General features: G+C 40.4%; 5 protein-coding genes across 7 annotated transcripts; 1 reads left to right on the forward strand and 4 right to left on the reverse strand.

Moving 5' to 3' along the window:
• Nucleotides 1–47,700: 47,700 nt before the first annotated feature.
• Nucleotides 47,701–52,038, reverse strand: bloc1s2 (biogenesis of lysosomal organelles complex-1, subunit 2). The gene is made up of 5 exons (XM_084722158.1): nucleotides 51,838–52,038; nucleotides 51,508–51,624; nucleotides 51,157–51,276; nucleotides 50,947–51,051; nucleotides 47,701–48,290 (listed from the first exon to the last, which is right to left on the reverse strand). The coding sequence occupies exons 1-5, from the start codon at nucleotides 52,001–52,003 to the stop codon at nucleotides 48,259–48,261; spliced, it is 540 nt and encodes a 179-aa protein (XP_084578284.1). The 5' UTR covers nucleotides 52,004–52,038; the 3' UTR covers nucleotides 47,701–48,258.
• Nucleotides 52,039–53,586: 1,548 nt separating this feature from the next.
• Nucleotides 53,587–93,766, forward strand: usp24 (ubiquitin specific peptidase 24). Of its 2 annotated transcripts, none has more exons than XM_084722711.1 (67): nucleotides 53,587–54,033; nucleotides 58,015–58,183; nucleotides 58,420–58,487; nucleotides 58,595–58,738; nucleotides 59,729–59,854; nucleotides 60,202–60,237; nucleotides 60,346–60,411; nucleotides 61,497–61,562; nucleotides 62,765–62,839; nucleotides 63,419–63,577; nucleotides 63,690–63,804; nucleotides 63,979–64,082; nucleotides 64,335–64,442; nucleotides 64,538–64,633; nucleotides 64,721–64,882; nucleotides 66,676–66,768; nucleotides 67,426–67,533; nucleotides 67,641–67,790; nucleotides 69,133–69,264; nucleotides 69,973–70,084; nucleotides 70,170–70,246; nucleotides 70,401–70,541; nucleotides 70,890–70,943; nucleotides 71,039–71,172; nucleotides 71,713–71,779; nucleotides 71,954–72,064; nucleotides 72,153–72,251; nucleotides 73,107–73,280; nucleotides 73,378–73,463; nucleotides 74,482–74,590; nucleotides 74,810–74,956; nucleotides 75,068–75,165; nucleotides 75,354–75,449; nucleotides 75,535–75,757; nucleotides 75,857–76,016; nucleotides 77,221–77,382; nucleotides 77,552–77,622; nucleotides 77,727–77,887; nucleotides 77,969–78,030; nucleotides 78,182–78,373; nucleotides 79,316–79,430; nucleotides 79,572–79,716; nucleotides 79,813–79,932; nucleotides 80,049–80,174; nucleotides 80,733–80,831; nucleotides 80,936–81,018; nucleotides 81,119–81,260; nucleotides 81,366–81,485; nucleotides 81,586–81,800; nucleotides 83,653–83,777; nucleotides 83,999–84,140; nucleotides 84,780–84,930; nucleotides 85,073–85,168; nucleotides 85,715–85,818; nucleotides 85,911–86,024; nucleotides 86,735–86,942; nucleotides 87,065–87,154; nucleotides 87,781–87,883; nucleotides 87,986–88,104; nucleotides 88,263–88,376; nucleotides 88,879–88,944; nucleotides 89,058–89,124; nucleotides 89,317–89,395; nucleotides 89,522–89,597; nucleotides 90,307–90,393; nucleotides 90,543–90,653; nucleotides 91,033–93,766. In XM_084722711.1, exons 1-67 carry the CDS (start codon nucleotides 53,755–53,757, stop codon nucleotides 91,093–91,095), a joined length of 7,872 nt encoding a protein of 2,623 aa, XP_084578837.1. In that variant the 5' UTR covers nucleotides 53,587–53,754; the 3' UTR covers nucleotides 91,096–93,766. The 2 variants fall into 2 exon arrangements, with proteins under 2 accessions (XP_084578837.1, XP_084578839.1); XM_084722713.1 differs by having other exon boundaries at nucleotides 71,039–71,154.
• Nucleotides 93,767–96,754: 2,988 nt separating this feature from the next.
• On the reverse strand, nucleotides 96,755–107,703 carry pcsk9 (proprotein convertase subtilisin/kexin type 9). The gene is made up of 12 exons (XM_084722159.1): nucleotides 107,482–107,703; nucleotides 105,538–105,729; nucleotides 103,021–103,153; nucleotides 102,810–102,943; nucleotides 102,541–102,682; nucleotides 101,374–101,570; nucleotides 101,097–101,280; nucleotides 100,763–100,933; nucleotides 100,519–100,667; nucleotides 100,266–100,431; nucleotides 97,792–97,958; nucleotides 96,755–97,708 (listed from the first exon to the last, which is right to left on the reverse strand). The coding sequence occupies exons 1-12, from the start codon at nucleotides 107,653–107,655 to the stop codon at nucleotides 97,511–97,513; spliced, it is 2,007 nt and encodes a 668-aa protein (XP_084578285.1). The 5' UTR covers nucleotides 107,656–107,703; the 3' UTR covers nucleotides 96,755–97,510.
• Nucleotides 107,704–111,123: 3,420 nt separating this feature from the next.
• On the reverse strand, nucleotides 111,124–113,919 carry bsnd (barttin CLCNK type accessory subunit beta). Its single transcript, XM_084722716.1, has 3 exons — nucleotides 113,019–113,919; nucleotides 112,851–112,927; nucleotides 111,124–111,459 (listed from the first exon to the last, which is right to left on the reverse strand). The coding sequence occupies exons 1-3, from the start codon at nucleotides 113,193–113,195 to the stop codon at nucleotides 111,348–111,350; spliced, it is 366 nt and encodes a 121-aa protein (XP_084578842.1). The 5' UTR covers nucleotides 113,196–113,919; the 3' UTR covers nucleotides 111,124–111,347.
• Nucleotides 113,920–114,395: 476 nt separating this feature from the next.
• On the reverse strand, nucleotides 114,396–120,224 carry LOC146323651 (uncharacterized). Of its 2 annotated transcripts, none has more exons than XM_084722715.1 (3): nucleotides 119,159–120,224; nucleotides 118,618–118,951; nucleotides 114,396–115,443 (listed from the first exon to the last, which is right to left on the reverse strand). In XM_084722715.1, the coding sequence occupies exons 2-3, from the start codon at nucleotides 118,881–118,883 to the stop codon at nucleotides 115,284–115,286; spliced, it is 426 nt and encodes a 141-aa protein (XP_084578841.1). In that variant the 5' UTR covers nucleotides 118,884–118,951; nucleotides 119,159–120,224; the 3' UTR covers nucleotides 114,396–115,283. The 2 variants fall into 2 exon arrangements, with proteins under 2 accessions (XP_084578841.1, XP_084578840.1); XM_084722714.1 differs by having other exon boundaries at nucleotides 118,618–118,997.
• Between the last annotated feature and the right edge of the window lie 1,672 nt (nucleotides 120,225–121,896).

Here is a 121,896-nt window from a genome sequence, read left to right on the forward strand (position 1 = left end):
AGTAAAAATTAAAAACTGTTTACTATTTACTGTTATAAACATGACAGGAAAGAGGAAACTCAATGAGATAATCAAAGAAGCTACGCTGCTGTCTCATTGTGCGTGACGGCACACACAGCGTCTCTCTCTTTCTGGAGAGACGCTTCAACCTCTTCTCCACCTGTGACCCATTCATCATCAGTCTGAATGTTCATTTTTATGACCTGGCCAGTGTGGATGAGCAGCGTTATAATAGGTACACTTTAAGAAGCAGGCTTATGTCACCACCAGAGCCAACATCTGGACAGCTACTGGATCAGCAGTTTACTGCAACAAGGCTGCCAACAGAATATGAAAGTTAAGTAAGTTAAGTAATATTATTACTTTTTAAATGATTAATCCTTCCTGAGTAACTTGCTCAACACTAGTTGCCACTAAATTCTACACACTGGTTGTTCAATTGCACATTTAAAGAAAATAAACTATTTTGTAAAATATCACTTTCTTGCCATGGTTTAGATGAGAAGGTTGACATGTCTTGCACGTCTGTAAGAGAAATATCAGCCTGCAGCCAGCATTTTTACACTTTGACTATATTTACAGTTTTTGTATGGATTAGACGAATAAGATATACTGTGTTAATTAGTTACCTTCTGTCTTTGGTCTTTGTTTTCAGGAGCAATTTTAATTGGACTTGCGCACTGAAGGAATTGAATTCACTTATCTAGCATTTCTACTTCTTCATTTCTGTTGATGCAAGTCACCTATTATCTGGCATTTTGAGATAATATATTTTAAATTCATTTTATCGTTATGTGTATTATATTATTATATTAAATATTGGCTTCAGCCAAGAAAAACCCATATCGGTCGACAACTAGACTCGAGTAATTCATGTGAAGTTTGCTGTCGTGCTGGAGAGTTTTACCTTACTGTGTTCCCACATCGTTTCTATGGAGTCACAACAACATGACCGCTGTGTGTAACTGTGTGATGTCACCTAAACACAGAGCTGGAACATCAATTTTGTGAGAGATGATGGGGAATATCAGGAAGCCTGCTGGGAGTCCTTACATGGGATGACATGTAAACTGGTCATCATCACGAGTTGACAGTGATTTACCCTGATTCACCCCCATGGACCTGGAACCATTAAGAGCATGGTTTTGCTACAGTGTGTGTATGTATGTGTGTGCTTGCGCTCATTTCACAGAAAAGGTCAAATTAGAGCCAGGTTGTTTTTTAAATTTTTTTTATTTTTAGTTCTTTCGACACAGTGATCCCAGTTTGACGCAGCGGGGTCTGATTACCCTCCTTTCTCAACCCGCCTGTCTACATCCAGAAGGGCATCACCACCCACCAGCCCGACTCACTGTGACAGCTCATGATATAATGGCACCATGTGCTCTTACAGTCTCTCGCTCAAGTCAGGCTTACGAAACACTCTCCGCAGCAATTCAGACAGTGAGGCGTTTTGGGAATTACACATGATTTGGTAACTTTGGCCCCTTTCACCTCCTTTCTCTCTGACCCCCAGGAGGCTCTGGCTAACCGTGTCATCCTGCCTCTTTCAATAAGACACGTTTTCATGCTGTTGTTAGCAGCTCTGCCTCTAAACGTCTTTTGGGACAAGTCAAGTAACAAGTTGTATAAGAAAATGGCAATACGAGATACAAGTTCTTTCACTTCTGTTAATGCTAAATAAACATTTCAAAGCTGTATTAATAATATTTTTAAAGGTGTACTCAAATAATTTAATGTTGCTCTTTCATGAAGTTTGGGGACTTGCAAGAAGATTTATGAAGAGGTATTTACTGTACTGTCTTACACCCTCTTGCATGGGTCAAGCTTGAAAACGATCCTACGCTTCTCATAGTGCAAACACTTAGCAGGTTTTTCTTAGTCACTCGTGGCCTGGTAAGTGTCTTTTCATGCCCACCACTCAGATGCACCTGAGAATTTCTGTTATGAATTTGTTGTCTACAAGCCCCCGTCCTGATAACCCTGATGACATGTGTAAATTCAGTGGAGTGCCCCTTTAAAATACCAGAGATGCATGTGAGATTCAAGCTGCGCAGGAAGGGCTGTCTACCCATAAGAATATAGATAGCTTTTACTAAAAGTTCTTATAAGTAATAGGACAGTCATGTATAATATGAAACCTATACAAGTTCGGGCATTAGTGAAACCCAAATCTTGTATTAATTGTATAAAAACCTGTCAAGACATGTATGCATGTATGTTATATAAATGAAACATACACATAAAGACAAAAAAGATAATGGGTTGCAGTATACGACCAAAAAGATTTCAGACAAATGTAAAAATGGTTGTATAGGTCATCAGTGCAAGCAGCTTCTTATGATCCATATTTATGTTTATTATTAGGCAATCTAGAGGTATAAGAGCGAGAAAGTGTGCATAAGGAGAAGGTGGAGTGGATGGATGGCTCAAACAAAGACAGGACTTCCACCCAGGAGATCAGGGTTTGTGTCTCACGTGAAAACACAAGTCAGCGTTAAGTTATTTAAAGTTTTGAAGTTACATAACGTTGCGTATGCGACTCACATCTAGTGACTTACAACTGCATAACATAATGTACTTATTTCAACCAAAAACGTGACCTTTTCCTATACCTACCCAAGTAGCTCTAATGCCTAACCCTAATCAAACTGTGACTGTTTCACAATGTTGACCACCTCTTTAACATGACATAGGTAACATACTTAATGGACTAGTGTGTAGGATTTACTGACATCTAGAGGTGAGCTTGCATATTGCATTTCCCTTTCCCTTCTTCAACCTATTGTGACAGCGAAAATCTTTTTTTTTTTTTCTTTTTTTTTTTAAAAAAAGGCAAAAGGCCGTATCTAGAACGAGCATTTGGTTTGTCCATTCTGGGATACTGTACAAAATGCAACATGGTGGCCTCCAGGTCCTGCACCCGCTGTGGATACAAAGAGCTCATTCTAAAATAACAAACACAACAATACTTATTTTCAGGTGATTATACACTTCTGAAAACATACTGATGATTGCTGTAAATCTTACACATTAGACCTTTAAGGTTCGGTACACCTGTCGCTGGTTCTCTCCACTGTCATATATGTTGTTGTGGGAGTCACTGGCATTCAATTGTTTCTGTCGTTTAAGAACGAGGACATGTTGTCACTGTTGATGTATGCTACTTCAATAAGAAGATGAATCTTTCATACTGATATGTCATATTTATGAACCCCACATAAAGTCAGTTTAAGTGTGAAGCTATTGATAACAAACTTTGCTGCATGTTGTTACACTGCTGCTAAGTGGTCTTGTGTGACGGCTGGCTCTGGGCTTTGGCTGCTCTGTGAGTGTGGCGCCCACAGGAAGTTCCCACTGCTCTGGCTATCAGGGCGGAAAATGAGTGTTTGTCACCCACTTTAGTCACAACTCTCTCTCTCTCTGTCTGTCTCTAACATATACACACACTCATAGACACACACACACACACGCACGCAGTTACACACAGACCATGGATCATTTCCTCACATCCCTTTTCCCACAGCAGCAGAAGCAGACTAACAGGGATCTAACGGTTTAATTGAGCCTGAGCTATTGGGTTATTCTGGTTGCAGTTTTAGGATGTCGGCTCAAACACCCAAATTATTTCATGAGAAAAGCTTGCTGTCAGTTTCACATCTGTCATCTGACTGAAGACTTAAATTCAAACTGACTCTAATGTCTCTTTGAATACATGGACCACAACATGTTTACAGTGTGCTAGAGATCGGTGATGGCTCTAAAATAATATCACAGTATTTCAAGGTATTTCTTTTAGCTTTATATTCTTGACAAAAATACTATAATATTTTATTCTTAATTTCAAGAACACATTTGGAACAAGATAGATGTTTTTTGCCATTTGTTGTTTGCCATTAGTGTGTGATTTATAAAAAACAAAGGGGAACATTTTTCTAAATACAATTTTAATTCTTATAATATACACATTTGTATGTTGTGTATTTTTCTGTGTATTGTTTGACATAGTTAAGTTTAGCTTTGTGTGAAACTCAAAGCTCAGTGAACTACATCTCTCGTCTCACACAATATACATCACCACCAACAACATTGCATCTCCTTGTAATGTCATCTTACCCTGATGTGTTTTATCAGCGACTCCTGGTACTTTTATCAGCTGGGAGGTGAAAGAGACCCGTTGCTTGTGTGAGTACATCCTCCAAAGAAAATACACAGGCATCATAGCTTCAGTGGATAACTTTAGCTTTAGGAGGGAGAACATGACATCACTTACGAAACTTCTGTAGTCTTTATAACAAAAGGTGACTGTCTTTACTTATTAAATTAACTTTTGAATTGACAAACATCATATATGTAATTCATATGGCAATTCAAAAGGATCAGTAAATTATTTGTTTCTCGCCATAAATTACTGTTTATATTTCTTCTGAAGTGCATGGTTCATGCTTGTTGTTCCTGTGCATAACAGTATGTATGTCATCAATCAAAATATTGCCATTATCACAATATATTTTTGTTTAATATTATAAATGATACTGTTACTATGGTATGGAAAATGTAATATGGTGCACCTCTAGTGTGTGGACTGGTTTCCACACATGTGTGTCCTTCTTGACTTATCATATGTTTTTTATGCATTTGTCTTGCTATACAGATGTGTATTCCTATTTTTAATTTAGAGACTGTATGGTAACAGTAATAATGAACACTTAAAATGAATACAAAAATGCCTGACTATGACCTTTTAGTAGCAATTATTCCTCTTTCACAGTGATGTCTCTTTTATAGGATGGTGTGGGTAGCAATTGTGTGTGTCATTAAGTGTGTACATGGCTCTGCAGTCTTGCATGCATGGGTGTTTGCATGGTTCCAGTGGGTGTGAGGAGCACTTACTCACTGTAAGTTCAGTAGGTTTACAAGCTTTGTTTTATTTGTGCGGTGGAGCTTTCTCTTTGTTGATCACATGAGTGAAGAGTGAAATGCAATAGAGAGAGCAGGAGAAGAAAAAATATAATAATAATAAAATATTAATGAGTTTTGAAAGGGTTATTGTGAGTGTCGTGTGAATCCAGAGTCAGTCAGACAAAGAGAAAATATACAGTAAATGTGTGTGATAAAAATCTGCTGTTTTTTGTAGCTTTCTTTTTGTAGGGGTGACTTAATTCCAGCTGAGAGTGAAAGAGGTGAAAGGTAGAAGTTGGCTCGAATCACAGAAAGTTTAGAAGAAAAATGGTTCTGCTTTGCCAAGAAGTTGAGCAACATGAGAGAGACAGAAGAGTGTTGTACCATCCAAGACAGCACAGATCTGCAGGAAGCCAAGTGGAGCTGATTAGAGCTGACAACATTTAAAGTACAGTAAGAGACACAGATCTGCTTCAGTTTACACAGAAATTAGCTTTGTCCCAGCGTGTGGGTGGTATTATTGCATTGCTTTTTCCCTCATGCTCACCCAGTTTTTCTCTGTGGAAACTCACTTCGATTGTTTGTGATCTGTTATAAATTTACAACATATACATTTTGTTTTCTCCCTAATTGTCTCTTTTCAATCCAAGTGTTCTTTATTGAAATTAGTCTACCATACCAATCTAAATACAAAGCTATACTCTTGCATGGTATTGCGAAAGAATGATAACACATGAAGCTACACAAAATTGTACATTTACTGCAATTACTAAGGTGCAAAAAGGTACTCCAATTACCCCAAGTAATTAGATTATAAAATGCCTTAGGTATCATCCTTTTTGCAAACTTTTTCATTGATTTTTCAAATATTTACACATGAGTGTGATTATTGTCTCCTGCAGTCTCATGTAATTCATGGGAGACTGAGAATGGGACGCCGTCCAGTGTGATCACAGTGGAGCAGGCTTTGATCAGAAAACAGTCATGCAGCCTGAAGCTACAGAGACTGCTGGCATGATGCAGCCACCAAAAGAAAAAAATATTAACCCCACACAACTACTAACAGAACAATGAAAAACAACACAGTAAGTACTGTAAATAAAAAAAAAGGTACATATTGAGTTCTTTAATGTTTTTGCAAACGTATAACTTTATTTGGTGACTATAATCTTTAGCTAAAATATCTGGAGTGTATGTTGGCCTACTTTTAAAGGGGAAATGTGTAAGATGTGGACAGATTTTTTGCTTGAAATGTTAAAATAAATATACTTAAATATACATAAGTATGTTCTGCCACTAGGGGTTTCTCTCACATTAAAACAATAACAAAAGATGTAGCTTGATGGCATCATGAAGTAGTACAGAATCATGGGAGATGATTTTTTTTTCTTCATTTGTTAACAACCACCAAAGATGATGAAAATCTGACATGACTCTGGCAGAAATCATATTAACGTTTTATTCACGCTACATTTGGTCACATTCACCAACTTCCTCTCTCACTCTCTGACGTATCCGGACATATCTTGGGTTTTCCTGGAAGTTATATCAGCCAGCGACTAGCTAGCAGGAAACTTTGAACAAGTTATTATCTGCACTTGAATATTGTTGGATACATTTGGGATAATACAAGTAAACAACTTCACAAAACATAAAATTTATCTGCCATGTTAATGCAGAAATATGACATTATAGCTTTAAAACATTATCAACAGAATGTAAAGAAATAACAGTTCTATGGTCTATGTATTGTGTTGCAGAGATATTTATTGAAGTTAGCATGCTAACCACCTAGCTTCAGTCCATCCTGTCTCATAATACCACTTTGTGCCTCAAGAGGCAATAGTCTGACAGTAAGTTTTGTATACAAGCGGTAAGTTTGCCATGTTTGACAAGCTTTCTTTTCTAGTCTAATAAAAAAAACTAAATAAATTCAGAAATTTCAAAGAAGGAAATATTCTTAAACCTATTTCCCTTGTTAAACAGAAAAACCACAACTTTCTGAATTCAAACTAAGACAAGCTTAATTGCCTTGTCAAAGGTTTACAAAATACTCTTAAGGAAACTTGACAGAAAATAAAACTCACCAAAAAAAACCCCATCTTGGTTTGTTTTTCTACTGATCAAAAATCATCTACTCTGGTTTGTAAATAGATGGGAAAATATTCTGGCTCCCCCACCGGCCAACTTCCCTCTCGCTCTGCTCCGCTTGATATGACGCCATGTCTTCATCATCTCTGGACTTGGAGTCCTGGTTGAAACTGTAAATCACCTCACCAGCTATGTGAGCAAATGCAGCTACTCTGGTGCTCTACTGCCCCCTATTTGTTTGGAGTGACTTTTGACAGACGGCCATTTCTTACACGTTGCTCCTTTAATCACGATTAACTTTATCACTCCTCAATCACGTCACTCCAGTCGTTTCTCATTCTTTTTCCACTTTGTCTTTCTAGACTTTCTTGTGCTTCCAGAGGGTTTGGTGTCCCACAGCTGCAGTGTTTCATTGCCTCACTACTTTACCTCTCAACAGAATTATTTTTCATCACTGGGTTACGACCGCTCTGAGCCTCTGGACTCTCAGCTCAGGTCTATTGTTTTCTCACTGAATCCACAGCAGATTTGAAACACAGCTTCATCTGATACCGACCTGTCCAAACATCACTGTTTAGAGGATTTTGGGGCAGAAAAAGTAAGAGGCAGTGAGCATTGATCTGATTTTAAGTGTTTATGAAAACTGGAGGAGACTTTTCAAGTTTCATCACTCTGTATCACCAAAAACAACTAATTCTGATGCAGTTTTCTGTTTTGAGGTGACACAGAGAACAGAAACAGTCCAAATGTAGCTTTTCCAGCATGAAACTAACACTATGGTTGCCCCCAGGAAAGCCCCTTCATCCAATCCCCAGCAAAGGCAGTAAATTTGATTTAACCCTGAACATTTACCAAACTGACAGATTAGGAGTTCATACACAATATGCTCAGGTTTCTCACTCAACCTCAAGGGCAAAACATGGTCCTTATTTTTTTTTATTCCCTGTGGATTTCATTTCCCTTGTTGACTTATTTTATTAGGTTTTTCTTTTTGGTCGGATTTTTTTTTCAGTCACATCACATTTATTTTTATTCACATATAAACTTTGCCCTGCACAACAACAAATAACTGTAACATTAATGGAGTGTTTTGGATAGATTGTTATTACTTTATTCCAGGAAAGCCATTTGATCTGAGGGAAATAGTGCAACAGCATTTTTCAAAATTTGATTTGGCCTCATTAACGGGTGTGTATAGCCCATATGACAATATCATGAATTCCTGAGCCTTTAAATAATCACTGTAATATATTTAGGTTTCAGTTTAGTATATGTTACCATGATTGACCACTGGCACCTGAACATACTTGCCCTGAAGCAATAAACCCCACCCACAGATTTATACAGGCTGAAGAAAAGGCCAAGAATGATTTGGGCAGTGTTTCTGGAAAGCAGCTTTAGCCAGGTTGGGAATGTGCAGCACTGTGCGCTAACACAGAGATCACAGCCAGCTCTCCTCAGTAATGGGGGAGGGGATGTGGGATGCGGGGTGGTGGTGAGTCTAACTTACATACGCGAATGCAAACAGTTAAGAAAGGACACTCTGGATCACAAATCACAAACAGCGGCCCCACAGAGAGGTGTGAGGCCTGTACGAGAGCTGGCAGGACTGTCAGGAACGTTCTGTCCTTTTACTGTTCAGCTCAACTTTCACCGTCCACACAGCTGAGACACAGACGAAAGGGGAAAAGTGATGCGCAGAGAACAAACAGGGAGTAAATGATCCATGCAAAGACACACTTAAGTAATATTTTATTTGAAGGAGTGTGCATAAGACTGTTATTACACTGTCATAACCATGTAAAGACACCTGTCATGAACTTTAAGAAGTCTTAATGAATGTTTACATGTTTATGTTTATGTAATTTTAAATCAGAATTTGACATTGTCTGATCTGACTTTGTTATGACAACTTGACATTATGAAACTTGTCATAATATGGTTGGATTTGACACTGGCTGTCATAAGACCTTAATAAGTGTGTTCTGAATGTTTTCCTTGACCTCAAGTAAAATGTCACGTTTTGGACTTGTCATAGAGATGTCATAAAGTTCATTTATTACACTGTCAAATGCTTTTGTAACAATGTCATGAATTATTTCTGGAACTTCAACTAAAGTGGTACCATTTGGACTTATCATAAAGATGTCATTAAATGTTATAAGGCCAGTTTAATGACAGATTACAGTACCAAGGTGATTTAGCTTACTGAGGCACCTGAGGGACAGATAGTGGCTAGCTAGTTTACATGTTGCTGAAGTAGGGTAACCACTGTCCAGCTGGCTAGTTAGCTCGGTTAGTTGCTGAGCTAGCCACCTAATTGGCTGCCTCAGCCCCAGGGTGCCAGGACCCAAACCTGGCAGTGGTATGATACTTTATTCACTCTGCAAAAAGTTTCCATCAAGCTTGCAATGAGCACACAAAGGCAAAATGAGACACATGCAATACACATGCCTGGAAAAAAAAACGCACCAATATACAAGCAAACAGGAGGACTAACAAGGCGTTATATAGTAAATATGAACAGTTTCAAGAAGCAGAGAATTTACATTGTAAATAAGACCAGTGGAATTAATTTAGCTTGGGTTTTACTGCTGCCTACATCGTGTGTGATCTCTGTGTAGAGGCCAGGCATGGAGCACTCGTTTTATAGGTGAACCACAAAGTGGCTTAATTGAGCACTCGTGCCTCAGCTAACACATAAACACATTAGCACTCAGGACAGAGACAAACACATACACGTAAATAGCTGAGCAGTCATATTACACTATATCAAATGAGGAAATGATTAACATACCGTTTAAATTAATTTAATTATGTCTGTTCAGAAATAGATGATGATGTTTCAGCTGTGCAATGAAAAAGGATAAAAAGTCATTTGGAGGAGCAGTCCCCAGTGTTTTATTGCGTCATTCTCAACATATATGTTAGAGAGAGTGCTCTGTATGTCTTACAGATGTTCTGTTTTATTCTACTGCACTTTGATATCTTGCTCAGAATTGTAATGAAAGCCACAGAATGGAAAACATTATTGGAAGATATTTGTCAGAGAAATGAGCTCCACATGGAATCTGGATCCAATCAGAATCAAACTCTTGTTTGTTTGTACACCAAGAGAGAGATTGAATCAAACCGCCATCTGATTGATTATTAATAGACTGAGTCATGTGTTCAAAGAAGGAATGTGTGTGACTGTGTGTGTGAACGCGTGTGTGTCTGTGTTAAAGTGCTGTCTTTGTTGGGACAAATTATTCAAGTTGGCTCTGCAAAGATTTGGAGATGTAGCCAACAATATAAACAAATACTGCGGGGGTTGATGGTGTATTTTTACCGTTAAATAATAAGTTCTCACGAAATATAGACCACCGCCATTACCAGAGGTGCACTCACCCCTCTTCCTCCCCCTTTTCTTCCCTCTCCAAACTCACTCACTCTCATTTGGAGTCTTGATTCAGTAATGAATGCTCACCTAATTCAACACAGATTGAGCAACATGACACACTTTTATTTTTTATTGTGTGTGTGTCTGTGTGTGAGAGAGAGAGAGAGAGAGAGAGAGAGAGAGAGAGAGAGAGAGAGAGAGAGACCCAGGGCCTGTTTGTCTGACTTCACTCTATCATGACCCAAAATGTAATTTAATTCAAAACATTCAAACAATCATTTCAGGACACAAGTATGGGTCCAATGAAACCTAATTCTCTAATCCCTAAGGTAATGGTACAGTTGAGCTGAACCTTCACTGTTCACACACACACACACACACACACACACACACACACACACACACACACACACACACACACACACACACACACACACACACACACACATATACATAAATATCTGTGTAGAAGATTACAGCGCAGACTTGCCAGAGCTCTTTCTGCTCAACATGTAACTGTCAAAAAGTATCAACACAACACAAACTTTGATGTCAAAACTCACTGTTGCGCAATTTTGGACCCCACTGGGGTTATGGGCTGAAGTGCTGTGACCGGCCTGCCAAGGCTGGTATCCTCGTTGTTGCAGTAGTGACTCCTGCTGGTGATTCGAGAGCCCCTACAGAATGAAATCGGGTGCCTACGAAGGGCATAGCGTGACCCTCCACAAGTATAATGGCCTCCAAGTGAAGCTCCTCTTTGGCAGGAGAAAAGAAGCAGCTTTGAGCAGCAGCTCTTTGTGTATTGTTGGAGACACATGGCCGTCTGCACCACAGAGGGAGTTAGGAGCGATGGTTTTTAATGAGGGTAGTGCCTTTAGGCTGCGGCGGTGGGCTCGCAGCTTATGCTGCAAAATAGCAATACCAAGAAGCTTCCTTTGGTTTGTGTCCATTTGATTGAGACAGAGAGAGGAAAGAGAGACAGAGCACAGCTGTGGTTATGCAAGGTAGAGACTGAATGAGGTAGAAAGAAAGTCAGTGGATCCGATAAATAAAACATGATTTCCTGATTGCTTCATGGTGTTTATGTTCTGAGCACAAATAAAGCCCCTCTACACCACGGCCAAAACCTGTGGTTAATGGTGCTGCACCAGAATCTGTCTGAATGTGGCCTGTGTCACATTATGGCTGTGTCACGTCCTCCAGATTTGATCGTGGCCTTTCTACACAATGATTGTGACTCCTCCAACAGCACAGCCAGTGTCCCAGAACCATCTCTTCACCCCACTTCAACTACATGCCGAGTTTATTTTTGATGGATGCTGTGTCAATCTGCACAGAGCAGATTGAGTGAGCAGGAAGTCAGAGAAGAAACGTCACATTTAAACGGTTTCGTTACGCACAGAAATCAATGACCAAATCAACAAAATATGAACAAGTAAACATAATCAGGTGGGCAAAACACTTTGTTTCTGAACCATTGCTGGTGGAACATGTAGTCATGTGGGGGATGGATCAAAAATGTGGTGCAGACAGGCCATGACCAGTGGAATAAACCGGTAAGAATTTTGGTAAATGATGAACTGGCCATTCCAGACAACTGTCATTTCCAATCAGTGGATTAGCTTGTAAACTTGGGGTGCGTTTCCCCTTGATTCAATTTCTTTTCACACACAATAAATTCGCACAGAAAAAAACAAACCACTCTAGAATTCATTTGTGGCTGGTATGCATCAAGTTGTATGACGATCCATTCGATTGTTGTTGAGACATTTCCTCAAAACCACAACCACTGACTGACCGACCAACTGGTGGACACATTGACATTGGCTATAACCTAAAAATGCAAAAACAAAACAGGAAGGGTGAAAACTTGGCGGATTTTGTGAGAATGCCACCCTGCCAGGGAAATGCCCCTGCACCGCCACAATGTCTGATATACGCCATTTCACAAAACTAATGGGCTCACCACAGAACCAAATTTCTTCACATTCCACATGTGACGTGCATGCATGCATGTCCACATGTGGGCTTGTGTTTTGATGTTTGTGCCTGTGTGTATGTAGGCTTGAAACAGGAAACTGAGGAGGGAAAAAAAAAAATCCCACTTTAGTAGATCCTGTGTGAGCAGGCCACTGACCACAGACAGACCACAGAGTGAGAGGAGCTGCACCACAGCCTGCTCAGTGAAACAGGAGAGGTTTGAGCTGACCAGGCACCCAGCAGTCACCAGCACTGTGGCAAAGGATACGTGGAACAAGATGTATAGGATGGCCGATATATACACACACATCCATGCATGTATGTGGGCAACAGTCCACTGTTCTCATCTGGCTGACATGTGCCTTTTCGCTGCAAGTTGCACACAATCAAACACAGCAGCTTGTGCACATACAAGCTATTCTATTTTAGTAAATGTGAAAAGATATGTAAACATAACACTTTTGTTTTTGCTCTCATTTTTCATGAGTTGAAATGGAGACTTCACCTATGCAGACAAAAGGTTTATTTCTCTCAAATTATGTTAACACATTTTTTCAAATGTGTCAGTTATAACTTCCCCTTTGCCGAGATAGTCCATCCACCTGACAAGTGATATAATATATGATATATTGCACAGGTGTGTTGGATCGTTCATAATAAAAGGCCACTGAAATATGCAGCTTAATTTTGAAAAAAGACATTTATCAGGAACTGAACTATGGCTATATAAAGGGTGTGTATGTAGTAGGTGGAGTCACTGCGGTCACTGTGAAAAAGACTGTGTTATCTTTCAGCTTGAATGCCACAAAACATTCAAAAATCACATCTAAAATGGGAAAGAGCCACGGCTAAAGAAAAGAGAAGCAACTGTTACTTATAATTAAATATTTAGCATCTTTAATACATATTTTGAGCCAGTTTCCTGCACAGGTCCAGTTTTGCATACCGCCCCTGCACCCACAAAGCAGAGGGCCAGAACTGACCTGTTATCCGCAATTACCTATAAGTCAAATCCATACCCTGAACCGTTAATATAAGCCCTGTGACCCGGCCCACGATTGAACATACAAAGAGTCACTCACTTGTTACTTGTCACTCTCTTGCAGCGACTGGGCTCCTGCAGCTATTGCTGTGTTTCCATGGTGATGATGAACATAGCTTCTGGCTATCAAAGGCTAATACTTTTAAAAACTTTTTACAAGCAGCAAAGCCACTGACAACATTATTCTCACAGTCTCTGAGTGCACCAAAATCCTCCCAACCATCTGACTTGGCCTTCAGTAATGTATTGTCCACAGGTATTTTGCACTGGCTGTTTTTGCCTTTATGTTATCCATTTTAGCCAGCAGCTAGCCTACATCACTGTCAAATCAAACAGTGAAGTGCACCGGTGCTTTTTATTCCCTGTAACTTTAGTTCCAGTGCAGATAAAACCAGGATTGATATACTATGGAGGCCAATAAGCACCTCTGCTCTCCCAGAGAGTGTACAATAGAGCAGTGGGGCCAATAATTTAGGGATTACCCAACTTTTTTTTCTGTTCTAATAATCTTAAACAATAAAACATGATGCACTCCTATGAGTCATTTATTACTTTATCAGCTTCAATCATCAGGGGCTTGTAGGGGGAGTAGGGGAGGGTGACAGAACAAAAAAAGAGAGAGCGATCATGAGGTGAGGGATAGCAGGATCCCCAGGAAATGAAGATACAGGCAGAAGTGGCCTATGGAGAGAGAAAGGGGGATGATGGAGAAAGGGGAGAATCTGAGGAGGAGGGAGGGCTAAAAATCAAAACCATATGCAGGCTGAATCTCCAGTATTGTTCCCAATTCAAACCAGCTGGCCGCTCTTGGCTTATCCATCAAAATAAACATTTTCTCGATGGCCACGAGCTACACTGGCCTGTTAGTCATTAAAAGAGCTTTGGTACACCCTGCAGCCTCGCACTCACTCCATCACAGCACTCACCAACACATTTAAAGGTGCGTAGATGCTAAAAATGAAACAAATGCACACGTGAATAAGTTGCATTAACATTATTTTTCAAATGCAACAGTACATTGTTGTGGGAATAATTTAGAACATATGTTTGTGGCACGCTTGTTTGTTTGTTCCAAAACGACCTTGCATCTTTTATAGCTGTTCAACCTGAGTTTACTGGCTCAAGGTCAAAGCATTCTGAAACAATTACTTCAGGGCCCTTGAAGATGAATCACACATTTGTTTTGCTCTTCGCTGGCTTCATTGCCACCATTAAAGTTTTCATCAATTTACAAACCGCAGCGAGCGCTTCAAAGGCTTCCTTCAGCTGAATATGTCTGTGTCGAGGAGGGTCTGTGTTCGGTCTGAATGCCAAGTAACCTGCTGCCAGTGAAGTCAGTGCTCCAAAGCCCAATCACTTAGCTCCGATCTGTCTATACGGCTTCTGATCTCTGTGGACAGATAAAGAAGAGGAAGTTAACTATGAATTATGGGAGCTACTTCCATGTCTTGTTGCATTTCTTTTAATCACTTCATTGTTTTATCAGCAAGCGCTTGTTAACACATATGCTGTTTGACAGAAGGTCGCAGCAGAAGCTAAATCTCACCAAAGTGGGCCTACATGTGTGTTCCCAATGGTTTGCTGAAAAAAGGAGAACATACACTGGATCCAAATTTCATTCACTTCCTGATGTTTAGTAAGGGAGTTAAAAGGATAGTTTGGATTATTTCAAGTGGGGTTGCATGAGGTACTTAGTCATAGTCAGTATATTACCTGTGGTAGATGCCGGTCAGCACGCCCCCAGTTTGGAGAAGCAAAGACAGGCACCAGCATGGAAACTAAGCAATAAATTGCTGTGGACAGGATTAGCAGCAGAAGGTATTTTAAGGCCCACCTAAAAAAATCATAAGAGTTTAAGTGTATGCTACATTTAAAATATTTTAACCACTGTGCCTTGCCATAAGACAGACTTTTCTAACAGGAAACGGCCGTTACATAGCAAAATATAACTCTCTTCAAAACAACTCCACAGGCAAAAACAGTAATTTTACTTTGCAGAACATGGGAGATGCTGGTCTACCACTGCCTCAATCTTTTAATTTGTTCATGTTATGACAACACAAACAAACTAACATATCAAGGTAAAATTATTGTTTTTGCCTATGGAGTTTGGTTGGTGTAGAGAGAGTGATATTTGGCTTATATAACAGTCTTTACTCTTCAGAAAAGGCTGTTTTACTGCAAAGTAAACTAGTGAAAATATTCTAAATATATAACACACTATTGAGAAGTCCCTCATACAACCCCATATCAAATAATCCATACAGTCCCTTTAATGTTGGTCTATTTTACAGCTGCTAGTGCTAGTTAGCTTGAAGCTGCATTGATAGAGTTTTCTGGCCACTTGGCAGCAGCTGAACAATCTTGAAACACATTACTGACATTATCACCTTAAAAGGTTTGCTTATTTACGCAATGGAGATAAATGCTAACATCAGGGTGCTAACATGGTTACAATGCCAAATGTTAACATTTGTTAATTAGCAAACACCTCGTCTCAAAGTCCCCTGTCAAACATGTAGGAGAACCTATGCTGTCCATGTAAAACGCAAAAATGGCCCAATCTAGAGTCTGTTTTTGGTTTATCTGTTCTGGTCGACATCACCACATGGCGGTGCAACATGGTGGCTCCGTGGAAGACAGCCTGCAGCCCAGAGGAATCATCACAGTCCGTCACATTCAACCTCTGGGGAATGACCATACAGAATTTTATGGTAATCCATTTGATAGTTTTTGAGATATTTTAGTCTACACCAACAGACTGACTAAATGGGCATCATCATCACCATCTATAGAGCCATGCTGCTACCATAGCTGAAAATAAACTGCAGTTTATATTTAAAGTATTAAGATAATAAATGACTAAACCATTGCTACTCACCACAACACTGTATACACTGTGATACCGATAAAAATATAAAGGGCTACAACAGTGAGGCTGAGCCTGAGACTAAAGATAGTCTGTTGTAGCAGTCTATAGCCTACATACCGCCTGCAATAGCACTTTATCTCACTGCACACACACACGCACACATGTATGCAGGCTTCATTCAGGCACCGACACAGTTAACCACAGTCAGCTGCAAACCTAAGAATATAACACATACATGGACACATATCTGACAGCACTAATAAGGGAAACATAATACACACACACTCTGTGGTTTGCAGATGCTCGGGGAAGAGAAGCTCTCCGACATCTGGCGTCCACAGATAAACTTAAACAACCTCAGTCATAAATACACAGCAGGCATGACAGATGACAGAGGTGCCATGAAAGAAGAGAAAGATAGGAGTAAGCAAAAGCAAAACATAAGACAGGTGAGTTCAGAGGTAAAACATGTTCAAAATGTTACACAGAAGACAGGATTAATGCAATAATAAAATAAAAAGCAAGATGAGACAAAGAATAGTGCATTACAATTTAGAGAATACTTATATGCAACAGAGAGGAAGGGGGAGTAAAGAGGAAATAGCGAGGAAGGGGCTGACTGTTTTCCTCATGCAGCAGAGGAGAGTTTTGTGTTTCTCTATGAGTCTTTTGCCACTGTCTATTGTCCTACTGTCCATATGTTTCCTACCATCAAGCAGTTATCTGTCAGACAGAGGTATACGAACGGGACTGGGATTAACCTCTGCCAACAGACGAGGGCAAACACACACACACACAGGCCGGACAGTGTGTGTGGCCTTGTGCAGTCACTGTGCAGTATCCTTCCTCTTCGTACTCAACCGCACATTAGCGCTGTGACCGACTCTGTTTGAGCGTTTTGGAGATGAAGATGGATTGGAAAGTGTCCTGTGTGTATTTCTGTATGTTCTGTACTGAGGGTAAGGCCAGCTCTGTTTGACCACTGAGCTGCTGCATATCCCCCAGCAGGCTTTGCTGTGCCCAGTGCCAAGAAAAACAACGCAGGCTTTAGACATGGAGAGACCATATCCTGCTGCTTCATAGGACTATACATGTATTTTCATGAGTGGTTGTGAGTTTGTGGGGTATGGATTAGCATTTAGATGCACATTTGGGGGGGTGTTTGTACATCTGTATGTGCTGTACATGTGTTTGTGAGGAGATAAAAGACTAAAAGAGTGTGAGTCTGCAGGCATGTGTGAACAATAGTGTCAGGGTGAAAACATTTGTGTGCACGTGTTGATGTGAGGCTGCTATTGCATGCGTGATTTGAGGAGTACAGTTTATCCCATGTTTTGGCCGGGTTTACTCTGTCCTTTAAAGGAGCAGTGTGCAGGATTTAGTGGCATCTAGCAGTGATATTACAGATTGTAACCAACTGAATTACACTTGTCTCACCCTCCCCTTCCAGGCTTGTAGGAGAACCTGCCATAGCCACAAAAAATGTGAAAGGCCCTATTTAGAGCCAGTGTTTGTTTTGTCCAATCTAGTCTACTATAGAACATTATCAATGTAATATCTGAAATGTTTTTGTTTTAGTTGATTGAATATCATAAGATTTTAGTCAACTAAATCTTGTTAAAAAAAAAAAAAAAAAGAAAAGAAAAAGAAAAAGGCTTTACTGGTTTCTGCACAAAAAAATTAATTAGGCAAGTTTATTTATATAGCACCATTCATACACAAGGCAATTTTAAGTGTGTAACAGGAGATAAAATGTTAAGAGAACAAAATGCCCACAAATCATTAAAACGTTACAAAAATTGCATTTAAAAGACATAAAAACAAAAGCAAAAGCAAACAAATACAAAGACAATAGCTACAGATGAAAGAAGTTATGTATCTACTTTACTGGTAGCTGCAGTAAACTAATGTTTTCAGCCCTGATTAATTAAATGAGTTGACAGTTTCAGCAGACTTCAGGTATTCGGGAGATTTGTTCCACAGGTGGGGAACAGAGAAACTAAAGACTGCTTCACTTTGCTTGGTTTTGATCCTGGGAACAAAGAGCAAACCTGTTCCAGATGATCTGAGGGATCTGGGTGCTTCGTACCATACAGGTAAGTCAGAGATGTATTTAGGCCCAGGACCATTTAGTGCTTTATGAACTAATAACCAAATTTACTGCCTTCCTTGCCTCTGACAAGGCAAGGAAGCCAGTGCTGTGATTTAAAGGCTGGTGTACTAAACCCCACTTTCTTGGTGTTAGTGAGGACTCTGTTAGAAACATCAGTCAATAGGGATAGTAACATTTTTGCATACTTTTAAATGTCTGCTTTAATTCTCTAGTAATGCAGTCATAGTATTTTAGTGACAGCTGTCAAATCTATCTATCACTGTACCCATTATCACTGACAGGATTTATGAATACTGAAAACCACCACAGGGCAGCAGCGATTACACTTTTACTGCCTCTGGTTTAGACAGTAGGATTTGGTAGAAGAAGAACACAGACTGTGCTGGATATGTTAAGCGATCTGTGCTGCAGTAGTTAATAAATAATTACATGATGAGCAGTTTAAATTATACTATGATGAAGCTTGCTCATATTGTCTGAACTCTCTTGTGCCACCTCAAGTTTGGATGACGTTAGATCATAGATCAGGGAATTGGCCACGTTTATCTGCTGTCGTCTGCAGTTGTGAAATTTAGCCATGTCTCTTCTATTTCTCCCAAACACTGACAATGCTGTACAATTCATGACACATGCAGTAAGTGAAAGCTAGTTGATTTCTCGAGTACACATACAACTGTGTGCATCTAACCTCCCTACCACACAAAGAGATTGGATCTCAACTCGTCCCTCCCTAACATTTTCATCTCATTTTTATTTGTTGACGAAAGTGTCACCAGATTTTGTCATAGTTTTTGTCATCATAAGTGACTTACTATATACTTATTGCCTCGTTTTTGTCAGTCAAAAAATGGTGACAAAAACTATGACAAAATTTACTAGCTAACAAAATTAGCACTGCGATAGAAACATGATGGTGCAACATGGTGGGCTGTGGAAGAGGACCTGCACCCTCTGTAGATAAAAAGGGCTTCTTCTGATGTAACTTATTCTCAGATGCTTATACACCGACTTATAAATATTTTTGTTTTCCATTCCTGCCAGACTCTGCGAAGAAATTCCTCCAGATCCTACACACTGGACCTTTAGCCCCCAAACAGTCCAGCGGTAATGACCTCATCACGCTGCTTTATGTCTGACAGGATGAACACTGCATCACATGACTAAAAAGTAGTCAACAGCTTCTAAGTGAATTGGATTTTCACACATAAATCTTGGCACAGTAGACACACACACGCACCATAAACATCCGGCGGTATGAATGTGCCTGGGTCTGAAAGTCAACCCTCGTGTAACCCCCATAAGGAATAACACAGCAGCTACTGTTTAGGCCGGCCTATAGAGTGAGCAGCTCATTATGTAACATCAACAGAGACAGGGTTGTGTATGAGAGGAAATACTGTATGTTCTAGTGGTATACAGCAATCAGTGCATCAATGAACTGTGTTTGATAGCAGTTTCAGGAATGCAGGATGTAATATCGTATCTACTGCTTGATCTCTGTTAGTTACAGCTATGGATTCTTTCATTGAAGTCTGCAATTGTGACAAATGATATAATGCTCACATGTTTATGAGACGAAATCCACAACACATTAATTTATCCTGCATAACAGATTCGTGTAGAGATGTTAAACCATTAAACCTCACATTTTTTATAGTACAAGTTTTTTTATAGCATCAGCGATGTCGCAGCAGAGGGGCTTGTGATTTCTCCCTTTGCAGATAAGCATTATTATATATATTATATATATATACATAATTTAAGCAGAGCTGCAATGATTAATCAATTATTAGTTGTCAAATTAAATCAATTAATTTTGATAATCTATTAATTGTTTTTTTTCAAGGAAAAAAATCTCTGATTTCAGCTTCTTAAATATGAATATTTTCTGGTTTCTTTATTCCTCTCTTTACTCCATATGTTTAGACTTGTTTTTCATCTGCCAAGATTCTGACAGGATTAATAAATCAATTAATATAGAAAATAATCAACAGACAATGAAAATAATGGTTAGTTGCAGCCCTATTCATGACTTGTTTCTATATAGCTGGAGGACAGTTTACTTACTCATAACTTGTAACAGAACATTGGATTTTTTTAGGTCTACAGCCAAGTCAGTTCATCAATTTGTGTTATTGTATGACTTTAAAAGAAGTGGTTTAAAAGCTCAGTTCAGATTTGACACAGTAGCAAACATACTAACTGATCAAGGCAGTGATAGATCAGCACCTCCCATGTACTGCGATGCAAAATTATTTGACATTATTATTTTTGGTTTTTTTTGGGCCTTTTCTTAAGTGGCTGATGCTGTTCACAGCAGTACATTGCTTAGCTTCCCATGCCTGGTGCTCCTCTCTGCTCCTCCAAACTGGGGCATGTAGACCATCATCTATTGTAGCTAATACACTGACTATCACCTCATTCAACCCCAGCTCAGATGCGCTGAACAATCCTTCTAAACATTTTCTAGCTTTGGAAGAACAGGAGTGAGTGTAGATGCAGCATATCCTCTGCCCTAAAGGGTATTAAGAGGGAAAGGAAAGGACAGAGACTCTCCATTGATACTGAACACAAACTGCTGACTGTTCTCTCTCTGTGGGACAAACTCTCTCCCACTCTCATGTTGCTTTCCTGTTGTTAAAATAAAAGACTTGACAGTTTTACTCAGGATGCAGAGTTCACCAGCAGGTCTCCTGTGTCGCCTCTTTTTCTCCAGTCATCCTTCCATTCCATCCCACTGCAAACCTCTCTAGAAAAGTGGGCTACCAGGTATCAGTTTTTCAAAATTAATCAAAGATCAATCAATGTTCTCAATAGCAGATACATTCCTTTATCGGTGGGAGTATTTGTCAGTGGTAAAATCATTACTGTAAGCGAACTCTGTGGTCTCTGGAACCCTGTGTTGTAAGTTTTTCTGCCAGCAGTGGGAATGTTTCCTGTAAGCTTCCTGCTGTACTTCAAAGGTAACTCTGTGGTTAAAGAAATATGTTAGGTAAAAGCTACAGCTGGAGAAGTCGACCTGTACTCTGTGCTCTCTCTGCCTCCCTCTGTGTGGCAGAGACCACTGCAACCTTTCATTCATCTTTATTTATCATCACTTCCCAAGCTGGAAGTTGCAGAACTAGCAAATACTGTTAAAGTCATTGGGTACACTGAGTTACAGTTACTGCTGTTGTAATAACTGCAACTTTGAAATACAGCGTTATTGACAAGCCAGCCGTGGGAGATGGCAAACAACAGTAAAAACAGACATGTTCTTATTTTACTCCCTTTTTACTTCTTGTTTTACACTTCAGTGCATGTTAAATGAATGAACCCATGCTTCAAAAAAAGAGAGAAGCAATACGAGCAACAGTAATGGACCAAGCTCAAAAATGGATCGATACTGGCTGTCCATAACCCGATTTCAAACTTGGAGGCTGAAAGTTTTGCCATGTTTTATGTTGTTTTAGTGTTTATTTTGGATCAGCATTAGCATGTTAAGCGGTTAATGAGGCTACTACCACAGGCTGGGATGATGTTGTAATACTGACGGACAAGAGAAAGTGTGTTAACATTAAACCCCATTTTAAGCCAACTAATCAATGAGTTCAGTAAGTCCGATGATGGTAACATTTGTTTCATGTTGTTTTTTCAGTTTATACTGCAATGTGAGCTGCATTAGCTTTATTGTTGTATTAAATACTGAAAACAAGGGAAAACAGCTAGTCTCTAACACTTAATTAACACGTTATACTTCACTTGTTTATTCTGTACAAAACCAAAAAGTGTAAAAGTGAAAAGTTGAGGTTTTACAGGAGGTTGTGTGCTCGACTATTTCATGGCTTAGTGGAGTGATTTCCTCCTCTTTGTGTGATTAAAAAAAGTATTTTGAAGTATACCGCTGCTGGAACATGTGTTGTTGAATGATTAAAACTACCATGATTTATTAGCTCATTATAATCAGGACTGATGTTGTTGTCTATGAGCTGCGAGCAGTTCAGTTAAAAATGGATTTTCCCTTCTCAGATTGTTCCATTTGAATAATTTAAGAGGCCTGAAGAAGTAAAAACATGCAGTATTTCACAGATTTGAGGAAAGTCCAAATACTCCTTACTCTCTCATCTCTCATAACCTTGAGGGTCCCAACCAAACCCCCCAGGCTGGAAACAACTGTCAAGCCTTCAAAATAACCAGTACAGTCGTTAAATAAACATGTGGAGGAAAGAGTACAATATTTTCCTCTGAAATGTAGTGGAGTGAGACTGCCCTCTCAACAAGAATGACATCAGATCAGCATCAGATGTTTCAGCAAGAGCCCCAAAACGACACACAGTATGTTAACATTCAAGTATCATTGTACAACATAGGGTTGTATAATGAAATCAGAGTTGTAGTTCCTCCATTATAAACACAAAATACAACAAAGACGATTAATTAAATTCACAATGGAATGAATGTAAGCGGCAGCAATAAGAGAGTGATAATAAAATGGTTGACATCTTCACATAAAAAGCTTGACATCTGGGAAACATTGTCCATCAACTGTGACTGCGTTTGAGCATGAAGCATCGTGATGTAAAAACACACAGTCTGCCTCCCCTCCTCCTGCTGGAGTCTTGTGTGTCGGGTCCTCCCAGCTGGAGTGTGATCCACTCCTCAGGTGCAACAGCCCCATACAGGATGCTATAGAACAGGTGTCTCTGTGTGGGCACAGCAGTCTCTCTGGTTTACTGTTGCTGGTCCAGCTTGGGTCCCATTTCATCTGTTTAATTTTCCTGGCTAGACATTAGCCAGGAGCAGCATTACGTCCCAGCTGTAGCACGGCTCATAATCACTCTCCTCTCCTCCTGGGTCAGTCAATCCAGTGCAGTAATTTTGATGGGAGCAAAAGAGGACGTCAGGTGATGATGTTGTAGATACAGTCAGTTTTCTGTTTTTTTTAAAGCTTGACCACAATATTCCCTAACCTTATCCTCGTGTTTGATACTGTAACCATGACGATAAAGGTCCCCTAACCTTAAAAGCTTGAATTTACTCCCAAACAGCCATGTACATGGACAGCTGTGAAACCCAAAGATGCATAGTCCTGTTTGTAGCACTTTTTGGAGTCCACTTGGAGGACAGCATGCACACCTGCACAGACAGTATTCAATAGCTTGTTTAGCATGTTTTGTTTGTTGCCCAGTTTTTAGCATCTTTCACAATGATGCAGTTGGTGGAGTTAGACTCAGACTTGAGGCTGCAGTTACACTTTAAGGAAAATGGGAAAAAGTAATGGAAAAGTAAGGCACAGTACTTAGTAAATACTTAACGGGCTGGGCTGCACTGTAATCATGAGGTCAGCATGTGTACAGAATGTAAGCATCATAACTATAATCAGATGCTGCTCTTTGAAAAACACAATGCCTTGTGGTGACAGACAGGCCCTTAATAAGCCAGCACCATCGTACCTGCACACCCACACACACAAATTAATCACATTCAGATGTGAGCACACGCTGTCTCGCACCTTATCTTCTACACCCACCACATACTGAGGCAGTTAAATCTAATGGCTCTATTCTTATGTCGCATTAATGAGGAAAGCAAACTGTTACCTTCCCTCCAGAGAGCTGGTGTGTAGTCGGCCTCAGGTTATGAGGGATAAAACACTTGTCAGCGAAGGAGTCGGGATGATCTCATATGTTGTTATATAGGATTTTCTCTTCTCTAGGTCAGCACACACACACACACACACACTCAGGGGCTTAGCAATTGTCTTCGATTGAGCAGCGAGGTCCCAGTGGAGGTGTCAGCCAGTCATGAGTTAGTGCTATGAGTGATGTGGAAGGATTTGTTGGTGATCCAGGTTGCCAAAGTGTGCTAATCGTGTAGAAACACTGCCTCGTAATGTAAACACACCTGTGTCCTGTAATAATGCCAGCACCACTCCTCCTCACCCTAAACACTCGACTCCCTCCTTGTCTGTTTCCCAACATCCCTTTTTTCCATTCCTAACATCCCTTCTCTCCTGTTCTCCTATATGATTTACACCAGTTTTGGTCTAATGAACTTCCCTGTGTCCTTAATCTTTCCTCTTCTGTTGCCCCTTGTCTCAGAAGTGCCACATACTTAGAAATACCATACACACACATTACACACACACACATTAACCTTTCCCTTATTGCTTTACATGAAGCGGCTATACTTACAATGTGTAATGTCTGAGGTGTCACGCACAGTGATGAACTTAACTGAATCAGCAGCTCCCCCCAGCTATAGAACCTCATAGTGAGCTTCACTTTCTTGATTTAGCAGACGCATTTATTTTGACTCTCATTGGGGGCTTTTACAGTAGGGACCAGGGCAATCCATGCACACTACCTGTCCTTTGGTCTTCAACAAGGGGTCCGTGACCCCTCGAGGGTCTTCAGAGTTATACATTTTTCCATTTCATAAATTCCTTCTTTCCCCCTTTTCTATGTGATTTACTCTGATTTTGGTCTAAAGAACTTCTCAGTTTTTTAAATCCTTCCTCTGTTCTCACCCATTCTCAAAAGTACCTTGTTCTGAGAAAAGTTACAAACACACAAACACGCACATACACACACACACATACACACACCTGTTTTATGAATAATAGATTTTTATGGAAGTTACCGATGTGAGAAGAAGGGAGGATGAACACTTTCAGAGACAGAGGTGAGAGTGTGAATCGTGAAAGATATATCTGTTGCAAGTAGGGTGTTTTGTACATGTGTGTGTGTGTGTGTGTGTGTGTGTGTGTGTGTGTGTGTGTGTGTGTGTGTGTGTGTGTGTGTGTGTGTGTGTGTATGGATAACCCCTGCTGTCATGCAAAGCTCACATCTGCTGTTCGTTTACTCTACACTCATCTCCCGTGTTCCATCCATCCGCTGGGCACACACATAAATACACAATGTTGTTCCTCCATAGTGGTCTCGGTAACATAATCCTGTCATGTAATAATGCCTGCAGGCGACTGATAAATGTGAAATGAACAGAACCTACAAACATGAGATAAGGCTCTCTACCACAGAGAGGCCTGAGGTCAGGATGACATCTGGATGGAAACCATAGGATGAGGTTGGGATGAGGTCAGGGTAATTTGGATCGGACACTGGATCCATCTGAAGGTCAAAGGTTACTGGGTCAGTGTGTCAGGATGATTGTGCGAATGTTCTTCTGAATTATTGCGTCTGTCACATTCAAACAATGTTGGGAAAGTTACTTGAAAATCAAACCTTTATTACATATTAGAAAATGAAAGATTATTACTAAACTGCAGAATAGTTATGGTATTTGTAACATTACATTCAAAGGTACTTATGGCCCATCACAGCATTTAGGTGGGGTAAGGAATCAAAGTACACAATTACTATATAAAAATGATGCCAACCATTTCAAGATCACAACAGCAGGTACAGTCAGTGCCACACGGAAGCAAAAACACTATTAAAAAATTGAGGCAACTCACCACTGAAGACTCATAGCAATTAATTGGTCGATATTATTCTGACATAAATCCTGTTATACTGGCAAAGGTCCAGTCAGTCAGTCCAATCCAGTTATATATTTGTATGCAGACAAGCAATATCTTGGTCTTAAGATGGCTGCTGTACTCTGGCCTTTTGATTGAGGGACTCTCTAAAAACATAAGTGAAGAAAGTTTGGTTAATCTGACATTGCTGCAATGCACAGTCATCTGACAAGTCTCTGTGGTGGCCAATCAAACAGCATATTTCTAAAGTTTACCTTGCAATCGTCACAACAAATAGTAAGTTTCTTATTGTTAAATATACTCAACAAAAATATAAATACAACACTTTTGGTTTTTCTCCCATTTTTCATCAGTTGAAGTAGAAAATCTAATACTTCTGTGCACACAAACGGTTTATTTGTCACAATTTTTGGGGACAAATTTGCTGAAATCCATGTTAGTGAGCACTTCTTCTTTGCTAATCATCCTTCCACAGATAATCCATCACACAATCCATGACAGCTGTGGTATATAGAGATGCTGGTCACAAAATCTGATTATTGCACAAGTGTGTCTGGGACTGGTCATAATAAAAGGCCCATCAAAAACACTCAGGTTGATCTTGAAAAAAACATTTACTGGGCACTGAACTATGACTCTTTTATATTGGGCCACAGGTACTAATTTTTTTTTTTCCCAGGAGGGCAAAGTCATGACTTGGGACTGGCTAGTACTTGTTGATTTTGTTTGTTGAGTTGATTAGGTTTAGGCATTTAGGAGAAGACTATCAGTGTAAGCCAATCGAGGCAGACTATAATGGGGCATGACTTTGCCCTCCTGGGAAAAAAAGTCCTGAGTTGTAAAATCATGTCTCCTATTATCTCAAACTGAAATATCTAGACTTCTGGTAAGCTTTTAGACTTATGAATCTATTTTCTCAACGCAGTCTTCCTTGATTGTATTTTACCAGAACCTGAAATATCATGTTCCCACCGACACAGCCCCAACTAACTCTTCTGGGTAATTCATAACTGCTGACACTGCATTTACATCTGTACAGACATTATAGAAACCTATTGCATATGTGACGTGATATAAATGTGGATACGCATGTAAGCGAATCCAGCCCTGTTTCTCTGTGTACAAGTCTGGAGGTAGTTTGGCCGCATCTGACTGCAACATTTAAAAAAAGGTCTGAGCCATGCATGTGTTGCCAAGTGTGTGTGGCCCCTTGTGATTCAATACAAACAGACTTATCATTAGCATAACAATATCATGAAAAATCTCCCGTCCTTAATGACAACCCTCTGAGTGTGCCAAGTCAGTGATGGAGTTCTTCAGTGCTGTCATTAGCTCTTACACAAGATTTGATGAATTGAAGAGACCCTGCAGAGTGGAGTTAAATTACCTTTGTAATAATACACAGACAAAAAAAAATCACACACGTGTGCACCCAGAGAGGGAGTAGGACTTAAAACAATAGTAGTTACATAACCTAATAAACACAGAAATGTGAAATGGTGCTTTTTTTATGAGGTCACACTGAGAATAGCTAATCCACTCAGCCTGATCTGCGTAACCTGAAACATCCCTCAGTAACTGGGAGTGGAAAAGGCCCAGTTAGACATTTCTAACAAAGACACAGAGCAGGCCACGGTCCTGCAGATACGTTTTAATCAATCCAGAAACCTTTTAACAAAGAAAACAAAACAAAACCAAGAGACACTGGGTGCCAGCTCTTTTTTGCCTTACCCACAGACATGATTAGTCTGTTATATTGGCAGATTGGGTAGATTAGGGACTGTTGCAACAAGGGATGGTTCCAAGTCTTATTCCTCCAATCAGAAACATGTTAGAGTGATGATACTCATACTGTACATGCTCCCTACCAGTAAGATAGAAGTCACATTCAACATTTGCTGCTGCATTTTTTGAAAAAACAAACAAACCACAACTTGTTTTGGAAGTATGAAAGTATTTTTATAATGAGTCATATTTTTGTCACACTGTCCTCATCTTTTGTATTACTTAATCAAAACTTTCTTCTTCTTTTCAACATACACGGGTCATTATGAGGTAAGTAAAGTTGTATAAGAGTAGTTTGCAGACTCCATGAGTATGACAAAAAAAGCACATTGACTCAATGCATATTCTACACATAAATAAACCAAACTCAATAACTGTTATTTAGTAAACATTACTGAATAAATAAATGATACTATAATGTTATTGTATAACACTGCATATTTTCAGAATACATCGCTTACTAAAACAATCTCTCCCCAGGACTGGGGTCAGTTGCAATATCTAATATCTTTATTTCAAATAAATATTGGGAACAATATGTCAGTCATCTTCAAATGGTATGGATAATTTGCAGACAGATGTAACTTTAATGCATAAAGATTTGGCTGGTCTAGTTCAAATACTGTCTGAGTAACTAAGAGAAATGCAGAAAGTGTTGCTACCAGACACAGTCTCCCTTAATCCATGTGGGTGTGTGCACTCATGTATGATTATAATTGCCTATAAATGTTGTAATGTGATGCCAAGTGGAGACTTTGGTGCCCCTCCAACAGGAAAAACTCTCAGCCAACAGTTTAGTCACCAGGGAGGGGACAGTGTCGACGTACTGCACTGCAATTTTTCCATGAACCTGCTCTCTACCTCAACAGGAGATCTCTTATCAGCTGATGATGGGAATGGATCAGTAATAAATGCACGCTGAGGCTCGGCCAAATAAGCAGTGTCAGTCAAAGGAGCGGCCTAACCCAAAGCCTAGAATAACTGCTGTGAGATCCGCTGTGCGTGTTTCTGTTAGGTATCGGTCATCCTCGCTCGGTGCCTGCCTCACATATGACCTGTGATAATGATCCATCTATGCCTCACCTTCGACCCCACAAAACTAAACCAGGTGTGTGCGGTGCGAGTGCAGAGGGGGGAGGCATGAATGTGTTTGTGTGCATGGAGGACCCCTGCCTACGCTGAGTGACAGATCTGAACTTTTCCTGGTACCACAGGGCAGATCGAGGGGTGCAAAGAGAGGAGGGGAGTCTCTCCTCTAGATTTCTCTTCCTTCGACTCAGCAGGACCACATGTCTCTCCCTGTGTTTACCATCCTCATATGATTTTTAGGGAAAAGAGGACAATAGTCAAGCAGCATAGAGGAAATTACAGTAGCATACACAGTGCTGATGGTGTTTAGAGTCATGACTAGAAACAGTGCATCATCCATCAGGATCCACCCTGTTGGCTGTGGAGCAGGCACAAACAGAAGCCAGGTGGACTGCACAGGGGGTCATTGCCAGGGGTCAGGTGCAGGTCTCACCCCCCCTCGGACACACAGGGCACCAGGTAAACAACCTGCTGACAGGAAATCCTGTCTGTCAAACACCAGCAAGACAGTGACGTCAGACTGCTGACCCCAGAGTCAGCAGATTCCCCCCTCCACCCAACCACCCCATCACAGGGAACTGACGTGTCCACACACACACACGCACATTTCCATCGCCTTTTATGTTTTGTCCATTTATCAACAAGTGTTATGCTAAAAAAAGGTTATACCACCAAATTAAAAAAAAAAAAACTTTTAGCTAGTGGCAGCAAGTGCCATGTGAGGCACCAACCTGCAGAAGGTTGAGATGCATTTATCATAAAACTGTTCCAAACATTGATTAAGATTAAAATTGTTTTAATACGTGACTCAGAATTAAAGTATATCTAGTCCATGTGGAGACATGTAGAGGCCAACTAAAAGCCTGTAGGGCAGGTGTGGTGGTACACAGGTGTGCATTCTAGGCTACTTTCCTGTAGACTTTTTAATTAGAGTAAAGTTCTCACTGAAGAAACACCACCCCATTGTCAGTCATGATTATTTCATCCCATTCCACATGCGCAAACCAAACAAATTTTTGCATTTTTTTAAATGCAGTTTTTCATTGTTTTGAGCAGCAAAATGAAACCAAACAAAGGATTGCTCAAAACCTGGGTTCATAAAACAGACACTAGTTCTAAGGCAAAAGCAATTTGGGTGATTTGGGTGAAACAACCCCATGAAATTACTCGGATTCCAGACAACTGAACACACACACACACACACAAAACACTTCAGTGCATACTGAAACCAACAGATTCCTGTAAATACAACCCCATTTCCGCGCAGACCATTTACAAGCAAACACTCTCCTCCTCTCGTGTCCCTCGATGTCCACCAGAGTCACTGACCTGGCAAACCCTCCCTTCCATGACTATCACAGAGGTCATAAAACAGACAACACATTCCTCGAGTGATTCCACTTTCATTAAAGTAGAAGACAAGCTCACATGAGAAAGTGAAAGATTACTGCTCTATATTGTTCTTTTTTCTGGTTGTCACTGTGACCGAAAACTTCTTGCAGAAGGAGTTTGCTGGTTGTGTTTCCCCATTTAAAACAGCACAAAGACTAGCAGAACCTGGCAAACATTATAAAAGAGTGAGAAAAAGTCGTTAACGCATGTTTCTGTTGTTAAGTCATTAGTCAGTCTTTTGTTGGCCAAGAATGATCAAAGCCCAGGGGCCCTGTGTATTTATGAGAGTTGGGGGGTATGGTAGCCAGTTTCTAGCTTTATGTGTGCGTGTGTTTATGTGCGACTGTGTTGTGTATCTTTTAGTGTGTATCTGGGTCCGGGCCCAGTGTTATCACACTGCTGTGGATGGATGGATGGACTCGACTCAATGCTCCCACAGGATGCTGTTTTTTTCCAAAGGTTTGTGTTAGTGCTGCAGCACTGATGTCCTGTGATCCACAGCCAGGCACACAAACAAGCGCGTGTGTGTATGAGGTGTGTGTCCTCGTGCACGCTCCTGCTTTTGAAATGTGTTTAGTTTGGACTGAGGGGCAGAGCAGCAGTTTGCCAGGGAATGAAACAGTCCTATCTGGCTTGAAGAGGCCTAGTGGGGGTCTGAAGAAACTGATCTGAAGTTCAGTGGGTGGTACTAGATGATTTGATCAAGGGGTCAGTTTGCTGGTCGGAGCTCCTCAGGGCGCTAACCGTGAGATTCTGATTTTTATTCAAACGCCAAGTGCAGCATGGCCTCAACGACGTGTCAAATTGTCTTTCTAAACAAGACCTTCAAACAACAAATGCACTCATTTCCTCTTGTAACACATCCCCTTCATCTTTACTGTATTTATTTATAGGGACAGCACATGTTAATGAACATCAGTATCAAAATGATGATGAACAAGATGTTCACATTTCAGATTATAGCAAAAATGCACATTTTCATCCATAGGTTGTCTTCATCAGGGTATCTGCTTAACAAACATTTGCACTGATTTAAGACCATGGGCCCTATCTTATGCTGATCTAAAGCACAGGTGGAAAACGCAAGGAGCAGTGGATTTAATTCACTCAAGGTGTGTCCAAATCCACCTTTGCCATCTTGTGCCAGGCATGCAGGGATATCCTGGCCTATCCCGTCCCTTGTGCCAGCCATGCACAGCCAACAGAGAAAAAAGATTTTTAAAGTTGATCAGATGATGAAGACAACCTGTCGAAACATTGCTGATTAAAGAAACCCAAATTAAGCTGTGAGTGTGCGCTTTTTTTCCCTTGTTTTTTCATGTGTGAGCCTTACTGTCAGTGCCAGTACCTCAAAAAGACTTTGGTGTCTGGTTGCTCACCCAGAGGACAATTAATAATCTTTTCCTCGTCTATATAGAGAAATAAATGAGACTTGTATTTTGAGCTCACTGAAGTCTCACCTGTTTCTCCTCAACTCCTCCTTTGGAGAACAAAGGAGCAAAACCAAAAAAAAGCAGGAGATCTTTTGCTGAGGTCATAGGTGTCTCAGAGCTTTCACGCTGACAAGAGTACAGAGCAACAAGACTTTAATTTGACCACTGAAACAAATTCATGATCTACTTTTAGCTCTCACGGTTATCTCAAGAGCTGATTATTCAAGACCAGTGCAGTGTGACAAAAAAAATAACATTTCAATATCTGTTAATGGGCTCGAATTAGTCTCAGTCTGAGACTATTTCTACTATTTCTCAGGAGCCGAATTTAAAAAGTATGAGAAAATGGTCAGTCTTACATCAGTTTTAAATTGAGCTCATTTATGTCGAGGAGACACAGGCTAGACATGTATGTGATCTTATTTTAAACTTTTCTTTTCCTCTCATGCAAAATTGTGAGACCTTTATTTGGATGTTCAGTCAGTAATTTTGCTTTACCTTCTTAACCGTGGCCACCTTCCGAGCCAGTGGAACAGCTGCTTGCCTAAATGAGAGATTAACTGAAAGTGTAACCATACTGTCTTAATGTGTTTTCAAGAAATTGGTTTTAAGCATGTAGGACTCCTTAGTTCTGTGCTCCGAAGCCCTCGGGATTATCAAACAGGCCTGAGACTTCCACCTCACAAAGACTTCACACAGCAAAAGCTTTCACTTCCCTTCATCTTCAGTTTCCTTCTCCTCTTCCTCTCCTACTGTCTCTGTCCCGCCTCCTTTCTCTCATCTCCTACTTCAGAGTGTATGGAAATCTCATTCTGTATACTGTGTGATGGTTGTCTGTGGGACTGTCCCTCAGTGTCGAGGTGGATATCCGCTTGAGAGTGGAGTCTGGTGCCTCCCTGGCTCCTGGCACTGTCTTTGACTGAGCTATTTCAGATCTGTGATACCGGAAAACACACACACACTCACAGGCCTGTAAATAGAGCAATGGACGATGATGCCCTTTAAGAAGCTGGGTGGGAAGCTGCTCCGTAGGGATAGAGTTTCCGGCTGGGATCCAAGACAGGATCCCCTGTTGAGTGTATGGAAATGACTTGATGAAGCGGTAGAGGAAGGGGATGAGATGAGATGACAGGAGAGGACAAGAGACACATACAAACGTACAGGTTAAATATACAAACACTTTTAACTTTTGATTATACCAAAACTGAGACCACTGGTGGGAAGATGCTGTCCACAAGAGGAAAACAACAACATTCGCCATGTGTTCAAAAATGCAAAACCACCTACATTTAAGTTTTCCTGACAAATGACCTCTAGTGGTCGTGCACATAAAGATAATCTCAAATTTTCAAGTGAACAATTTCAGAGTGGTTGTTTAGGGTTTACAAATTGTTGACTGAAGTCACAACTTTTCTAACTTACCAACTTTGGTTTCTATCAACCCAGCCAAGTATCCTGAGGAATCTTATCAATACTGGATGTTTGTGCACCTTGAGATTCAGGTCCAGCACCAACATTCAGTGCCACATTAACAAGTATTTCACAAAAGTCCAGAAACTGAAAACATACTTGTGTATCAGAACTTTATTTTTCCTCTCTTCTCCCCCTTATTAATCATCTCGTGACCGTTCAGATCAGGATTGGAACCACTGGACTAATATAGCAAACAATATATAGTTAAAACAAGTTGCACCTTGACAAGCTTTAAAATGCAGATAAAAAAGCAACATTGTACTGCAGAGTAAGTACTTTTACTTTTTGTTTAAAATACTATTACCTGTGTAGGATTTTGGATGCAGAACTTTTTCTAGTCATGGATTATATTCCTCATGCCACAGATGTCAATCTGTGGTTGGCATGTCAGTCTGTCCGTTAGTCCACTATCTTAACAACTATTCAATGGGCTGCCATAAAAATTTGAACAATTATTCATGTTCCCAAGAAGATGGAGCCTGCTGACTGACACCACCAGCAGGTCAAAGTTGTCACTTATCTTATGAAATATCTCAACATCTACTAGATAGTTTGGGACAAGGTTTTGGAAGACAGTTGTGGTTACAGTATATCCTAATGACTTTAGAGATTCCCTGACTTTTCCTCAAACATCACTAGGAGATTGTGGTTTTGAAAGTTTCCCATCTAACAGTCTGGTACTAGTAGTGTGAGTAAACAGCTTTCAAAGCTAATGACATTCTCATCAGCCTCATCTGTACTTTGGATTTAGATCAAATTAACAGGCATGCTAACACACTAACTAAGATGTTAAAAATGGTAAATATTATATCTGTTTTGTAGCAGCATGTTAGTGTTGTCATTGTTGGCATATTGTCCAGCTGATTTTATGGCTGTTGCTGCCTATAGCATGGCTGTAGACTCTTTGTCATATTATAAACCTTCACCACAACATTTCCCTTTAGTTTAGTTATTGGATATTATGTGGTCTTTTAATTGTGCTTGTTTCTCACCTGCCTCCTTTGTTTTTGTGATTTATTGTAAGTAGCAAGGACAACATTGCAATTATGGTTAACCTAACCATACCTTAACTATATTTTATTTGCCAGAACCATGATATTTTCCCAACTGCAATGAGGGGTCATGCACAGATATTGCGGTGAGCATTCATTGAAAAAAAAAAAATCCAATGAAATGCGATCCAGGGGCTTGCAGAATGCAACAATATTGATGTTCTTGTCTGGAAATAAGGTTGATTGACCATGGCCACAATCGATTACAAACCTCAACCAAGTAATTTGCCTAAACTTAACCAAATCTTAACTGTAGAGCTGATAGATCAGAAATTACTGGTATGAATCATTTTAACCACAGTGATAAGGGTCATTTTTTCACTCTTTTGTTGTTAAGGTGTGAGGAATGTCAGACGAGAACGCTATATGAACTCTCCCTGAGTGTATGAACAATGAGTAAAGGGACAGATTATACACACTATACTATACACACACATGCACATACATAACCTGCACACACACACTTCTGCTTTTATAATCATCACAGTCCCCTTCCCTGAATGGCTGCTGTCCCATGGGCAGGGCAGGGCCTGGTCAGGGTTGGTCTGGTCCCCTGAGGTCAGCTTATCAGCTCTCCCGCCTGGTGCATCCTATACCTCGATCTCTGAATAGCCACTACAGATTCTGATTGTTGTGTCGCTGCAGTGAGGGAAGCTTTGGAAGTGTTGGAAGTCTGGAAGTGACTTATGTATCTGGATGAAAGCCACTTTCCACTGAGGAGAAAAGCATGTGTGCTTCCCTTTGACTTCAAATGAGTGGCAGGTTTGTTTGTACTTTTAGTAACTGTATGTGGGGGGCCGGTTTCTGAGTATCTGTGCCACTGAATGGCCTTAAAGGAATAGTTCAGATTTTCTCAAGCAGAGTTATATGCCACTGTATTGCCTACAGAAGCACAGAGGAACACCAGCACTGAAGCTAAGCAATAAACAGCTCTGGACGGGGTCAACAACAAAAATTTTAGCCACTTAAAAAAAGCTCCACCAAAAAAAATCTATATTAGGTGTACACTATATTTGGAATATTTTACCACTTAACTTTGCCTGTAGACAGCATTTTCTAATAGAAAACCACTGTTACATGAGCCAAATATTGTTCTCTCCAAACTAATCCAATTCTATTGGCAAAATCAGTCATTTAATCTTGCAGAACATCAGAGTTGCTGGTCCACTGTTAGTTTGTTTGCGTTTTTGTGTGACTTCGGTGAATGTGAACTAACCAATCAAAACACGCTTCTCCAGACTAGGGACGTGCTGAACGCCATCTACTGCAGGCTATACACTGACTATCTTTAAGTACCTCATACAACCCTTCATCAAATAATCCAAACTATTCCTTTAATTCATGAAATGCTGTAATGTTACAACACTATCATCTGTGTCTTGCTGCAACACCTCAACACTGTCATGGTGACCCAGAGTGAGGGTTACATCATGCCTGTCAGAAACTGGCAGCACCTCAAGAACCTCGGGAGACGTTTTGTATCCCAACACTGATGTGGTCAGGACCAGGGGTTACTGTGTGCAGAGGTGAATGCTACAGCGTGGGAGGTACATTTTGTGTGTGTGTGTCACTTAAAATAAAGTGTGTGGTAACATGCAGGTCCCCACCATTTGCACCTCACCACATCCAGAGTGTGTTATGAAACAGGATCCTTGACTGTATATAGGTACAAACCAGAGAGGAAAATACACACCCTTCAGCATCCTCATCTGCATCTCAACAGTTCCTGTTTTTGGGACCAACTATATAGGGGTATCACTAATGTACAAACACACGCTGACACACACACGCTGCACTGCCAAGCAAAGGAGGAAGGAGGGCTGTTGAGAACCTTTAAACAAAAAGACATTTTTAGAAACATTTTGAGCGGGGAAACAAAGGGGGGAAGTGACATGACGTCGCACAGGAGGGAATCTGAGGGTCACCGGTGGCGTGACGGACACGCCTATGGAAAAGTCACACACATACACATTCACATGCTCATTTAACACACACACACACACACATTTAATAAACACAGTCAAGGTCCTTTGCGCTGCTCCTAAAATAGCCATTTCCTCGTCTCCTGACTTATTTGCTGATATTAGAATCATAAGGATGTTTTGTGTCCACATTCTCTTTCCTTCGGCAGAATCCACAAGAAATCCACTGTGTTTTATCAAGGGATGTTTTGATTATCTGTCCTGATCCACCTGTACACCTGCGATAAACGGTGATGTAACAATGAGGGAACGTTATGTAAGTTCCTTCTCGGCAGACTGACCAGATAATGTGGTGGCTTTATTACTGGCAGATATTAACCTGCAGATGATTAGAAAGCCTTTGGTCAGACTCCAATTTCTCACACGCGCTGCACATTCAGTACAACATGTTTCACTCCAAATGGGATACTGTTGTGTTTACAGGAAGTGTTTACCACACAACCAAACCACTTCCTCCATGTCTAAACAAAGGTCTGGCCAGCACTAATGACCAAGAATAGAATAGGGTCTGTAATTAGGACTTTGCAGATGCTGCTGTCAATCATATCAGCATTATGTGTAGTGATGTAAGTAGCAAGTTGAACAAATAAATAATATAGTCATAGTTTAAATATTCAAAATATAGAATGTAAAAGGTATGATGAGCAGCATTCATGAGGACTGATTAAAACTATGTAATTGTTTAAAACAGTTAAAATATATATTTTTTTTTAATTCTGATATGTCCCCCTTCAGAGGCTGAAAAAGTTCTGTCATATTCTTCCAATAAATCCCTGTAAATCTGACATACTGCATCTTTAAGAGAGTGATGCTTGATCTGGAAATGAGGACAGGATTGCGGAGGCCTTAAAAACACACACTCAGATACACACCTCTCACATCTGGTGTTCGTTAGATCTGTTGCAGAGTATATGAATCTCAAACCAGAGGGGGTAAAGCCATCAATCATGCCTCCCCATCCCTCTTTCTTCTCTCTCTTCATGACGCCTGAGGCTACAAGGGGAAACATATTATTTGTGTTTACTGTAACAGTAAAGGTAAAGCTGAAGCCTTTTTCCTGTTTCAACTCAAAATAGAACGAACAGGGGAGCTGCACGCTGGTTAGTCGTACACAAAGTTTTAAATCACAGTGAGGGACCGACATTGTCAACAGGGTAACCTGGGGTAATCAGGATAAGCTGGACTCTCGTCTGAGGGGTAAATAAGGAGATTCAGTTACATATGATTTGCAAAGGGCAATATAAGTGCTCCTGGGGAAAATGTGTAGCTGCTGCAACACACACACACACACACACACACACACACACACACACACACGCCTGACGCATGCATTTAAGTGGTGCAGAGCTAATAACATTTTCTCATTGATCTAAATGCAAGGTCATGCTTGTCCTAATTCAATATGCAGACAGTTCCTCTATGTAACGGTACACTCAGCTTTGATAGGATAATGAGGGTTTGCAGACAGGAAGGAGGGATGCTGTAAAATATAATAAACAGCTACGCGCTGCAGGAGAGGGTAAAACAAGGATCCACACTTGTGATCAGTTTTTGATGGACATCAGCTGGTCATTATGGGATTCAAACTAACAATCACATCACGCAAACTGCTTGGCAATGTTAAAAATCATGTCTTTCTTTGACATATTCGGTCAAGCCTGCTCACTGACATGTGCTTGGTGATGATGGCGTTTCATCTGATCCATTGTTTGGTAACAGTGTTTTGATGACTGCCAAGGAAAGGCCTTGTGTGTCTCATGATATCAGAGGTGGAAAATAATAAAGTACAATTGTGTAATTACTGCACTTAAATAGATTTTTCCGATATCTGTACTTTACTTGAGTATTTATTTATTTTTGGCAACTTTTCACTTATACTCCCTACATTTTACCACAAATGTCTCTGCTTTCTACTCCTTATATTTAAAAAAACAGACACATTACTTTAGTTTTAATGAATTTGAGGGGAATCACCAGTGATCTTGTTTTGCATCATTGCTGCCTTCCCAACATTAAGACTGATTTCAGCTGAAATGGATGAGACAATAACACATGTAAAAGATGATCTCTTAGTGTAACCATCACTGAATATCACACATGAAAGACGTAACAACACAAAAAATATATAAGAAGACAAAAATTGATATGAAGAGGTAACAAGACAGACTGTTGGGCCAGATGAAGTAGCCTGAGCAGACATGATGTGGATCTAAAGTCTGTTCAAGCAGCTGGATATCTAACCCTTTGCTTGAGGGGTGCAGGATCCAAGGCCTATAGGCCAGGGTTAAAGTGTGTCAAAGGGCAGTCACTTGATTTGGAAGGTTCACTCAACCTTTGGTACCATGAGCATTAATAACTGCACTGAAATGAATATTTTTAAATTCACACCTGAACTCATCTGGATTCAAAGTCATACTGACTCAGATGTCTGTGACTCACATACAGAGAGATTGTTTTGTTTTTTTTCATCATCTGCGCCCACTACACCCACTGGTGCATGATGTTGACCTTTCGATATGAAAATAAATCATTAAAAATACATTGAGAAAGTTGGTGTGGGAGCCCAAAAAGAGACAAAAGAACCACCCGATGTTTTTGGCAGACACAGCCTGACCGCATCGTGACCTGAGCACAGCGTTACTGTAGCACCACCTGCTATAGACTACATACTAACACACACAGCAGAACTGACCAGGTAGTCCAGCTGAGCCAGGTGCAGTTATGTTTATGTTCCCTGGGTAATTATGGCAAATATTATTGCAGCCTGCTGCCCTTGACTGTGCTTTGCCGGTGCGTTTAGCTTGGACAACTGGCCAAAGCTCATTCCTACAGAGTGGGACCAGTTGAGAAAGAGGAAGAGATCCCAGCGGCTTCAGATGATTTGGCCCAGAACAGTTAAATACTATTGTTATACAGGATAAGACAAAACATTCAATAGGCTTAACTGCTCAACTTATTTAATTATTCAATCTAAGATATATTTCAAAACCCTCTCTTCAGGTCTCTGTGTCTTTGTACAGTTTGTCCCCTGGCTTCCTCCCACCCGAACTGCTCATATTGCCCATCAGCAAAAGGAAATAAAAGCGTGTCTAATCCAATGTTCTGTTGAATTTCTCTCACACACTGCTCACATGCACTGACTGGTAACACAAAACAGAACATTTTCATGTCCTTAGTTGTTTTCTCAGATTCAGTGAGACAGCTTTGAACTGGTTCCTTTACAAATCAATAAGCAAACATTACATTTCACTTCTCAAAATGAGAAGTTACAAAGTGGTTTGAAGGTGAATTATAAGAAATGAGAGAAATCGTATGGAAGATAATAGTTGGGGAAAGGGAAAAGTAGAGAAAAATAAACATGATAAAATAGTATATTTCAGTCAAGAAATACTAAATATTCAAAGAAAAACTGTTCAGAACTGATTTGTCAACAAGCAGCAACGCTGGAAAAAGCACTGTCACTTTTAATTTTTAGTATATACAATATATATATATATCATTTTGATTGCATGAAAGCTCTAGATGCATATCATCACTGTAACAATGATAACAAACAATGGGTTCAGGTGGCTTTGGGGGGGCATGAACATAAAGAGCGAGCTAGGATCAAGAACTGACCCCTGAGAGACTCCACATATCGACAGGGGCAAAGAGAGGACATGATTCACAAATCCAAAGGTACATAGCAACATTTATTAGACAAATAAGATTCATTCATTCATCCATCCATTGCAGGTTCAAACTCAGAACCTTCTTGCTGTGAGGCGACAGTGCCAATCATTGCACCATAAATGTACTGTTCCTGATATGGCCCGGCTCCAGACCTCTGAAGTGCTGCCCACAACACTGATTTTTTCAGTGATCCGAATAGCGAAAAAAGTAAAACAAAATGGGAATTCAGTCTGATTATCAGACAATTCCAGATGTGCACAAATGCAGCACTTATCTCAAATAGAAGAAGAATGCAGCACTCAGTCCACGCATCCAAATGTAATCTGTGACAATCATGAGTGGTTCTTTTTGAGGAAGCCTGATTAGAAATGGTCAAAAATACTGTTTTTCAGGAGGATTTTGGTGAGGGGCAGGGAGGCATTCAGAAGTTTTCTGACAGGGTAATAAGAGAACTCTTTGCAACTGAATACAGGCTACTGTGGTCCCATCAGCTGTTTGAAAAAGAAACCTAATTCTTTTGTAATTAGTGATCAGAAACAATCAGCTCATTAAGTTGTACAGGCACAAGCACAGCCAGAGATAAATATCTGTTTACAACTTTATTTTTCTGCCAGTGAGGCTTGACCTTTCTGCAGTCACGACTCATCAGTTCAAACTGGAGTATGCATGCCATTTGTTATCCATGGAGAATGAGGGCCATGGAACTGGAACAAACAGTCCAGTAGAGATCAAAGATGATATAAACAGTTACACAGAGGCTGTTTTAGGTTCATTATTTGCCAAATCGTGACTCGTGATTAATCTTAAAAGAAACAAGCACACGCAGTGAGGTTCAGTTTATTGAGTGTGTGTGTGTGTGTGTGCCTGTGCTGGACAGAAAGAATGGCGCATCTTTGTGTGTGTGTTTGTGTGATCACTGAGGAGCACATTAAGATGGTGTTGTGTAGTCTGAGTAATGTTCTGGTTCTGAATGCTCATCTATGGGACAGCCTTTGTGGCCTTCACACCAAGATGAGTCAGCTCTGTCCTTTTATAGCTTCCGGCCACTTATTACTCATTTGGATGAGCTAATGCACACATGCTTAAAGCGAAACACAAACACGCACTTCATACATCACACAAAAGCCCTTTTGGGGAAATTCTAAATTGCGAGCTAGCTGTGAATTATTAACATTTTATTCTTGATAAACAGGATGTGACTTGTTAAAAAAGACACTGTCTGCACCAAAATTCCCCCGTATTGCTCAAACATGGTGGTCGTCAGTGTCTCAATCAAAATGGCTGCTATCCTGTAAATGACAGTTGTTGATTATTTGGCATCAGATGGAATTCAAAGTGTGTTACAACAGAAAAGTCTTGCGAGAAGGGGAATCACTTCTTATAATAACAAAGGCTTTTTAAGCAGCAATAATATTTTTTTTTTGGCAACTTGAGCAAGGAGAACAAGCTCTAAACACAACATCGGTGGTCATATTGACCACATGGAGATTGACACCGTTATATTCTTGCTTTTGCACAGTTGGAGATGCATCTTGTTTGCTTTGCAACTATAACTGTCTCTGTCAATAAAACTTCACAAGTGGTCTCGATCAAATAATTGCTAATAATTACACTCAATTAAAATAAAGTAGAGGAGACCAGGGACATTTTGTCTCAGCACCTAGCAATGGAATGATTTTATTTTTGTACTCGTCCTTTCCCAAAGGGTATGATTATTTTTTGTGATGGTTCTTGGTGGAAATTTGTTATTATTAATGGTAAAACATCATGTTCATAATCTTATAAAATACATTTAACCATTATTATTCTAGGTTAATCTAAAACTTGAATTGGATCACTGATGGTCAAAATCCTATAGAAAAATACTGATGTGAATATATGTAATCATTTTGGTTTACTACAATGACATGCATATATGACATGCATATATATATATATATATATATATATATATATATATATATATATATATATATATATATATATATATATATATACATTTTACAAATATAGATACTGGTGTTATTTCATTTTTAAATAGATAAACTAACTACTGCATTATTGTCTTAGTCTGGCATTTATCATGAAAAAAATAGTTTGTAAGTCAAAGGTCAAAATGGCTGCTTATGGTCATTCTCATTGTTATGGAACTCTGATACTTCTAGTGTTAAACATATAGTAGACAACATTCATTTGGAGTCATGTTTCTGGTGCCCTAGCAAAGATAAGTTTGATATTTACTCTCCTTTTTGGGGTGTGGGTCCTTTTCATAGACGTATAGTAGAACATAGACGGCTGAAAATGTCGTAGGCTCTCCTACACACTTTAAAGGGGAGGGTGAGTCAAGGTGTTTACAATCTACAACTTCACCACTAGATGCCACTAAATCCTTCAAACAAAATGAAGGAATGTTGCAAGTCGAAATATATATTTTCAAACATGCTTGTATTGTAAAGCAGCTTATGCCTGCATGTTCAACGACATGTTTTTCAATTATCATTTGTAAAATGTCCTCTCTGTTTAAGTGTGAGGCTCTGCCATCATTATGACAGAGATCTGAAGTGTTTTGTGTATGAAACACACACACATGCAGAGACACTGATGGCTCTGGTGCCAAAGAGTCTGAGTGGGGTTCTAATGGGGGTCTGAGAGATTCTGAGTCCATTTAGGCATGGTGCTGCACATGAAAGCAAGACTCTTCACAGAAAGTCATAATGGGAACACAAACAACAGCAGCACACAGGGAGACACAGTAGGATTAAACTAACATCGCATTTTACCTCGGATCACACAGGACAGTTCTCAGGTGTTGCTGGTTATGACTTCCTGCAGAGACAGGGTCCTCAGTCCACTTTTCAATCCCAGGAGCAGAGCTGGATCTGAGGCTGGAGCCAGCATCCTGACACCCCTGATTCTCTCCACCTGCTGGGAGCAGCTGGGCTCCATCACACATCCAAAATGACGCCGCACCTACGGTTTTGCACTACAGTCCCATCTGGTCTCATTTTAGATTTTTAATAATGGAGTGATCTGTGGACATTTCGGTATAATCAAAATGGATTCGTCGCATTGGTCAAAGTGTTCCAAGAACTACATACCTGACGGACGCTCTTGGGGTTTCGAGTTTCAAAGGGGGTCAGATGTGACATGTCGGTTTTGTGCGTGCTCTTGCATCCTCACGTGTGTGCACACAGTATATGATGAAGGTGTGAGCGGCAGAGTGAAGTGAATGATGCCAAACGTTGACCTCATGTGGCTTTTCATGCCCTTCTCGTGGAAGGTATTTGAAGTTCGACTCAGTCCCTCAGATCTCACATGTGGCTTATATTTGCACTGAAATACCTCCCAGATCTATTGGCTGCTTTGAAATGGATGTAAACATGAACCTCTTTGCCATTTATTTCAGGCCATTTGGCTTTGTCTTTACAGTGTCGCTGCTTTACAGAGGCATCAGAGGGTATTTAACTTGTCTTGGAGTGCAGTTAGGCAGGGCTGTTTATCCCATCACGGCCTGTGTGTGTGAAAGTGAGTGAAAGACAAAGGAATAAGGAGGGATTTCACAATACTACTAAATTTGTTGACATTGCTCAATTAAGTGAAATGCTAACTTTGAGCAAAAACACAGAACAAATGTGGTTTGAAAATGACTTTTTGTGTGTCCTTCGCTCGCTCTCATTCATGAACACAGCCGAAGAGAAATTTCCCAAACTTCTTCGTGCTTGCTTGTCAGTTACACAACACTGCGGTGTGGCATGCTGCCCTGTTATTGTTAACTGGCCCAGTCTCTACTTCAGACTTATGCAGAAAACAGCTCCTCTGCTTGCAGCTGATGACGGACATGTGTTTGATACTTTCTCAGTCTCATTTCTTGGAATGTCCTGAGGTCTGTCAGGCCAAATCAAATTGAAGCCTTTATCGTTTTAAAAGATCGGAATTGGAATAATTTCTTTGTTGAGTTTGGTCTATTTGGTCTGTTTTGCATGATCTGTATTTTAAGTTGATTATGTCTATAAGTTGAAGCCACAGTGCAATTTAATCAAAATCATTCCTATGTAATTGATATATAACCTGGCATTGCATGTGGCATATGTTAAGATATCTTCATGTATTGTCTCAGTCTTGTATGTGTACAGCAGTGCATGTGGAAACGGGGATGAGGTTTACAAGGTCATTTTTTAAAGCATATTTGCCAAGGAGCTATTGTCTGTATAAAGTCCCCTGAAGCTTGTGGTGTATTTCAGCCCTGGGAATCAGTATTTACACTGTGGATAGAGATCAGAAATCAGAAATAGAGTGAAAAGAGAGATGTCCTTTATGAGTAACAGAGAAAGGCATATGTTTTTTAGTTATTACAGTAACTGACTGACAAAAAAGGCTTGTTGGTCACTGAGTACAACTGAACAATCCTCAGTCTGAGCTAATATAGGGTCACAGGACGGAGAAACGGTACAAAGTGATAAACCAGGTGGTACCTAATGAGTCTGCAAGGTCTGACAAAACCTTTCTCGCTGGAATGCTCAACTTTACAACCGCATAAACAATAATAAACACAGGAGCAGTACATGAGAATAGACTACGCTCTGAGGGGAACATTCTCCAAAAGATGTGACTAAAAGGTTATTTCTATGTCTACAAGCAATCATTAAAAGAATGGTCTGATGTTATAGGAATTATGCTGTTTCACAGTCTTAGACTTAGATGAGAGGTAACAAAGTACAAATACTGTTACTGTACTTAAGTAGATCTTTCAGGTATCTGTATTTATTTTTCTGACAACTTTTTACTTTGCATGGACTATCTTTTAAGACAAATATCTGTATTTTCTACTTCTTACATTTTCAAAACAGATTTATTGCTTTACCTTTAATGCATTTAAGGGAAATTATTTATTCTATTTATTTTGAATCATTACAAGCCATCTTCAAGACATTAAGACCAATTTCAACCTAAAAGGACAGACAATAACATATGGAAAAGATGATTCCTTGGTATATCAATGACTGGATATCATGCACGTCAGGCCTAGCGAGATGAAATTTGTGAAATTGAGGTAGAAGACTAAATAAGACATGACAGACAACAGAAAGGGTCGACCATGGAGAAAACTGAGGCTCTGTTAGATAGAAATGTCCTTCAGAGGACAACTTTTTACTTTTATACTTCTGAGTACATTTTGAGTATGTTTCAGAGCCTGTACTTTATCAATCAAGTTGAATCAGTACTTCTACTTGAATAAAGAGTATGTGTTCTTTTAAGGTGGATTTAATCCTTTTGGGGCCTGATGCAAACACTGACATGGGCCTCTCCCCATCCCCTTTTCTCCTCCTCTTTCAATCTTTGAAATCTCAATCTCTGCTGGCAGGGCAGTGGATACCTCTGTATCTCTTGTCAGACAGAACAAGCTGAGGCAGGGGTGGGTATTGTTTTTTGTTGCTCCCACTTCCTCCTTTTTCAGTACTGCTGGGGTAGCTTCACTTCATTCAACAGTCTGTTTACCACACCAAGATGTTTATTTACATAAATTGGTTATGGATTTTTAGAAAGACAACCAAAAAAAAATCTTTTATGAGGCATTTTCTGGAGTCTTTGGGGCTTAAGGCATAGGCCAACCGTTGCCTAGTGGTAATTCTCCCCTTTGATACCACTGTCATGTCTGTATGCTACAGATGAAGCTAAACTCAGCAGCCAGTTACTTTTGTACAAAAGTAAAGATCTGCCTGCCAGCACCTCTAAACCTCACTAGTGAACATTTAACATCTAGCTGCAGTGTTACGCATGGTTATATGCTGGATGTTTTCTTGTCCAGATGCAGTGACTTCCTTGACGTCCTTGTGACTCATGCCAAGTTAGTCTGCTTATACTGCATGAAACTAAACACACCACATAGACACAGGATACATACACACACATACACAGTATACAAGCGAATCATCTCAATCTGAATAGACTTTCAGTTATCAAATCCATAAAATCATTACACATTCACTCTTAACATGAACGTGCCTGTTGAATGACTCTTCAAAGTAAACTCATCACACCCATGCATAGTGTCACGTGGGGACACTTTCCTCATTAGAGCTCAACTGGAAATATATGGAAAAGAAGATAAAGAAACCCTGCTGCGGTGACAATCATTCTCATAGATTACTAATGACTGACTTGAGTGGCTGCGTCATTTTTGACGTATATTTCTTTTGTTTCACTGCTTCCTTTTCTGTATAGGCAACACCTTAGAATAACAGCCCTTTCTTGTGTAAATATAATTTCTTTAGGATGGAGAGGAGATGGTGGGATGCAAAATGTGATGTATACATGCCCCTGTACACCAAATACTTACATTTACTCTAAGCATCACAATTCAATTAATCACTTGAGTTATACCTTGACTTCAATTCCTGCATTTTACTTTACATCCACCCAGTGTGAAAAAAACATTTAAAGACACTTAGACTATAATAAATTTCCACACCCAAGCTATATTGTTCCAGTGTGGTGTTGTTTTACAGCACTTCCCAAGCTGAATAATATAGGAAAGGTTTACCTATGATTACTATGTTACCTTCTCTTCTATGCTTGACTGCCTCCTGGCACTCACATGTAGCTTTCAGAAAACAACCCCAGAATCATTTAATAGACCTGATTTGAGAGCCTTTGGGAGGGGAGCTGAATTTATGCCCCAGGGTCCTGGAAAAAGGCAGGGAAAAGGAGAAATAGAAGGATCAGTGCAACAGTAAATAATGTTACAGTATGAATAATGAGCTCCCTCTGTGCCAGGGCCTCAACTGGACTAATGACAGAGACCTGTTTTAGATTACGTCCTGCAGAAACACACACATGCATACATGTGCATGACCCAAAACACACAAGCCTATGCACACTCAGAAGGGAGGTCCTGTCAGTTTAGATAATCTGTTGCCCATGGCAAAGAAAACTCTGGGTTCTGCTCTGGGACAGCTAATATATAGGAGGAAACAAAGGAGGCAGAGGGCATCACACACACCTTTAGTCGCACATTAACCCTTTCCTTTGAGTTGTCAAGGATGTCTCATCTGTTTCCCTCTGTTGGTCTCACTCTTCCTGGAGCTTTTCTTCTTCTGAGAATGCTGAAACTCAAACCTCCTTCAGCAGTGGATCAGTTTTTCCAGAGCTGTGCAATATTTGATGCACCCACTGTGTGCATCAGCCCCTGTCGTGGTGCATGTCTGCCATCTGCTGTCAGTAGTAGGTTCATTTTAAGGAAACAGTCATGAAATAATGTGCACATCATGGTTTATTTACAAAAAAAATCCAGTTTTTAGGGTCAATATCTCAGGACAGACTGTAAAAACATAAAAGTTGAGAAAGCTCAAAATTTCAAGACAACTTGAGCCAAACTCAAACACTGAAGTTTTGAACAAGTTTTGTCTACTAATGTTTTGCTGAGAGAATTTACTTTTCCTCTTTAGTTAAATTTGAATCTCTGAGTTTCAGAACACCCCAATTTTTTTAGTTCAAAAACTGTTAAGTAAAATCATTGAAGTGAAGGGCAATAATGGTTAATAATTTAATATTTTCTGTTGCAACCATTTAATTTGCAAGCACACAATTGATGACAAATCTGGATCACAGCTCACTTAAGTAAATTATCTCAATGAAAGATTATAGGTTGGCAAAATTTTGTTTAAGCTAAAAACTTAAGAGTTTGATTCAAAACTCATAGTTCTAGTGAGGGCAGTGGGCTTGAAATTATGAGTCTTCTCAACTTTTTTGTCACTGTGTTCACTTCATACAATAATTAATTCATATCAAATATCTTTCATTCAAACTTTAAACTTACTCTACATAGACAGTGTTATTTTCAGCTGCTCTCTACACAGTAGATTTTGAAGCAAACTCTACAATTCTACCAGTTTTTGGTACTGTTTATACCACACAGACATGTACATATGTGAGAACAAAGAATCTCAACGTCAGGCTGCGATTACTAAACAGTCAAGAGTTTAGTTACCTTAAAGTATCATAATAAGAGGGCTGGGACATTATTAAATCAGATCAATGATAATTCTTCATCATGTAGTATCATCATATGACAAAAGTGTTGTTTGAGTTTTCAGTGCTACAAGTCAATCTGATGTCTTTCTTTTTGTTTAGTAGTAAATTAGTACCTTCTGATTCCACTCAGTTATGATATGCTGGATAAAGTTAGGCAGATTTATTCAACAGAATGTATCTGCAAAAGAACGTGGGCATACAACTGTACAGTCTTGCACATCTTGGCTGCACGACTGCTGCCAAAAATCAGTGATAAAGGTGTTAAATCTAAGCCAAGCACTGCAGGACTAATTCATGTGCCTTCAGCTGCTTCCTCTGTGGTCCTTTCTATGTGTCTAAGTGGCTCTGACTGTTTGTTGTTTCAGTCTCAGTTCACATCCTCCCTGCAGCTCCTGGCTCCGCTGGCAGGGAGAGAGGAAGGCAAGGCTGAGATGGGTTAAAGAAGGTGAGAAGGCACCATAACTCTCAGTCTGCCTTTTCTTCCACCTCATCGCTTCTCCAGTTTTTTGAATCTGGCCTCTGTAAAGAGAACGAAACAAAGGGAATTTATTACTCTACGGTCAATGCCTGCCAATGTCCAAATGCAACATGATTAGGTAACATCTGGTTGTCTTTGTGAGCTGCGACGTAGAAATATTTAGGTGAGGAAGTGTTTGTGGTGTCACAGCACCATCTGCTGGTGAACTTCATAATGCTGTGCAATATGAGCTGATCGAGACAGAGGGGGCTACACTATTATTGGTCTGTGCCACACAAATAAGACATAACAACCAGCACATAGATAAAGTGATTCCCTCATTGATTCCACATCAATTTAACTCAAGCTGGCTAGATGAAATGAGAAAATATTTGTACAGCATATATATACAATGAGGAACTGTGATTATAAAGAACATTGTGTGTAAAATAAAAAAAAACTCTGCCTTCCCAAGAATCTTGAGACATACTCACAAAGCAACATAAACGGTCCATGTTTCCTTTACTTATTAGTCTATTGGATATGGTGCGATCTATACTTTTTGTTTTTAGTCCCTTTCCTCAAGAGACTCTTGCCTTTTGCCAGACTGCCATTGTAAATCAGACTTTGTTCTTAATGACTTGCCTGGTTAAATAAAGGTAAAATTAAAATCAAAAAAGTATCCTCTTGACCCTCATCTTACTAAGCAGCTCTATTTTTAATATATTGTTTATTTTATTTTAATTTGTTACACTTTAATTTCATTTTATTCCTCTCCTTGTACAGGTATCTGTGTTGGTATGCAAGTAAGAGGGGGTTTTCAAAGAAACAACAAAAGTTCATGTTAAAAAAAAAGAAAATCTTTGTATGCCATTGGTTTTCATTTAGTTTTTTTTATCAAAGAAAAGCCTTCCTGTGTGGTGCTAATGTTGTTATAACATAAGAGATTTACCCTCAGTAACAGATGTGCTGCTTGTCGACACAGTGCCACTCATGCGTAGTGTCACATACATGGCATTCCTGGAATTTAAGGCCATGTTGTGTAGAAAAATGTTTCATCATATTCCTGGTATTTCCATCTTTAATTGATGTGACAATTTTACAGACATTACAAGTAGCACTCTTGTTATCTTTCTTGGTGAAATGAAGCCATGGTTTGGTTTGTCTCTTTCTCTCTGCTGTGACTCCTTGTTGCAAGTTTCTAGCAACATAGACGCATGAATTTGACATTTACACTCACACATACTGAACAGATTAGCACTCACAAGTGATTCTCTTCAGCTGTTGTAAAATAAAAACTTCTCTTAGGGCTGGGCGATAAAATGATTTCGAAACGGGATCGCAATAAAATGTATGTCGATGACGATGATAGCTATGGTCATTTTTATTCGATATGGATAAACCCTTATAGATCCAAACAGAGTGTCATGCAGCAGAAGTTAACAGACAGCAGTCAGTCATTCTACAGTGTTGGGGATGCCCATCATAGTACACGCCCATTTTGCAATGTTTCTTTGTTTGTGCGGAGGTGAGGAGAAGTTGAAAGTAGCGTGGACATAAAAAGAGTGGAAATGAGGAGCAAAACGGTGGGGAAGATGAAGAAGAACTCGTGTTATCCTCAAAAACGGATGAAATTGTGGAAAAAAAAGGTTACACAACGTCAATCATTTGGAAGTGGTTTGGCTGCTTGAAAGGTGACGACACACAGACAAAGACGGTATGCAAAATATGTCGTCGGTTGGTGCCAACCAGAACGGGAAACACAACAAACCTTTTCCATCCCATGAAAAGGTGGCATCCCAGCGACTACATTGAGAGCATGAAAATCCGGCCCAAAACTGCAGCACGTCCCCCAACAAGTGTTACTCTACGGCCTAGTACTAATGCTGCTGTGAGCAGCGTTAGCAGGGCTGGACCAAAACAGCAATCAATAGTGTCTTCTTTTGCCGCTGTAACCCCATATGAGAAGCGATCGAAAAGGAGCAGAGATATAACAGACGCAGTGTCATACTTTCTAGCCAAAGACATGATGCCCATGAGCACCATGGAGAAAGATGGATTTAAGAAATGAATTAAAACACTAGACTGCAGGTACGAGCTCCCAGGCAGGAAATATTTCTCTCAACTTCTCTCTACTTCTCTGTCATTTGTTTGTTTTTTGTATTAGGTTGTACCACTACAAACATTTGAGAAATGTTTGCTGCCCTGGGAATTTGATGTGATAGAAAGTCACAGATTTTACTTTCATTTACATTTTTTGCATGTTTTAGGTTGTTTTAATTAGTTGTTAAAAAAACAAAGCTAGAGGAGGTACCACTTCCCAAAATAGCCAAAACTGGCTACTCAGGCATAAAAAAACCAAAACAAAACTGGAGAATGTTTGCACTAAGTGATAGAAGGAGTACTGCTTCACTTTATTTTCCTTTTACACTAGAGGGCAATGCACAAAGCATGTTTGCTTGTTTACAGTGTTATTACAAATTGTTTGCACAATTCTTTACGTTAAATTACCTAATTTTATATTAAGAAACTATATTCTAAGTTCATCTAATGAATCATTTGGTTTCTTCTTTACTCTTTATTATTACTCTGTTTCCACACTGCATCAGTTCTTTATTCAACATAGGAACTTCTTGTAATGACCAACTAGTATTTTCTTTCTCTAAAGATGAAACCTCTTAAAAACTGAGACAATGTAAAGCACACTAAATGTCTTACCCAGTTTCTTGGAGTATGCGTCAAGTTTGTAAGCAGCCTGTTCAAGTGAAGACACTTGCTCTTCAATCTGATTTATCTGGTCCAAGTAGGGCTGTAGGCTAGCATCTAAAGCAAACATGCACAAGTCAGATGCTGTGACAAATACAAGCAGAAAACACAGAAATATAATGGCAAACATTTTTGTGTTGATAATGTATCTCTTCGACTCACACTTGTTGTTGAGATCCTGCAGGTTACGGCTAATGTTGATGCTGATGTCCTTCATTTCCATGTACTTCAGACTGGTGAGCTTGTTCATGTTCTCCAACAGACGGTAATCCTCACAAGTTCCTGGACACGATAGGACATGAGGAGAATATGAGAGACAGATGAGAAATGGCAGAAATGGCATGCACTACATCAGTAGTACTTTTTCATATGGTTAGACACTAATACTGACGTAATTTTTGACACTCTTTCTTCATTCATATCAGTGAATCATTGCTCTGGTTAAGAATAAAGGTGTTCCTCTGTGCAGAGAAAAGACAAGAAAATGAGGAAGTGTGGAGAATCTTTAAAGACCTGTTAGTTCTCCTTGGAGGAAGATGGCCATCTTTTCAAACATATCAGTGCACAGTTCATTGATATCGGGCTCTGCAGGCTCCACAGCCTCCTCTGCTGTCTCCACACCACCATCACCTGAACACAGCAGATAAACACAACACAGCTGTCAATTCAGTTGGAGCGCTACATTTACCCACGAGGGGAAAAACAATAAAGAAATAAGAAATGCAAAAATGAGGATATCAACAATGACGGTGTTAAATGCAACCCCACACTAAAAGGCTAAATAAATGGGTTACTATATGCTTCGTTAGCATTAGCAAGAAGCTGCGAGGACACATCTCTCACTGTTTGTGCTGGGCTTTTTGGGAACGGCCGCCAGGCTCTCCGCCACAACCTCCGGGCCTTCTGCGTGACTGCTGCAGGCGGCAGGCGGGTTCAGAGCCGCCGAGTGGGTCGCTGGAGCCCTGGAGATGCTGTCCATGGCTGCAGCGTCGTCTCCAGTCGCAGCCATTTTGTTCCTGTTTTGACTTCCTGTGTCACATGAGCTGAGCGGTCACGTGAAGACCGCCCGAGCACCACCACAACCACCACCCCTACTCGCGCGCATTGCCACGCCCTTAGGATGTGTGTGGTTTGAATGTGAAGAAACGGTGTTTAATTACACTCAGACAGCATTTATAATCATTCATTTTATAACTCACTGACTATTAGCTACATGCCAGTAAATATGAGTCCGTTTTGGAATAGGCTATACATGTGCTCTCTTGTTATTTTGTTTTTTGATGGTCAATTTGTTTACACTTAAATCACAAATGGTGCCTTTAAATTAGTGTTTATTTATCCAGTAAAATACATAAATGCATCAATAAATAAATAGGTAGCCTCATCCAAGGAAAATGGCTTGGCATTATTCATCTACAAGTGGCTGCAGCGTACCACTGGAAAAATCACTACCGACTCTACCATTATGCAGTCTCAAAACAAATAAAAACATAATTGAATTAGGCAGTTGATAAATTGCTATTCCTAAGTATTTTTCAAGTGATTTTGAATTACATTTTGTCATTCTATTAATGTGTCTGCACCATAATCCATCTCAAAATTCACATGTTTTCTGATTTAACATTTACAATTTCCATTTCCAGATTGGCAGCTCTCTGTAATTTAAAAAGTGTGAAAGCAGTGTGCCACCTACACAGAGCAATCACAGGAAGAGACTGGCTAGATTCCCTCCAACATATAGCAAGAAGCCCATCAGAGTCGTGCCTGTCACTCTGTAGAGGGGGTACTGTAGAGGGGAAATTTCTTTCACAGTGTGATGCTGTTGGTACAAAGTGCACGAATGATTCCAGATGAGGTAACTGCTTTTACCGTTTAGTGATATCTACAAGAACAGTTGCATCTCAAGTTGACCTGGCATATGTGAATGATAATAGCTTGTAACACTATTTACGCTGTATATTCTTTTGTCCTATAACCCTCAATAACATTGTTTTTTGGGTGAAATAATATATTTTCAGTTACTACTACTACCATTTAAAAAACATAATCATAAATATGTGACAGCAGGCCACCTTTCTTTCCATGCTTGTATTTTGTCCCCCAGTAACAATATGTAAATCATACTAATAACACAACTTTTTAAATAATTGAATTCCTTAGAGTTAATTGTTTTTGTAAGCGTATTATGACTTAAAATTAATACCACAACCAATATCATTACAATCCATGCACTGTTACTCATCTTATTTGAAATAAGAAGACATGCTTTTCTTGGCAGTTAAATCAGCTTGGATATGTTGTTATTATAGAAGCCAAGTTCTGCCAGGGAAAAAAAACAATATATGGAAAGTTAAGTCACTATGAAAAATATTCAGAAATTATGAGATGGCGAATCAATATTATGAGACAATAAATAATGGATTTACATTCTTTATTTTGCATAGTTGTCATATTTCTTCCCTAACGAAAATGGGCTTTCATACATAATCGATATACTTCACAGTATAAAATGTTGTTATACAGTAATTAACCCTAGATATCATTATAACCTCTAGTACTCTTGACTGTGCGCGCTCCCGCGAGGGTCATGCAGTTCTTGGCAGCAGAATTCGGCACTACACCTGTGTCGGCGCTGTTGTGGGGGAAGCCAGATCGTGACAGGCTAGCAGCAGCGGACTGTAAACATGGCGGCGTGCACAGCTACAGGGCTGTGCCGAACACCCCGTTACTATTAGCCTGAGAGACGGAGACACCCCAAAAATGGAGACCGAAGAGGAGCAGCACATAACGACGCTCCTCTGCATGGGTTTCCCGGACCCCGACGTGATACGGAAAGCGCTCCGGCTGGCAAAGAATGACATCAACGAGGCAGTGGCGCTCCTGACTAACGAAAGCCCCGGACTCGGGTATGGATACGAGCCTATGGAGAGCGGGCCTGCCCCCGGCTTGAGCTCGAGCGGAGAGGGGGAAAACAGCGGGAGGACTGGGACGGGAGGGTTTGATCCCCCGCCTGCATACCACGATGTAGTGGATAGCGAGGTAAGAACAAGTTGCGTCTCACCAAGCATCAGCTGAAGGAGCAGATGGAGGAGAACATGGCTAATTGCAACTTACTAGGAGAGAGTGGGCTCGCCCATTTAACTAGCTAAACTTAGCAGCTCCAATGCACCGAGCCAACGTGAGCTGTCAGAGCTGGAGGTGAAATACTCCTCTGTCCTACGGGACAGAGCATGCCGCTGGCTCATAGTGACAATACAACTGTCTGCCAACATGAAGCTTTGCTGCTTAGCATGTTTGAGCTAAATAGCTATTCGAAACTTACACGCTAACCTAGCTAGCTAGCCACAGTAGCTGGCTAGCTAACGGTAGTTGGGAGTTGAACGCGCCAGTAACTGGACCAGGTGTAGCCGCGCAGGGGCATCACTCTGGAGGATTGCGATCATATATTTAAACTGAGGGCGCTCTGGTCGTGGTTATCTTCAGTTTATCAGTTAGCTTGCGGACAGTCTGCATCTGTTCAGTCAGTTTTGCATAGGGAAAACCAACGTTAGCTGGCCGGGTCGGCTGACAGCGTCAACCGTGCAGCTACCGAGATTGCAGTCCTCTCGAACCGGACTGAAAGGTTTCGCAATATTCTTGGCATACGTGGCCATTTTGATCATTTTTAAATCACATTTTTAGCTGTAAAATGCCAGTTTCTTGTGTCGCGTTGTGATTTCTTGTGAAGAATTTAAGGCCGCGGTATTTGATGCAGTAAAGCCAGTCAGTGGTTCCCTGACGGCCATATGACAAATCAGATGGGAATTTACCTGCAGGTTCTATCACTTTGTCCTGTTTCGCTGTGTTTATGTGGTGTTGTAACAGTGAACTGCAGTGGCTGCTCATAAATACCTGTTAACATGCCGTTGGTCATGCCAAGACTGCTTTGACTGACATCTCGAGGCCGTTTGCCTTCAGCAACTTGACCTCAAACCTGTTGCTTTCTTAGATCTCCTAAAACCTTCCAGAGGCTGTTAGAACAGATCAGTGCTGTCTTAGAACAAATCTGAAATAATTTGATCTGTAAGACTTTTCAACCACTTGTTGTATCCCTTTGATGACTCTTTTGTTTGAGCTGCTGTGATTATGGACCAGCAGAACAGTCACAAATAAACTACTCTGGTTTTAATACCTGTTGGCCATTTCCTGTACTTTTTATTTCTCCTCCAACTTCCTCACACTTTAATGCAGGCTTTTATAGTGAGTGTAGTATAAACAACACTTGGCATTTACAGTATGTAGAAAATAGCACACAGTAGGTCACTGTAAATAATAAGCCTATTTTTGTAAATGTGCCAGTAATGGTGTTGTTACAAACTGAGCCCAAAGTGACTCATTCTTTAAATTCATTAGGTCCCACTAGCAGTTGCCAACTTTATCATTATTTTATGTGTCAGAATGTGATTTGAACATTTTGGCTTTCTTGTCTTATGTGTTATTAATGCATGTTTGACCAGACCTGTTACTGTGATGGCTTTGTCTGCTCATCTGTATTATAGCATTGTCATTTACATAAGGCACATTTGTGATGAGATAGAGGAATTAATAAACAAGTGCCAGCCCTTCGTATTATAATTAGTTCTGAAACATGTGGTTTTTGAAATGAGAGCTTTATTTTCCTTCCTTGAAAGTGCTTTAAATATTTATTTTCCTTCCTCTTCCTCCCTTTGCTGTGTTTGTGCATAAGGGCATGTCATAGGTCTTTGGCCCCATGTTATGCTCCTAAATATAGCCCCACACGCAGTCTCCCTGACACACACAAACACATTGCAGTTTTTGCAGGGGGTCTCAGGAGGGTTGTAGGGTGCATAGTAACAGAGTGGCGCTGTGTTGCCTCATCGCCCTGCGCAACCACACACATGCATACCATGCCTTTGAGACCTCAAACTGTCCCCTAAAGGCTTGAAACACTGAGCACTTTGCAGCTTATTTGCATGTTTATTCTCTTGTTTGCTGATTATTTGAGAGGGGATCTGTATATGTATATACATATAAACTATATACACAAAGATAGTTGTCTAATGCTGTTGTACTTTAGGAATCAGTTTTTATACTCAAATTGTCAGTGAGTTCTGTTGCAGAAATCCTCCCAGCAATTAAATGTCTCTTCTCTTCTTTGAACATAACATTTTCATAGACCAGTGTTATGTTAGTCTCTCTCTCTCTTTCTTTCCTTCCTCTCATCTATCTATCTGTCATTTCTAATTTTCTTAGAAAGGGAAGGAATGAAATATGATGCTTCTCTGCTTTCCACTCCCCCTCCCTCTTCCTGTTCTCCTCTTCACATGCAGTCCATCACTGTATATTGTATATGTATCCATATGCAGCACAGTAAAACATGCACTGAACATATTGACCATTATGGATGCTAATATGTGGAGATGTATTCAAGATGGCAAGACTTGGCCTAACTATACCTTGACTGCATTAGTATTTATACTGTGCAGTGCTCACAGAGAAAATGGACAAATGAGCTGTGGGTGAATAGTTTTGGTAATTTATAATGTAGTGAGAGCTGAATCCCAGGGCTTGGTCAACGTTTAAAGGGACCGTACACCACAAAATCAAAAGCAGCTCAAAGTGCCCAAGAATATATTTGAAATGCTCAACAGCAAAGTTTCTTTCCAGAAATCATGACCAGGTTACTCAAGATAATACACAGACCTCGTACCGATCACTGCCAACATGGAAGTATACTCATGGATGAGTGGCTCATGCTTGTGACAGTATGGGATGTAAACATTAATGACGCCCTCCTGGCTGGGTGTCAGCACCACTGAGCTAGCTAGCAAGGTGAAACGGTTAGCTGGTGTAGTTCAATAGAAAGATAATTGTTCCTGTATAAAACTGCTCACTATAAGGTCTGTGGATTATCTTGAGCGACCGGCTCCTGATTTTTCTGGAAAGAAACGCTACTGTTGAATTTTTCAAATGTATTTTTTGGTGCTTTGAGCACCACAAGCTGAGTGCCATCTTGTTTCATTATAATCAAGACCAACATCTCAGTAGCTGATAACTCCAAAACTCAACACCTAATGCCAAAACAATCTAGATAAACAAAAAGCACAACACGTAAGTGGAAAAGTGTGTGTGTGTGTGTGTGTGTGTGTGTGTGTGTGTGTGTGTGTGTGTGTGTGTGAGTGTGAGAGAGAACCGTTCTTTCAGGATACTTCTTCATACACATAATTACAGTGTGAATATGAATCATTAGTTGATTTCAAATATGACATGATTTAGTGTTCCACTGAGCAGCAGTATTTCAGAGGAGGGAGTTCTGCAGTTTAATCATGAATATTCACATAACTTCATGAATATGTAAACAACTTTATGATGTAAATAATTCACTAATCCTTTGTCTACTGTTGGTTTCACCACAAGGACTCGTAGATTTTACTGCCGCTAGCCATTTTGTGTTCTCTTAACAGTAGGAGGCTGAGCCTGAACTAAGCATTTTGAGCCATAAATGCAGAAGATATAGAAGTTGACTTTGAGTGAGTTGAATTTTTACTTGCCTTTTATAGTATGTTCAGATATGACAGCAGAAAAAAAAGATCATGGGTAGCATTACATTGCTAAAAACACTGAGTCATGTTACATTTGACTTTAGCTCTCACACCCTGTCTTACAGATCACAGGCGTTTTGCTTAGGGAAACACTAGAAAACAAGTGCCTGTCTGCACTTGTTTGGAAAGCTTTTTCTTGGTAGAAAATAGATGGACAAAAAGATGAAGAGATGAAGGGCAGATCGCTGAGGAGAGGACACACTTTCCAAATGACTGCTATCGCTCCTCTCCCAGAGGGAGGAAGGGAATGAAGCATCATCCTGCCTGACTCTCTCATTGCCCAAAAGCCATTTGGATTATCCTTGCACAGAGGACAGTTGCAGTGTCACAAAACAATGGTCAAGGCAGGGACCAGCTATGTGAAATAAAGTCACCCATCTCATTAGGTTGTAATGTTTTCATATGTGTGTGTTTCCAGCGGAGCAATGATGAGAACGGGAACTGCTCTGGGGGCAGCATGGAGTTTCCCACCACCAATTTGTACGAGCTGGAGAGTCGAGTCTTTACCGACCACTGGTCCATACCTTACAAGAGAGAGGAGTCTCTGGGCAAGTGTCTCATTGCATCAACCTGCCTCGCCCGGCACGGTAAGACCATGTTTGTGTGGGATGAGAATCTTTGTTTTTCAAGGTCTATGTTAAACTAAATGTGCGTAATTGTGTGGGCGACATGTTTTGTTTGCACTGTTGGGTGTCTTTCACATGTTCTTATTTTGGACACTTGTATTACATGGTTCAATCTGTGTCTCTGTCGTCACAGCCAGTTTTGTTCCATGTTTGGACTTCGGCTAGAGTTGTGAATCCAACATGTCTCTTTCTGTCAGGTCTTGCTGATGCTGATGAGAACTGCAAGCGGTTTATGGATCGGTGCATGCCGGAGGCCTTTAAAAAGGTGAGCAAAGAAGACCCAGAGATCTAAGTGACTGTGTAGCACTTAATTAATTAACATGCATTGTCCTGAGTGTCCTCCTCTCTGTCCGTCTTGTTCACCATCACCAGTTGCTGACCAGCAGTGCCGTACACAAATGGGGCACCGAGATTCACGAAGGAATCTACAACATGCTCATGTTGCTGGTGGAGCTGGTTGCAGAGAGGGTGAAGCAGGACCCCGTACCTGTAAACCTGATGGGTGTCCTGACTATGGTGTGTTCTCTCTCACTCTTTGTCTCTCAAAATATTTGTCTTTTAATAGCTCTCTACCATCTCTTTGTGTTCTGTCTATAAATATGTTTAAAATTGGAGATAAATATATTACCTTGAAAACAATAGAACAATATTGGAAGCAAATAATTAACAACTGTCCAAATTATTTTGGCTAAATTTTAATTGAAATTATAAATTATATCTGACCTTTGGTGACAATAAAGCCCCTAAGTATTGGCATGTTGTGCTAAGATTCAATACCAATCTGCCCATTTGTCAACATTATTGGTCCACTTGTAAAAAGAAATGCTTATTCTATCTGTGTGTTGAATTGTCGGGAGGAATGTTTGTTTATTTGAAGATTAAACCCCTAAAGATGAACAGTGTCATTTTCAAGGGCATCTTTTACACCTAAAGAAAATACAACACTTAAAGCAAAACGGCATAGACACATTCACACATACACAAAGATGAGCTCTTCCTGGCCAAACCACTTCCACAACCAATGATTGCCTTAAATATGCCAAAGTACACGTGGAAAATGTACACATACCTATAAAAAGTATTTACATGCACCCAGACAATGGAGATTATTATTACCATAACTTAAGTATAGTTGCAAGCAAGAGCAGGTTGTAAAAGAGATGCCCTGAATAAATGAAAGGAGGTAATAAATATAATTGAAGTAGGCAGGTTGTTTCAGTCAGATGGAGCTTTAGATTTAAAGGCACAGCACCCAATCACCACAATTAGTTTTTATTCTTCTTTTAGTCATTGGTTAGGTTACTGTTTCTTAATTCTATCTGCTTAATCAATCAGTACATCACTGCCACCTCTAATTTGAACACCTAACAATTCAAATAATATATATTTCATGATGCTTATATGTAGTAATTTCACCTATAATCATACATTTCTCTACTGTTGAGCGTAAGAGGGATAATAAAAATGTACTGTATTTATTTTCTGTATCTTTGTTGTTGTGTCCAGGCCTTCAACCCTGATAATGAGTACCATTTTAAGAACCGCATGAAGGCCTGTCAGAGGAACTGGGCTGAAGTTTTTGGAGAAGAGGCCAACATGTTTGCTGTCTCTCCTAGCAACACGTATCAGAAAGTAAGGGAAACCCTTTTTGTCTGGGTTGTTCTTGCACTTTTTCTCTTGTGAAGTGTTAACTGTGCCAGTTTATCCAGATGCAGTTGCAAGTATGTAAATCTGTGCTAGAAGTAATACACACACTTCCTTATTAGCCTTTGTTTACGTTTCATAGTCAGTACAGTTTGCACATGGGGGGCAGACAAATGAGTTCTTCATCTTCAGTGTTGTGTAACTGATCCACAGGGGCTCAGCAGAACATGTGTGACTGACACACAACAGCTGTCAGAAAACTAAACGTGTGTGTTGCAATAATTTTCATTGCCATTGCTGAATTAATCCAGTGAAAACATAATTATCTCTTTCAGGAGCCTCATGGTTGGCTGGTTGATTTGGTGAATCGAGTGAGTAATGAGCCGTCACCCTGATATTGTCTCCATATACTGAACATGTGCAGTAGTTATATCAGTTTTTTTCTCATCGGTCTCCTTTTCTCTTCTTTTTTTGTCAAGTTTGGAGAGTTGGGAGGATTCACTGCCATCCAGAGCAAGCTCAACACTGATGAAATCGAGATCGCTGTAAGCTGAACTGTCCTTACTTTCATCTTTTTGCCATCCTTACATACTCTCATACATGTCTCTAGAGTGGTGAAATAGTTCGGTCCCTGGTGATGGATGGAGAGAGGCCCTGTAGACAGACTTTGAGACAGCCTATACAGGCAAAAGGTCACCATGTTTACCCCCACCACTCTCAGCTGCAGGGTGCTGAATGTCCCCCTCTCACTGACACTCACTTACACACAAACACACTCTCTCATCCTCCCGCTGTGTGATGGTTGAAATGCTCTGTTGTGTTATGTGTTCTGAGGCATCCTTGTACTGATGCTTCCTTCTGGGAACCTGGCCGGAACCACAGCAGTGCACAGCCATTGATTCACACACATGCACGCATACACTCCCTCTAACCATTAGCATATTAATAAGGCAGAGACTGGTTGCGGACCAGTGTTGCACTCTTCAGTAGCAGTGGGAGCTCAGTAGAGTGTATGAGCTGTCAGATACCTAACATACTCCAAGCACACGAGGGGAAGAGACCGAAAGTGAAAGGAGAAAAGATAATGGGAGGAGTGCTCCCTCCTCTACTGACTCCCAGGGGTGACTCATTCATTTGTCTGCTTTGGGCAGGAAGTCAAGTGCAAGGGGGTAATTCAGTGAGTGAGTAGAGGAAGAAGGTAGAGAAGATGGGAGAGAGGCCAGAAACAGAGATGGAAGATAGCCAGAAAAAAAGAGGCAGGAACACAGGAGTCATTCATTAAGCTCCTGTGATTTAGCACTGAATGACAAATGACAGCTGGGCTCTGGTATTGGAAACTCACCCTCACATCTGTTTACGCTCACTCCCTCTCACTTACATGCAACAGTGAAAACACAGTATCAGTTTAAACACAATTTGATCTCTGGCGTGAACACTTAAATATGAGAGGCAGAGTGCTGATATTAAGCCTTCAAAAGTGAGGCATCAATGGGTGTTGTAAGACAGATTATGTAGAGATCGACTGGGTGTTTCTTGTGATAGTCATACTCAGCTGGTATTGACACATTGATTTCCTGTTTGGTTTGTATAATGCCTGAGGTATTCTGTCTCTTTCCTCACGCATACACAGAGTGTGTCAGCTCTGGTCCAGCCTCTTGGAGTTGGTGCAGAATACTTGAACTCCAGTCTTGTCCAGGTGAGTTATCCTGTCTACATACACATGTGATGGTAGTATACTGATGGTAATCTGGTATTCTGTATGTTCTTTTTTGCATTGAGTTTAAGTTAATACCAGAGGTTTGGACTCAAGTCACAAATTTGATTACTTTGGACTAGTCAAAATCAAAAAAAGACTCGACTGAGATTTTTACACTAATTACTTATGACGGCGCTTAGACTTGAGCCTTTTGACTTGAAAATACTTGATACCTTCCCCCAAGCTCAAAGATTTAAAAGTATGTTATTTAAAAAGTGCGCCAAGCTCAATTCATTTCTCTTCATTTCCTGAATCAACTAATATTAAAGCTTTTCATTCTGAGCAAGTCAACACATAAATCCCCTGATCCACTGTGTTTTGAACAAGTTCAACAGCTTTCAATCGAGTTGTGGGAAAGAACCATTAATAACTAAAGCACATGTTACTGAGAGCCAGAAAGAATTATGCCAAAGTTAATTTTGTTGTAAAAATTGTTTAGAAAAAACAATGTACAGTATGCAAAATGTGCCTGTGGAAAATTACGGACGGAGGTGCAACAACTTCCATCTTTGTTCCACAAAGGTCGGTAAGCGGAGGCCAGAGGTATTAAACAAAACATATTCTTTAATCAAGCAGAAATACAGAAAAAAAGACATAGAAGAAGTAAGAGTAAAGAAGTACTGATTTAATTTTCTTCCTCAAGTAAAAGTGAAAAAGTACAGGTTCTGAAATGCACTAAAAGTATACTTAGTTATACCTGTGTGCAGTATTTCTGCACCTAAGTATTTGTTGCTTCCCACCTCTGATTGAGGCTAGTTAGCAGACTAATGCTTAGCTAACATTACGTTAACAGCTAAGCAACTGTCAAAATCAGTTCAGTTTGGGACTTGAATAAAAAATAATAATAGAGACTTACCTGTGACTTGCAAAACAGTGACTTGGTCTCACCTCTCACTGATACTACTGTTTATGTCTACATTCTCTCTCTTTCTCCTGATAATGTAATTCACCTCTTCTTAGTTTGTTTTCTGTCTAACCCTGCTACAGTGTTGAAATGATCAGTCTTGTTTATTTACATGACCCTTGTGCTCCATTCTGATTTATATTCTATTTTTATTTGTGATATCCTCTTACTGTCTTGTTGCTGCAGTAGCCCATTTTCCACACAGGGATCAACAAAGTTTCATATTGTTTTTTTCTAGCCCATGCTCGATCCAGTCATCCATAAGATGATCACATATGTCCAGAATCTGGAGGAAAAGGACCTTAAAGATAAGGTAGCATTTTATTTTTGTTGCCATCTTTATGATTTTTGCACCTAAATTTACTGTGAAAAGGGGCAGAAGCAATGATTCCCAGGAGTGGGATGGCCAACCTGTTCATACATTGGGGTGGGGAAGCCAGTGAGGGATCATAACCATGTTGTGCTAGTGACCCCAGCTCGTTGGTCAGGGCACATGCCAGATGGATCTGAGGGACAGTGTGACTCTTCCATTGTGAAATGGAATACATGGGCACAGTTAGGTACAAGAAATATTGAAATCAAATTCTTCAGATGTGATTGGATTGCCCAACAGTGGGTGTGGCCTACAAAATACAGCATGATGTTTCTGTAGATACAGATACATCAGTGGTAAACTGTCGAGCTACTGTTATTTAAAGTATAACAGGAAAATAAAAGTCAGATTTTGCTGTAAAAATACTCAAATATACATATATTTAATTTATTGAACAGTTAACACAGGAATATAACTTGAAAAATGTATTTTTTAATTTTATTGTATCTTAAAGAACTTGATTGTGACTTAACTAAGATGTTATAACTCAGTTGTTCTTAATTTGTCTTTTAACCATAGCGTCTCGTGAGCATCCCTGACCTGCTGTCAGCCATCAAGCTGTTGTGTATGAGGTTCCAGAGAGAGCTGGTTACTGTGGTGGATGACCTGCGGCTGGACACGCTGCTGCGCATGCTCAAAACCCCTCACTTCTCTACCAAGATGAACTCCCTCAAAGAGGTCTGCTCTCATAGGATGTGAACTGTCAGCTCCGAACTAGACAAAATGGATGTTTTAATCAAATTTTGCTCTCATCTCACAGTCTTGTTTGTTTTTTGTCTTTTTCTGTCAGGTGACAAAGTTAATAGAGGAGAGTACAGTGTCTAAGACAGTGAAAAATGCCATCGACACAGATAAACTTTTGGACTGGCTGGTAGAGAACTCAGTTCTATCAATAGCACTGGAGGGTAAGAAAATACATCTCTTACTGCCACAAACTGTTTAAAGTGTGTCTCTTCGCAAAACACTTGGACAAACAGTTGGGCTTTGTAGCCACTTTTAAACAGAAGGCAGACATTATCAGGCTTTTGGCCTGAGGTTGACTTTATTCACTGACCTCATTAGATATTCTTTTGTTCCAGGAAACATTGACCAGGCCCAGTACTGCGAGAGAATTAAAGGAATCATTGAGTTACTGGGGAGTAAACTGTCACTGGACGAACTCTCCAAGATCTGGAGAATACAGGTCAGCACCAATGCTCTCATCACGATAATAATAGTCATGTCTGAATTATTCATTACACTGTCATTAAGTATGTTCCACAGGGTTTTCTGTTTTTAATTGCTAAAGTGAACTCAACTGTAGCCATATTTTCTGCACATAGAAGTGTTTCTGAAACTGTATTCATGTGTAAGTGCATATTTTTTGGGAGTGTGACAAATGTTCAAACAGACAGATGGATGAATGTGTCTGTTGGTTCTTGTGTGGACATTACAGGCTGGCCAGTCTTCAACTGTGATAGAAAACATTCATACAATCATCGCTGCTGCTGCTGTGAAATTCAGCTTTGATCAACTCACCCACCTCTTCGTCCTCATACAGAAGGTCAGTGTCTTCCCTCTGACTCTCAATAATTAATTAATGAAAAGCAGCTTGCAAGTCAGTGTATAGTTTTAACAAGCCATTTGCATGTTCTTTAGAGCTGGGAGGTCGAGAGTGACCGTGTGAGGCAGAAGCTGCTGAGTCTGATCGGGAGAATCGGCAGGGAGGCTCGCTCTGAAACCACAGCTGGAAAGGTGTGTTTAAGAGGAAATCTACAGTTTGTTAGGTTTCATTATTACAGTGAAGCCTGAATCATGTTACGTTTCTGTGTGTTTGCTTAGGTGCTGGAGGTGCTGTGGGAGTTGGCTCACCTCCCCACCCTGCCTACCAGTCTAGTTCAGCAGGCGCTGGAGGAGCACCTGGGGATTCTGAGCGATGCCTATGCTGTCAAGGAAACTGTGAAACGCAGTTACATCATTAAATGTATTGAGGACATTAAGAAGGTGAGACAGACATGCTACAGATGCTCAGTAGTGTCTTTGTGGGTGTGGAATCTGGTGTTTATTGCAGTTCAGTGACAGTTTTATTCTGAAGTTAGCATGTCCATGTCAGTGCTGCCTTTTACCCTTCAACCTCAGTTTGTTTAGTCCTCTTCCATCTGAGTGTGTCTTGGTCTAGCATCCGTGGAACTGCAGTGGATTATAGAGGGCCAAACAACAAGTGTCTGTCAAGTGTTCAATATTAATTTTAAAGCTTTTTTGAAAGACAAGATAAAGAAGATATATAAATATATTCATGTTTGCATGAACATTGGATTTGTTAAACATTTTTCACAGATCCAAGAAAGCTACACATATTATGACTAAACTTGTCAGTTCTTTTAAAGGAGAACCTTTCACTTAAATTAATTAGTTATTATGGAATAGTTGGCACTTTTACTTTAGCCCCCATTAAGATATAAGCAGTACATAAACATTTAATAAGTGATTTATGTCACACTATAATGTAGTTTTAAGCAGAAATTTCTTTAGTTTAATTTATCAGTCAACACCTATAACTTATCCTGTGGAGCCTGATTTGTAAACATAGAATGAATGACAATATAATAAATCATAGTTGTAGTAATGCAAATATGTCTTCAAAGAAGAAGTTATAATTGTTAAGAAATACTTAAAATTAATAAACACTTAAAATTGTATATAGCTGCTTACAACTCCATTATAGGTTGTTATAAACTATTTATTTAATGATTATACAGTGCTTGTAAATGAAAAATAGGTTTAAAATGTATTTTTACATATAGAGAAACAACATGAAATTGTGCAGATGTAAGATGTAGATCAACAACTTTAAAGGAAACTATACTGCGTCTACAACCTTTATTCCAACAAAGTTGGGACGCTGTGTAAAATGTAAATAAAAACACAATGTAATGATTTGTAATTCCTTTTGACCTATATTCAGTTGAATACAGTGCAAAGACAGGATGCGTAGTGTTCAAATAGAAGTTGTTTTTTGAAGATATGCACTGAATTGGATACCTGAAACATGTTGCAATAAAGTTGGGACAGGGGCACGTTTACCACTGTGATACATCAGCTTTTCTTTTTACAACACAGTAAGTGTTTGATAAATGAGATGATACTAATTTGGAAGTTTTGAGAGATAAATTCTTTTGTGTTCTTGCTTGATATAAGACCTCAAGTACCCAACAGTCCAGGCAAGTCTGCTGCCATATTTTGTGCATCATAATGTGCCACACATTTTCAGAAGGAAACAGGTCTGGACTGCAGGCAGGTCAGACTAATACCCAACCTCTTTTACTACAAAGCCACGCTGTTGTAACACGTGCAGAATGTTTCGTGGTGTTGTCTTGCTGAAATAAGACATTTCTGAAGAAGACTTCACCTATATATATGTATATATATGTTGCTTCTCCATTTTTAGTCTTTTGTTGACCCTGTCCCAAGATTTTTGGAAAGTGTTGCAGGCATCAAATTCAGAATGAGTGTATGTTTACAAAAATCACTAAAATTAATCAGTTTAAACATTAAATCTCTTGTAAAATATCATTGTCAAAATGTCATAGGTAAAGGTGAATAAAACACCAGCTGGTACACCTAAATACAGCAGAGTAATCATTAATGTTTTCAAATACCTGCAGCTTGTTTGACTGTAACCACACACACTGAACCAAATGCACTTCTCAGCCTTATCAATTTCAGTTGTTATTGGGTGAATTCACACATATACAGATGTACACATGTCCACCTTCAAATGAAATATGTGTTTCTAGACTCACACTCAGGAGGACAGTAAAGGCAGCGACACTCAAAGCTCATTTCTTACGGGCACTTGGGGCAAGAAGAAAGCTAACTCTTTGGCCAAAGTAAGAGAAGGAGCCCGTATACGTTTCATTTATAATTCCACTGACCAATCTGTATCCAATCTCACTGCCTCACACCCGCCAACCAATCATGGTGAAGGGCTTGACCACAAAGGGGTTTCCTTGGTCACAGATTGATAATTTCGCACTTGATTGTAACATGAGGTAGTTGAACCCGGTGTGTGTTAATCTTCTGCTTGCCTCACTGAGAGGGCTTTGGCACTGACTAATGATTACACAGTGGTGTTGATCTTGTCCTGGGTGAAAGCTGGCCCAATTAAATGAGATTTAGCTGCTGGATGAATGGTCAGCTTTGGTGGAAGTGCTAGCACATTTACTCATCCAAAGAGGGATCTAATCAGAGCCTTAGATATGTAAAAGAACTACATGTTTTATATTTGATTTGGACTATAAAAACAGATGTTAGAGGACAAACTTAAATTGGAGCTTATTTGAACAGTCAAATGTTTTACATCTCTGGCTCTGATTTCTTTTCTCATGTTTACAAAGCTACAAAAATAGAAGGTCTGTGGTGGCAAAATCTGATTAGCAAATGCAATCACAGCCCTCTGTTTTTGTAGCATGTGTTTGTGTGCTGATTTTGCTTTCGTGGGTATCATTATCTGGTGTGTATGTGTGTGTGTGCACACATCTTCACAGGCCTCTCAGCAAAGCAGTCCTCAGGCTGTGTGGGTTGTTCCTGCTCTCCGTCAGCTGCACGAGATCACCCGTTCTTTCATCAAGCAGACCTATCAGAAACAAGACAAGGTAACACAGACTCATATGTGCAAACAAAGAAACAAACATCATCGAAAATGATCCACTGTACAGTCAGTGTAGTGTTGCTATGATAACCTGCCCCTGCCTCCCCACAGAGCATCATCCAGGACTTGAAGAAGAACTTCGAGATCGTCAAGCTGATCACAGGATCCCTTGTGTGCTGCCATCGACTGGCCGTGACTGCTGGGGGAAACAACGGCCTCTCAAGCTCAACTCTTGTGGATGGACGATACACCTACCAGGAGGTTTGTCTTTTTTTTTTGTTGTTGTTAAAAGGACAGTTCACCCCAAAATTAAAACTAGATATTTTCCCTCTTAGCTGTAGTGTTATTTATCCATCTAGATAGTTTTGGTTTGACTTGCAGAGTTTTGGATATATCCGCTGTAAAGATCTCTGCCTTATTTCCATTATAATTTAACTAGATGGCTCTTGACTCTGCAGTCAGGTTTTCCATTAGGTTGTCCATTAGTCGCAGAAAGAAACCCACCTCAAACTCCATTCAGTAGCTGCGCCTCACTGTTATGTCAACACGGACCTATCTCTTGTAATGCTGAAGTCACTGGTGCACTGCTGCTAGCTGTGCTGTACCTGCTGGAAGTTTGAAGTAGTTGAGTAGCAACTTTGTAACTTACCAAGTTAATTTGTAAGTGTAAGTTATCCATCACGCCAATGAGTTTTTGTGAAATTGGAAGTTATTTATTCCTGTGTTTTGAATAACAAGGCTTGTGTGAGGACACGTTCAGACCACTACCACTTCAGACATGCAATGATTCACCAACTATTGGTGAATTGTTGTATACTCAGATAACACACATACCTTGTTGTGAGCAGTTTCAAGTAGGAACTATTTTCTTTCTACCAAACTACACCTGTCAGCTGTATCACTGTGCAGAAGAAAGTGTGCATCTATTCATAGAGGATAGGTTTCAGCTCAGCTGTGGCTTTCACAATATGGCAAGAAAAAAAGAAAAATCACAGTGCAGCTATTTTGATAGATACTGCAATTGATTCATGATTAGTGGGAATGATAATTTTTGCGTCACAATTTTCATTTTCGCTTAAAATCATTATGATGTGACACTAGTCTATACTAAACAAACATGCAGTGCTATAGTATTTCATTATAATGCTACTTTGTCACACATTTCTCCTTTATCAAAGAATCACAGCTTCTGTGATTTGGATATTGCTCTTTGCTGTATTGTGATTTCCATAATATTTCAATTAACTGTGCAGCCCAAGTTCTATATATACTATATCAGAGAGAAGTCAGACATCTCTATGGCTGCCATTTCCAAAACCTGCCAACTATCTAGATGGAAAAAATAGCACTACAGGAAAGACTAGTTAAGTTAAGTTAAGACTTTGTTTTTGTTTGGGTTTTTTTTATATATATTTCGCATGTCATTTTATTAATCATCTTTACTGTTTTATGGAACTGCATTGCAACTCATAGAAATGATTTACTTATTATGTAATTTTTCAGAACTTGACATACACAGGAAGTAATCAAAAATGAGCTGCACAGTTAACCAGCATGTTGACAGTGTGTTTTTGACAGTGTGTGTCTCTTAATCTTGTTGTAGTATCTGGACAGCCACTTGCGCTTCCTGGCCTTCTTCCTCCAAGAGGCCAGCCTCTACCTGGTCTGGAACAGGGCCAAGGAGCTCTGGGAGTGCCTCGTGTCGGGGCCAGATGTTTGTGAACTTGACCGTGAGGTATGGAAACAGTTATGCAAATGCAACCTGTGTCTTTAGGCTGTTTGTTTGTAAATGCGAGCACCTTTCTCTGCTTGACTGCTCAGGAGGAACAAAGACACAGAAAACATTTTCCACTCACTGCATACTCTGTCTTTTGTTTAGAGCAGTGTTCAAGGCAGGTACAAAAACATACATGAAAATAAATTTTAAAATGAAACTTTTACCTTACACTCTTAATGTCAATACAAAAGTTGCAAAGTGATTCACAATGTAAACATTAAGAAAAGTTACAAAGGTTAACAAAAGCATGTTAAGAAGTTTTTAAAATGTCATACTCAACTACTCGTCTTTTTTCATCCACACCTCATTATTCCATTCTGTTGCTTGATGCTCTGAGTTGTCAGCCCCTTACTACCATTTAGAGGAAGCACCCTGTACAGATTAGCAGTCTAGTCTGAGTGTGATTTTGTTGGGAGCAGTTCCTGTCAATCTGACTGATTGAATTTGTTGTACTGAACCTAAGCAATGTACCTATGTAATCTGGCCTTTGCATAGTTCAGTGTACACATCTAACACATTTTAACTAAAAGTGGCATCTGCAACAGCTACTCCTTATTGAAAAAAGGCAGATTGTCTCCTGAAGAATGCACAACTCAGTGCACCCTATGTCCTGTATCCAAAATTCAGTTTAATAATCTTACACATGGTATGTTTGCTTGTGTGCAGATGTGCTTTGAGTGGTTCACCAAGGGACAGCATGACCTTGAGAGTGATGTTCAGCAGCAGCTCTTCAAGGAGAAGATCCTAAAACTGGAACCCTATGAGATAACCATGAATGGTGAGGGACGCTGCAAAGAGATGCTCTATCAGCTATCACTGTGACCGTGTGATGCAGGAATTAACATGTGTTCTGTCTCTCTCAGGTTTCAATCTGTTTAAGACGTTCTTTGAGAACGTTAATCTGTGTGACCATCGTCTCAAACGCCAGGGAACTCAGCTGGTCAGTCCTCTTTCACATTTGTCTGCATTTTATTTTTACCAGTGATGTCCTAATTTTATGTCAGTTAGAGCTGAAATGCACTGAAACTATGTAGAGAAGTAAATCACAGTTTGGTTGACATTCATGCTTAATGTGTTATGTGGTCTGATTTCAGTGTGTAGAACGCCTTGACCTGGCAGGGATGGATTTTATCTGGCGCATCGCCATGGAAACCCCTGATGAAGAGATAGCCAATGAAGCAATCCAGCTCATTATTACATATAGCTACACTAACCTCAATCCCAAGATGAAGAAGGTAAGTGTGTGAGCATTGACTCCTGTGGCTCACTTTTCCAGCAGTCCCTTCATGTATGTCTCATCATCTGAGAACAGCAGTGGAGCTTAAGATGCTGCCGTCCTATTAAAAGCCATTATTTTGCTCTGACTCAAGTGATTTTATACAAGTGTATTAGTAGTGACATTTACAACAAAAAAAGGTGTAGGCTTGAGCTATAGCATATAATGCCTGCCTTTTATAAAAATCAATAACATTTAACAAGCTAAGATTAAACAACAAAACAGACAAAAAAACATCTGACAAAAGATACTAAAATAATAAACTTGAAACCACATATAATATAACAGTAACTTTTCTTCCTCATAGGATTCTGTGTCTTTGCACAAGAAGTTCATTGCTGATTGTTACAAGCGACTAGAAGTAAGTTTTGCAATATGTTGCTCTTATTGAGTGATTGTGCCATTTCAAAGAAATCAACACCTGATGGTTAATTTCTCTTTCTCTCCATTTCTCAGGCAGCAAGCTCGGCCCTGGGCGGGCCTACTTTGACACATGCTGTAACTAGGGCAACCAAGATGCTGACAGCCACTGCCATGCCGACTGTGGCCACATCTGTACAATCACCATCCAGGTACAGAGGGGGGTTTGGGTAAGAACATCGTTACTAAACCTACTGAAACATGTTTGTTTAAGAGTGTTCCTTCTTCTAGGTCTTATTAACTATTAGTCATAGAGAGTGAATGTTACTTAAGGCTACTACAAGGAGCTTTCATATTTTGTTAGTTCTCAAGGCAACTGTAGACAAACTCAATCGTATTTCCACCCCCATAACCACAAAATATAACAACAAAAATAAGATGAAGTAAAGAAAAATCTCCTCCTGCTTGTTTTTAACTGGCTAACGCAACTTTTCCTCAGAAAATGTAAACATATTCTCTTCTGGTCTGAGTCTGATTTCAAGGAAAATCTGACACAGTGGCAGACATTGAGAATAACTGTGCAGAAATGGCCGATGTTCTCACCGATGGTCTTGTTTGCTTATGTAGGTCATATTTAGGCATCAACATTAAAGTGAGACCGTTTCATTTCCAGTTAAAAACTCCTTGTTGTAGTTTTAACTATAAAATACACAAGTAAAAACATTTTTGTTTGGTCTCATTGAAACTTCTGTGTTTATATTCATCTCTAGATCAACTAAGCTGGTGATAATCGAAAGACTGCTGCTATTGGCTGAACGCTATGTCATCACTATAGAGGTATGCTCTATCCTCTTGACTTTATGATATGTTTGTAATATATGAGAAACAAGAACACAGTTAGAGACACTATTTCTGCTTAATAATTTTTAAATCAGCCTGCAAGAAGGGGCATCAGTGACTTTTTTTCATGTCTGAATATTTTTTTCATTTTTTGTGTTTGTTTCTGTGTAGGATATGTACTCAGTTCCTCGCACTATTCTACCTCATGGGGCTTCGTACAATGGACACCCTGTCACTCTTCACATCACCTACGAGTCAACCAAAGACACTTTCACCTTAGAGGTACTGTAACACTCTTCTTAGTGCCCTGTGACACACCTTTGTTGTATAGAGTGGAAATGACCTTGCTCTGTGCGCTTGTGTCCTGCAGACCCACAGTAATGAGACAATAGGAAGTATCAGGTGGAAGATTTCTGAGCACTTGAGCTGTCCAGTGGATAATGTCCAGATCTTTGCCAATGACAGTGTGGTAAGTCTTAAAGTCTTTTCTCCAGGAGTGTGTTTATTGATTTCAGAGAGTCAAACAATTAAAGATGAAAGGGCATGATAGACATACGTAGCCTCTACCGTCAACACAAAACACGTTCTCCACACTTATCGTGAAAAAATAAACAGAGAAACACAATAAATATATGATAAGTGTAATAATGAAGAGATAATGTCATATCAAACACTAAAACCTACATGGAGATGTACCTTAGGATTTCAGTCCATGGGAGTCTGTAGAGATGACTTTGTAGGATCTGGGCCCCGTCATCTTCAATTAAGTCCAGAAAGGGGTCAAAAAAAAAAAAAGAAAACAAAACTTGAATGGTTTCTCTTTGAACTAGGCGCTTAGAACTTCTAAATGGATAAGTTTCATAGTACTCAGAAGCAGCTTTAGTAAAAGGGGCTGAGGTTGTATCCCAAGAATGCAGCAAATAGGTTCAAAGGCCTTTTATTTAAAAAATAATTTTGATTTCTTCTCATGCTTTGTTTACAAGTCATTAATAAAAGAACAATCAAAAATACAATGGAAGTGTTAATGTTAGTCTGTCAGTGACAGGGACTCCTGTGTTCCGGTGTTTCTTTTGTTTTAAAAAATACAATTGTACCTGTCACTCCCTCATCAAAGTATTTTACCCTTCTCCCTATCATGTGTTTCCCCTGAAGCCAGTACTCATTACAAACTACAAATCAGTGCACAGTAAATTCTTGTAGGCAGGGTGCCACCTCCTCTTGGTGGTTTGCTTCATTGTGTGGCAGGGGAAACACAGCCTCAATCAACCTCAAACCCTATTCTTCTCTCACCCCGTCCCTTCACTGCTCCTCCACCATGTTTTAGTTGACCATGAATCGGGACCAGAAGCTGCTGTCCCAGCTCGGCTTCAACGATGAGCAGAGCCTGACCGTGAAGAGCTCGGGCACCGGCACTCCATCAGGCAGCTCCGAGTCCTCAGCTTCTGCCTCCAGCAGCTCCAGCTCAGCTGTCTTCAACTCGGCCTACGCCTTGGAGCAGGTACGAGCTCAGACATGACAGCACATTTACACAGCTGTGGACACACTCAGGCTGACATCGGTTCTGACGCTTTGTGTCCATGTTTTTCTGTGTTCAGGAGAAATCCCTGCCCGGTGTGGTGATGGCTTTGGTGTGTAACGTGTTTGAGATGCTTTACCAGCTGGCTAACCTGGATGAATCCAGGTAAGTACACCTTGCTGACAACTTTAAAGAAAAAACTGTATTTGTCAGTGGTTTATGGTGTTACTCATTATGCCATTGTGATGCCATCTGTCTGTTTTTAAAAACACTGCTATGAAAGTGTCAAAACATAAGCACCTTTTACAGAGCCTGTTCAAGGCAGGAATGTTGTGCCTTTAATCCACCTCGCCATCTGTATAAAAGTTATGGGCACAGATGGGGGCCAGTTTGGTTCCTCCTGTAATCTGCTTGCAAAGGTAGTAACAGCTGTAACAGTGCCAAACTGATGTTTGTGTAAAAGTTTAATCTGGTGCAGCGGGACACGATACTGTTGGATTCCATGTTCACTGCTGTTTCTTTAAATTACGTACTTATTCCACGCATGTCAGTTGTGTTTAAGCAGAGACGGGGAAAGAGATGAATGGACTGACACAGTGCTGTTTGCTCTGAACAGACACACACACACTGACAGGCAGGAGGAGAGAAGTCCTATCCACAGATTATCATGCAAAGATCTTTTTGACTTCTGCAGAAGAAGTGATGGTCCGTTCATCCAGGAACACATAAAAAGCTTTACAAATTTATGATGCTTATCTCTACGTGTGATTAGAAACGAGCAGACAAGCAGAATTACTTGTTACCCAGTGTGTTGTTGTGTTGCGCCTCTTGATTCTGCAACGTGGGCATGCTCTGTAAAACAACATCCTGAAATGCTTTATGCCAATGCTGTCAAACACCGGCATACATAGAGCAAATATGGTGTAGTCAAGCCTTCGTTGTGGCAGTATTGCGGGTTGTTTATCTGATGACAAATAATTTTCTCCTGGAACTTAATGCTGTAAGATACAGAGTTCATATTCATGCTGCCCAGCTCTTGTGCTGACAGGAATATTTCAGAATTAGTGCGTTAATTACCTAAATGTTCAAATGATTAAGCCTGATGTAACAGTGATGATGGCACAACCTCAGGCACAGGCTGCTTTTTCATTTTCTTTTTTCCCTTTCTTTTAATAATCTGCAGGATCACTCTTCGTGTGAGGAAGCTGCTGCTGCTGATTCCAACAGATCCAGAGGTGCAAGACGCTCTTGACAACTTTGTTCCCAAAGAATCCAGTGTCTGGAGCCACCAGGTACATCAGACTGCCATGGCTGAATGTGAAAGCTGTTAATTTTCTGCCTTTCAATTTTCTACCTTTCTCTTCTTATGTGCTTTTGGTTTAGTTTTTGTTTTAGTGCTTTTGGTTTGGTTTTTGTGTTGTAATAAGTCTATAGACGTCTTGCCCTCTCTCTCCTTCTCCTTCATCAGTCTCTATTATTTTCTAAACTCTCTTTCTTCCTCTTTTCTGTAGAAAACACTGTTCCAGGGCACAGGCTCTCGTTCCCCATCTATGGCCTCCAAGCAGCAGCACCAACCCAGTGCCGCATCCATCTTGGAGTCCCTCTTCAGATCCTCTGCTCCGGGCATGTCCACCTTCAGAGTGCTCTACAATCTGGAGGTATGCACACATGTGAACATCGTTTTCTAATATGTTACACCTATTCTCAAACTTCAGTAGTAGATGAGTGACTTTGACATCTGTTTCCTCCCACTTCTCTCTCTGTGTTAGGTGTTGAGTTCAAAGCTCATGCCCACATCGGACGATGAGATGGCCAAAAGTAGCAGCAAGTCCTTCTGTGAGAACTTCCTCAAAGCAGGAGGCCTCAGGTAATAGAGAGAAAAGGGCCGTCACTGTCTGGTGTTTGCTTTGTTCCAGGGTGGATTGTGTCAACAGACTTGTCAAGCTGCGTTACATACTGGCACACATATGCCACTAAGTATATGCTTTTAACAAAAACACCTCACAGTATTTGTTTTATTTTGGTTCTTACAGTATTTCTTTGTTTCCTCTACAGTCTGGTGGTGAATGTTATGCAGAGAGACTCCATCCCATCAGAGGTGGACTATGAGACCAGACAAGGAGTCTACTCAATCTGTCTTCAGTTGGCCAGGTGCGAAACGCCTCTCTTGAACACACGCACATATTCTGAGACACATACCATCTTAGACTTCATACTCAACTGGCTATGTTTGCAGGTTTCTTCTGGTTGGCCAGAGCATGCCTGCTGTGCTGGATGATGATGTCATCAGGGATGGCGAGGCACTTTCATCTCGTCCATTTCGTAACGCCGGACGGACTGGGAGACAGCTGTCTCTTTGTGGAACTCCAGAGAAGTCCTCCTACAGACAGATGTCTTTGTCTGAGCGCTCCTCCATAAGAGTTGAAGAGATCATACCTGCAGCTCGTGTTGCTATTCAGGTATTCAGCACAAACACTTTCAATACTGAACTGAAACAAGACCACCATTTATTCAGCACACACATTTATCTTGAGTATTTTTCTCTTTCTCTTTTCTAGACCATGGAGGTGAGTGACTTTACCTCCACTGTGGCCTGTTTCATGCGTCTGACCTGGGCAGCTGCAGCAGGCCGATTGGATTTGGTTGGCAGCCCGCAGCCAATCAGAGAAACCCACAGCCTTCTGCCGCAGGGGGTCCGCACCAGAGTCAGCAGTACAGGTAACGCAGAAAACACATGTTTCAGGGTTCCTACATGATAAGGAAGTGTATGGAATTTGATTTTAATCATTTCCATTTTCTAAAATCTAAAATTCCAAATTTCTAAAAATAAATTGAAGATACAGGCAAAAAGGTGCAGCCAAAATGTTTACCACAGTGTGAGGGAACACAGGCCAGAGCAAGCTAGATGCTATCAAAAGCAAGACAAGAAATATGGCATGTGACTGAATGCACACTCCTCTGCAGAGCTTCCTCTATGCCTGTGCGTCACAGCCTGCAACGCAAATCTGTGATGTAATTATCAGATAAATAAAGAAACTATCTTATCTTAATAAGGAAACTATGATTTTATAGCTGTGTTCATTGTCATTTCAAGGGACACAGTGAATAAAACAAGGCTGCACAGACACACATTAAATTTTTTTTTCCAACTTGCTTTCAGTTCGTATTTGTAAAAGAGAAATATGGGTGGAACAGTAATGTGATATGATTTATTCAATATGTTAAGGGAAAATAATGGAAATGCACCGATCAACAGGAATTGGCCGGCTTTCAGCTTGACCAGCCATGACCGGTAACTGGCCGCTCCGTGTCAGATATCTGATTCTGTGCCAGTAGAATTTACATGCATGTGCTGCACAATGGTTCACATTATGTGCAGCAATAGGGACAGTAACATCACAGCCATATTCAACAGCACTGGTCACAGCCACACACACGCCAGCGTGTTGTCAGTGCAGAGGAGCAATAGACTCTATGAACAAAATAAAGAGGAGGGAGACAAATCGACAAGGAGATGGAGCAGCTTAGCAGCTGACAGTGTTGTCATACAACAGTAAGCTCTGTAGCTCCTCAGGCTTATGTTAGCTGGCAACACACTATTGCTCATAGACTGTCAGTTAAAATCGTAGCACTGTCGTAACAACCTGTGATGACCACATCTCCCCAAACAGTTACTCATCAGGACTTGTTTAGCCTTGTTTTTTTTCCACTGAAGTTGTTGCACCACGTCAATTTCTGATTGTTCACATCTGCCTCCACATGAGATCAAGGAAGATCACTAGGTGTGGTAAAAATCCTGTACAACCTCATTCCTGATTTGTCCCATTTGTTGCCAACAGCTCATTGTCAAAGCATTTCCAGTGCCACAAACAAAAGTTAAGTAAATAAAAAAGTGTGACAGATGTCTTGTGTTTGTTTGTAGGAAGTAACTGCAGCTCCAGCAGCGAGGGTGAGACCACGCCAACAGCTTTGCATGCGGGGATATGTGTCAGACAGCAGAGCGTATCTATCAAAGACGCCATCATCGCTCGAGAGGCTCTGTCACTGCTGGTCACATGTCTGCAGTTACGCTGTCAGCAGCTATGTAAGATTTAAACACTACAATTACTTCACATTGCCATTATTATTAGTCCTCTATGTAGTGACAAAATACCATAAGATCTACATTTTCTTAAGTATGTAGGTTGTATAATTGCTGTGTGTGCCCGACTTCTACAATGATACTAAATCTTCTGTTTGGTTTCTCTCTCCAGCTTCTTTTTACAACCTTCCCTCTGTCAATGATTTCATCATCGATGTTTTGCTGGGATCTCCCAGCGGAGAGGTAAACAACACCCTGTTTTTGTTTAATAGACTCCATAAAAGAAATCTATTCCAGACCTTTTAGTGTGTGTTTACACTTACAGTCTCTGTCCCTTCCTTGGTCAGATCCGCCGTGTAGCATGTGATCAGCTCTACACTCTGAGCCAGTCTGACACTTCAGCTTTCCCTGATGTCCAGAAACCCAATTTGTTCCTCCTCTCAGTCGTTCTCACTGCTCAGCTGCCACTATGGAGTCCTACGTCTGTCATGAGGGGAGTCAACCAGAGGTAATTCAGCATCAGACGCAAGATATATACATGACTGAAATTTTAGCAGAGATTTTGTTTTGATGATGCTTTTTCTTCTAGGTTGTTGTCCCAATGCACTGAGTACTTTGACCTAAGATGTCAGCTTCTGGATGACCTGACTAGTAAGCTAATAAATTCCCCTTAAACTCAATTTTTTCGATACTTACTTGTAAAATATTTTCCCAGATGTGAGAATGGATGTAATAGAGAGGTTATAACCTCCTGTTTCAACCATTAAAGGCCTGCCTTGTGTTCTCTCTCTGCCTCCTCCAGCATCAGAGATGGAGGTGGTTAAAGTGAGCGCGGCCACCATGCTGGAGGACGAGATCTCCTGGCTTGACAACTTTGAGCCCAGTTGGAGCTCTGAGATGGAGACCAGCGAGGCAGACAACATCCTCCTGGCAGGACACCTCCGCCTCATCAAGACCTTGCTCTCGCTCTGTGGCAATGAGAAGGAACATCTTGGTAAGCGCATGCAATGATACATGCACACATATCTGATAGGGCTGTAAAGCAAAGTTTCATCACGTAACAACAATATATATATTCTTCAGACAAAATTTAATATTTGCTGATATCATCAAGTCTGCCATGATGCCATTTCAATTGAATTCACAGGCCTGAGATCAATATTAGGCGATATCATATTCCTATTTTCTGCAGTTGGCAATAAAAGAAAAGAAAACGCAAATAATTGTAATTGATAATAAATGATAACTTTATAGACAAGTTTTTTTTTTCTTGTCATTGTTATTACCTTAAGTAATTGCATTTTACATTGCATAAATTAGCCTAGCAGCTAGTGGACTTTTCCTCTACGCATAGCTTAACAAATTACATGTATTAATTATACTTGTTGCTTACTCAGTGCTGGTTTAAGTCACTGCTCCCGACAGAAAACCAGGACTAAATTTCTGCCTGCATGCACATTTTTTAGCCTAACATTGACGAAACAGAGCAGTTAATATTGCCGTAGCAAGAATAAGTTAGCGGGCTGTACGCCCTCCAGGTTCATTGTGTTTCCTGAGTATTTTATCTCGTAATGGCATTGTTTGCATACATTTCCATACATTATGATTTAATCCCAAGAGAAAAGACTTTTTCTGCTTTCCATTATCTGCCTGGTACTAACATTGTTTGAACGTTTAAGAAGGAGGTGCACTTGGCTAGAAACAGTGTTGCAGATGTACCATGGGAATTTCAAAATAAAGGCGTATGCTAAGGATGACTACATGGATCAGTGTTCACTTTGCATCAGTGCTATTGGATTGTTGATTATTGATTTGATTCATCATTCCAGATGAATGAATTGACCCCTAATATTTGCACCCATTAAACATGTTTTGGTGTTTATTTGTGTTGAGAGAACTAAATTTTAATGCAATGATGTACACCTCTTTTCTTCAGGTCCTTCTCTGATCCAGCAGCTGTTGGATGACTTCCTGTTTCGAGCATCGCGCATCATCATCAACAGTTCAAACCCCACACCTTCCCCAGCCCCCAGCCATGACTTTCACCCCAAGTATGGCATCTTAATGCTATTTGGCAGTTACATTTTGTTTTCTCTCTTGTAAAACTCAGTAATTTTGGAGCAGTAGACAAAACACTGCAAATCACTGCCTTAATCTTTTGTGATGTTCTTTATGTGTGTGTGTCTGGTCAGGTGCAGCACAGCCAGCAGCCGCCTGGCAGCCTACGAGGTGCTGGTGATGCTGGCAGACAGCTCTTTGTCAAACCTCCGACTGATCACCAGAGAGCTAATGTCCATGCACCACCAGTCTGATCCTTCCCTCTGCAAGGAGTTTGATGTAAGACACTGACTGACATAATATTCCTCAATAATAATATTTGTCATTGCATATAACTGTTTCAGCTGTGAAAGTAATTGCTTGTGTCTCTCTCAGTATCTACCCCCTGTAGAGAGCCGCTCAGTGTCAGGTTTTGTTGGGTTGAAGAACGGTGGAGCCACATGTTACATGAATGCTGTGTTTCAGCAGCTCTACATGCAGCCTGGCCTACCAGAGGTACACACATTTTCTATGAGCTGTTTACCTTCTGCAGTCACCAGAGGGCATCTGCTCTTTGAGTCCAGTCTCACACAGTGAATCCAGTAACGGTGAACTGTATGTTTGGTTTGAAGGCTTTCCTGTCTATTGAGGATGACACCGATCAGCCAGAAGAGAGCGTCTTCTACCAGGTCCAGTCTTTGTTTGGTCACCTGATGGAAAGCAAGCTGCAATACTACGTACCTGAGCATTTCTGGAAGGTAATAGACAGTTCTGTTTGTCAAGAAACCAGAGATACTCTGACTGATGGTACTTTGAATTTCAAGTGTTATTGCACAAGAGTGAACTTAGTTATTTACACAGTTACCTGTGGAATGCTAAAGATGCCATATAAAGAATAAATATGTTAAAAAAAATACATTTGGAAACAATTATTCTTTTATATCTTCTTACTTGTCTTAAATTTTGACATTTATTTATCCTCTTATTTATTTCTTTGTATTTAAATATATTTTAACTGTATTGTTTTATATAAATTAATCGATTTTTCTGTGTATTTTTCTTTTATAAAATTTGTATATAGTCGTTTATTTTGTCCCATTATTTTTCCTTATTCTTTTAACCTATTGTTTTTGGTTTTCCCGATTGCTTCTGCTATTCTTTGAAGATAGACAATAAGATCAATCAGACACAAAGAGGACTAATCACAAAGACATCCATCTCCTCCATGATGATGTCTTATTGTCTGCATGACTGTTGCATGACTGATTTGAGAGCATATTGCCTAACTATCGTCCATGTGCAAATGTCTGTTGCAGATCTTCAAGATGTGGAACAAGGAACTGTACGTAAGGGAACAACAGGATGCTTATGAGTTCTTCACTAGTCTGGTGGACCAGCTTGATGAACATCTCAAGGTAAACTCACGTCCCACACTTTTTTTTTTTAAATACCAGCTAACCACTTAAAGTACCTCATTGTTATGATGATGTGATTAATGATGAAACTGCTTTTCCACCAGAAAATGGGTCGAGAACAGATCTTCAAAAACACATTTCAGGGAATCTTCTCTGACCAGAAGATTTGTAAAGACTGTCCTCACCGGTAAGTAAGAGTAGGTTTTTTCTCAAAAATGAACACTGTTGTTTCATTTTGAGACACATCACAGATTATGTTTTTCAACTTTTACCTTTTTGTTATGCAGGTACGAGCGTGAAGAAACCTTCATGGCTCTGAACCTTGGAGTAACGTCTTGTCAGAGCTTAGAGATCTCATTGGACCAGTTTGTCAGAGGAGAGGTGTTAGAGGGCAGCAACGCCTACTACTGTGAGAAATGCAAAGAAAAGGTGTGTATAGTGCTGTGTATGTTGTTATTCCACCACCCTGATATCATGTGTACTTACAAGTGTTTATCTTGTACTCACAATGTGTATATGTGTTCACGTGCACAGAGAACCACAGTGAAGAGGACATGCATCAAATCCCTGCCCACCGTTCTCTGTATTCACCTCATGCGCTTCGGCTTCGACTGGGAAAGTGGACGCTCCATCAAATATGATGAACAAATTCGGGTATGACGTATTTCTAATTCTAACATCACAAATCTCCATTCACCTCAAAACCCAGAAAAGTAAATATGATTTATGTGTATTCTGTATTGCTGGCGCACAGTTCCCCTGGGTGCTGAACATGGAGCCGTACACTGTCTCTGGAATGGCTCGTCAAGACTGCAGCGGAGAGGGCAGCGAGGGGCGAGGCGATGGCACCTCAGGAGGGTCACCCAGAAAGAAAGTCACAATCTCTGAGAACTATGAACTTGTGGGAGTTGTTGTCCACAGCGGTCAGGCACATGCCGGACACTACTACTCCTTCATCAAAGATAGACGGTAAGAGACCCTGTAGTGAGAAGCTGCACCAAACATTTATTTTTTACATGATTAACCTAGCATTTATTTTTTTAATTAGGCAATTAATCCAACAATTTATTTACCCCCTCAAAAAAATACTTGTCATTACTTCAATATTTTATTCAATCACAGTCCTAAAAAAATAGAAGTATAAAGCACATTGAAAGACTGATAATGGTGGCATATTTTAAAAGTTCTCAAATTCCCACCCTGTTTAATAAACTCTATTTGATTTCGCATAATCAGAAAAACACTGGTCCTTAAATTTAAAAGGAGCTGTGATGTGTATTTATTCACTGTGTCAACCCTTTCCCTGAACTCAACAATCAGTATTTTTGCTTAAGTACTTGACTTGAAACTCAAAATGGTCAATGGATTTATTTCATCACTGTAGTAATATGTGTGATCAATGGCAATGTATTTTTGCATCAGAGTGGGCCAAAGAAAATAATTGAAATGAATTACAGGTTGTAACAATAGACTATGACATTAGTTTCATGGTTGATAAGTAAACAGAAAGAATTAAACAGCCAGATAACACAGTTAGATGATGATGGTGTAACAGCAGCGGTTCCAGACATCACTTTTAAACATTAATAAAATTTATTATAAATGACTACAATAGAAACATGTTCCACATGTTTATATTCCTAAGATATCGTGCTTGGGTACCAACAGAAAGTAAACAAACATGGCTATCTTGCTGCTGAAGGAGGGCAGAGCACTCGATGCTTCATCTCATGTGCTCATGCAGAGCAGGTGTTCAGTTGTGAAAAGACCCGCCCACTTTGCACAGCTTGTAGTTGTTGCATTGAGGTTTGTTTGTTGCAGCTTCTTCTCAAAGTGAATCCATGCTCTGACCGGTCACAGCAGTTCGTTGTGGCATATCAGTGCACATTATGCAAATTAACATAGTTTGGTTATCAGTAACACAGATTACACTGATGAACTGTCCCACCCCTAGTGAGAACTTGTCCTCCCTAATGTTTTAGTCTTGTGTTTATGCATTGATGAAGGTGTCAGTAGATTTTGTCATAGTTTTTGTCATCATAAATTACTTTTTTAGTAGTTGTCTCGCTTTTTTTAGTGAAAAACAACTATAAAATAAACAGCTATAAAAAATTATTAGTAAACAAAAATTAGCACCGCACACCTCACTCACTTGAAGGGCTAATTTCTGAAAATCAGCATGTATGGTCTCATGTGCTTACCGGAGCTGTGTGCTGCTCTCTGATTGTATTTTCCAGCTCCTGTTCCTACTTAACATAAGAATCATATAACCAGTGACTAGTGACATTAATCTGTTGCCTTAGCTTTCCAGGCAGATTTTCGAGGACCTCCTCAGGGCACATGAATGCAGCATCGGACTTTGTGTGGGCTGTCCTGGTTTAGTTTGTAAGCATCTCCAGATGTCTGGCTGTGGAAGGCAGGAATGCTCATTGAAAAAGTGGATAAAATAATATCTGGCACCCTTCTTTTAACTCACTCGGTTGTTCCTATTCATGCTTCAGACTACAACAAAGAGAGTTTGTTCTCAGGACATTGATCACACCAGAAAATTAGACACATTCTGGAGCTGCTTTGACGTCACTTATTCTTTGTTTAATAAAGTTAAAATATCTAAATCTTGTGAGAGATTTCTGCCCCGTCTGCAACAGTCACATTTTTTATTATGGATGGCTTTGTTCTTTTCGGTATTGTTGATTTATTTTTTATTTAAGCATGTGCTGAGTTCCCAGTTGTGAGATAGCAAATTGTGGATTGGAATCTAATCTGACATTTTTATTCTCCCTCCTTTGCCCTCCCTCCCTCTCTGGTTGTTATCTCTTAGTGGTAGCGCCCGTGGACGTTGGTACAAGTTCAACGACAACGTGGTTGAGGAGTTTGATATGAATGATGAAACTCTGGAGTACGAGTGCTTCGGTGGCGAGTACCGTCCCAAAGTTTATGACCAGTGTAAGTGACACACGTAAAATATATGTCTAAACGTAAAGATCCTGTCAGACATAAAAAGGCAAATACAAAACAATCACAAGAATTCATGAATATTCAGATATTTTAACGTGTGTGTGTGTGTGTGTGTGTGTGTGTGTGTGTGTGTGTGTGTGTGTGTGTGTGTGTGTGTGTGTGTGTGTGTGTGTGTGTGTGTGTGTGTGTGTGTGTGTGTGTGTGCGCAGCCAACCCATACCCCGATGTACGGAGGAGATACTGGAACGCCTACATGTTGTTCTATCAGAAGATCAGTGACCAGAACTCACCTGTCCTGCCTAAAAAAAGCAGAGTCAGCATCATGAGGCAAGAAGCTGAGGACCTTACACTGTGAGTGACCCTCCCTCCATTAGTAGTGTTATCCTGATACCAGGATTTTAAACTTTGATACCATACTAGTCCAAAAAACGACACTCAGTACTTCTTTGGATATCATGGCAAAAAGAAAAAAGGTCCTTGGCACACAAAGTATGACCATTTCTTTCTCTTTTTTATTATTAACAAGCTGCACACAGTGCTGGTACAGAAAAAGTCTGACTACAGTCTGGTTATGCAGCAAGCCCAATTTCAGGCTGGAAAATAAAGACTGAACTGTACTGAGGCTTTGTGTGAGCACTTAAATCAACATTTTTAGAATTTTGGTACTTTTTATACGATCAGATGTTCGTATTGTAGGGTTTTTAAACGTGTGGCATTAGAAGTATTGATAGTTTTGACAACCTCACTCCATATACTATATTTAGTAGCTTAGAAGCCATCAAAAAGTTTGGAAGTCTGTATATACTACACATCTGTGGCATTCGATCAAAATAAATACAATAAGTAAAGAAAAACTATTTCAGGAATGCTTTCGTTCACATAATGGGTTTTGAATGAACGGCACTGGTATTGGTACTGGTACCATAATTTTTCTAACCCTGCCCTAACAACATCCTATCATCATCTATCCCATGTCTCTATATTTCCCAGGTCCGCCCCATCCTCTCCTGATGTGTCCCCGCAATCCTCGCCTCGCCCCCCCAGGGCCAACAATGACCGCCTCACCCTCCTCACCCGCCTGGTACGCAAGGGAGAGAAGAAAGGCCTGTTTGTAGAGAAGATGCCTGCCAGCATCTATCAGGTGAAGTTGCATCAATCATCAACTTTGAGAAGTAACATGGAGGCCAAATGGATGGATGGATGTCTGTCTTTATATCAGCATTTGTTCTGTTGGTACCAATTTTCTTCAGGCTCATCTAATGTCTTCGTTTTATTCTGTGTAGATTGTGAGAGATGAAAATCTCAAGTTCATGAGGAACAGAGACGTCTACAACAGCGACTACTTCAACTTCACCCTCTCCCTGGCCTCCGTCAATGCAGTACGTCCTTCTGCTGTTTGTTTGTGCAGTAGATGCAACAAGTCCCTTTTTTCACTCATACATCTTACTGTAACTGTTTTTATTTTCTTCATTTTCAAAACTCAAACCAGTCAAATTTCTACTTTGCTGCAAACCAAAATGTTTATATTTCCAGACAGAACTAATTTATTCTGTAACATTTAGTGAATTTGTTTGATTTTCTTTTTCCTTTTCTTGATTCTCTGTAATGTTTCTTTTGGTTCTTTTCCCCACCATGAATGCATGTTTTAAGTTCATTTTGATCACATAAGTGCATGCTGATCATTCAAACATTGTGAGTGTAATTGGGTTGATTGCGTCTAATGAAAGCCCCACACTGAAACTACCATGGAAACTGAATACACCATTTATTACAGCAATCTAACTAAATCTATTCTAACTAAACAGCAATCTAACTAGATGGCTTTCAGTTATAGATGTTTTGTGTGTGTGTGTGTGTGTGTGTGTGTGTGTGTGTGTGTGTGTGTGTGTGTGTGTGTGTGTGGTGTGTGTGTGTGTGTGTTATAGACAAAGCTGAAGCATCCTGATTACCAACCTATGGCCAAAGAGAGTCTTCAGCTGGCTGTTCACTTCCTGTTTCACACCTACCTTCACACCAAAAAGAAACTCCGGTATGTCCATGCAGAGATCCACACCCGTCAGCAATGAACATCCTTCATAAGCAGCAGTGTTAGACCTGTATTACATCTGTGATCTCCTACAGGGTGGACACAGAGGAGTGGATGGCGACAGTGGAGGTGTTGCTGTCGAAGAGCAGCGAAGCATGTCAGTGGATGGTGCAGTACCTGGTTGGACCGGAGGGACGAGAGATCACCAGGTCAGTGCTTGTCGGCCAGCCACTTAACACACGGACCTATAACATATTATGTATAGTTTGTTTTTGGTCACATATGTCATACATACTGTGAGAGAGTTTAGAAACAGCAACTTGTCATGCAAACTAGAGGAAGAACACTGCTTAATTTGTTTAAGCTAATTACAACAGATCAACACAGCTTTAACTCAGTTGGTTTGATGGACAGTTTCTAGTGAAGACAGGCAAAAAAAAATGCAGTCTTACGCAGTTTCTGAAACATCAAGCATGGATATGCTGTATGTTTGTAGGGGCCTTGGCTTTGATTTAACCACTGCAGCATTTTTTGTAGCTGTCCCAGTGATATGCGATACTACACTTGGCAGCTCACAGAGATGCTCCCTCATTCTAATCAATACACATTGAACTCTTTGACCGGGGTCAAATAATTCCACCCTCGTAATGCTGCAGCAGCCATTAAAGCTTCACTCACCCTCAAGTGCACACACCTACGTACTCAAGCAACACCCCATCTGATCCTCTGAAGTGCTCTTGAACATGCTCACGATTACAACTGCACTGACATCACAGGGCTGTACTACAAAGCAAGATTATTGGATTAGAGATCATTGGGTCTTTTTTCCAGGATGTTCACTCGTCATTATCACATATTAAATTCAAACAGATTCAGTTGTTTGCAGCACTGATATTGATTATCATTTTATCTCCTCCAGGGTTTGTCTCTTGGAGTGTAGTGTAAGGGAGGTGAGGGTGGTGGTCGCATCCATCCTTGAAAAGACTCTGGAGAGCGCACTTCACTTCGGAGACCCAGGACTGGACGGCCTGACCGACGCCCTGCTTTCCTTATTGGACAAAGATGTTCCCGAGAATGTGAAAAACTGTGCACAGTACTTTGGCCTCTTCAGCAACTTTGCTCAGAGGGTAAGAACAACAAACAAGTAGATTTAGACTTTTCTATACTCTTTGATGTTTGAAGTACAAGCATGAAATAAAATGACACTTAGATGATTTACTCGGTGTTTTGTCTCCCTTCACTCTCTCAGGGTTGCGCTCCTTGCCAGTTGTTGTTGAAACACTCAGCGTATCGCCGGATGCTCATCTTCCTGTTGGGACCCAACAGGCAAAACAACCAGGTAGAATTGCATTTTCTTTTGTCATTGTCCCTCACAAAATAAGCATCCACAAAATGATTATAATATAAATGAAGTTTTGAAATGTGAATTGTTTTTTAAATTTTGATCTAAAAATAACAAAACGTTGATATAAAGGAATTGTTCAGACTATTTGAAGTTTGATATTCACTGAATTACCTGCACAGAGGGACACCAGCATAGAAGCTAAACAATGAACTACAGTGAAAAGTGTCAGCACCAAAAAGTATTTTTGATGCTTAAAAAACATCCACTTAAAACAAATAAACATTAGTTAAAGTGTACACTATAAATATTTTCACTGCTTTATTTTGCTGTCAGACAGCCTTTTTTGAAGGGAAACCATCATTATACAAGCCAAATATCATTCTCTCCAAGCCAACCAAACTTCAAAGGCAAAATTAGTAACTCTACCTTGCAGTCATGGGACTTGCTGGTCAATTGATGCCTTGACTCCACTCATGTAACAGCAGTTTCCTGACAGAAAATGCTGTCTGACAGCAAAATAAAACAGTGAAAATAATCTAAAATTAATAGCTTTAATTGCTCATAACAGTCCTAATTTTTGTGAGTGAAGTTTATTCAAATCTTCCTCTGTGTGTCTGCAGAACCGGCGGTGGAGTCCAGCTCAAGCTCGAGAGTTTCTTCACCTCCACAGCACTCTGGCCCTCATCACTCTACACTCTGACCTCAGCTCCCAGCGGACGCAGGGTGAGACGTTCAAATCAAATCTTGAGTGTTGCAGAGTTTATGTTTTTGTATGATCCAGCTCTCATTTTGATTTCTTGATCTCTCACCTGTTGTCCCATGAAGCTCCAGGAGGGTTTAAACTGCGTGTGACTGGCATCTCGTCCTCCACTCGGCTCCTCCCCCTCCACGCAGACATCCTGGCCTCGCTCTTCAGTCCCGAGGGTCAGCCTTACCTGCTAGAGGTAAAATACGGAGCAAAAACTTACAGGATTTTCAGACCTTGATTTGCCACAGCCATTTATGTGGGGATACAAAAGAACTCGAAAGTCCACTCAGAGCCATAACTTATTTATTGACAGATGTTGTTGTTGATGTCTCTGTTATTGTGATTATCCTCCAGGTGATGTTTGCCATGCGAGAGTTGTCAGGTCCTCTGTCTCTGCTGATAGAGATGGTGACCTACAGTGCGTACTGTAATGAGCCCTTCTCCCTGGGTGTGCTGCAGTTGCTCAAGGTAAAAAAAAGCCTCCAAAATGTCGAAGAGACAATTGTCAGAATGTACAGAATGTCAGAGCACATGTGTGGAAGCCTATTTACCACCAATGTGATGAAAAAAAAAGATTATCTAAGTCATAATGAGAGACTTTATCAGAATAATAAGTGTCTGAAAACAATGAGAAAACATCCTTGAAATAATAACTTAGCATGTCAAAATTATGAGTCAAAGTCACTGTTTTGAGAAGGTTTCTCATTATTTTGAGATATTAAGTCATTTTAAGATAGTTTCTCATTACTTTGAGAAATTGTCTCGTCATTTAGAGATATTAAGTCATTATTTTGTTATACTTTCTCATTACGTTGAGTTTAAGTCATTATTTTGAGAAAAAATCCCATTATAATGACTTGCAGGACCTTTTTTTTCCATCATTTTGTCAGAAATGGGCTTCCATACATGTTGTGATAAGTGACAAGCGTTCTGTGGTTTTAACATCTTCTGAACACTTTGTTTCTCACAGACCCAGCTGGAGACGGCTCCACCTCATGAACTGAAGAACATTTTTCAGATGCTGCAGGAGCTACTAGTGAGTGACAGCCTTCATTTAACTCTGTGACCCTTCGCCTGTTTATCTTTGTCATCTTTTGTCATCACTATTATGATCAGATTTGCTAACAGTAGTTCAATCTTTCTCATCAGGTGATGGAAGACCCTCTGCAATCCCAGAGACTCAAATATGCTTTTGAGTCAGAGAAAGGCCTTTTAGGTATGTCGGAGTATTTTTGTTTTTCTCTAATGCTCTCAGTTCAGTTTCCACTCGTTCACAATGAAATGTTTTTCTTATTAACATTGTTGGTAGACAGCCATACAACCTGGCAACGTTGTCAGTTTTTGTGTGTGTGTATTAATTGGATTTATTGAATGTGTTAAAACCTCACTGAGTGCTTTTCCGTCTCAGCTTTGATGCACCAGAGCAACAATGTGGACAGCAGACGCTGCTACCAGTGTGTGAAGTTCCTGGTCACATTGGCCCAGAAGTGAGTACACAAGTTTAGTAATTCTACTAAATAAAGTACTTCATTGTGGGTGATACTTTGACGATCTTTTTATGGAAGATAAACTGGGCAAAAAAAATCTAATCCGCCTTTTATTTTTCACACCAGGTGTTCTGCAGCGAAGGATTATTTCAAGGACTTGTCTGGTCACTGGAGTTGGGCAGTACAGTGGTTACAGAAAAAGGCAAGCTGCTAAAATACACAAATTAGACCTTTTTTTTACTTATTTAGATAGTGACAGCAGATAGCTGACAGGAAACAGAGAGACAGAGATGGGAGAACATATGAAATGTTGTGGCTTCATGGTCAGCACCTTAAACTTCTAGACCAGTGGGTCCCAATCCCAAATCTTTTTATCTGACAAACCTCCACACCCCCTAAGAGATGTACTCTGATATAATGTCAATGTTCATGTCATTTTGGTCAGCTATTTATAGAAGTACCGGTACTAGGATTAAGACGACAGGCATTTCAACCACTTTTACCTAATTATTATATATATATATATATATATATATATATATATATATATATATATATATATATACATATACATATATATATATATATATATATATATATATATATATATATATATATATATATATATATATATATATACATATATATACATATATATATATATATAAACTATTTCAATTCTTCATACATGATTTTTTGCTAACTATTTCAACTATTTATATATTACTTATAAATTACTTTAAACAGTGTCAACTTCTCTACTCACAATATATAAGTACTTGTGGTTGGGAATCACTGACTTAGACCACCGGGACACACCAGAAAGAAACATTTCATACACTGTGATTTAATCCTTTTTAATTCTCCTGTAAGCTCATTGTGTTTTTGCATCATATTGTCTCTCCCCTCAGATGACTGAACATTACTGGACTCCACAGAGCAACGTCTCCAATGAAACTTCCACTAATAAAACCTTCCAGCGAACTATCTCTGCACAGGTACACACACACACATGCACACAGAGAAATAATATATATTGACTTGATGTGACCCACCACCTTTACTACACAAACACACATGGTCACTTGTACATGATGTCTATTTTTCTCTTCTCTTAATGTCTTTTTCATTATCTATGTGTCTGCAGGACACCTTGGCCTATGCCACAGCGTTGTTAAATGAAAAGGAGCAGTCTGGAAGCAGTAACGGCTCCGACGGCAGCCCAGCAAATGAGAACGTCGACCGGAGCCTCCGACAGGTAACCCTCAGCTTCGACAGTGCAGGCTGCTCAGCACAGTGTTCGTCTTACATGACTCATCGCATTACAGCAGCTCACGCTCACTTCAAGCAGCCAAAAAGAGAAGAATGGAGCAAAAATGGAACATCTCTCTGGCTTCTGTCAAAAGCTGTAAAGGGAGTTTGTTACCTCCCACGGTTGTTATTAGTGGTGGATTTGAAGCCGCTCCATTCGTCTCTGACTCCTGCTGAGCCTGACAGGATGCCCACACTTGCTCTGGCACAGCCGTAAATAATCCCACTGTCACTGCTTAGCGCATTGATATTTCACCATTTGTACCTTTTCCAAAAACGCCACGTCTTTGTTCTCATATTCAACATGCACCTGGTCTCTCTCCCAGGGCTCGGAGTCTCCCATGATGCTCGGCGATTCGAAGAGTGATCTAGAAGACGTGGACCCCTAGCTCCTCCAACCAGCAGGATCCCTCCGAGGGCGAGGCGGCACAGCTCCGGGCAGCCAATTGAAAGGGCTGCACTTTGCCTCTGATTGGCCGGGACATTTAGGACTCCACAGCAAGCCAATCAGAACACTCATTCTCTCGGTCGCTACGGCAACAAAGGAGCTATGAATAAATCATAAATTACTTCCTTTCAGAGCAGCCAAGGCGATGATGGAGATGCATTATCATTAAGGGCAGCAGAGTTGATTACAGTGGGGAAGTGCAAAAAAAACCTTCCACAATCACGGATGACTTCAGTTTATCCTTTTATTCATTCATTCACTCAGAATGACAGCAAGGTGGAGGATGGGTGTGGGTTGTGTTTTAACAATTTTCTGCTCATATTTGCCAATATATCTACATAGACATATTCATATTGTAAAGATTTGTTCCATAGATGTAATTTCCAAGTGTAAGATAATATTTTAAAGTCTCCTGTGCTCTTCTCCACAGCCATGCAAATTTTGCGAGAGGTCACGTTTAGGCGCTCTAGAGGAACTCCCAGACATATTCGTGCAGTTGTACCAGAACACCTCCACACACGAGCACTTGGGAGGGGGTGGGGTTTTAAGTATGCACTTTATAGTCCAGCCCAGTCGTATTGTGACGTACAGCAGCAGCACTGGTCAGTTCCTCTAGAGCCTCCTTGCGATTGTGTCCTTCTCCTCTTTTGCTTTTAACAACTTATGTTTTCAGTGCCACTTATGCAGACACGTGGAAGCCCTGATAGCTCTGCCTATGACTTAACCTTTCACCCTGGCGACCGCACCGTAGCCACGGGGACGCACTACAGGGCAGCATCTGAAACAGGCGGTGCCATAGTCAGCACTCTCCCTCTTCTTCATCTTCTTCTCGCTGTCAGGCAGCCTCACGTGCTGGATTTTTATTCTTTTCATCTTTTATTTTCTTTGCCACTTTTTTTTTTCTTCGATTCTGGATGAATTGACTATCGGAGAGGATGTTTAGGGACTCAAGCCTTATGCAAGAAAAGCTGATCCGCAAGCGGATGGATCAGTTGCGGTGGGCCGTCAGTGCCGACTGAGGGGGAGCTCAGGAGCATGTTTTATTTTTAGGTGCCAAGGTTACACACAAACTCACAAAGAATAATACACTATGATAGAACTTGTGGAGAACATGCAAATGTGTGTCACTCATTCACAAAGAACAGGTCCTCCTCGCCTCACTGTTACCTCTGCTTTATCAGGTTTTTTTTTCTCTTAATGGAGTTTTTCTTTGTTGCGTTTTGCCTTTTTGCTTTTGTCTACCTTTGTAAACACACACAGAGGAGCTGAAACCCAAATGTAGCTCTTAGTTTCATACAAGAACAGCTTTGTGCGTCCATCATCCCTACCCATAACCATCGGGAGACTTGAAGTGCCTTAACCTCCCGATCTCTCCCCGGTCCCGCCTCTGACACTGTATTGTCACATCTCTGAGGAGGTGGGATAACAGCCGCTCCACCTGTCCTGACCTTGACACCACACCAGTGTCTCCTGTGGTCAAAGTAGTCTCACTGTAGGAGTGCAACAGGGCTTCTTCATCCCCCATTAGACCCAAAATAATACAGGGAAAATGTCCTCTGTGTGTCGTGACAAAGGATTGTAGGAATGTAATGTGTTGGATGTTGATTCTGTGTGTATGGGGGAGGGGAGGGCGGGGTGAAGTTGTACCCTAATAAAACAGGGTTTAGGTGACAGGACAGGGTTTTGGTGATGATTAAAATGCTGCTTCTTTTGACTCCGCACTCAAGCGGAGACACTTTGTAGATACTGATTTATGCTAGATGAGTTTTAAGGAAGCCACATTTTCACTCGGATGTTCTGAAGACATGAGCCTAAAACTAGCTTAGCCGATTAGCTCACAGCTTTAACAGGTTAATGTTTACAGTGTGAGGACCTATGAAGCAATCATGCAAAAATGGTTTTTCCATTGGGAGTCGTCATGTAATCGGGCTCCGCTGCGTCCTCAACGCCTGAGAAAGAGGGAAGACACTGTTTTAGCCCTTCAACACACACACACACACACACACACACACCCCTCCACTCCACCCAGCCCATTTCCCCCTCTATCTCACTTGTTGTGAATGTCACGTCGTGCTCTCTCCGGCACGTTTGCATGTGTGGCAGTAAGTGGTGGTGAAGTTTGTCTTTTCTGTGTGACAGGAAAAAAAGAGCACCCCCCCTCCCCCCCTCCCGTGTTGTTTGCTGTGTAATTTGGTCATTAGCACTTACTGTCACAAACATACGCCCCTTCTCTGTGGCTGGTTACGTGCTGATGTCTGATGGAGCTGCATGCAGTCTGTGCCAAGCGATACATGGCCATGGCAACATGAGTCGCATTCAGCCGAGAGTCTCTCCTCTAGGTTCACCCCACTGCTACATCACCACAACTACTTAAAAAAAAGACAGAAAATGAACTTCAAAACAATCTTTTGTTTTAATCCTGGGATGCAGGGAGGGATGGGGAAGTGCGTGGGTTGGGATTGGCATCTGTACGGGTTTTTACTGTCATTCAATTTTGAAAATTCACTTCTGCCATCGCAGGATTCTGTAATGCATGTTAAAACTCAGTTTTAATTTGTACATCAGAGTTTGATTAAGGGGAAATTTGATATAAAATAAACTGGAATGCACAACCTTTTGTAAACATTGTTTTTATGTGTTTACAGATTGTCATATTATTCACTACTTTATTCCAAGACAGACATGCCTTACAAAATGTTGGTGCACCTTCATTTCATTTGTACCTTTTATAGATGTTCATTTCTGCAGGATTTCTTTTTAAAGGGACAGTTCACCCCAAAGTCAAAAGTGCATATTATCCTTTGGCCTTTAGTGCTGTTCATATATCTAGATTGATTTAGTTTGAGATGTAGAATTTCGGAGATATTGGCAGTAGATGCCTGCCTTTTCTCAAATGTAATAGCACTTGGCTCGTGATGCTCAGAGTGCCAAAAAATATATTTGAAAAACTCTATAGCAGTGTCTTTTTTACATAAATCATGACCCGGATACTTTCTAGTAGAAATAATGTGGCTCTGGGGGATTCTACTGCAAAAGAAAGCAGTTCCTAATGTGTTATTTCTGGAAAGAAACGCTACTGCTGAGTTCTTTCCAAATATCTTTGCTATTTTGAGCACCAGAAGTCAAGTTCCACTACATGCAACTTCCCATTTCCTTGAGAGAAGGCTGATATCTCTGCGGCCAATGTCTCCAATACTCAGCAACTCTCGCCAAAATAGTTAGATGGATAAATAGCACTACAGGTGAAAGGCAAAATACGTAGTGTTTATTTTGGGGTGAACTGGTCCTTTAATAACTCAATAACTCTCATTTCAGCCTACAGACAGTGTACAGGACTTTTTACGCTGAAGACATTTTGACTTGTCCCGGTAGGAAAAGCACAGGTGTGAATACTAAATTAATTATGGCTGAATTCTGTTTAGCTGCTTTATGTGGTACTGGTATTGTGCATGTTGGCTCACTGTCAGGGGACATTTGAATAGAAATAAGCCAATGTTAATGTTCTTAGTAACACCTGTGTTTTTCTTACTATGACAAGTCAAAGTGTTGAAAAAGTTGTATTGGACTGAACGTTCATGATGTCATGCATAAGCCTCATGTCAGCCTCATATTCTGGTTTATGTTCTTGTGTAGAATAATCCATTCATTGATGAGACATCTTTCATGGAGGGTTGGATCAATTTAGCAGTAATGATATCAGATTTCCTGCTGCAATCAAAATTCAGTCCACTCATCAATACACCGCAGCTGGCGGTGCTGGACAGCTGTCCCCGTGGTGCTCTTCACACTGAAGTCTGTTTGAATCTACAATAATAAGGTCCAATGAGTGTGCTCAATTTTAATTGCACTGTGTTTCACTCATTTTAGGGGCGTCTTGAGCTGTGAAATCCTAAAAGCCTCTGACACACAAATGCAGTTAAATGTTTGAGACAAAGTGAGCAGATAGCTGCGACCACGTACATGCATGCATCCATGACCTCTGTGGTGAATTTCAGCCTCACAGATGGAAAGTTGAGCTTGTGTGTGTTTGTGTGTGTCTGTGTCTTTCTACAAAGTTTGGTCATATTCCCTACTTCCACACCCCCTTTTTGCCAGTGGGAATGACGAATTAATTAGTTTAATAGATTAGTCAGGGTCACATTTAGCGCCAACAAAATGTAGCAAAATGTTTATGTAGACAGAAATTGTGTACCAGGGGTTGGAAAAAAAATGTATTCTGATACAGGTACTTATCATCCCTCAAAAATACAGTCAGTAACATAATCCAGGTACTAAAGTAATGTAACTTAATTACTTCACATTAAACTGGGATTACATCAATATAAAATATGGTGAAATTGTTTAGCCTAATACAGTGTTTTTAGGGCTGCAACTAACAATTATTTTCATCATTGATTAATCAGTTGGTTATTTTCTCAATTGATTGATTAATTTGGATCATAAAATGTTGAAAAATGTTGATCAAAACTCAAGATGACATCCTCAAATGGCTTGTTTTACCCACAACTCAAATATATTCAGTTAACTGTCAGAAAGGAATAAAGGAATCAGAAAATATTTACATTTAAGAGGCTCAAATCTGAGGATTTTGATTTTTTTTTTTTTTTTAATAATAAAAAAAAAAGATTAATTGATTAATTAACTTTGTCACAATCTTGTCACTTGAAAAATATGTCTAAACATGTGGAGCAAACGGATGTACTTCCCCCTGCCTATTGGATGTATTCATCAAGTGTTTCCTGTGATGATTATTTTCATTATCAGTTAATCTGGCGACCATTTTCAACATGAATCAGGTAGTTACTTGGACCATAAAATGTCACAAAATTTGTATCTCTATACATGGTTCATTTTTGTCACTGTGTGGCTACTTGTTTCTGTCAATGCAAAGTATTTGCAATGATCCATAATCACTTTGGTTGGACATAATTTGCCTGCAGTGTGGCTCTTGTCCAGGTCCCTTTTCCCTTCAACAGATAGAAGCCAAAATGCTTGACTGTTTCATCTACAGCTGCTCACACTCAGCCATCCTCAACAAAAATTAAGAAGCAGTCTAGATTAGATCAGAAACACGACGCACAGAATTGAGTTGTAAATTTGTGATTATAAATTCTTCAGCATTGATTCATAATATATCAAGATAGGATCATGTCGCATTTATGCATTTTGCCCCCACCCTTACTGCGAGCACTTCCTTTTTAATACGGCGGGGTTTATGTACATGTGGCTGATTGGGTGACACCGCTGACACCCGCACCAAATGAAAGAAAAACATACGACAACGTCTGATGCTCACTGTTCTGAGGAAATATGTTATTCAACCTGGAAACAAGCATCTTCAGATTGAATTTACCCCAGCTGTCCTTTGGCTCATTGACAACCTCTCCACAAAATCTTGTAGTAAGTCTGTGCATCCATTTGGACGTTAAAAACTGTGTCTGGCAAAAGGTGTGGAAATTTCCGTGGACCAACCAGCTAAGACATTTTGAACTTTCACAGTAGGAAAAAACACAATATGGTAAATAATAAAATTATCCATGGCTGAATTCTAATTAGCTGCTTCAGTGTCAGGGTCTTGGTATTTTTCATACTCATCATGGCTCAGTGGGACACTTGAATAGAACAAAGCCCCTCATGACTGATCATTTAGATACCTTTTGATTAAAGGCTCCTCATTGGGTCATAAACACACATCCACATTACTGTACTACATCTTCTACAAAACTAAGCTATTATAATCTTTTTTAGAAATCATTCAGCTGTAGTGTTCACTTGAATTTATCTGTTTATAAGATTGTAAAGAACATACAGACAGTATGTCAGATTAATACTTTGACATTATTAAAAAAAAAAAAAACAAGTTGAAAGCTCTATTTGTAAAAGATACAAAAATATTTGGTTACATTTTACAAACTGTAGGTTAGGGTTTAAAAATATCTAACAAGACTGTACTAGACAATGCTATAGAAACTTTTCACAGCAGGCATTTTGACATGAAATAGTAGAGTACCAATAATACTAATACTAAGGTTCATTTCCATTCAGGTCAAACAGTCAGGGTGCTGTTACTGTGCATGTTGGGTAACTGGAAAGACTCGGCTAAACTAAATGGAACATTAATTACTATTATTGGTAACACCTGTGTTCACCCTACTGTTATACCCTCATGTCAATATGGCTACCATGAAAAAAAATGGCAGGCATTGTTACTATTTTGACCTAATCCTAAAACGGAGACATTCACAGACAGCTTTACAGAAGTGCTTACAGTCACTGATAAAAGACAAAGATGGGGACATTAGAGACATTAGGGAAACATCAAGGTGTTGGACATCCAAGTGCTGTGAGACCAGTGATCAGTGAGCAGTTGTGACGAGCTGCTCTGTTGGTCTGACACGACAACAGACAGCGATGCCGCCTGCTGCCCCATCAGCTGCTGTGGCACTGCGGACACGGCAGCTGTTGCCCTTAGCAACTGGCCCCAAGATAGCAGAGCCCTGAGAGATGGCACCACAGTCCGTCAGAGTCCAGCCAGGTGGACAGGTCACCTCCACCTGCGGGAGAGCAGCAGCCGTGTGAAAGGGTTAAAGGTCCGAGGACAAGCTTTAAGTCATTTCTGTTTATTTAAACTGCGTACCTGCTCTTTGTCAGGTGATACATTTTCCAGCAGGTGGCACTCCAGAGATGGAGCGTGGCAGCACACAGCATGTGATGTCACCCCGTCTTTCACAATACAGTGTTTCCCATCGCCGTGATGTTGACGTGAGGCAGACAAGACACCAGCAATGGACCAAGATGTACAGCCTGGAAAGAGATGCGCTACATGCTTAAATGAGCTCAAACAAAAGAAAACTTTGAGAATATTGTCCATTAGTGATCCTAATTTCCACCATAAAGGCAATGAATGAGGCCTATACTATAAAGTAACAAACCACTGAGGTGTGACAATGGCCTTTGACAACCCTGCTCTTCAGACTGCACTCATAGCTGGTATTTATGCTGGCATGGAGCAGGGTGATTGCCATGGTAACCAGCTCTTGACCAAGATGTTCTCAATGCAACATCAAAAATCTCTACTCAGTTCAAAGGATGCTTTATACACACTATAGCCTTTATGTTAAGGCTCATTTATTTTTACACTAGATTTGTATACCGATACCCAGGCTTGGGGAGCAACAGATTATGTAATGGGCTGATGTAATTAGGATATCAAAAAAGGTAACTGTGTTCCATTACAGTTGCAGATAAAAGAGGAAATCAGAATACAGATACATGTAATAAAATTAGGTATCATTCAGCAGGATTGCCATTTTAAAATATTTTAAAATAAAGGACAATGAACTATTATGCAGCCCTGTGATGAACTGGCGACTTGTCCAGGGTGAACCCCGCCTCTCGCCCAATTTCAGCTGGGATAGGCTCCAGCAGCCCGCGACCCTTCAAGGATAAGCGGTTACGGACAATGAATGAATGAACGAATAATTATTATGCACAGCGCGCACACATTACAACACTAAAGGAGTCTCACAATGCCAATCTGCTCTTCAGGGAAAACATCTAATCTTACAGTAAATTTACAATTACGGCTACACAGAACAACCTCTTATGTTAGCAACACAGAAAATCCCATTGCCTAGCTAGCCTGTCAATACTACTACTACTGAAAAATATTTTGGACTGTGGTGGTGCTGGTGACCAGATTGGTGCATGGTGTATGTTATAGAATAATTTAAATGTAAAAGTATAACAAAGGACTAGCTGAACAAAGAATTAATAAACCTATAATGAGCATAAAACATTATAACTAACAGTTCAGATTAAAGCCCGTAGCGTACGGCATAACTACTCCAGAGTGACAGTGTAATTAACTGTAATAACGCTGTACTAATATAGTACATACAAACACGTATATGTAGGTACTGGGGAACTAAATGGAATAAGGGGGTAACAATTCATTATTTTACAAAGAAGTTCTGCTGTTCTATTATTGCAGGCTATTTACTTATTGAGTGATAATCTGGTGTTTGGGAGGAATTTAGAGAAAATTAAGACTGTTGTTATTATTTGTAACCTTGTTAAGAATAGTGGTATATAAATAAAGTTTATTATTATTTAACTACTGGGTGCCGTAATCTTAAGCACGAGTCCTCCCTTTGTTACATTTAGTTACAGGCTAATTACAGGGTAACTACAGGGTATGTGGGCTGTTATCTAAAGCACTGTTGGTTCTCCCTTTGTTACAGCAGTTAAAAAATAATTACAGTATAATTTCTCTGTAAAATCCTGAATTGTTACCCTCTCATCCTCCCAGTGCCTACATGTATGTATTGGTACGTACTGTACTGGTACAGCGTTATTACAAAACATTACATTTTAACTCGAGTGTAATTACACAGTACGTTGCGGGCTGTAATCTAAGCAGTACCACATGATATTAGGCTAAACAATTTTACCATATTTAAAACTGGTAATCTAAAAGTAACAAAGTAATCAAGTTACATTACTTTAATACTGTTATACTTGGATTAGGTTACTGACTAAATTCTTAAATAGGTATTTAGTAATTGTATCTGAATACATTTTTAAAGTAACCCTCACAACCCTGCAGATACAGAGTCTTATTCTGTTTGTGCACTGTGTTCATTTCGCCCCTGTTTGTGCACGTTTTCTGAAAGCTTACCGATACAGATGAAATGGAGCAATAAAAACTGTTGCTCTTCCAGTACCAGCGCTGTCAGTGATGTAGTTGGTGTTAAAAACTACAGACTGTGTCAGCCTTCGTAGCCAGGGGACATGCCAGATTAGTATTTTTTTTACCAAATGCTGGCACAGCTCCACAAGAAGGGAACTCAGTTTTCTTGATAATTACAGTACACGCTGAGAGATTTACTGCTTCAATAATCCACAATGACTGCACATCAGAATTTTTTCCTTTAATAAACAGATATGAAAGTGGTATTGATCTTCTCATCTAAATTCCGGAAAAAAAAGTGAATAACTATTTCCAAAAATGTCCAGAAACTTACGTTTTAAATTCCTCACAACAGAACAGTGACACAGCTGGACAGCTGTGCTTATATCATACTACAGTAGATTATACATGTGACTTACCAGTCAGGTGTTGCTGTGGGCCGATACACTCAGCATCTTGTCCTGGCTCAAAACTAACATGGACCTGGCACTGTAGACCACCTATAACACAGCAACGCGCCACAGCGTACACACCTTTACCACCCAGGCCGTTGTAGGCCACACACTCCACATGCCCGCTGTTCATCTGTAGATACAGAGTGAAGAGTTTTTCAACAGGAGACCTCACTCACACAAGTTTTTCGCAAATAATGAAAGGTCAGTTTGGACTCACAGTAATGGTTTCTCCAGCATGGACACCGTCAGGAGCGTAGCTGCTGCAACTCATCATCTCCTCGCCCACACGACAGCGACTGATTGCTCTGTCAGTCCGTGTGACCCCTGACCTTTCTGACCACACTGACCGGCACAGAAGCTGCCCACCTGCACACCCAAATACACAGTATGAGCTGCTCGCAGATTCTGTGTGTGTGTGTGTGTGTGTGTGTGTGTGTAAGAAGAACAAGTGAGCCACTTACTTGTGCTGTTGGCAGGAGGCATGGCTGCCACCAGGTTTGGAGTAATGAGACGGTGTGTGTCAGACAGAGGGAGGAAGTTGATAGTGTTGCTGATGGAATGATGGAGCATCATCTGCAGGACCTGCACCGGTAACATTTTCTGATTGGATGACAAGATCACTGCTGCAATACCTACACAAAAAATCAAGAAATAAGGCACCTCTACTGCCACTACACAAACAGATTGTTTTGTTTTTGATTTTGTGTGTGTGTGTGTGTGTGTGTGTGTGTGTGTGTGTGTGTGTGTGTGTGTGTGTGTGTGTGTGTGTGTGTGTGTTCGTGTGTGTGCGCACACCAGCAGCATGTGCAGCAGCCTGGGAGGTTCCACTGCGGGAGGTGAAACAGGTGCTGCAGTCACTGCTGGCACTAACAATGTCATCACCAGGTGCAAACAGATCAACACAGCGGCCAAAGTTGGTGCCACCCGCTCCCTGTGACATGAGCTGGTCCGCTGAGTTAACTGCCCCAACTGTGATGACCTGCACACACAGAAGAAGTTAAAGGAATAGTCTGGATTAACTAATGTGGCGACGTATGAGGTACTTCTCATTTTAGATAAGGTGTTGTAGAACCTCAGGCTCTGAAGCAGGTGAGTAGAGACAAGCATCGTCTCTGTAGTTCCCCGCGGCAGCGATGACCACAGCTCCTTTAGCCACCATGTCCCGACAGGCTGTGTTTAATGAGCGGCTGAAACCACCAATGAAAGGCAGCAAAACAACCACAGCATCCACTGGACGGGCCAGTATCATTGTTCGGATATACTCCATACCTGAGCAGAACAGGAGAGGAATCTTAGGAAAAGAATGTATACTTAGTTTAAAGAAAAATGTAAACCCTGCTACTGCAGGAGTAGTGATCCTTCCTTTTCCTTTGCATATGCGAGTCAACACAGCACAATCACCACTGTTATTAAAGTAGCGAATGACATTATTGTGGCTCTGGCCTGCAAAAAATACTGTGCATTACTTTTTTGTTGATTTGTCAAAGGCTTTTGACAGATTATGTAACTTTAGTGCTTAGACTACACAATGTTGGCTTATCTAAACATGCTAAAAGTGTTTTAAAATTACTTGTCAGCTAGAACACAACAGGCCCTATCTTACACGCGGCACACAGAGGATGGCGCAGGTGGTGGAAGTAGCATCGCACACTGGCAAAGTTGTCATTTTCTCCAAGTTTGCAAGATAGCAAATGAACTGTGCCCGTCTGTGCACTCATGGGCAGGACATCTAAAAATGAAGGTGTGGCCTGTCACGTTTGGTATCTTGTGCACAGCTTATTGTAGTTTAAACCTACTGATCGAAGTGTAAAGTCTGAGGTGCAGTAGATCCGTTTTGCACTTTGAACCATGCACTTTTAAACGCTGTAAGATACGGCCTTCCTCTTCCTTCCTCACTGCATCCAAAGTCATGCCACAGGTTTGTACACTGGGACCACTGTTGCGTTCTCTATATATAAACAGTCTTTGTTGTCTATTTGTTAATGCAAATCATGTATATGCAGATGATAGTTATCTATTACTCATCCCCTTCAGTGGTCAAAACCACGGCAGTGATCTGCTCTTCATTAATGCAATTTTACATAATGGTGGCATTAAACAGCAGCTCCATTTCTACACCTGTAAAATTATGACTAATAGGTTTACAGCGTGATCTTACAGGCAGGAAAAATGCAAACAGCTGTTGGGCTTTTAACTCATCACCTCCTGTCCATAGAACAACAGTTTTGTGGGATCCTACCAGCCAGAGCTCCTGACACAGTCCCTTTGCCCTGACAGTTCAGCACACGGACCAAGTTAACACCGGCACCTCGAGCAACACCAGAGTCCGACCCGCTCACCACCCCTGCCATGTGTGTGCCATGACTGTCACACTGACTGGCCTGTAGAGGAGAGACAGTTGGACACGGATGTAAAACAGATCTACAGGTGTGAAAGCTTTGCTATCGAGCTGGAATGATAAATATGCAAGTATTGCTGAGGTGCAAGTATTAAATTTGTGTCTGTAACCTGTCTGTGAACTCTGACTCCATCTTCCTCAGGGATGTTGTTGAAGTTTGTGATGGTAACACGCCCTTCAACCTCTCTGTGAGAACTCTGAACGCTGCCATCCATCAGATACACCTCCGCTTTCCCTCCATCATCTGCAGAGGACACAGGCTGTGAGGATTTGAAGTGTTTACTTCAGGTGCATGTGCGTTTGTCAGGAAGACGGACTCACTGGGTGGTTCGTATGTTCCATTTTCAGAGGTGCCACCATGAGGCTGCAGTAACCTCTGGAGGTTCCAGGGGGCGCTTTGAGCAAAGATGGATGAGTCTTCCTCTATGTAGTGGATGTGAGGGAGCTTCAGCACCTGGCAGGAACACAACCAACTTTTATTGTGGGTCTAAAGCAAAAAGTGAAAAATTGAACAGGAAGTTGATGAAGGTGAAACTGTCCATCCATCATTGTAATCATCAATTTGAATCATTGTTGATATAATAAAGATCCTTTTGACAGTGATGAATGGAAGACGGTTCTATGGCGTGATGAGCATCTTGGCTGTCATATTTACTGAGGACCATCATGTCTCAACAACTGTCTGAAAAGCTCCACTGGCATCAGTGATGTGACTCCAGGTTGGTTTGACTCCATCCAGCAGGTCTTTCTTTGTCGCAGCTGAGGAGACCTCCTCCCCTCATAACCCTCTTTTTGAGGGGTACCCCAAGGGTTTACACTGGGTCCCCTATTATTCTCCATCTACATGGAGTTGTATCGTCCATATGATATGGTTTTGTATGTACTGATGAATCCTGACACTACTGACCATTATCTGGATGGATGTCCAAACATGTCCGCCAGCTGAATGGAAGATCATCAGAGCAACCTCAGAGAATTTAGCTTTGACGATTTGGATTTTTACCTTCTGTCTGACTGTAAACAGGCTTGGAGAGTGATGGGTTATATGAAACAGGTAATCAGGATACTGTATTCCATTACACTTACAAAAAAGAAGTAATTCGATTACAGTTACATTTAGTAAAAACTGGGATTACTTATCAGGATTACAATTTTAAAAAACATTTTAAAATAAGGAACGATACTACCATGTGCAGTGAGCACAGATTACAACACTCTCAACCAGTGGTGGACAGTAACGAAGTACATTTACTTGAGTACTGTACTTTACTTGAGTATTTGGGGTTTTTTTTGGAAATTTATAATTTTCACTCCACTATATTTCAAAGACAAAGTACTTTTGACTTTGTCGGCTGTTGGTGTTTTTTCTTTTCTAAAATGCAGTTGCTCACATGCTGTGTTCCTCACAGAAAGAAACCAATCACAGTGGCTCCTCTCAAGTGGGACTGATGTAAAAGAAAGAAATACGTCATCCAGGTGCACTAACAAGCACAAGCAAGCTCTCCTTCTTTCATTCAAACAAAAAGCAGTAATGGTGACAGCAGGAGAAAGACAAAATTAAATCTCAACATGTTATTATAATTATTCATTATTCCAGGTAGCTTTTATAGTTGGATTGTTTTATCAGGGTGAAAAATACAGAATAATCCATGTATATACTGCCTCTGAAGACAGAAAGAAATCTCTGTTATTTAACAGACTTGGAGAACTCCTTACAGTTGACTTCAATCTAATTTTCATGATGTGATTTTAATACAGTTACATCAGAAAATGACAATAACTGTCCTTTTTGTTTTTGATTGTATTTCTATGCTGAAGTTTTTATAGGTGTTTCTATAGACTTTGTGTAGCATTCATGGTTCTACAAGCATCAGTGCATCATTAGATGGTTTCAGAGAGTTACAAGCTTCTGTAAATGCATCATGAAAACAATACAGCATGTATTGATATTAAAAAATGTACTTTGTAATTTGTACTTTTGAATATTTAAGTATTTTTTAAAACATGCACTTTTGAATACTTAAGTATTTTTAAAAGCAAGAACTCTAGTACTTTAACTCAAGTAAAATTTTGACTGAGCAACTTTCACTTGTAGTTGAGTAATATTTGACCAGGAGTATCTATACTTTGACTCAAGTACTGGGGTTGAGTACTTTGTCCACCACTGCTCTCAACAGTCTCACAATGCCACTCTGGTCTCCGTGAAACCAGCTAATCTGACAACCACTTCAGTGGATAGAAATTTAACATTATTTTGTCTTTAAATCAGAAAAGAGGATCAGCTCTGCCTTCAGCTGTGAAAATGCTGTCACCATTCAAGAACTCAACATATAATTTAAATAATATAATAATAAGGTAATATAATAATAACATTTAATATTACAGGTAGGACCAGTCACTGACGTTAGCTGCATAAAAATCCAGTTAGCAAGCTTACCTGTCAAAACTACTACTACTACTACTGAAAAATACTTTAGGATTGTATGTCAGTTTACCTGAAGCATAAGTGTGAAGTGTGAATAGCTACTTAACAAAGTACATTTAAAAGTGCATAATAAATACTATTTAACTAACTGTGCATTTGTGCACAACAAAGGAAGGAATAGCTGGACAATCAATTAATAAACACAAAGAAATCAGTTTACATTACTTTAATATTGTGAGACTTGGATTCGTTGGTAACACCTGCATTTACTCTACTGTTTCATATCAAAATGATGGCTATGAAAAAGGTCTATTAGAATTCTGATAGGTGTCCTCACATTGACAAAAAGTTCATACACCCCAGGTGATCAGCAGAGCAGCAGCAGCATGCTGACAGACAGGTGAAGCAGTTACCAGGTGAAGGACATCACTGCTCATCTTGACCAGGAAGCCGTGCAGAACTCCTGAGTACGTCTGCAGGATCTCCAGCAGGTAGCCTCTCCTGGCTGCTTTAGCTCTCAGTCTCCTGATGGTCCTCTGCACATGAGACTCGTGTGTTCCTGGACGCAGTATGACGAGGTACTGACCGGGCACGCGCCACCCTGCCTGGAGCACAGAGAACATGAGAGTACAGGTGCTCCGTCCTGTTATTGTTTATTTTCTGTGCCTGGTTTGCTTTACATATCAGCACTGTCTTGATAATATTAAAAGAGAAATTTGGGGTTTCCAGGTTGTGAGTGCACATTTAAATTGAGCTTAATCTGTATCCTGTGTCACTGATTATTTGACCTTCTAGAGGCTGCAAGACTTTTTATGAGGTGAAAATCCTTTATTAAAAAAGAGTGACATCTACAGAAGCCCTGACAGGCAAGTGAAAAACATTCTGGTAACTATTTTTATCATTTTAACAAAATGGCAGGTGTTTTTGTTTGTTTTTTGGTCAGGATAACTTTTCCCAAGTTTTTGTTATTGTAAAACCTATTTCAGACACAATCCTAAATGCTGTAAGATTAAAGACATTCATGTTTTCTTCCAGGTGAGTTTTGATAGTGGCCAAAATGAGTATTACAACAACATCAAACAAACAATTCATCCTGGCAAAAAGGTCACCTGTTCTTAAGGATCCAGTGTGTAATATTTTCCGAGATTTATTGGCAGAATATGGCAGAAATGTATGCCTAAGTATATTTTCATTAGTGTATAATCACCTGAAAATATGTTGTTTAGTTTTGTTACTTAGAATGACTCATTTATATCGACAGAGGAAGTGGGTCCTCTTCCACTGAGGATGCCATGTTGCACCACCATGTCTCTACAGTAGCCCAGAACAGACAAATCAAAGACTGGCTCTAAATATAGCTGATTGTACTTTGCACAAGTTCTGTGGACATCATTGGTTGTCCTACACTTGGAAGATGAGAGTGAGACAAGGTGTTTGCAGTCTGCATGCTCAATGCTAGAAGCCTCTAAATCCTACACACTGGTCTTTTAAGTCATAAGAGACAAAACTATTTAGATCAGACAGTAAATGTATCATTTCTGCACAATAATGAGATGATGAAGACTTCAGATTTGCCAGTTACAAACTCAGGCAGTAACATTTACTCAAGCAGGCTTCTTAGTACAATTTTGAGGTACTTGTGCTAATTATGTTATTTTATATTTCTACTCTGCCACATTTCTGAGGGAAATATAATACTTTTAACTAGGGGTGTAAATCACAGCGTTTCATCACAATATAATATTATACCGATTCTTTGGACAATGTTATTTGCTTATATCAGTCGGCTGTGCTAAGATTTCATTTTGATTCAATTCAGTAGTCTACAATCAATATCATACAATATCATGTGACAATTTAACACATTCAGTTACACATAATTCAACTCACAAAAAGCAATTAAATTATCATCTAATTTTATGACTGAACTCTTCCAGACATTTGTGACACAGACATGCCATGGGAATTTCAAAATAGAAGCATATATTAAAGATGGCAATTTAGATCAATATTTTCACTTTGCATGATCATATTGGATCACTGAACACTGAATCAATATATCGATCTGGGTCGGTGTATCATTACACCCCTACTTTTAACTCTACTACTTTTATTTGATAGATTTAGTTACAAGTTACTTCACAACTTCAGATGAACAATAAAAAATATTATATGGAGCTACACAGCAATACATAGAGTAAATATAATAAAGTATGTACATTAATCTATGAGTATATCTTACTTTTATGTTTTGGTACTTTAAGTATTTGGTGCTAATACTTTTGTTCTCTTTGATATATTTTTGGGAGACAGAGTACTTGTACACAGAGTTCTTCCTCCATCACACTCATCATTACCTTGTTGCTCCTGAGGAACTCTGCAGCGGGCTCGGCTCCGGTGTCAGGCTGAGTCCCGTCCTCTCGGATCAGGTCCAGGATCATGTCGTCGTCCTCCGGGTAGTCCTGCGCGCTCACGGTCAGTGATGCGCACAAACACAGCGCCCAGCCGATCCAACCTGAGGTGCGACGCATTCTACAAACCTCTGGACTGTCTCCAATAAAATGATCAGGAGAAGTATTCAATCAGATCTACTGATGAGAGTTTTTTTTTTTTTTTTTTTTTTATGTCAGTCTGACTTATCCAGATGTTTTTGCGTCTCCGACAGCCGCGCGTCCTCAGATTACGCCTCCAAGCATCTATTCTGATTTTGGAACCCAAAAAAAAAATCCAACAATTGATTCTTATAATTCAAGGCGGGGACTGCTGACGTCTCCGGGGCTCACGCCACCGCTTTTGTATCGAATGATTGTCCTCCGTTAAAAACACCTCTTACTGTGGAGGAGTCATGTTTCATGTTCCTTCTGAAGAACCCTGTAATTACTGCTCGTCAATCTGAGAGAAGACTTCGTCTCAGTCACACCAACTTTATGTACTGATGCTGTTTTAACGTATGCACTTGAACATTATGTGACTGTGCATGCAACTTGTCTAAAACTGAATTCATGCATAGAGGCTACCCACACTGAGTTCATGTGTCACCTCATAGTGGGGTGCAGAGCGCGTCTGCAAAGCTCCGAAATCTCTGCCAAACTTTATTTTTTAATTGTCTTTCTTTATCAGTTGTCTCTCTTCAGACAATGGTATGTGTGGTTTCTAGGGTTCAAATGAAAAACTGGGAAAAATACAAGTTGTTATTAAGACATATAGGGCATTTAAAGGTGCAATTCACCCCCAAATCAAAAGAATATATTTTCCCTCCTTCCTGTGGTGCCATTCATCCATCTAGATTAGTTTTGGTGTGAGTTGCTGAGGCGATTCTGTCCACAGAGATGTCTGCCTTCTCTCAAATGTAATGTACTGTAAATGACACTTACTCAAGATAATCTACAGACCTTTTTGTGAGCTTTTTCATGTAGGAACTATTGTCTTTTCTTCATAGAAAGAACTAGAAAGAAAACTGTTCCTACATGTAAGTGCTCACAAAAAGACACTTTGAGCACCACAAACCGAGTGCCATCTAGTTCCATTATATTTGAGAGAAAGCAGACATCTTAACGATGGATATCTTCTGCTGTTTCTCTAAAAGGGGATTGTCCTGATTTCACAAATGCAGATTTAGTCATCATGAAAAGTACTTCTCACCCTGTGAAAACAGTTGCCCAGTGTGTTTGCCAAGTCTGACAAAATGACCCTGATGTGGTAGAAAATGTGTAAATGCGATACTGCACAGTGTGGATATTGTATTTTTAGCTATTACTGCAACAACTGAGGAAAGTGATAGAAAAGTTTATTTTGTGTATCTTTGTGTATCTTTTTTTGTGACCATGAGTGAGCCACCGAGTCAGATTTTCCTTGAAATCAGATGAAATGGTTTACAACATGCAGCCTGAAAGAGCCTATGTTACAAGGTACAGTAAGTAGTACGTCTTCCAGTTAAAAAGAGAGAGAGGATGGGGTTAGCTGCTGTGTAGGATTATGTGCCGCTACACAATACCTCACAAAAATTGTTTGCCTTTGAAATAACTGATGGTTTTGGCAACTTGTAGGCAGCAGAATCAAGCTGTATTATCTTATTAAGTATTTTTGATAAATGTTTTAGCAAACAGCTGCTACTAATGCATCTAACAGTTATAAAATAATATCACCACTCATTGTTATACTTCTGTTCACCTGATCAGGGTAAATTCATCATTGACTCTTTCAGCTCTGTTTTCGATCTCCACCAACTCTGAGGGAAATGTTTGGCTCTTTATGTTTCACCAGCTAGTTACTAACCATGTCAGTCTGCTGTTTGGGGCTTCAGTTAGGGTTTTTTGGTATTTTTGCTGAAAACAGCTGGGCTGTTGTGGCTGAAAGTGACACTATGAGAGCAGTGGGGCTGAACCAAAATTGTGTGCTGGACACCTAAACAGTGAGCTAAGCTGAAACTCACTATAACGTTCTGTTTGCAGGTTTGGGTGATATTTCTCTGTTGTTTCATCAGCACGAGTGGCACCTTTGCACATTGGCATATTGTTTTCACATTGTCCTTTAATACACTGTTAATTTAAAAATATATATTGCAGCTGCAATAAAGAGAAACTGTAAGGAAGCAAATTTTTAACAAAATTTGCAAATTTATAACACAAAGCCTGCATTACAGCAGGTGCTGTTAAAGGTACGTGGTGGAGTTTTTGACCACTAGGGGCACCATAGAGCAGTGTTTTTATGAATACATATGAGTGAGTCTCTGTTTTGTATTGAGTGTGCACACAAGGACCAACATTTGCAACACATTACACACTCGCCGCCAGTTTCATGTTACTCTGCAATAGTTGCTAGCAGTAATGAAATGCTGCTTGTGTGCTTCTACCTGTGCATGACGGCTGAACTGCTGTGGCTGTGCCTGTGGTGACCACACAGCTACCTTTATCTTTAATCTTATTACACTAACTTTGCAAAAGAGAGAAAAGACAATAGTGCATTAGTAGTGGGTTTTTTTTGAGGGGGGGTGTAAAACGAGATAGAACTGGAAAAATACAGCCATTCACCTGATTTTTTCATGTCTGTGACATATTCTACAGACATTGTAATGATGTTGATAAGACTTTTAACATCGTCACTGTGTATTTCTTTCTGAGAACCATGTGTGTCATGCAGGAAAAGCTAGGCGAGATTCCAAATGTCTCAATAAAAAAGCACAGCTGCAGCTGCATGTGGTACACACAGCAGCCCCGCTGCTCATATGTGCCGTGTGGCTGCTCTAACCTGTTAATATGGATGAGCAGATGTTCCACAACATACATGTGCTGCTCGCACAGCCAGTGTGGCCCCAGCAAAACAACACAGCTTTGCAACTATTTTATGAGGAAGGAAATGCATTCATCACGATTGTCAGGCCTCAAGGATCCACACTCACTGTACTCTAGAGAGTAACAACATTAAATGTAAACAAGCTTTAGGTAATTTTTTAACAAGAAACTCATCATAGCACCTTAAAGTTTAAGGGACCAGTGTGAAGGATTTAGTAGCAAGAAAACAGTAGACCATATCTAGAGCCTGTTTGTTTTGTCCATTCTGGGCTACTGTAGAAACATGTCAGTGCAGCATGGCAGACTCCAGGAATGAGGAGCCACACCCTCTATTGAAATAAACACCTCATTCTACAGTAACAAAAAAACAACCACTCAGATGGTTATACACTAATCAAAACACAGTCATGAATATTATATTCAATTTCTGCCAGTAAATCCCTGTGAACCTTACACATTGGACCTTAAAAGACTTTTGGTGATCTTTAATCACATTATGGGACCAAAAATATGTCTTAATTGAATTAATGTAAGTCAATGCAGTGTTACTCACTGTCCCCCAGGTGTACTATACACACACACACACACACACACAAACACACACACACACACACACACACACACACACACACACACACACACACACACACACACACACACACACACTCTTTCAAACAGTAAATAGTGCCATCTTCTGGAACTAACATGTAATATATACATTCAACTTTATTGACTTAACACTGACACAAAGTGAAGTGTGTAAAACTGTTGATACATAATCACTCACTTGCATTAAAAAAACACATCCAAACAGCGTCATATGTGAATTATGCTGCATTTAGTAAAAGACCAGAGAGATTAGAGGATCTGTTCACTGTCCTGAGTGTTTTGATTAGATGAATGAGGAGTCCTCTGATGATAACGTCCCTCCGTCAGACCAGGTGCAGCGTGGGACAGCTGTGACACTGGCTCTTTGGTTCTTCAGGAAGAAGTCTGCTGCTACTCCACTTCTGGCCACAGAAACCTGGCAGAGCCTCAGCATGCCTAAAATTAAATCAAAAAGATTGGGGAGGGGGCAGAAATAGAAGTCTCCTTCTAGCATTTTGTCCCCATTTTCTTACTTATTTTAATCTGGGGGAGGGTTTCGCTGAGCATGCATGTCTTTATCTGGCTGCTGAACATTCATGGAGTTACAAATAATCCCAGTACAACCTCCTTTTTCACCCGCTGGCCAAGATACTAACTGAGGCTCAAGTGCTTTAATCATAGGAACATTAATGGTCCTTGTTACGGGAGTGGGGGAGCGTTACATATTCAGTCTCTGCCCTCGTGTTTCCAACTAATCTGCCCTTTTCAGTCACAACTTTCAAGCTACCATCTCTCTTTTCTCCTCTATTCCATTTCACCTCCCTCCTCTGCTCTGTTGCCAGAGCTACTCCATTACATCACCATGAATTTTCCTGTAAAGATAATAAAATTAGTATCTACAGTGCAGATGCTTCCTCCCCTCGGACACATTACACTGTTGCTGTCGCCCACAAGATGATGGTCGCTTAGCATCCTGAGATACACAGACAGACCTCAAACAATCATTAAAGGGATAGTTGAGATTATTTGAAGAGGGGTTGTATGAGGCACTTATCCATAGTCAGTGTATTAAAAAACAGTAGATGGTAGTAGATGCTGTGGACAGGTTCAGCAGCAAAATGTATTTTAGACACTTTAAAAAAGGTGTGCATAAAAATAAATCAATCACTTTAAATATACACTATATTTACAATATTCCAGATCTTTTATGCTGTTAAATGAGACACATATTATTCTTTCCAAACTAATTAAACTTCATCAGGTATTTTAATTTGCACAACACAGAAGTTGTAGGTCTATCATTGCCTTGATCTGTTTGTGTTATTGTGTGACAAAATGGTTTGGATTCACAAAAGTCACAAAAGCAACACAACAAACTAACAGATCGAGGCAGCAGTAGACCAGCGTTCTGCCAGGTAAAACTGCTGATTTCACCGGGAGTTCGGTTGGTTTGGAGAGAGCCATATTTCGCTTGTGTAACAGCTGTTTTCCTGTCTTAAAAGGTTGTCTGATGGCAAGATAAAGCATTCTATTCTAAGGTATTCTCGATACACTGAAACTGATATCGATTCTTTTGGGTGAGACTTTTTTGAGGTGGCTAAAATACGTTTTACTGCTGACTCTGTCCAAAGCAGTACATTGTTTAGCTTCCTTACACCAGTACTACTGCTGCTTCTCCAAACAAACCATCATCTGTTGAGGGTAATACACTGACTATCGAAAAGTACCTCATACTAACCCTAACCCCACTTCAAATAATTTGAACAGTCCCTTTAAATCCTGAATAAACACCCTCTTGTCTGTGCCACTGGGACAGTGTGTTTGTGAGTGTGTGTGTGAGACAATACCTTTCGTCTTTTGCTGCAGTTGCAGTACACACAAGATCTTCTAGACTTTTCTCCTGAATCTCAGGAGCCAAAATGACCTAACAAACACACTCGCCATTATCAAGTGTCACAGCAATCACATGTTATTTCTTGTCTCTTTCTCCCGGCACACACAGAGGCTGTATCTACCTTAGGATAGCACTGGCAGAGGCTCCACACAGTCCCGACACACACCATGCTGACGCCCAGAACGCACATTGTGGCATAGATATGCGGTTGCTCCTGGATCATGATGAAGAGGCCAACTGCAGCCACACACAGCCCCGCCGCTATCAGTCCATACCGATACGGTTTCCCTTCAACCATCACTGTAACCGCTGCTGACTGATGAAGCCCTTATTTGTGTAAACTTGAAAACTCAAGCACCCGTCGTACAACGAGGAAAGATATGGTATTGTTCTGCGTCAGGTCTTGAAGGTGAGGGTGGAGAAAGCACAGTTAAGGTTCCACTCTGCTGGTTATTACAGCCTGCAGACAGCCTGGTCAGGCCAGGTGTACAGTTGCAGGTGTTTGTGCGTACCTGAGAGGTCACCTTGCCTCAAGCTGCCTGCAAAAAGGAGACTCACAACTGCACTTCTGAACAGTATAAAGAGGCAAAGTCCCTATTTTCCTGGTGGGACCCTACTTCGGAAAAAGTATGAACGGTACTCAACGGTGAAATTTTTTGATCCCGTTTGAATTGTTGATGTACACATACAATGTTTGCCAATTTTATAGATAATTTTAAAAGTGAAGAAAGTTGCCATTTGTCAGAAAACTGTTGAAGTATCAGACTGTTAAAATATATAGTTGGACAAACTACACACCCAGACGTCTCTGCACAAGCTAATGTTAGCCACTGAATCTATGATGTCTGTGTGTTTTTGTACTGGGATGTAGTCACACAAGCAACTGGTCTCGCTCATTCTTTCTCTCGCTGGCTGAAAACAGAACAAGGACTCGCTGGAAAAAAAACATCAGGTAAGATAATATCACAAGGGGCATCGATGTTGGTGTTGGTAATGTATACTGCGTGAGATGAGAAATGTTGCTCACTAAAATAAATTGACAAATATCATGTATGAGACCAATAATTTCAATCCAATGACGTTTGACTTGTGCCAGGACTTACAGGAAGTAAAAGTACGAGCGAGATCTGGGCCATGTTCAGCCCTGGCAAAACACAGCAAAATATTTATTTAAACTGAGACAGTGCTGCGTTGAATTCCCTGCTGTGTATGCGACCACAATGCACTGCAACGTCTTTTTAATACAGCAGCCAACATGCCCTTGGCACACACACTGGCACTGTAACGTCAGCAGCTAATGTTAGCTCGTGGAGAAAATCATGACATCACTGACGCAACTTTAGAGTCTATAGTCTTTCTAACTATGCATCTTCACAGTCTTACACTTCAACAGTTTTATTACAAACACTGACTTTCTTGACTTGAAAAATGATCTTTTAAATTTACAAACATCATAATTTATGGCACATTTCAAATAGGATCAAAGACTGTCTATAACTATATTTTTTCTGGAGTAAAGGTCCAGTAGCGCACGCCAAAGGGGAGGCTCTTCGCCGCTCTGTGTGAGTGTTTATGTTTGCTTCGTGTGGACATGATCCTAAACAAGTGGACATTTCTCTTCCCCGCCTTTTTGGGATTTCCCTCTTTTAAATAAACAATCCATTATTTCTAAGTGCAACACCGCCCACAGAGAGCTCCGCAGCTATTCATCATTAACTCAGGTTTATAGTAACATCACAACTTAGCACTAACAGTGGACATTCTGCAAACATGGGATACAACACTGAAGGATAAATACCACTATACTGTTAACATTCTGCTGTCACTGGTTCAGGCACTTGGATTGCATTGGAGTAAGCTATCGATGTATCGTGTACAAGTTATGACAGGACAGAGTGCAGATACAAAGAGGAGCTGTGTAGCTGAGAGGAAGAAGAGTGCTGCGCAGCCACAGTAGTAGGTCACATAAATTCAAGCAGGCCAATAAAGTATCCTAATTAGATGTCTACAGGAAGCTTGCAGCCAAACTGTTGACATGAATCCCTTAACTTTGTTGTAAAAGTTATGTAATGCTGGTCTCAAGAAAGACCCTTAGTGTAGAAAGTGATCATTTCAATTCCTTTCACAATCAATCACAGCACACGCTTTTAGTAGACACAGAGGCCACATTGGGGCACAGTCTGTACAAATATGAAGTCATTAACCAGCTGTGGTGTCTCTTCCTGTTTCGTGGCGTGTGCTTGTGTTCTGGACGGCTGTGTTAAGGCACAACAAAGGCCAGCGAGTTCATCCGTAGCACCGACTGTTCCTTCAAGTTTCTCGCTGAGAACCAGAGGCAAAAGGCACTGACAAAAAAAAAAGAAAAGATGTCCACCGGAGTGCAAGGTTAAAGCTGCTCGTTGTGCTCCTGGCTCTTCATCACTGTGTCGTAGGACGGAGGCGGCTCCATAGTCCAGGGCGGTGGCGTGGACGGGAGGGACGGTTCAGGGTCAGGTATCCTGCTGACAGAGTCCTCTGACATCTCCCGACGGATTCGATCCAACCTCCTGAGGAGAGAAAGAGGAAAAAGAGAAGCAATGACAAGGGCACTAGGCTCGTTGCAGTAACAGATGTTCTTGGTGTTGCTGGATAAATTTGTTTTTCAGTGCTCACACTGCCTTGCACCTAGCACTAAATTTCTGTCACTGCTTCAATCAAACCAACATTCAGCACCTTACAGTGATTGCACCTCGTCTTACACTTCAACACCTTTCAGTAATTATATTGCACCTAACACTTCAAATCTTTCAATACTTATACTTCAGCTGACAGTCAAGTCTTTTAGTGATCACATTTCATCTAGGCTAACATCTCAATCCTTATCAACGTTTACACTTCTAATGATTGTCAGCTCCTTCCAGTGTGTACACTTGAACATGCAGTCGACTTCTTCCATTGACTTACACTTTCACTTACACTTCAGCTTTTAATGATTGTATTTCACCCAACAGTTCAAATCTTTCAGCACTTGCAGTTCACAAAATTTTGATTTTGTAATGATTCTAACAAGTGCCAGCTCCTTTCAGTCACCACACTTCATCTTACACTTCATCTCCTTTCAGCACTTACCCTTGAAGCTGACGGTCACCTCCTGTAGTGATTACACTTTAACGTACACCTCAATTACTTTCAGCACTTGAGCTTCAACTGACACCTTCTTTAAGTATTCGCATCTCATCTAATTTCCAACATCTCTCACCGCTTACACTTCCACTGGTAATTTTAACTTAGATTTGAACTCTTTTCAGCACTTTGGAGCAGCAGTAGCTCAGTATGTCAGTTCTGTTCACTGAAGTGCCAATGAGCAAGGCACTGAATCCCTAACTGTTCTGGGCCAATGTCTGTGAATGTCTCAGAGATTAATAAAGCAACACATATATTTAATACTACTGTTCTACTACTACTCCAACTTTAATTTAAAATTCAACGCCTTTCAGTTCTTATATTTTTCACTTCATTTCAAACAGATCATTTGAGTGAATCCTTCTTATTATTCTAACACTCTTCCTGTAGTTCATACTATTTCAGCTACTTATTAACTCACAGCTTTTCCGGTAATGCATCTCAGATCCCAGCATTCACACCACATTTCCTGTTGTAAATGCATTCTGCTGTTTGCAGGTTATTCCCCTGTGCTCATTTTATCTCATCATTCTCTAATCCCACAAACAAAACTCTTAACTGTACACTGTGTCTGTCTCACATAGAAAGACAGCTCGGGTCTAGAAATACTGATCAGTCTGAGTTTCATCAGGGTCTGAAGGTAGAAAAACCCTTGATGATGGAAACTGTGCTCCTGGCATCTCTCTTCTTCAGCACCGGACAATGAACAGAGCACGTCTTGTTTGAATTTGCAGGCTATCGTAGATTACCTCAGACAATGTCAGGGGGAGTCTGTCAGCCACATGCATGTGTGACTGCTGTTTTCTCCATGACCTACTTCTATAATCAGTCCATAATCAAAGAATCTGTTGCGTTCCAATCCTCAGTGTCACAAGTCCAGTGTTTTCAAGTTTCTAACGTGCTTCATTCCTTTTTATCAAACTGTTCACTATAACTAATAGGTGGTAATGTGCCCATGTGTCTAGAGATATGTTTAACAACTCCTCCCTGGATAGTGTGCTCTGGCATTTGTCTGTATGTGTGTTTATTCATCTTGAACAACACAAGGGAAGCCTTCTTCTCCCAATGTTTAAGATAGCAGGCTTGGTTTATATATAAATAAAAAAGGTATTTTCTCAGTCCGTTGTCCTCTGTGCCAGGGGTTTCTAACCCTCATAGCCAGGATATTGTGACATTCATGGTTCCCAGAGGATGAATCAACATTAATTTGGTGATCGTTAGATTTTTCTTATAGCGCCACCATGAGGTTGACTTTAGTGACATATCTTGACAAGTATTAGATGGATTACCAAGAAATTTGGTACTCGCATTAATTTTCCCCTCAGGAGGAAATGTAATATCTTAGTGATCCCATGGAGTCTAAATCAATGTTTAATTATATTTATTACATATGTAATGCGGCATACAACCCCGATACATCAGTATCTGGTCCAACAATTACAAAAACGTTGTTTTGTACGTATTTTTGTGTAATGTTAGTGGTATTTCAGAATCTGTCCTCTCCTGAAAAACTATAAAAGACATGTTTTTTGGGGTGGGGGGTTGACATTTGATATTATTTGATAGGACAGAGGGTTAGGCTCAGCAAAGGACCGCAGACGCTCTACGAACTGAGTTACCAGGATAACCATTAAAACCTGTTGATGACTCATCCTCCATGGAAGGAGAATAAATCCGTTCACCAGGGCAGAGTGGTCCTGGCATACAGGCCTCACTGTACAGAAAAACATGTCATTTTATTCACTAATTTCTGTGAAACTGGATCATTTTTATGGAGAAAATATCTTCAGTTTTCTCCTCTAATGTCCTCCGGCTGCTTAGCTTCAATGTGACAGCTACGTTTAGCAATGGTGGCAACAGAACTGGGCTCAGCAGCCTCCCAGTGAACATGGCCGGTTACAGTCTCAGGGCCATTTGTGGAGTGTCCTGAAGGAAAGATAGCTTTACTTATTGCTAAAGTAACTTAGCTAACTGGCATTAGCTAAGTAAACTGTGACTCAGCCTCAGAGTACCAGGAGCAGGAGCCAAACTCAGACAGAAAACCACTGTGGCTTATTCTCGGCCGTCAAACTGGCCTTGGCCTCGGAGGGTGTTTTGGTCCCGGTCCAGCTGCGGTCACTGGGAGCTCTCAGTCTAAGAAGACTCAGCTAATATCACCACTCTCATTCTGACATCCTTAGAGGTTTTAGCTGCATGATGGAGGGGTTATAATGCATACATTATTATTTACTGTAAAGGCCAATCAATGTCTGTGAAAAGTCCCTCCCTAGCTGCTTTACAGGACACACATAACCAACAAGCACTCCATTAGCTGCTTCAAAGGAAGTGTCTCTATCTAGTGCCATCATCAGGTCAAAATTTCCCTTTGTCCAAGTCTTTGGTTTATGATCTTAGAGGAATCCCAACCCCTGGTTGGGAACCACTGCTCTGTGCTATCCCACAAAAAGTTTCTGAGAAGAAAATAAGGCCAGAAAATTTAAATCTGAAGCATTGTGGTGCTGTCTCCCTTCCTTCTTATATCATTCAGGCTCTGTGGATGTTCATCTGTGTATGCATACCTTTGTATAGCCAGGGACTGCTGTGGGCTGAAGCGTGTTCCCGTGCGGGGGTGCAGAAGGAAGTGTCCGGGCACTGCCACCTGGAGATTCTTCATGGCCAAGCAGAGTCCACTGATCAGCAGGCCCACGCCCCCCAGGCCTAGGAACAGCCCGACTCCAAACAGCGGCGCTGAGTGGCTGGGCAGCCCCACGCACAGGGCCATGACCCCCCCAGCAGTCATCAGCAGTATGCCCAGACAGAGCAGCATGCCCTGGGGGAGCGGCATCTCCAGAAGGAGCCCCTGCTTTCTAGGAACTGACTTCTTTCAGCTCCAGGTCAGCAGCAGCAGCCAGTCTGCAGGAGAGAGAAGAGAGGGTCACACACACAGCATCCACTACAACTGGGAGTGTGCGTGTGTGTAGAACAGAGAGAGAAAGAGGACAGAAGCTAAAGGAAACTGACTTCAGGGGTTAATCACGCGGATTTAAGCAACATGTAAATCATCTCTGCGCGCTGGGGCGCGTCTGCGCGTCTTGCTATAACCATCGATCATCTCTGTACCTGATAGGAAGTCGCTGTTCAGCAGATGCGTGGACTGAAAGCTTCATCATCTCTTTTCTCCTCTTCATCAACTTTCATTCCGCTCGCGATGCCCGTATGGCGTCTGAAAAAACTCAAAAAGCAGTCTTTCCGCCTCACTCCGTCTATCCTGCGCTCACGCCGCGCCTCTTTCATTATTCTGAGCTCCTCGTCGCTTTCTCTCCCCACACAAGAAGAAGCATATCCGGTGTTTGGAGTGATTACAGCTCCGAAAATCAGGAGGGGAGGACTTGATGTCGCATGTGGGCCGGGCACTGTTTGATTTTCATCTGGCCAGAGCAGCAGCAGCAGCAGCAGGAGCAGAGGAGTGCGTGCAGTGTGAGGAAGTGTTGTTTTTCTTTATGAGGAAGGGTTTTCAGTGACGAGGAATGGAGGGCAGGGCGGTCTGAACATTGTCACTTTGGCTCTGTTTGGGCAAGCTGTTTGCACAAGGAGAGAATTATAGTCCCAGTCTTATATGAGCCGATAAACCCTGCAAACAAAAAGCAGATTGTTTTTTTTGGTTTTTTTTGCGCTGTGGTGGAGCTCCTCTGCTGGGGGTGGAGCAGGATGATCCTCACTGGCCTGGGGTGTGTGTGGGGGGTGTTATAAGAGGGAATGTCTGGTTTAATATTACTGTATTGATTATGAATAAGTTGGAGGAGCAGTTCAGTAACGTGCAGCTGTATCACAAATCTCATGACCCTTCTTTTGGCTGCTCATGATCTCCCTATTTATAGAAATATGGATTTAATCTGCCTTTATCTTGTTGCCTGAAGCTCTTAGTGTCTCTTTGACTTTTTTAAACTTTTAAATATGCTTTTAACCCTTTCCAATCTGATATCTTCTGATAATTAAATGTATAAATAAAAAAAAATTACCTCAGGGCAACTAAAGCTGCATTGCCATCACAGGAACTTTCCCCAGAAGCCTGGTATCCCATAGTCAAACATTCTCTCCACAGCACTCAGCACTGGAAAAAGGTCTGGCTCCACACATGCACATTCTGCTATAAGGGGAAAAAATGCCCTGCCTTGTTTGCATTTCTTCAAACCAAACACAAAAATGTCTTGGACGCTAAGACCAGGATGCGGCGGCTGCAAAACTGTGCTGAGGGGGAACTTGTTTTGGTGTAATATTTGCATGTTGGGAGGCGGGTAGCAGCATTTAAATGACTACATCACTGGTAACAGCTGTTAGTTTGTTCACATTCGTACCATTAATGTCCCAGGTGCTAATTTGCCGTTCTTGGCCTGCAGGTTGCAGCTTAGAGGTTTTTTTGTTTTGCCACTATGAGCAAGCAACCCATGGCAAAATTTACACCTGCAGTCTGCATCCAGTAAGTCAGACTACCAGGAACTAGGAACCTTTCCACATTAAGTTCCAGGAACATTATTTTACCTCCCGAAAAGTTCCTGCTTTGAGAAGAATTTTCCAGAATAGCAGGATTTTTGGGGGTGGGTCTTGCAGCACTGAATATTTCTGACTGGTCGAGTACTTGCAGCATTTAATTTCAGCCGCCATTTAAAAAAAACTTTGCAGCCACAAACTAGTTTGTTTTTTGTTCATTGTGTTTCAACAAATCAACACAAGTTAAAGAAGAAAGCATACAACAGATGTACCACCAACAAAGTCCAGAGTCCTTTTAGTTCCTTGAAAAGTAGTTCCTGGGACAAAGGGTTCAAGGTACATTGGATGAAAAAGTTGCATTTAACTGCGTTTCCATGGCAAGAACTTTCCCTTGGAGACGATGGAGGTGGAGGATCTCAGTGCATTTCCACCACAGTGACCAGGTTCTAAATTACGTTTTGGGGACATTATTTTCACCCCTGAAGAGTTCCTGCATGCTCTGAAGATAGCACTTTCTAAAAGTACAGGAAATTTAGGGGTTGGGCGTATAGCACTGAATATTTCTGATTTGCCGAGTGATCTTAGCATTTTATTTCAGCCACCATTTTTAAAAATCTGCAGCCACAAAAAAGTTTGTGTTCTGTTCATTTTGCTTCAGCACATCAACATGGACTTACAGAAGAAAGTACAAAACAGATGGGCCAATACTTTATATGGTGTCATCGTTGTACAGTCACTGCCAAACTGAAGCGTAAAAACAACTGTTGCATTTTCATACATCAGCAGAGTGATGAAGTTCCTTAGTCTTTAGATCACAGTGGAAATACAGACAACACTGGGCTGAAGGAACATTTTAGTTCCTCAAAAAGTTACTGGGACTGAATGTTATGGAAATACAACTTAAGTGCCATATGGGCATAAAAACACAAGGAAAAAAATGTGGTTTGTGTAGAAAAACTGGGTGAACACAAGAACATTATTGTATTTTCTAGTTTCCCATTCTGTGCAGTTCAGATTCAGATCACAGATTGGCATCACATTTTCTGCACTCTCCCTGCCTGTTATTTTTTCCTTTCCCTTAATATTCCACCCTAAACTTTGCTAAATGTTTTACCTGAGTGCAGGATCAGACAGAAACAATCTCACCACGAGGTCCATTTACTATCTGCTGTGGACCGTTCAATCAGGTGCCCAAGTGTCATGTAGAAAAATTGATACTCATCTGCTGGATATTTCCAATAATTCTTGCTGGTTAGCGAGTCTGATATTGTGTCCTTAATCACTGATTTATTAAATAAAGTTGAATATGTTAAAAACATGGTGCAAGACTCTGCCTTGAGTTGCTTTTTCCAACAGTAAAACATATCAGC

Source organism: Lutjanus erythropterus, chromosome 7, assembly GCF_056507025.1.
Source record: "Lutjanus erythropterus isolate fLutEry1 chromosome 7, fLutEry1.hap2, whole genome shotgun sequence".
Taxonomy (NCBI): Eukaryota; Metazoa; Chordata; class Actinopteri; order Lutjaniformes; family Lutjanidae; genus Lutjanus; species Lutjanus erythropterus.

Coding starts and splice junctions, on each gene's coding strand:
- bloc1s2 (XM_084722158.1), bottom strand. CDS start 52,003: ATGGCTGCGACTGGAGACGACGCTGCAGCCATGGACAGCATCTCCAGG. Junction 51,052..51,156: donor GCAGGATCTCAACAACAAGT/GTGAGTCGAAGA, acceptor TGTTTGCTTTAG/ATGCTAGCCTACAGCCCTAC. Junction 48,291..50,946: donor CGCATACTCCAAGAAACTGG/GTAAGACATTTA, acceptor TTCTCTTTACAG/AGGCCAGATTCAAAAAACTG.
- usp24 (XM_084722711.1), top strand. CDS start 53,755: ATGGAGACCGAAGAGGAGCAGCACATAACGACGCTCCTCTGCATGGGT. Junction 74,957..75,067: donor GAGTGCTCTACAATCTGGAG/GTATGCACACAT, acceptor TCTCTGTGTTAG/GTGTTGAGTTCAAAGCTCAT. Junction 76,017..77,220: donor CACCAGAGTCAGCAGTACAG/GTAACGCAGAAA, acceptor GTTTGTTTGTAG/GAAGTAACTGCAGCTCCAGC.
- pcsk9 (XM_084722159.1), bottom strand. CDS start 107,655: ATGCGTCGCACCTCAGGTTGGATCGGCTGGGCGCTGTGTTTGTGCGCA. Junction 102,683..102,809: donor GAGTCAGAGTTCACAGACAG/GTTACAGACACA, acceptor TCTCCTCTACAG/GCCAGTCAGTGTGACAGTCA. Junction 100,668..100,762: donor GCCTCCTGCCAACAGCACAA/GTAAGTGGCTCA, acceptor TTGGGTGTGCAG/GTGGGCAGCTTCTGTGCCGG.
- bsnd (XM_084722716.1), bottom strand. CDS start 113,195: ATGGTTGAAGGGAAACCGTATCGGTATGGACTGATAGCGGCGGGGCTG. Junction 112,928..113,018: donor TCTGCCAGTGCTATCCTAAG/GTAGATACAGCC, acceptor TGTGTTTGTTAG/GTCATTTTGGCTCCTGAGAT. Junction 111,460..112,850: donor ACTGCAGCAAAAGACGAAAG/GTATTGTCTCAC, acceptor ATTTAATTTTAG/GCATGCTGAGGCTCTGCCAG.
- LOC146323651 (XM_084722715.1), bottom strand. CDS start 118,883: ATGCCGCTCCCCCAGGGCATGCTGCTCTGTCTGGGCATACTGCTGATG. Junction 115,444..118,617: donor CAGTCCCTGGCTATACAAAG/GTATGCATACAC, acceptor TTCTCTCCTCAG/GAGGTTGGATCGAATCCGTC.